The following is a 122,670-nucleotide window of genomic DNA, read 5'->3' as shown; positions in this document are numbered from 1 at the left end:
GCAGTGGCCTTCAAGACTTAATTGTCATGGGTGGGGGGTCCTTTTCCTGTTTATTTCCAAACAGAGAGGAAGAATTTTAATAGCTGGATAGGTTGAAGCCTGCTGGCACAGTAAGGCTTGAGCTTAAATCCCCCATGTGGAGCTATGGAGTTATTTCTTGGCAGTGTGCTCAGAAATCACTCCTGGCCTTCTTTGGGGACTCTATGGGGTGCTGAGGATCTTACCAAGTCAACTTTGTTCAATGCAAATGCCCTGCCTTTGTGCTATCACTCTCATCCCCTGGTAGGGAAGGGGGTTGCCTTTTCAGTTTGCTTGATTTTGTGCCTCACCTCTCTGTGCTGAGCTCTGCCTCCTGGCTCTGTGGGCTCCAGCGACCCTAAGAGATTGAACCCAAGGTGCCTGCTTGGAAGGAAACACTGCCTCTCCACTGTACTAATGATTTGGACCCACATGATATATAGCTGAGCTCTGGGAAATTAGTGACTTTGCAGGAACTCTGGCTGCCCAGGTTCACTTGTGCTGATCAGGATTAATATAAAGCAGGACCCAGGGAGCCCTGGGACAGTGGGAAGGAGCTGGAACAGTTTCAGTGTTCACAAGGCCTTGAGGTCACATCTGGATGTGCCCAGGCCCATGTTCCCCCTGCCAGATAGGAGGGCAGCAGAGAGTTTGTACCCCTGAGTCCCTGTGGCAGTGTCACTTCTGGGCTAAGTTCCGGGGATGATGCTTCTGCTGGCCTGCTGGTGTGCCCTGTCCTGGATTCCAAAGCAGTGTGGAACCAGGAAGGATGGAGGACTCAGGGCTGTAGTTTCCTCCTTGTAGAGTGAGGCTTGTGTTCCTGTCCTCTTCACAACCATGATCCCAGCAACCTTCTGAGTCCTCAGGAGAAGGAGCTTCTGGCCATGTCTCCCCTTTGGGTCTGAGCTGGTGCCTGATGGTGTGGCCCATCAGGGCATTTCCACCCCAGTCCAGGCATTGGGGCAAGGGGTTGTGTTGTTCTCTGGTGCTCATGGCTTTGACTTTCCTCTGGGACTCCAGCAAAGGGCCTTGCTGCTGTTCTTCAAGGATAATCCAGGAGAAAGAAGATGGGGACGAACCATGTGCCATCCTATCCCCAGGTAGTGGGTGAGGGTTGACTTCCAGAGGGTCAGGGTAGGGAGACAGGATTGCTCAGCTCCCAGGGTTACTGGCCCAGAGAATTTCTGGAAGGACCTTGGCCAGGGTGTGGTTCCCTGCAGGGACAAGAAACTAGCTATTTAAGGCCCTTTGTCTTTGTTTCTTATGTTTATTTTGTGGGCCCTTCCTGGTGGTACTTATGCTCTACTCCTGGCTCAGTGCTCTTGGATTCCCTGGCAAGTCTCAGACCCTCCAGAATGCTGGGTTCCAGGGTTGAGCTCCTGCTAACATGGACCCTGATGTGGGTGAGGAATGAGCCCTTGATCTCAGGATTTCTGCCATGAAACCTAATTCCAGCCTCAATTGAGGACAGGCTTTTCTTTCTTTTTTTTTTTTTTTATTTGAACACCTTGATTACATACATGATTGTGTTTGGGTTTCAGTCAGACAGGCTTTTCTTTTGTCTTTCACTCTGCAGAATCTTGCCTCCTTCCTCTAGTATTTGTCTTTGTGGCTCTAAGAGAGAAAGGAGAGGAATGGATCTTTTGAGAAGGTATAGGTGTTGAGAATCCTGTCACTTCCCTGCTCCAGGAGTGACTTGTTTGGGGGTGAGCCATGAGTGCTCATTTGGACAATGAGAGTTTTGTTGTTGTTGTTGTTTGTTTTTTGGGCCATGTAGCATTAATTAAATTAATAACAGTTCTTGATGGTGGTGGATGATGGTGGATGAATGGTGAGGCCTTTCTCAGCCTGGCACCATGCCTGCAGCTTCCTTGGCCTGGTGGGTCTGGGGTTTAGGATAATGGTGAGGAAATGGCCCACAGCAGTCATGAAGTTTTAGGAGATAAGGTTTTTTTTTGTTTTTGTTTTGTTTTTTGCTTTTTTTGTTTTGTTTTGTTTTGTTCTTGGGTCACACCTGGCAGTGCTCAGGGGTTACTCCTGGCTCTGTTCTCAGAAATCTCTCCTAGCAGGCTCAGGGGACCATATGGGATGCTGGGATTTGATCTTCCGACTTTCTGCTTAAAAGGCAAAAGCCTTACCTCCATGCTATCTCTCCAGCCCCAGGAGAAAGATTTTATTACAAGGCCCTAACTGCCATGTGCAGTTTTTTTTTTTTTTTTGTCTTTTTTGTTTTTGTTTGTTTGTTTTGTTTTTTGGGTCACACCCGGCTGTGCTCAGGGGTTATTCCTGGCTGTCTGCTCAGAAATAGCTCCTGGCAGGCACGGGGGACCATATGGGACACCGGGATTCGAACCAACCACCTTTGGTCCTGGATCGGCTGCTTGCAAGGCAAACTCCACTGTGCTATCTCTCTGGGCCCCCGTGTGCATAATCTTTAAAGCAGCCTCCTCCAGTTACCCTGCATATATCCTGTCTCTCACCTATCCATGCTGTTCCTTCCTGTTGGGAGCTTTGGGGATGGATTGGGCTGCTGTGGGCTCAGCCTTGTTAGCCACACCAGAGTTGATTTTTTTTTGTTGTTGTTGTTAATTTTTATTGTGACCAATGTGAATTACACAAGTCTTTCACAGTTATATTTAAGGTACATAGTGACAGTGAATTAGGGCCATTCCCACCACCAGTATTGTCCTACCTCCACCCCTATTCCCAGCATGCATCCCACACCTCCCCCTTTGCCCTCTGGACTGCTAGTGTAACAGGTCCCTTTTGTATATAACTTGTTGTTGATTGGATATCTTGATTCTGTTGTCTTTGACTTTGGGTTTGGTACCAGAGTTGATTTTTTTTAGCTCCTTCTGGCTCTGTGCTCAGGTGTTAACTCCTGACAATGCTCAGTGGACTGAGTGGTGCAGCTACTAGCCCTGAGGTGTGTGTGTATGGAAGGCCATACTTCCAAGAAACTTCTAGAATAGTGATTCGGCTTCCTGGATTTCTGGGATTCATTTCCACGGGAAGAGGGGAGAGAGGCCAGAGTCCTTCTAGTGTTCTTGGGAGGGGTGCTATTCCTCACCCAGAGTGCCCAACGTGCCTTTGGGCCATGATCCCTTTCTTTGTGTGCTTGCTCAGGACATGGTGACCTTCCCTGACGTGGCTGTGAGCTTCACCCCAGAGGAGTGGCCATGCCTGGACTCCTCTCAGAGGAAGCTCTACAGAGATGTGATGCTGGAGACCTACCAGCATCTGCAGGCCATAGGTGAGAGACCCCATGGACACCTGTGTAGACCAAACCTGTGGGAGGGTTCCTGGGAATAGGCCACAGGCATCTGGGTTTAACTGGGGGTGAATCTGCTCCAAGAACAATCCCCTTTGGCTGTTCTAACTCTCTAATCCCTAAATGTATTGCTTAGATGAGACCAACTTTTCTTTTCTTTTCTTTTTTTTGGGGGGGGGGTCACATCTGCCAGCGCTCAGGGGTTACTCCTGGCTCTATGCTCAGAAATTGCTCCTGGCAGGCTCGGGGGACCATATGGGATGCCGGGATTCAAACCACTGTCCTCCTGCATACAGGGCTATCTCTCTGGCCCCAAACTTTTTATTTTTCAATGTCATTTCACAGTCCTGAGAGATGGTACATTGTATCACGTCTTTGTTTCATGGCTCCAAGTAGATTCTATTTTTTAGATATTCTTGGGCCTTGGTGGTGCTTGAGTTTACTCCTGGCTGTGCACACAGTGCTCATCCTGGTGGGGCTCAGAAAACTACAGAGAATGCTAAGATCAGCTGCACATCGGTCAAGTGCAAGAATGCTATAATATTGCTTCCCCACTGTATCATCCAGCCTCTCAATTGGACTCTTTCATTTAAACGTGGTCTTGGGCCAGAGCAATAGCTCTGCGATGAGGGTAGGGTGTTTGCCTTGATCGCAGTCGATAATCCGTTTTCCTATATGGTCCCCAAAACTGTTTGGAATAGTTTTCAGTGCAGAGCCAGGGTGCTTCTGTGTGTGGCACCTCCCACATCTGCAAATAAATAAATTAATGAATTAATCTGGCCTCACTTTGTGATGCCAATGTGGATATGGAGTTCAGAGATTTTGTTCATCTGTTTCATGATTTTGCTGCTTTCATGAGGGATCCAGACATATACACAGGAATTATTGTCCCATTCTCTATCTCTAACCCATGAATTGCTCTTTCGGGGCAGGGCATTGCGGGGTGAAGCCTGCGTTGATCTCCTGTTTGGAAGGTGAGTCCTGGGAGGCAGCAGGGGTGTGTGCTTGCGGGTGAATGTGGGAAATGGCACCCCTCTTTCCCTACATGGCTCATGCATTTGGCTGGGTTTAGAGGCTCTTGGCACATGTGAAATGCTGTAGTGTCATGCATTTGGTGTCATGTTCCCAGATGAGGGCTGCAGGGCTTCACGTTTCCACTCACTTGCCTTGATGCTGAGTGCTAGAATGATTTGGAGATTTGCTGTCTTGGCTTTTCTCTTTCTGGTTCCGTTTGTGGATGTTTAGAACAGACCCTGAGATTCTGAGCCTTCCCTCCCCCACCATTCTTGCTCTTAGCCTGGCTGCACAGCCCCATGTAGGGCTCCCATCTCAAGGCCAGCTGGGCACCCCTCTTCTTTGACTCTCTGCATTTGGCATTTTCCTTGAGTTACTTGTGGGTTTTTGAGATTTCAAGAAGTTTTTTTTCTCATCTTCTAAGTTATTTTGTTTGAGGCCCAGTTGGTGGTGCTCAAAGCTTTCTTTTGGCCCTGTATTTCAGGAATCACTCCTTTTGGGTTTGGAGACCAGATCCTATGTGAAGCGGGGATCTAAATGGACCACCATGTAGAACTAAATGCCCTTCCCAGTGTAATATGGCTCTGGACAATTTTTGAAAATACTAAGAAGTTTTTTTTTTTTTTTTGGCCACACCCGGCAGTGCTCAGGGGTTACTCCTGGCTGTCTGCTCAGAAATAGCTCCTGGCAGGCACGGGGGACCATATGGGACACCGGGATTCGAACCAACCACCTTTGGTCCTGGATCGGCTGCTTGCAAGGCAAACACTGCTGTGCTATCTCTCCGGACCCCGAGAATACTAAGAAGTTTTTATTTTTTGTTTTTGTTTTGTTTTTGATTTTGGGCCACACCCAGCAGTGTCAGGGGTTACTCCTGGCTCTGCGCTCAGAAATCATTCCTGGCAGGCTCGGGGGACCATATGGGATGCTGGGATTTGAACCACCATCCTTCTGCATGCAAGGCAAATGCTCTATTTCCATGCCATTTCTCCAGCCCCACTAAGAAGTTTTTTATTGGTTTTTCATTCTAGGACCAACCAGTCTTGCTCAGGGCTCTGTACTCAAGAATTACTCCTGCATTGCTGGGGGATGGGGGGATATATGGGATGCAGGGAATTGAACTCAAGTCAGCCAGTTTGCAAAGCAAACACTCTCCCTGCTGTGCTCTCTCTCACTATCTAAAATTTCAAATTTAGATATATATTTTGTCAATGGTTTAATGTTGAGTGAGCATTTCACAAAGCTAAATTGGGTTTTGCCAAGCTCCTCACCAGAATCCTCTCAATCTTTCCTTTAGGTTTCTCTAGTACCTTTAGGTTTCTTTAGTACCTGAAAACAACATGTATTCACGACACCTATGTTGCTGCATTCAGCCTTGCTTCATTCAACTAATTCTTAAATTGCTTATTTGGTTTGATTTCAGAATGCAGACTACCGAATGCAGAATGCAGGATACATGTTCGGGATTTGACATTTCAGCAGTTAGCCTGTGAATCTTCAAATAGGAGTGAGATGGTAAGTTTTGCAAGCTCTATATCAATATTATTATTGTGGTAGTGGGATAGGTCAGTGCTACAAGTCCATAGTTTTCGTAAAAGGGGGCCCTGGGTTCCATCCCCATCACTGTATCTTTGATCTCTACACTACTGGGTGGATACAAAGCCCAGTGCTGGGAGAAGTTGCTTATTTGTTTCACTTGAGTGCTAACATCAATTCAGTAAGTTTTCCAACCTAAAGAAATTCATAATATTTTTCACAGCAAAGAGAGACTGTCCTTTGGGGAGAAAGCTAAAAAGAAATAGTGTAAATTTTTTTTTGGGGGGGGGGTCACACCCAGCAGCACTCGGGTTATTCCTGGCTCTAAACTCAGAAATCGCTTCTGGCAGGCTCAGGGGGCCTGAACCACCATCCTTCTGCATGCAAGGAAGTGCCCTACCTCCATGCTTTCTCTCTGGCTCCTGAAATATTTGTAATTTTTTTTTTTTTTTGGTTTTTTTTTTTGGGCCACACTCGGCAGTGCTCAGGGGTTACTCCTGGCTGTCTGCTCAGAAATAGCTCTTGGCAGGCAGGGGGGACCATATGGGACACCAGGACTTGAACCAACGACCTTTGGTGCTGGATCAGCTGCTTGCAAGGCAAATGCCGCTGTGCTATCTCTCCGGGCCCGAAATAGTGTAATTTTTATTCGATAAAATGTAAACTTGAGGGCCCGGAGAAATAGCACAGTGGCATTTGCCTTGCAAGCAGCCGATCCAGGACCTAAGGTGGTTGGTTCAAATCCCGGTGTCCCATATGGTCCCCCGTGCCTGCCAGAAGCTATTTCTGAGCAGACAGCCAGGAGTAACCCCTGAGCACCGCCGGGTGTGGCCCAAAAACCAAAAAAAAAAAAAAAAAAAAAATGTAAACTTGAAAAATAAATGTAAACTTGAATTGTTTCAAGTCACTTATCTCTTAACTAATCCATATCCTTCTTTTTTTTTTTTTTTTTTTTTTGGTTTTTGGGCCACACCCTGTGCCGCTCAGGGGTTACTCCTGGCTATGCGCTCAGAAGTTGCTCCTGGCTTCTTGGGGGACCATATGGGACACCGGGGGATCGAACCGCGGTCCGTCCTAGGCTAGCGCAGGCAAGGCAGGCACCTTACCTCCAGCGCCACCGCCCGGCCCCTCCATATCCTTCTTAAGAGCAGGGAGGACCCTGGCTATGTGTTGGGATGAAAACATGGTTCTCATCCTGGCACTTACTTTATCTATCTATCTATCTATCTATCTATCTATCTATCTATCTATCTATCTATCTATCTATCTAATCCCTGGCACTTTATATGGGCCACTGTGTCCCATGAAATTACCTTGCAGAGCACACGGCCATAATTAAACTCTGAGTACACCCTGGCTATGTGTTGGGATGAAAACATGGTTCTCATCCTGGCACTTACTTTATCTATCTATCTATCTATCTATCTATCTATCTATCTATCTATCTATCTATCTATCTATCTATCTATCTATCTATCTATCTATCTATCTATCTATCTATCTATCTATCTATCTATCTATCTATCTATCTATCTATCTATCTTATCCCTGGCACTTTATATGGGCCACTGTGTCCCATGAAATTACCTTGCAGAGCACACGGCCATAATTAAACTCTGAGTACAACCTAGTTGGGACTTTCCAAATGTAATTAAAATGAAATGTATACAAAAAAAAAAACTCATTGATGTTTGAGAGGAATATATTTATATTGTGATTTTTTTTTTTGTTGGGGGGGACTTCACGTTTTTATGTTCATACATACTCTGCACTTAGAAATTTCTCTTGGCCAGCTCTGGGACTCATATGAGATGCCAGGGATTGTACTCTCTGAACACAAAACTTCACCAAGAGGGCCTTCCCTATGGAGACCTGGTAACTGCTTATTTAGGGTCACCTTTATACCTCTCTGCTGTAGCTGTTAAGTTGCTATCTGTCATAAGAAAGAACTTTTTGGGCCCGGAGAGATAGCACAGTGGCGTTTGCCTTGCAAGCAGCCGATCCAGGACCAAAGGTGGTTGGTTTGAATCCCGGTGTCCCATATGGTCCCCCGTGCCTGCCAGGAGCTATTTCTGAGCAGACAGCCAGGAGTAACCCCTGAGCAGCACGGATGTGGCCCAAAAACCAAAAAAAAAAAAAAAAAAAAAGGACTTTTTTTTTTTTTCTTTTGCCATACCTGCCAGTGCTCAGGATTTACTCTTGGCTCTGCACTCAGAAATTGCTCTTGCAGGCTTGGGGGCTCTTATAGGATGCTGGGGATCGAACCTGGTCCCATCCCAGGTTGGCCAGATGCAAGGCAAAGCCCTATGACTGTGCTGTCATTTCATCCTCATGTTCTAAGTAAGGACATTTCTTTGATGTCTGTATGTGTCTTATGTGGAAAATTGTGTTTTTGTGATGGAAATCAGCCATGCAGGGCTGGATTTAACATGGAGACTGTCAAGGGAGAGAGGTAATTGGACTGGCCTTCTGTTGTTCCACAGAGTAGCAGCCAGCCCTCCTGGAACAAGGTAGATTCTTTGCTGTTGGACACAATCTGGAGAGAACCGCCCTGCCTGCATCCCCATGGGAATGATGATTCGGGGGACATATGTTCTGGAGTGGGGCAGAGTGAAGAGAACATCCTTGAAGCAGCACCATCATCCACTGAGCACAACACTCCTGAATCTGCTTCACCTAATCTTTGGACAGAGACCCCCGCAATGGGGCCTCTTTGGGCTGAGCAAACATCAGTGTTTGCTCTGAGCCCTTCACAGCGACAGGCTCACAACCAATGTGGGGGTGCTTTCCCTTGTGCTCAGCACCATGATGTACCCTTGAAAACTCCCAGTACACAGGATTCCTCTACTCATCAGCAAGGTGGACATGCTCTCGGTCAACTCTCACAGCCAGGTGACCCAAAGAAGGTCAATAAACAAAAGAAACGTCATATATGTCCCGAATGTGGAAAGGCTTTCCGAAACCTTTCAGACATTAGAGTGCATATGAATACTCATACTGGAGAGAAGCCTTACATATGTAAGGAGTGTGGGAAGGCCTTCTCTCAGTCTTCAAACCTCATTCGCCACTTCATGAGTCACACTAGAGAGAAACCTCATGTATGTGATGATTGCGGGAAGGCCTTCAAATTCTTCTCAGACCTTCGTAAACATAGGAAAAGTCATAGTGGAGAGAAACCTTATGCATGTGAGGAGTGTGGGAAGACCTTCACTGTTGCCTCAAGTCTTATTAGACACTGGAAAATACATACTGGCGAAAAACCCTACATCTGTAAGGAGTGTGGGAAAGCCTTCAGTCGATTTTCAAGCCTTACAATCCACCTGAAAATTCATACAGGAGAGAAACCGTATTCATGTGAGGAGTGTGGAAAGTCCTTCAATCAGTCCTCAGCCCTTTATATGCACAAGAGAATTCATACAGGAGAGAGGCCTTATTCATGTCGGGAGTGTGGGAAGACCTTTGTTTCTTCCTCAACTCTTTCTATGCACAAGAACATTCATACAGGAGAGAAGCCTTATTCATGTCAGGAGTGTGGAAAGGCCTTCAGTTCTTCCTCAACCCTTTCTAAGCACAAGAATATTCATACAGGAGAGAGGCCTTATTCATGTCAGGAGTGTGGAAAGGCCTTCAGTTCTTCCTCAACCCTTTCTAAGCACAAGAATATTCATACAGGAGAGAGGCCTTATTCATGTCAGGAGTGTGGGAAGGCTTTTGCTCAGTCCTCAGCCCTTTATATGCATAAGAAAATTCATACAAGAGAGAGGACTTATTCATGTCAGAAGTGTGGGAAGGCCTTTACTTCTTCCTCAACCCTTTCTAAGCACATGAAAATTCATAAAAGAGAGAGAGACCTTATTCCTGTCAGGTATGTGGGAAGGCCTTTCCTTCTTCCTCAATCCTTTCTTTGCTCTTGACTATTCATATAGGAGAGAGGCCTTATTCATGTCAGGAGTGTGAGAAGGCCTTCACTTCTTCCTCAACCCTTTCTAAGCACATGAAAATCCATACAGGAGAGAGGCCTTATTCATGTCAGCTGTGTGGGAAGACCTTTGCTTCTTCCTCAATCCTTTCTTTACACATGAATTTCATACAGGAGAGAAGACTTATTTCAAGAGTGTGGAAAGGCTTTTACTTACCTTTCATCCTTTCATAAACATAAGAGAATTCATTCTTGAGAGACACATTAGGAGTGTAAGGAATGTGAGACTGGGGCCGGGCGGTGGTGCTAGAGGTAAGCCTTGCCTGCGCTAGCCTAGGATGGACCTCGGTTCAATCCCCCGGTGTCCCATATGGTCCCCCAAGCCAGGAGCGACTTCTGAGCGCATAGCCAGGAGTAACCCCTGAGCATCACCGGGTGTGGCCCAAAAACCAAAAAAAAAAAAAAAAAAAGAAAAGAAAAAGGAATGTGAGACTGTCTTCAGTTCTATTTAAACCCTTTTATAGAGATGAAAATGATAACTGGATGGTCTGAATGATCATACAACATGGTTGGCATTAGTCTTCCACTGCCTGGGTTTTATCCTCGGCATCCTCTAGGGTTTCCCAAGATCACCAGCATGGATTCCTTAGTGCAAAGCCAGGAGAAGTCTTTTGTACCACAGGTTTCACCACCACCACCAAAGAAATATAATTTAGGGGCTGGAGAGATAGCACAGCGGTGTTTGCCTTGCAAGCAGCAGATCCAGGACCTAAGGTGGTTGGTTCAAATCCCGGCGTCCCATATGGTCTCCCGTGCCTGCCAGGAGCTATTTCTGAGCAGATAGCCAGGAGTAACCCCTGAGCACAGCCGGGTGTGGCCCAAAAACCAAAAAAAAAAAAAAAAAAAAGATAATTTAAACTGGGGAAAATTCTGACATGTAGGGTGTGGGAAGTCTTGTTTACTTCTAAACATTTTCTCTGCATAAGAAAATGTATATTTGGGGCCAGAGTGTTTGCATAGCAAATAGGGCATTTGCCATATAATCAACTGACCTGGGTTGATGAGTCTGCCAGGAGTAATTTCTGCACCCAGTCAGGAGCATTGCCAGAACACCATCTAGTGTGCCCTTAATACCAAAAAAGAAAGCACACTAGAGTGAAACCTTATATGCAAAAGGAGGATGGGAAGGCTTTTATTAAACACTCACATTATTATAATGACAGACATTGATTCAAAGCCTCAAGAGCTCTTCATAACTTAATCAACATAGAAGTCATTATTGTAAGAAATCTTATAAATTTAAGGCTTTTGGGAAGTTACTTTATCCTTTAAATTTTGTATAGGTCAACAAAGACTTTATTCTAGGCTTCAACTAGGACCTGTGCAAAAAATCAAGATCTCTACAGAAAAATGACTGAGTTAACTGACTGAGCAGAATTTTTTCTGGGACCATAGAGACATTGGGACTGGACAATCTCAACATGCCCGGAGCCTGTAGTTGGTCTTCTGTCAGTATGTTTCATGGGTGGAAACACTGTGTATCTCTTGGGCCAATGGAATTTTTTTCTAATTTTCCCCAACATTTGATGTGCCTAAGCAAAAATAAATAAATAAAAGCCGCATTGTCCCTTTGCCCCCCTTTTTATCCTTTTTTCTTTTTCTCTTCTTTTACTTTTACAGTACTTATATTCTAGGTAGCGTCCCTCTCTTTTCCATAGAGCCATAGAACTTGAATCACTCTGTTCTGTCCCATATTTTTTTTTAATAATTTTTTTATTTTGAATTATGAGAACAAAAGATGCAAAGAAAGAGGATAAGGTAAAGTTACAGTGGAAGGACAATCACCCATAACATAATTATCAGAAGAAGTCCCCTTGCTGATATCTTAACTTTGAACTTTCACCAAAGAAAGTTAAGATAAATAAAACAGAATCCATGTGCAATTACTTTGTCCCTCAAGTCCCCAGATTGTAGCACATTATAATATTTCTTAACAGCACACAAGGCAATCTAAAGCCATCAAACTTACATAACTCCTTAAACATTAGAGGCATAGTATTTTTTACATTTCCATGTACATGCATATTAGCTTAAGTTAACCTCAAATTTTAAGTGGGTGCGTTTTAAGGATTAGAGTCAAAGGAGCACAGTAAAAACGGTGTTAGAGTGGCAATTGTTGTTTGCATATGCCCACCAAAATATGAGAGGCATGGAAAGGAATAACCTTGGCCTACATACAAAGAGATCCTACCCCTGAAGTTTCCTGGCATAAGACCAGCTCTAGGCCTCAGGAAAGTTATTGTTCGATCCAAGACATTGTCTGTAGTGCCAACACACTTTTCACACAGTCTCTGTTGTTGGTCTCATGTTTCTGTATTAAAGATTCTGGAATCTGCATGTCCTACATTGAAGTCATGATGTGGAGTGCCTTCTCGTTTCACCTCACCATGAAAGGGCAATGCAGGAAGCCCTTTCCTGTAAGCAGGTTGTTGTTGTTAAGTCTTCTCAGTGTTAAGGGAAGTCTCTTTTGAGCAGGACGATGTCTGAGCAGTGGTAGGGTCTTCCGTGGTAGAGGATTGCTTCCAGGTGATGTTATAGACAAACCTCACAATTAAGGGGCAATACAGCAAGCCCTGTCCAATAAGCAGGTCTTTTTTCTTGTTGTCTTCTCAGTGTTAAGGGGTGTTTCTTTTGAGTAGATGTCAGAGCAGCTGTAGGGTCTTTCCTGGTACAGGAATGCCACCAGGTGATGTTATATACAACCTTGGATGTTTTGTAAATGTCTTCTGTAGATCAAGGGGTGAATGGAGAATGCCCATTCTTCTGAGGCCTGTGCCAGGTCTTTATGTCAATGTTCAGGGTGTAAGGTCTCATTGCACTACAAGATTTGTGTGTTCCCATTTTTATTAGATAAGAACTTATTGGTATGTATAGTATTTTTCCATGTTAGTGTGCCTACGCAAACAAGATATAAAGCCACGTGGTGCTATCAGATATATGGGGGCATAAGAACATTTCCAACAAGACCCATGACTTGGTTCAAACATAAGTATTAAACTGAGGGATTCTTTCACACCAAATTCCATATTGAGCAGTTCACAAAGAGAAGATAAAAAACATGGGGGGGATCGTCACTGTATAAGAAAGTATTTAGCAAAAGTTATAGCCGTCAAAGAAAACACCCATAAAATGTTGAAAAGATATGTGTCCTTTTTATGCCTTTTAAAATAGTTGGGTGGGTGTTAACTCTAGGGCACCACTTTGGTCTGTGACTTATGACTCAACAGTACTTAAGTTAGAAAGGGTATAAAAGGAGTAATGATGATAGGAGTTAAAAAAGTTAAAGAGAAATATGAACTTATGAAGGGGTATGCAAAAGGGCAGAGTACAAAATGGACATTTTGCATACATAAAAACATAATTCAATGATAGTGAGTACTATTAAAGTTTCTTGTGAGAGTACTATTACAGTTTCTTGTGAGAGTACTATTACAGTTTCTTGTGAGAGTACTATTAATGTTTCTTGTGAGAGTACTATTTTTTTTTTTTTTTTTTTTTTTTTTTTTTTTTTTTTTTTTTGGTTTTTGGGCCACACCCGGTAACGCTCAGGGGTTACTCCTGGCTATGCACTCAGAAGTTGCTCCTGGCTTGGGGGACCATATGGGACACCGGGGGATCGAACCGCGGTCCATCCAAGGATAGCGCAGGCAAGGCAGGCACCTTACCTTTAGCGCCACCGCCCGGCCCCGAGAGTACTATTAATGTTTCTTGTGAGAGTACTATTAATGTTTCTTGTGAGAGTACTATTAATGTTTCTTGTGAGAGTACTATTAATGTTTCTTGTGAGAGTACTATTAATGTTTCTTGTGAGAGTACTATTAATGTTTCTTGTGAGAGTACTATTAATGTTTCTTGTGAGAGTACTATTAATGTTTCTTGTGCGTGCGGGGGCGATTTTGAAAATGTAGACTGGGCAGAGCTTACCAGTGCCAGCCAAACCTCCTCCTGCTAGACTCCCGGCTCCCAGGAAGGAGAGATCCTTCAAGAAGCTGGGAGACCAGAAGCTCAGGGCCCCACCCAGACCCTCCCTAAGGAGCCGCATGGATAGTGGGGGAAGGCCTAGGGTACCTTCAGGCTCCACCAAGGGACCCAACTCGCCGGCTTGCCCAGGCGTGTGGCCCGGGGAAGCCCTGGAGATCTGGAGCAAGGCGGCAGAGGGGTGCTGGGGTTACCCAAGTCCCGCACCCCCCCTAGGCCTGGCCAAGCAGGCCTCCGGCATGGCGGGGGCCTGCCAAACCTCCTCCTGCTAGACTCCCGGCTCCCAGGAAGCTGTCCCATATTTTTATGTCTTTTTACAAATTGTGAAATGGAGAAATAAAGAGTGGATGGAGCCCAGGGGCCAAGTGGTCTCAGGAACATTGAGTGGAACAAAAAAAAAAAAAAAAAGAGGTCAGATCTAAATATACTAGTCAAAGTTAATGACAACAGAATCAAGAGACCCAATGTATGTCAACCTAAACACAAAATGTACCTGTTACACTAGTAGTCCAGGGGCTGAGGGTGGAGATTTGGGATACATGCAGGGAAGTGGTGGAGGGAGGTCAACACTGGTGGTGGCAACAACCCTAGTTCACTGTTATTATGTTACTGAACTACAACTGTGAAAGACTTCTAATTCACATTGTTTTTAATAAAAAAGGAAAACATTTTGTATAGCTCAAATCTTTCATTCTGCAGTAAATGTGTACGATATTCCTTCTCAAACTATTAGACAGCACAGTTCTACAGCAGAGAAGCCTTATATGTGTAAGGAATGAAGACCTTCACTTGATCCCCAACTCTGGCCATATAAAGGAAAATGCATATTTGATAGACATGTGAGAAGGTGGGAACAACATTTCAGTCCTCAAACTTGACTATATGAACATATTAGTCAGAGCTAGAGTTCAGATGGGTATTTTCTTTTTCTTTTTCTTTTTTTTTTTTGGGCCACACCCGGCGGTGCTCAGGGGTTACTCCTGGCTGTCTGCTCAGAAATAGCTCCTGGCAGGCACGGGGGACCATATGGGACACCGGGATTCGAACCAACCACCTCAGGCCCTGGACCGGCTGCTTGCAAGGCAAACACCGCTGTGCTATCTCTCCGGGCCCCAGATGGGTATTTTCTTTGCATGTGGCTAACAGACCTTGATGTGTAGCATCCCACTTGGTCTCTCATGCACCACCAGGAGTGATCCCTGAGTGCAGAGCCAAGCATAACTCCTGAGCATCTCCAGGTGGGACAAAAACAAATATACCTTAATAAGCATAGAAGAGATGTGGGGAGGCCTTTGCTCAATATGCAGACCTTATAGTTGTGGCAGAATTCACACTGGTGTGAAGCCCCACATGTTTGGAAGGGGGAAGTCTTTAGCACATGCTCAGTACTAAGAAATCACAGGAGAGTTCTAGAAACCCCAGAGATTTAATGATGTGGGAAGGGTTTGCTGCAGCCTCACACCTAATTCGAGGTTCATTTTTACACGTGATTGCTTGAGCAACTCCAAGGTCACAGTAGTCCCCCTAAGTGAAACAAGTCCATTGTTCACATCCTGGGCAGCAAAAAAAAAAAACAACCTCTGGAAGTGCTGGTGCTGGCATTGTCTGGAACGTCCCAAGGAAACCAGGAAACCTTGCTGGCACCAGGATTGTGCCCTAGTCACAATTAGGCCATTTCCCAGCCTTTGACATTCTTTGGTATGCTAACTAGAAAAAAAATTTTACTGTGTAGTGGGGCACATTTTTTTTTATTGCTCAGGACTTTCTCCTGGCTCTTCACAAAGGCCTATGCTCCCCGGGGTACCCCTGAAAACTTAGGCATGCTGAGGATAGAGTGGTTCATATTGCATGCCTGCATACTATCTGCTGCTTTCTCTCTCTGACATCAGTCTTGAATTTTTGTTTTGTTTTTAGGCCATATGACTAAGCTTAGGACTTCCTCCTGACTGCACTCAAGGATCACTTTTAGCAGACTGTTCTGGGAGTTGAACCCAGTCAGCTCTGTGCAATTAAGTGTCCTCCTGTGTGTCAGCTAGTGCCTGCTGTACTGCCACTCCAGCCCCATCCAGTATTCATTTCTTAATATGTTTACATCAGCATAAAGGGTAAATGTTTTTTCAAAGTGTTCTCTGAGTGGAATATTCCCTCAGTCTGGGTCTCTTGATATGCTTGATGTAGAGAGAGTCTGCATGGATTTGGGGAAATGTAGCCATCTCATTGGACGAATCGCCATGCCCAAGTTCCCTCATATCTCTTCAGGCCATCAGACATACCTCTGATTATTCAAGAAAATTAAAACTACTTCATGCTTTTATGAATAAATCCCTTGTGTTTCAATTTGGATAATTTTTTTTTCAACTTGGATAATCTTTTTTTTGTTTTTGTTTTTGTTTTTGTTTGGGGTCACACCCGGCAGTGCTCAGGGGTTATTCCTGGCTCCAGGCTCAGAAATTGCTCCTGGCAGGCACGGAGGACCATATGGGGTGCCAGGATTCGAACAGATGACCTCCTGCATGAAAGGCAAAATGCCTTACCTCCATGCTATCTCTCCGGCCCCCCAACTTGGATAATCTTAGTAGAGGTTACCTCACAGTCTGTCTATCTTTGTATCTTAGGGACATTTTGTGCCACATTTGGTGATGCTCAGGGGTTAACTCCTGGTTGGTGCTCAGGAACTATGCCTGTTAGTACTCGAAGATATGGGATATGGATGCTGTGAATAGAACCTGCTCCAGAATTGTGCAAGGCAAGTCATTTTCTGAACACCGTTTTTTTTTAGTTGTTGGGACAGAGTTGAAGAAGATGAGACCAAGTTCTAAAACAACAGATAGGGCTCTTGCCTTGCAAGTGACCCCTCTGGGTTCAATCCCTGATATCTCTGTGGTATCCCTGGCATATGATGCAGTGCCCTGAGTAACCTGAGCATCACCATATATGGCCCCCAAAGCAAACAAGCATGACAAATGAATAAAGACAAAAACGACCAATGAAAACAATGACCAAGAAAAATCATGAATATCTTAAACTGAATGACTGAGCATCATTATTTAATTGAAGTTTGCTTTGTGTGGGGATGGTCTGGTCCTGGGTGGGGGTTGTTTTCATAGGAATTTTGGTGGTTTCTTTCCTAGGTTCTCACTACTCAAGCAGTTCACCTTTCCCCTTTTCCATCTCTTCAAGACCTGGTGACTCCAGCTGTGGGGAACAGCTGGTCCGAGATAGAACTGTGGAAACTCCAATTTTCAGGCCAAGAATTGCATTCCTGGCTGGTCGCTGGCCTGTTAAGCCTCGGGCTGGAAATGGTATGACATCAAGGCCTGCTGGTCAAGTTCTCAGTTAGTTTTCAGCTTTGAATCTGGTGCCCTCAGCCTCTAGCTCTGCAGAACCTGAGAGTGAATGAGGAATACCCATAGACATGTGAGTCTGGAGGGACAATTTCATCTCTGGTCAGTCCTGGGCAGTTATGTCCAAATGAGGCCTGTGAGATCTTATAAATCACCGGAGATAGAATCTGGGTCCACTGTGTGCATTTAAACAACCTTCAGGGGCCTGGAAAGAGCACAGCGGCGTTTGCCTTGCAAGCAGCCAATCCAGGACCAAAGGTGGCTGGTTCGAATCCCGGTGTCCCACATGGTCCCCGTGCCTGCCAGGAGCTATTTCTGAGCAGACAGCCAGGAGTAACCCCTGAGCACCGCTGGGTGTGGCCCAAAAACCAAACCCCCCCCCCAAAAAAAAACAACCTTCAGGCTGTACCACCCCATGAGCCCCCATATTCAGATTTGATTTTATTACATTCACAAAACCAGTTAGGGTAGTTATTTAGGAAAAGTGTCCCATCAGGAAAATTCTTCTGGCACTGTGTCTTAAATATGTTGGATGTGGAGATAATTGAACTGGAATGTTAATCATGTTTGCCAGTTTGTTGAAGGGAAGAGATGTCTGGGATTATATGTTTTATAAATGGTGGAAACTTGTGCTGAGTTTCCCAACATATTGGCTATTCATTCCCTTTAGGTGTGATTATGAAGCAGATAGTGCATTATGTGTGAACTCACAGCTTGCTCAGGTTCAAACTCCAACATCCATAGATTCCCCCTGAATCTGTCTCCAGACATAAGACTAGTCTCCAGAGTGATTCCTTAGTGTAGAACCTGGAGTAAAACCTGAGCAATGATGAGTATGACCACAAAACTTAAAATGCACAGGATCTGTGGGCTCACAACCTCATAGAAAATGTTGACCTCAAAGAGAGTATTTATTATTTAGGAGAAAAAAAGGTGAGAAAAATGAAAAAATGAAAACAAAGCAGATACGTATGCCGATCTATTGATCCATCAGTCCAGGCTTTTCTCTATTAATGGGATGTGGGGCAGTTACATCAAAAGTCTCAGGAATAACTTTTGTTGTCGGAAAAGATGTGAGTGAACACGGAATCATCACTGAGAGGGTATCTCCTAATGGGATGTGGTAATTACTGAATTAGGGTCCACAAATCATAGTTTCTCCCCCACTGGTAACTAAGTAAGTGTATCTTGGCAGCATGTCTGCCTGTCCCCACAGACATCCACACATGTGGAGAATTGAGTTTCTCTCATAGAAATCACTCATGCAGGGCTGGATTTGGACATGGCGACTATTAATGAAGAGAAGTACTTGGACTAATTCTCTGTTGTTTACAGGGAAGCAGCCAGCCTTGGTGAATAAGTTTTCTCTCTTGTATGAATTCTCCTGTGTTCAGAAAAGTTAGAGGATCCAGCAAAGGCATTTCTACACTACTGACTGTTGTGTATGTAAATATTAGGGGATTATTATGTTACTGACCCTACCCTGATCCTCTATTGTGCCCTACCCTAGGGTGTGACCTGGCATTCTGCCCCCACCCTAGGGTGGTACCTGATTCTGCTTCCACCATTGGGTGGTATCTGATCCCACCATTGGGTGGTACCTGATTCTGGGGGATAAAAACAAGGGTCTGTGGAAGGCGGGGGACTTTTTGGCAGGAACTGATGCTGAGTCTTTGGACTTCAGTTTTGTCCACCGAATAAAGCTAATATTTCCACAAGACTGACTGTCTGCGAGCTGTTTACCCGCCGTTTCACCTCAGAACCATCAGCTAAACAGGGTGGCAGATGCGTGCTCCAAGCTGAAGGGGAAAGACCTCATCCTCCATCCCTCCATCAGTCAACCTCTTCAGGGGCTGACTTGCAACACTGACATGTATAAACTTTTCTCCTGTATAAATATTTATGTGTAGAGTAAAACCTGAGTGGCAAGTGAAGGCCTTCTCCATCTTGACGTTTATTGGTCTTCTCTCCTATATGAACTTTCTTGTACTTAGAAAGGGTAAATGATTGACATGCATTGGAGGCCAGAGCCATAGCACAAGAGGTAGGGTGTTTGTTTTGCAAGTGGCCAACCTGAGTTTGATCCTAGGTTCACCAAGCCTGTCAGGAGTGGTTTCTGAATGCAGAGACTGGGGGAACTCCTGAGCACCACCAGGTGTGGCTCAAAAACAAAACAAAACAAAAAGTATGACTGTGTCTAGACTTCCTTAGGGTCATCCTAGTGTGACATTTGATTCACAGTGTATTTACCTCTCTCATAGAAGGATTCTGTGTACTGCTGCTGTCTGGGGCCACATCACAGTGCTGAACTATTTGGGAAGGCACTCCCACATTGCTTATACTGACCCCACCAATATGACTGTTCTTATATACAGCCAAGCTTGAGGATTGAACTAGGTTGTTCCCACATTCCTTACATATTTGTATGACATATATGAATATTCTTTGAAGACCAAGCAAAGATCTTCCCACATTTCTTACATACATAAGATTTCTCACCAGTATGTACTTTTCTGTGTTTAATAAGGCTTGAGACAAGAGGGAGGATATTCCCACACTCATCATAAGGTTTCTCTCCACTATGACTTTTCCCACGTTTACTAAGGTGTGAAGGAAATTTGAAGGTCTTCCCACACTCCCTACATATAAGAGTTTTCTCTCCTATATAAATTTTCTTGTGCACATAAAGACTTGAGGATCAAGAGAAGGCCTTCTGATATTCCTGCCGTGTATATGATTTCTCTTCAGCAAGATTTGAAGATTGACTTAAGTTCTTCCCACATTGCTCAAATGCATAAGATTTCTCTCTAGTATGAATTTTCCTGGTGCTAGTAAGGCTTGAAGACTCAGTGAAAGCCTTCCCACAGTGCTCACATGAATAAGGTTTTTCTCCACAATGAATTTTCCTTTGTTTACTAAGGTCTGATGTGAATTTGAAGGCAGTCCCCATTAAGGACAGGTATGCTTTTCTTCCTTTTTTATTTTTTTAATTCTTAATTTTTAGTTATGTGAACAATGATGCAAAGAAAGAAGACAAGGTAAAGTTACAGTGGAAGGACAATCACTCAAAAACAGAGTTCTCAGAAGAAATCCCCCTGCTGACACCTTAATTTTAAACTTACAATCAAAGAAAGATTAAAAAAAAACCATGTACAATTACTTTGTCTCTCAAGACCCCAGATTGTAGTACATTATGAAATTTCTTAGCGGTACACAAAGCAATCTAAAGCCATACAATTTATGTAACTCCTTAAACTTGAAGACATAGTAGTTTTTTACATTTCTATGCACATGCATATTAGTTTAAATTAACCTCAAAAGTTTAAGTGGTATTTTTTAAGGTTTAGAGTCAAAGAAGCACAGTAAAAATTAGAGTTAGAGTGCAATTATTGTTTGCATTGGCCCACCAAAGTATAGGGGACATGAAAAAGAAAAGCCTTGGCCTAAATACAAGGAGACCCTACCCCTGAAGTTTCCTGACATGAGACCAATTCTAGGCTTCAGGCAAACTAGTTTGTCCAATCCAGGTCATTGTTTGTAGTGCCAATACAGTTTTATTTTCCACACAGTCTCTGTTGTTGGTATCATGTTTCTGTATTGAAGATCCTGGAAACTGTATATCCTGCATTGAAGTCAGGATGGTGTGGAGCGTCCTCTAATTTCCACTCACAATTAAAGGGCAATGCAGAAAGCCCTGTCCAGTATGCAGGCCGTTGTTGTTTAAATCTTCTCAGTGTTAAGGGAAGACTATTTTGAGTAGATCGATGTCAGAGTAGCAGTAGGGTCTTCCCTGATAGAGGATTGCTTCCAGTTGATGTCATATATAACTTTGGATATTTCATAAATGGTTTCCCTGGTTTAGGGGTGAATGGAGAATGCCCATACTTCTGAGGCCTGTGCTAGGTCATCATGTTCAGGGTGTAAGGTCCCATTGCACTACAAGATTTGTGTGTTACTATCTCTATTAGATAAGAACTTATTTGTATATATAGTATTTTCCATTTTAATGTGCCTATGCAAACAAGGAATAATGCCACGTGGCGTTATCAGCACATAAGGGTGCGCAAGAACAAGTCCAACAATTCCCGTGACTTGGTTCAAACATAAGCATTAAACTGAGGTACTTTCACCAAAATCCCTTATTGAACAGTTCACAAAGAGAAGTAAAGATAAAAAGTGGGGAAAATAAACAATCTGACATAAGACAGTGGACACAATTGTCACCGTTTTTGGGGATATTCAATAATAGTTATAGCAGTTGAGGGAATATACTTACAATATTCAAAGGAGATATGCATGTCCCTATTATGTCATTAGAAATAGTTGGGAGGAGGGTACTGAATCCTGGACACCACTGGTCTGTGATTTAGGCTTCTGGAGTCTGCAAAATGACTCCCGCAGTTCAATATAGGGAAATGCATATGAGTGGGAACTAATCAGAAACCTAGTATGGTAGCAAACACAGTTACAAAATGAAAGAAGGAAGAGGCCAAGTGGTTGCTGAGAGTAAACAAGTAGGAAAAGAGTACTGGTCTCTTCCCAGCCTGAGAGTCCATCCTCTCATTTTTATTTTGAATATATATAGTACCCCTATGCAAAATGGTCTCTTCCCAGCCTGAGAGTCCATTCTCTCATTTTTATTTTGAATATATATAGCGTCCCTGCATGGTTTTTATTGTGGAGACCAATGAGAAAAAAATACCAGTGAATGTCCCGACATACACCAGTGCTGCATCGGCCCACCATCCACCCCATTAGTTCCCCTCTTAGTGAAGGGAGAGAAAGGGGGAAAGACTGAGGACCACTATAGAGTCCACCTGAGTTGGTAACCATGGAAGGCCTGGAATAAAGGGGAGAAATAGGGGAACGGCTGGAGGCCTGCCAAGCCTTCCAGCACCCCCCAAGCTAGGGAGTAGGTCTCCGGCATGGGGTGTCCGCTAACCCCACACCTGGAAAGAGCTGACCTCCAGGATCAAGGAGCCAGAAGCCAGATATCTGTCCGGCCCCTCCCCCTGCTCCTCCCCCCTAGAGTGGGGAGGGGGGAAGCCTGGGGACCCCTAATAGAGTCCAATGTATGCATTTCTTTCATGTGTGGACTTCCTTGGGGTCAATTGTTTGTGATGGTTGACTCACAGCACATCCACCTCACTAACAATCAGCATGTAGCTGAGCACAGGATAAGGCTTCCCCCTCACATTATGGTCAGGCAGCTCTACTCCATGGGGAATTTGCCTGTGAGCTTGTAGCTAGGAGAGACTCCAAACAAATACTGCTGCTTGCAGGGTCCAGGTTAGGGGTCTCAAACTCAATTTACCTGGGGGCCACAGGAGGCAAAGTCAGGGTGAGGCATGGCCGCATAAGGGATTTCACAAAAAAAGTCCTCAAACGTCATTATTAACAGTTTTAATTATTTCTTCTGAACATGAATAGAACATTGAGTGAAGATCATGAACAGTTCTTCTGAACATGGCATCTTTTGCCTATTCCTTGCTGCCAGAGACTTGACAGCGCTTCTTCTCACAAATCTGAACCATATTTGGCTTTAGAGAAGAAGCAGTTGAGACCCTCAGTATGGCTTGAAGATGATCATCATTAAGTCTAGACCTGTACTTTGACTTATTGAAGTTCAATGTGGAGAATAACTTTTCACACAAATATGTGCTCCCAAAAAGGCACATGGTGCACTTGAACATTTGGGAAAGCTCAGGGAAGCTGAGACATGCCCATGCATGTCTGCTTTTCCACTAATCTCCCTGAATTTGGCTTTGAGATCAGAGTTGCATTGTAGGTCAATGAGCTCCATTTGAAGCACAGGAGGGGCATCTTTCACATCAAAGGAAAAGGGGTCCATAAAAATTTGGAAAGTGGCTCTGTGCTTTTTAAAGTCTGCAAATCTGTTATCAAATTTCTTCTCTAGCTTAAAAATAGTATCAACATATTTCTCACCACTGAATGGTATGCATGCATCCAAAGTTTCTCGCATGCTGGGAAATGGCAAAGGTTTGTCTGAGAGAGCTGGGATTTCCATAACACAAGTTTTGTGGAGAATGCTCCCACGTTGTCATAGGCAGCACTGATAAGCTGCCCCGGGCCTTGTAACATCTTGTTTAGTACATTCAGTTTATGTGTGATGTCAACAAGAAAAGCTAAGTTCATGAGCCATTTGTGATCACTCAACTCAGAAACAGCATTCCCATCCTTCTCCATGAAGGCTTTCACTTCTTCTCTCAACTCAAAAAATCTTTTCAGGACATTTCCCCTGCTGAGCCAACGTACCTCGGTGAAATAGAGCACATCTCCATATTCTGACTCCACTTCCTCTAAAAAAGCATGGAACCTCCTGTGCTTTAAGCCCCTGGATCTGATTTGGTTGATGCATTTCACAACAACAGACATCACATTGTCACACTGCAGGCATTTACTGCAAAGGGCCTGCTGATGGATAATGCAGTGAAGAGCAATGGCCTTCTCTACACCCTCCTCTTCAAGTTTTTTTTGAACAAGTGCCACCAGTCCATTTTTCCTCCCTGTCATTGATGGTGCTCCATCGGTTATTATTCCAACAAACCTGCATACTCAATGGCATCACACAGATGCTGAAATATCTCATTAGTGATGGTCTAGCCATGCATTGGAATGATTGTGAGCAGCTCCTATGTCAATTCAAAATTGCAATCAACACCACGGACATAAATTGTGAGCTGCGCAGTGTCTGTTATATCTGTGCCCTCATCAACAGCAACTGAGTATGCATCAAAACATTAGGCTTTCTCACACAGTTGATGATAAATGTCACTTGACATGTCAGGAATGCACTCTGCCACAGTTTTGGCACAAAGGCTGATTTTGCTAAACTGACCTTTCTTTTCCGGACAGATAATACTTGCAGCCTGTAACATGCTTTTTTTTTCTTTTTTTAACAAATTCTCTTTCTGTGAATGGTTTTCCTGCCTTAGCAATCATCTCACTAACCATGTAACTAGCTTTGACAGATGCAACATTCTCTTTGGTTGCTTTCTTGAAGAAATCTTGTTGCCTCATTAGACATGCTTTAAGACTGGCAACCCACTTGGCTCTCTCATTTCCTTGATATTTTGCACATTCCTCAGCATGTTCAGTTGAATAATGGTGCTTCAAGTTGTATTCCTTGTGCACTGCAACTTTCTCTGAGCAAATAAGACATGTGAGGATGCCCCTGTGCTCAACAAAGAAATACTGTGTCTCCCACTTTTCCTGAAATCTGTGCTCGTCATCAATCTTTCTCTTCACTGCAGGCTTTGATGAAGTCATGATGAAGGTATGACAAAGGCTAATTCTTTTTTTTTTTTTTTTGTGGTTTTTGGGTCACTCCCGGCAGTGCTCAGGGGTTACTCCTGGCTCCATGCTCAGAAATTGCTCCTGGCAGGCACGGGGGACCATATGGGACGCTGGGATTCGAACCGATGACCTCTTGCATGAAAGGCAAACGCCTTACCTCCATGCTATCTCTCCAGCCCCCAAAGGCTAATTCTTTAATAAACTTCTCTCCCTTCTCTCCCTTAAGCCTCCGATAATGCAAGGGACAGCGGGCAGGAGCAGCGGAAATGACGTCTGCGCTAGGTGCAAAGTATTCGCGATTATTCGCTTATCGAATATTTGCAATAAAAAGTCGCATTAATAAGAAAAAATCGCAAAAAATCACATTAAACATTCGCATACCCCAAACAGAACTGCTCGGGGTATGCGAATGTTTAATGCGATTTTTTTCTTACTAATGCGATTTTTATTGTAATTATTCGTTAAGCAAATAATCGCCAATACTGCAATATTTGAAGGCTGGCCACGGGCCACAAAATGTTGTACAGAGGGCGGGTCGCGAGTTTGAGACCCCTGCTCCAGGGCATGTGGTGGAAAAGATTCAGGAATACTGCTGAATCATTGGCTGCTCTGCAGCAAGGACACTTTCTTCACTTTGCCCACCTCCAAAACATATCCCCCCTAAGATTTTAGTCCCATCATGATGTGAGGATGATTCTCTCCAGCACAGGATCCATCACCTCTGTCCCACTGGGGTAGCTACTTCCCTATGGAATAGCAGAAAGTTATTTCAATTTCTGCTCATTCTCTTGAGAGACTCATGTTTAATTATCTTTGCATGCATGATGTCTATCACAGAAATACAATTCTCCACATCTGTGGATGTCTGTGAGACAGGTAGACATCAGCCAAAGAAATTCTATTAGTTCAGTAACAGAGCAGGGAGGCAGAAAAGGTGATTTTTGGACTCTGAATCACCATGTATCTCTTGTCCCTTACAGATTTTTGTGTTTTTTTCTGGCATCTACCCCCCCCCTTTTTTTGGGGGGGGGCACACCCGGCGGTGCTCAGGGGTTACTTCTGGCTGTCTGCTCAGAAATAGCTCCTGGCAGGCACGGGGGACCATATGGGACTCCGGATTCAAACCAACCACCTTAGGTCCTGGATTGGCTGCTTGCAAGGCAAACACCGCTGTGCTATCTCTCTGGGCCCGCATCTGCCCCTTTCACAAAAGATATTCCCTAAACTTTTGCAGTTACTGCCACATTCCCTTTTATAGGAAAAAGCTTAGATCAAGCTATCAATAGATTGCAAAAATCTGATCTGTTTTTCATTTTCTTCCCTATTTTTAATGGGTCTAAAATAAATACTGTACTTAAACGCACTCAGGGTTCAGTTTACTGGACGGTGAGCCCCTGATCCAGGCTTTTTTCTCTTATGTGTGCCTTCTTTTAAGTTTTTGGGTGACACACAGCAGTGTTTACAGATTACTCCTGGGTTGATATTCAGTAATTACTCCTGGCAGGCTCTGGGGACCATATAGGATGCTGGGATAGAATCTCAGTTGGCCACATGCAAGACAAATGCCCTTCTCCGTTATGCCATAATTTTAGCCACATTTCTTCTTTTTAGTTTTTCCTTTCGTGCCACATCAGGCGAAGTTCAGGAGTTCCTCCTGGCACTGTGTTCAGAAGTCACACCTGGCAGGCTTGGGAGACCATATGAGATGGCACAGGTATGCTGGAAACTTCATCTCTTCGTGGTTAATGCAGTGCAGATCTGTCCCACTGAGACCTGTGGAACCTTAAGGGACACCTGGAATAGGATCTGGGTCCTTCTTGACAATTCAACAACCCTCCTGGCTCTCCCACCCCTTGGGTAGTTCAGATTTTTTTTTTTTTTTTTTTTGGTTTTTGGGCCACACCCTGTGACGCTCAGGGGTTACTCCTGGCTATGCGCTCAGAAGTTGCTCCTGGCTTCTTGGGGGACCATATGGGACGCCGGGGGATCGAACCGCGGTCCATCCGGTCCGTCCTAGGCTAGCGCAGGCAAGGCAGGCACCTTACCTCCAGCGCCACCGCCCGGCCCCCTGTAGTTCAGATTTTCATTACATTCACAAAACCAAATGGGATAGCTGTTTAGAAATAGTGTCCTCTCAGGAAGATTCCTCTAGCATGGTGTCATGAATATGCTGGATGTGGAGATAATTGAAATAGATTTTGAACTGAACTTCGCTGGATCTCAGATGCCAGCACCCTTCTGCCTCTCTACTCTGCTGTCCTGCATTTTCGGCCTGATTTCACCCTTGGTGCGGCTCATCAGCCAGCCTGCCTTCCTGTGAACTTTCCGGGGAGTCTGCCTTCCTGTGAGCCTTCCGTGGAGGTGAGTCGACACGCCCAGAAAGGGAGGAGCCACTGAACTTCGCTGGATCTCAGATGCCAGCACCCTTCTGCCTCTCTACTCTGCTGTCCTGCATTTTCGGCCTGATTTCACCCTTGGTGCGGCTCATCAGCCAGCCTGCCTTCCTGTGAGCTTTCCGGGGAGTCTGCCTTCCCGTGAGCCTTCCGTGGAGGTGAGTCGACACGCCCAGAAAGGGAGGAGCCACTGAACTTCGCTGGATCTCAGATGCCAGCACACTTCTGCCTCTCTACTCTGCTGTCCTGCATTTTTGGCCTGATTTCATCCTGGGTGCGGCCCATCTGCCAGCCTGCCTTCCTGTGAGCCTTCCGTGGAGGTGAGTCAACACGCCCAGAAAGGGAGAAGCCAGAGGAGCACGGTTGCTCTGCTCCCCTTTGTGACGGTGCACAGCCGATGAATACAATCACAACACGTAGAAAAACACGCAGTACTAGTGTGACAATGGGGAAACAACACGGGCCAGTGCCAGACATAGAGAATGAAGATGGCAACTCTGATGACTTGAACATGACCAACCACCTAGTCAGTCTCTCAGATAAGGAGTTTAGAGTTGCAATATGGAACATGTTCAAAGAACTCAAACAAAGTATAGAAGAGAAAACTAAAAAGAATCAGGAGAATATGAAGATAGAAATGAGAAAACTCCAAACAGAAATTTCAGATCAAATAACAGGTCTGAGAAACTCAGTAGATGAATTGAAGAAAAACATGTTTGAGATTTCCCACAGGTTAACAGCAGCTGAGGATAGAATCAGTACACTGGAAGATGAGATACATAACAATTACATACAGCAGAAGAAATTGGAAAAAGGCCTCAAAGCAAATGATCAAACAATGGAAAAATTACTCAAAGAATGGGAACAGATGAAAATAGAAGTCTATGATAAGCTCAACAGAAACAACTTAAGAATCATTGGAGTCCCAGAGACTCAGGAAGAAAATCTTCAGGAAGAATCAACAGTCAAGAACATCATTAAAGAGAAACTACCAGAGATAATGAATACATGTGATCAAATCCTGCATGCCCGAAGAGTGCCAACTAAAAGAGACCCCAGAAAAAACACCCCAAGACACATCCTAGTCACAATGACGAATCCCATAGATAGAGACAGAATTCTGAAAGCAGCAAGATCGAAAAGAGAAATTACATTCAAGGGAACATCCTTGAGATTTACTGCAGACCTGTCACCAGAAACACTCAAGGCCAGAAGGCAGTGGTGGGACATAGTGACAAAACTCAATGAAATAAATGCTTTGCCTAGAATACTGCACCCAGCAAAACTCACTTTCAGGTTTGAAGGAACAATACATAGTTTCACAGACAAACAACAGCTCAAAAACTTCACAGACTCAAAACCATTCTTAAAAGAAAAACTGAACGGCATACTTTAAGACAAGGCTTACCAACAGACACATCAAACTTTAATATAAAGATGGCACTAACTCCCAGGACAATTCTTTCTCTCAATGTCAATGGACTAAATGCACCAGTTAAGAGACACAGAGTGGCTAAATGGATCAAAAAACTCAATCCAACCTTCTGCTGCCTACAAGAAACGCACCTGAATAGTCAGAACAAACATAGACTCAAAATAAAAGGCTGGAGGAAAATCATCCAAGCAAACAACACCCAAAAAAAAAGCAGGAGTGGCCATATTAATATCAGATGATGCAAACTTTATACTTAGGAAAGTTGTAAGGGACAAAGATGGACATTTTGTATTAATCAAGGGATATGTACAGCAGGAAGAAATCACCCTCCTAAACATATATGCACCAAATGAGGGGCCAGCAAAATATTTAATACAACTGTTGACAAATCTGAAAAATAATATCAATAACAACACAATAATTGTGGGAGACCTCAATACGGCATTGTCAACACTAGACAGGTCAACCAGACTGAAACCCAACAAGAATATACTAGACCTGAGGAGAGAAATGGAAGAAAGAGGCCTAGTAGATATATACAGGACACTCCACCCCCAGAAGCCTGGATACACATTTTTCTCTAATGTACATGGGACATTCTCTAGGATAGACTACATGTTAGCACACAAAACATACCTCCATAATATCAAGAGGATAGAAATTTTGCAGGCTGCCTTTGCTGACCACAAAGCCCTGAAATTATATATAAACTACAAAGGGACACAGAAGAAAAATTTTAACACCTGGAAGTTAAATAGCCTCATACTGAATAATCAGTGGGTCCGAGATGAAATCAAAGAGGAAATCAAAACCTTCCTGAAAACAAATGACAATGGAGACACAAATTATCAGAACCTATGGGACACAGCAAAAGCAGTACTGAGAGGAAAATTTATAGCTTTGCAAGCACACATCAGGAAAGAAGAAGGGGCATACCTGAATAGCTTAATGACGCAGCTCATAGAATTAGAAAGTGCTCAACAAAAGGATCCAAAAATAGGGAGGCAGAAGGAAATAACAAAGCTGAGAGCAGAAATCAATGAAGTGGAAACCAGAAAAACCATCCAAAAGATCAACGAAAGCAGAAGTTGGTTCTTTGAAAAAATAAACAAGATTGATAGACCACTGGCAAAACTAACAAAGAAAGAAAGAGAGAGAAACTTGATAACTCGTATTAGGAATGAAAAAGGAGAGATCACTACTGATATGGTAGAGATTCAAAGGGTAATCAGAAACTACTTTGAGAAACTCTATGCCACTAAAAATGAAAACCTGGAAGAAATGGATAAATTTTTGGAATCTTATAATCTTCCACGATTGAATGAAGAGGATGTAGCATATCTAAACACACCCATTACTATTGAGGAAATTAAGAAAGTAATCAAATGTCTGCCCCAAAACAAAAGCCCAGGCCCAGATGGATTTACTAATGAATTCTTTCAAACCTTTCAAGAGGAACTACTACCAATCCTGGCAAGACTCTTTCATGAAATTGAAAAAACAGGAAAACTTCCAAATAGCTTTTATGAAGCCAACATTACCTTGATACCTAAACCAGACAGAGATGCTACGAAAAAAGAAAATTACAGACCAATATCGCTGATGAATGCAGATGCAAAGATCTTCAACAAAATCCTGGCAAATAGGATTCAATGCCTCATTAAGAAGATCATCCACTACGATCAAGTAGGTTTCATTCCAGGAATGCAAGGCTGGTTTAACATCCGTAAATCTATCAACATAATACACAACATCAACAGCAAGAAAAATAAAAATCACATGATCATATCAATCGACGCAGAGAAAGCATTTGACAAGGTCCAACACCCATTCTTGATCAAAACTCTCAGCAAGATGGGAATGGAAGGAACCTTTCTCAATATAGTTAAGGCCATCTACCACAAGCCAGAGGCAAATATTGTCCTCAATGGAGAAAAACTGAAAGCCTTTCCTCTAAATTCTGGCACAAGACAAGGCTGTCCTCTCTCACCACTCCTATTCAACATAGCACTGGAAGTACTCGCTATAGCGATTAGGCAAGAAAAGGATATCAAGGGAATCCAGATAGGAAAGGAAGAAGTCAAGCTCTCACTGTTTGCAGATGACATGATACTTTACTTAGAAAACCCCAAAGACTCTACCAAAAAGCTTCTAGAAACAATAGACTCATATAGCAAGGTGGCAGGCTACAAAATTAACACACAAAAATCAATGGCCTTTCTATACACCAATACTAATAAGGAAGAAATGGACATTAAGAAAACAACTCCATTCACTATAGTGTCACACAAACTCAAATATCTTGGAATCAACTTGACTAAAAATGTGAAGGACCTATACAAGGAAAACTATAAAACTCTGCTCCAAGAAATAAGAGAGGACACGCGGAAATGGAAGCACATACCCTGCTCATGGATTGGCAGGATTAACATCATTAAAATGGCAATACTCCCCAAAGCACTGTACAGATTTAATGCGATCCCCCTAAAGATACCCATGACATTCTTCAAAGAAGTGGACCAGGCACTTTTGAAATTTATTTGGAACAATAAACACCCTCGAATAGCTAAAGCAATCATTGGGAAAAAGAATATGGGAGGAATTACTTTCCCCAACTTTAAACTTTACTACAAAGCAATAGTTATCAAAACAGCATGGTATTGGAATAAGGACAGGCCCTCAGATCAGTGGAATAAGCTTGAATACTCAGAGAATGTTCCCCAGACATACAATCACCTAATTTTTGATAAAGGAGCAAAAAATCCTAAATGGAACAAAGAAAGCCTCTTCAACAAGTGGTGTTGGCACAACTGGGTAGCCACTTGCAAAAAATTGAACTTAGACCCCCAGCTAACATCATGTACTAAGGTAAAATCCAAATGGATTAAAGACCTCGATATCAGCCCCAAAACCATAAGATATATAGAACAATACGTAGGTAAAACACTCCAGGACATTGAGGCTAAAGGCATCTTCAAGGAAGAAACTGCACTCTCCAAGCAAGTGAAAGCAGAAATTAACAGATGGGAATATATTAAGCTGAGAAGCTTCTGCACCTCAAAGGAAATAGTGCCCAAGATACAAGAGCCACCCACTGAGTGGGAGAAACTATTCACCCAATACCCATCAGATAAGGGACTAATCTCCAAAATATACAAGGCACTGACAGAACTTTACAAGAAAAAAACATCTAATCCCATCAAAAAATGGGGAGAAGAAATGAACAGACACTTTGACAAAGAAGAAATACAGATGGCCAAAAGACACATGAAAAAGTGCTCCACATCACTAATCATCAGGGAGATGCAAATCAAAACAACGATGAGATACCACCTCACACCACAGAGAATGGCACACATCACAAAGAATGAGAATAAACTGTGTTGGCGGGGATGTGGGGAGAAAGGAACTCTTATCCACTGCTGGTGGGAATGCCGTCTAGTTCAACCTTTATGGAAAGCGATATGGAGATTCCTCCAAAAACTGGAAATCGAGCTCCCATACGATCCAGCTATACCACTCTTAGGAATATACCCTAGGAACACAAAAATACAATACAAAAACCCCTTCCTTACACCTATATTCATTGCAGCTCTATTTACCATAGCAAGACTCTGGAAACAACCAAGATGCCCTTCAACAGACGAATGGCTAAAGAAACTGTGGTACATATACACAATGGAATATTATGCAGCTGTCAGGAGAGATGAAGTCATGAAATTTTCCTATACATGGATGTACACGGAATCTATTATGCTGAGTGAAATAAGTCAGAGAGAGAGAGAAAAACGCAGAATGGTCTCACACATTTATGGGTTTTAAGAAAAATGAAAGACATTCTTGCAATAATAACTTTCAGACACAAAAGAGAAAAGAGCTGGAAGTTCCAGCTCACCTCAGGAAGCTCATCACAAAGAGTGATGAGTTTAGTTGGATAAATAACTACATTTTGATCTGTCCTAATAATGAGAATGTATGAGGGAAATTGAGAACCTGTTTAGAGTACAGGCGGGGGTCGGGTGGGGAGGAGGGAGACTTGGGACATTGGTGATGGGAATGTTGCACTGGTGATGGGTGGTGTTAAGAAAAATATATTGGGGGCCGGGCGGTGGCGCTGGAGGTAAGGTAAGCCTTACCTGCGCTAGCCTAGGAGACGGACCGCGGTTCGATCCCCCGGCGTCCCATATGGTCCCCCAAGCCAGGAGCGACTTCTGAGCGCATAGCCAGGAGTAACCCCTGAGCGTCACCGGGTGTGGCCCAAAAACCAAAAAAAAAAAATTTGTTATTCAATAATGGAATATAATGTATATACAATATATTATTATATACAATACATTGCATTATAAAAAAAAGTCAAATAAAGGAGAGGGAAGTATGAAAAAAAATTAGAGTCAGTGTGATTAGGCAGAGCTGATTCCAGAGCTGATTCCAGGAGAAAGTGTAGAAAACAAAGTTCTGTTTGTTAGACCACAGGGGTTGGGGTCTGTTTGATCTATGGCAATGTAACATAATATATTCTGACTAATATATAGGGTGAGGGAAAAAAGAAACAAGAACAACTAAGATTTTTTAAAATATTTTCCCATTTTGATGTGCCTTTGCCAAAAGAAAAAGTGTCATAAGATATTACTTGTGCATATGGGGGCAGAGGTAACAAGCCCAAAAATCTACATAATCTCGTTCTAACATGAACTCTAAACACTAAAACACACTAAACACACTAAACAGATCCAAAAAATGGGGAAATTGCCACTACATAAGAAGATATTCAATAAGGGTTATACCTATTAAGGATATACAACTAAAGAAATATTCAAAGAATATATACATGTCTCCTTTAAGTCTTTTGAAATAGTCTGAAGGGAGGGGTGTGAAATCTGGAGCACAGCTTCAGCCTGTGATTTGGTCTTGTGGAGTCTAAAAAAATGGCTCCCAGCAGTCACATGAAAAAAAAAAAAAAAGAAATAGATTTTGAACTATTGGCTGGTTTGTTGGACAGAAGGAAGAAGCATCTGGGATCAAATATTTTTATAAATAGTGAGAACTTATGCCAGTCTCCAAGTCTCCAAACATCTTGGCTAGGCATTGACTGTAGGAGTAATTATGAAGGAAATTTGAAATAACTATATTATTTTTATTTAGTTAACAAAGTGATTTACCAAGATCATTGAGATTTAGCAGCTCTTCATATTTCCACTGATACTACAGTGGTGTTATCTCCCTTTATCAGTACTGCCATCATGCTCATTCCGCCCACCCCTGCCTGCCACCGTGAGAGGCGCAAGGCAAAGTTTAATGAATGCAGTTTAGATGTCATATTCTCAGTGTTGTTGGCTCTATGCTTTGGATCTAGAAGTATACACCTCTCCATATCACAGAAGCCACAGCCCCAGGTTTTCCATTATTTCCCTTGCTGAACATCCATCCTTCCTACATGTCTTTCCCTTTCTGTGCTACTCCTTAAGCTCTGATATCAAGGGTGAGCTAGGCATGTAGACTATGCCAACATACATACTCAAATATTATTTAGAAGACACACATTTCACACCAATTGACGAGCTCCATTTTGAGTATAGTGCCTTATGTACTATTATGTGGTTGTAGTTGAATATAGCTAGTCACATTAAGCACACACCCTGTTTAAACACATAGAGCAAACAGCATACTTTCCCTACCCCTATCCTTTGCTTTTCCTAAACAAAGAAACACACATCTGTTTTAATCTCCTCTTATAGTTCTTTGGCTGACAAAGTACACACCTTATTTTCCCCTAAGTTAAATACCCAGTTCCCTCCTAAAATAAAGTGGGTTTTGCTCCAGAAGTAGCTCATCATATTTCTTTTATTTTTCATCATCTTTCTTTATAAGAGCTCTGCTTGGCAGGATCTAACCTCACCAGGACTTCTAGATCTTAGGCTCTGACTTCATCAGTGACTTTTTCAATTGTACTATTATTTCAACAGCCCCCAGGAGAATGCTGTTGTTATTAATAAAACCTTTACACTTCATGTCAACTGATCATCACCCCACTCACATCTCTCCATGACCTGTAGAACCACAGCGGTTTGGATCCCCTGCTCCAAGTCTAGAAAAGTAAAACCCACCTTCCAAGTCAGGACGTGCCTGGCGCACAGCTGCAGACTGGCCCTTTAAGTCCAGACCGGAAGTCGCTGTGACGTCACAAGCCCTGGGCTTTATTGTGCGGAACTGTCAGTTGGCGGGCTGTGCTAAGGGCTTGAGAACCGATCTGGGGGTCCCCGCGGGCTTTGGGGCGTCTGGAGGGGCGTTTTCCGCCGTTCTGAGTGTCTGGAGCCACAGGATCCCGGTCAGGTGAGCGGCGGGAAGTATTTTTCTTAAGGGAACCGCGGGCTTTGCAAACGCACACAAAGTTTTATAGATACTGGAAGGAACCGATCAAACGGCTGCCAGGGGGTTTCCAGGGACCTCATGTGAACTGGGGGGAAGAGGCCGCAGCCCCCAGAGGGGAATCTGCCCCTTGCGCTCTCCCCATCGCTGCCTCCCGAAGCCCGGGGGGATCCAGGACTTGGGCTTTGCAGGAAAGTCAGGCCTGGACAGCGGGGAGGGCGCTGGCCTTGCAAGGAGGCGACCAGGGTCCGAAGCAGACACCCCACAGGGTCCCTTGAGTGAGCACTGATTGCAGAGCCAGGTGAGGCTCAGAAAATCAGAGACAAAGAATAAAGAGACTGTCCTTTAGAGGCTGCTCAGGCTTCTGCAAAGGCAGAGCTCACCCCGATACACATTCTGCAAAGTCTGAAAGCTCCAAGTCCCCAGTGTAAGGGGAGATGCCACCAAGTCCCCAGGGAACGCTTGTCCTTTATTTCAAGTGGTCTTTCCTAGGGTTTCCACCTGGATCAGAGTCTTGCTATTATGGTGATTGCCTGGGGGCAGGTTTGGAGGTAGTTGATGGCCTTTGCTATTCCTCTTCAGATTCTGACCCTGCTGGAGCCTCTTAGGTGGGTCGTTCAGACTTCTCTGGGCTTGCAGTGGCCCTAGCTCTGGCTCTTGTCCTCTGCCCCATCTCTGAGTTTTAATGCATATCAAGACTTATTTGTCATGGTGCAGGGAGACCCCTTCCCTTCCTGTTTGCTTCCAAACACAGAGGAGGAATTTTAATAGCTGTAGATAGGTTGAGACCTGCAGGCACAGTAAGGCTTGAGCTCAAATCCCACATGTGGAGCTCTGGAGTTATTTCCTGGCTCTGTGCTCAGAAATCACTCCTGGCCTCCTTTGGGAACTCTCTGGGATGCTGAGGATCTTACCAGGCCGATGTTGTTCAATGCAAATGCCCTCTGTGCTCTGTGCTATCCCTCTCACCCCCTGGTGGGAAAGGGGGTTACTTTTTCTGTTTGCTTGATTTTTGTGCATCACCTCTCTGTGCTGAGGACTGACTCCTGGCTCTGTACCCAGAATTCACTCCTAGTGGGTTCCAGGAACCCTAAGAAATTCAGAAATTGAACCCAAGGTGCCTGCTTGGATGGTGACCTGATGTATAGCTGAGCTCTGGGAAATTAGTGACTTTGCAGGGACACTGGCTGCCCAGGTTCACTTGTGCTGATCAGGTTTAATATAAAGCGGGACCCTGGGAGCCCCAGGACAGTGGGAAGGAGCTGGAACAGTTTCAGTGTTCACGGGGCCTGAGGTCACATCTGGATGTGAGCAGGCCCATATTTCCACCTGCCAGACAGGAAGCAGGAGGACAGCAGAGGGTTTGTACCCCTGAGTTCCTGTGACAGTGTCACTTCTGGGCTACGTACATGGGGTAGGTGATGCTTTTGCTGGCCTGCTGTTGTGCCCTGTCCTGGATTTCAAGGCAGTGTGGGACCAGGAAGGATGCAAGACTCAGGGCTGTAGTTTCCTCCCTGTAGAGAGAAGCGAGTGCTCCTGAATCGATGAGTGCAGCCATGAAACCAGCAACCTCCTGACTAGGAGAAGGAGCTTCAGCCATGTCTCCCCTTTGTGTCTGAGGTGGTGCCTGATGGTTTGGCCCATTATGGTGTTTCCACCCCAGTCCAGGCAGTAGGGTCCTAGCAGGGGGTTGTGCTCCTCTCTGGTGCTCATGGCTTTGACTTTCCTCTAGGGCTTCAGCAAAGGACCTTGCTGCTGTTCTTCAGGGATAATCCAGGAGGAAGAAGATGGGGCCGAACCGTGTGCCATCCTGTCCCCAGGTAGTGGGTGAGGGTGGACTCCCAAAGGGATGGGGTAGGGGGACAGGAGCCCAAAAGAGTTTCTGGAAGGAATCTTGGCCAGGGTGTGGTTCCCTACAGGGACAAGAAACTCAGCTATTTCAGGCCCCTTCTCTTTGTTTCTTGTGTTTATTTTGTGGGCCCTACCTGGTGATACTTAGGCTCTACTCCTGACTTAGTGCTCTTGGATTCTCTGGCAAGTCTGAGACTCTATGGAATGTTGGATTCTAGGGTTGAGCTCCTGCTAAAATGGACCCTGATGTGGGTGAGGCATGAGCCCTTGGTCTCAGGATTTCAGCCATGAAGCCTTATTCCCACTTCACCTGAGGGAAAGCTCTTTTGTCCTTCTCTCTGCAGAATCTTGTCTTCTCCCTGCAGCCACATTTCTTCTCAGTAAACCAGTTCCACTTTCAAAGCCTCCTCATCTGCTGTCACTTGGCTTTGTGGCTATCAGAGGGAATGGAGAGGAAGGATCTTTCTTTTTTTTGGGGGGGGGCACACCCGTTTGATGCTCAGGGGTTACTCCTGGCTAAGTGCTCAGAAATTGTATCTGGCTTGGGAGGCCATCTGGGATGCCAGGGGATCGAACCGCAGTCCTTCCTTGGCTAGCTCTTGCAAGGCAGACACCTTACCTCTAGCGCCACCTCTCTGGCCCCAGAGGAAGGATCTTTTGAGAAGGCAGAGGGGTTGGGAATTCTGTCACTTCATGCTCCAGGAGGAATTTATTTGGGGGTGAGCCATGAGTGCTCATTTGGACAATGAGAGCTTTTTGTTTTGTTTTGGGCCAAATTTGGTGACACTCAGGGGTTACTGGCTGTACACTCAGAAATCGCTCCTGGCTGGGGAAGCAGATGGGATGCTGGGGATCGAACCAAGGTTCTTCCTGGGTCAGCTGAGTGCAAGGCAAACACCCTACTGCTGTACTATTGCTCAGCCCCAGGACAATGAGAGCTTTATATCACTCAGTGCATCCTTTGATTTCCTACTTTCCCTATTACCAAGGGCAGAGAAGAGCTTTAGAGATGGATTGGGCTGGTGTGGTCTTAGTCTTGTGAGCTGCATCAGAGTTGATTTTTTTTTTTTTTTTTTTTTTTGGTTTTTGGGTCACACCCGGCGGTGCTCAGGGGTTACTCCTAGCTGTCTGCTCAGAAATAGCTCCTGGCAGGCACAGGGGACCATATGGGACACCGGGATTCGAACCAACCACCTTTGGTCCTGGATCGGCTGCTTGCAAGGCAAACGCCGCTGTGCTATCTCTCCAGGCCCCAGAGTTGATTTTTTAATTCCTATGGCTCTGTGCTCAGGTGTTAACTCATGACAATGTTCAATGGATTGAGTGTGCAGATACTGGCCATGAGGTGTCTGTGTGGAAGGCTGTACCTCCAAGAAGCTTCTAGAATCGTGATCTGGTTTTCTGGATTTCTGAGGCTTATTCCTCCCTGCCGAAGGAAGAGGCCAGAGTCCTCCTTGTGATTTGGGAGTCCTGTCCTCACCCCTTGTGCCCAGGTTGCCTCTGGGCCTTGATCCTCTCCTTTGTATGCTTGCATAGGACATGGTGACGTTCCATGACGTGCTTGTGAGCTTCACTCCAGAGGAGTGGCCGTGCCTGGACTCCTCTCAGAGGAAGCTCTACAGAGATGTGATGCTCGAGACCTACCAGCATCTGCAGGCCATAGGTGAGAAACCCCTTGGGCACCTGTGTGGACCAATACCTGTGGGAGGGTTCCTGGGAATAGGCCATAAGGATCTGGGTTCAACTGGGGATGAATCTGGGGTCAAGTCCTTTTGGCTGTTCTAACTCCCCAGACCTTAAATGTATTGCTTAGATGGGTCCGAATTTATGTTTTTCAATGTCATTTCACAGTCCTTAGAGATGGTACATTGTGCTAGGAGCTTTTTCCGTGGCCCCACAAGTGGCCATAAACTTTCAGACATTCTTGGGCCTTATAATCCTTGGTGGTGCTTGAGATTACTCTTGGCTCTGTACTCAGTGCTCATTCCTGATGAGGCTCAGAAAACTATAAAGGATGCTGAGATCGACAGTCAAATGCAAGGCCAATGCTGTGATATTGCTTCCCCACTGTATTATCTGGCCTCTCAATTGGACTCTTTCATTTAAACCTGGTCTTGGGGCAAAGCTCTATGGTGAGGGTGTTTGCCTTGCTCTCAGCTGATATCTATCTGGTTTCCTATATAATCCCCAAAACTATCTGGAATATTTTTTTAATTTTTTATTTTTATTTTTATTTTTTTATTTTTTTATTATTATTATTATTTTTTTTTTTGGTTTTTGGGCCACACACCCTGTGACGCTCAGGGGTTACTCCTGGCTATGCGCTCAGAAGTTGCTCCTGGCTTCTTTTTTTTTTTTTTTTTTTTTTTTTTTGGTTTTTGGGCCACACCCGGTGACGCTCAGGGGTTACTCCTGGCTATGCGCTCAGAAGTCGCTCCTGGCTTGGGGGACCATATGGGACGCCGGGGGATCGAACCGCGGTCCGTCTCCTAGGCTAGCGCAGGTAAGGCAGGCACCTTACCTCGAGCGCCACCGCCCGGCCCGCTCCTGGCTTCTTGGGGGAACATATGGGACGCCGGGGGATCGAACCGTGGTCCGTCCTAGGCTAGCGCAGGCACCTTACCTCCAGCGCCACCGCCCGGCCCCTAATTTTTTATTTTTAATTATGTGAACAATGATGCAAAGAAAGAGGACAAGGTAAAGTTAGAGTGAAGGGGCACTCACCCAAAAACAGAGTTCTCAGAAGAAATCCCCCTGCTGACACCTTAATTTTGATCTTACAGTCAAAGAACATTAAGAAAAATAAAACCGAACTCATGTACAATTACTTTGTCCCTCAAGTCTCCAGATTGTAGTACATTATAAATTTCTTAGTGGTACACCAAGCAATCTAAAGCCATAGAATTTATATGTAACTCCTTAAACTTGAAGGCATAGCAGTTTTTTACATTTCCATGCACATGCATATTAGTTTAAGTGGTTTTTTTTTTTTAAGGTTTAGAGTCAAAGTAGCACAGTAAAAATGGTGTTAGAGTGGCAATTTTTCATTTGCTAGGCCTACCAAAATATGGGGGCATGGGAAAGAACAGCCTTGTCCTAAATACAAGGAGACCCTACCCCTGAAGTTTCCTGACATAAGACCAACTCTAGGCTCCAGGCAAACTAGTTTGTCCAATCCAGGTAATTCTGTAGTGCCACTAGTTTTATTTTTCACACAGTCTCTGTTGTTGGTATCATGTTTCTGCATTGAAGATTCTGGAATCTATATATCCTACATTGAAGTCAGGATGGTGTGGCGTGTCCTCTAATTTCCACTCACAATTAAAGGGCAATGCAGAAAGCCCTGTTCAGTAAGCAGGTCATTGTTGTTAAGTCTCCTCAGTGTTAAGGGAAGACTCTTTTGAGTAGATCGATGTCAGAGCAGCAGTAGGGTCTTCCCAGGTAGAGGATTGCTTCTAGGTGATGTTATAGACAACTTTGGATGTTTCATAGATGGTTTCCCTGGTTCCAGGGTGAATGGAGAATGCCCATTCTTCTGAGGCCTGTGCCAGGTCATTATGTCAATTTTCAGGGTGTAAGGTCCCATTGCACTACAAGATTTATGTGTTCCTATCTCTATTAGATAAGAACTTATTTGTATGTATAGTATTTTCCATTTTAATGTGCCTATGCAAACAAGGAATAATGCCATGTGGCATTATCAGTGCATATGGGGACTGCAAGAACAAGTCCAACATCCCCGTGACTTGGTTTAAACATAAGCATTAAACTGAGGAACTCTTTCACCAAAATTCCTTATTGAACAGTTCACAAAGAGAAGAAAAGATAAAAAGTGGGGAAAATAAACAATCTGACATAAGACAGTGGACACAATTATCACCATTTAAGGGGATATTCAATAATAGCTATAGTGGTTGAGGGAATATATCTACAATATTCAAAGGAGATATGCATGTCCCTTTTATGTCATTAGAGATAGTCGGGAAGAGGGTGCTGAATTCTGGATACCCCTGTGGTCTGTGATTTAGCCTTCTGGAGTCTGCAAAATGACTCCCCACAGTTCCATTGTAGAAAAATGCATTTGAGTGGGAACTAATCAGAAACGTAGTATGGTAGCAACCACAGTTACACAATGAAGGAAGGAAGAGGCCAAGTGGCCGCTGAGAGTAAACAATAGGAAAAGAGTACTGGTCTCTTCCCAGCCTGAGAGTCAATACTCTCATTTTTCTTTTTAATATATAAGGTTTTTAAAATGGAGACCAATGAAGAAAAAAATTACCAGTGAATGTCCCAACATACACCAGTGCTGTAATGGCACGCCTTCCTCCCCATGTGTCCCCTGTTTAGAGGAGGGAAAGAAAGGGGGAAAGCAAGAGGACCACTATAGAGTTCACCTGAGCCGGCACCCAGAAAAGGCCTGGAGTCCAGGGGAGAAGTAGGGAAACGGCTGGGGGCCTGCCAGGCCTCCCAGCACCCCCCAAGCTAGGGAGAAGGCTTCCGGCATGGGGTGTCCCGTAACCCCATGCCTGAGAAGAGCTGGCCTCCTGGAGCAGAGAGAACTGGAATTGGCTCCTCCCAATGCTCCTCCTCCCTAGAGTAGTGGGGTGGAAGCCTACGGCCCCTAAAAGGTCTCACCTTTGGGCCACCTGAGGCAGCACCCAGGAAAGGCCTGGAGTTCAGGTTAGAAGTAGGGGAATGGCTGGGGGCCTCCAGGCCTCCCAGCACCCGCAAGCTAGGGAGAAGGCCTCTGGCATGGGGTGTCCCCTAACTCCATACCTGGGAAGAGCTGGCCTCCCATATCAGAGAGAACCGGAAGCCAGACTATCTGGAATATTTTTTAGTGCAGAGCCAGTGGTGCTTCTGAGCATCACTCTGTGTGGCCCCCCCATCTGCAAATAATAAGTGACTTAATCTTGCCTCATTTTATGATAACCAATGGGGATATGGAGATCAGAGATTCTGTTCATTTGTTCCCTGATTTTGCTTTCATTAGGGCCCCAAACTCACACAGGGGGTACTGTCCCACTCCCAGTCTCTAACCCATGAATTGTTCCTCTGGACAGGGCATTTTGGGGTGAAGCCTGCATTGATTTCGTGTTTGGAAGGTGAGTCCTGGGGAGGCAGCAGTGAGGTGTGCTTGCAGGTGAGTGTGTGAAATGACACGCCCCCTTCCCTGCAAATCTCCTGCATTTGGGTTGGTTTGGAGCATCCTGGCACCTGTGAAATGTTGGTGCTGGGCATTTGAGTTATGTTCCCAGATCAGGGTTTCAGAACTCCACGTTTTCATTTACTTCTCTTGATCCTGAATTCTATGATTTGGAGGTTTGCTGTCTTGGCTATTCTCTTTCTGGTTCTGTTTTTGGGTTTTTAGAACAGAGCCTGAGATTCTAGCCTTCACCCACCTTGCTGCACTATCCCTTTTTTTTTTTTTTTTTTTTTTTTGGTGTTTGGGTCATACCTGGCAGCGCTCAGGTGTTACTCCTGGCTCTATGCTCAGAAATCACTCCTGGCAGGCTCGGGGGACCATATGGGATGCCTGGATTCGAACCAATGACCTTTTGCATGAAAGGCAAATGCCTTTCCTCATGCTATCTCTCTGGCCTCAAAGAAATTGCTCCTTGCAAGCTTGGGGACCGCATGGGATGCCCGGATTCAAACCATCGTCCTTCTGCATGTAAGGCAAACACCTTGTCTCCAGGCTTTCTCTCCGGCCCCTTATCCCTGCTTTTAGCCTGGCTACATAGCCCCTTCTCAAGGGCAGCTGTATGCCCCTCTTCCTTGTCTATCTTTACTTGGCATTTTCCTTGACTAATTGTGGGTTTTTGAGATTTCAAGAAGTGTTTTTTCTCATCTTTAAAAGTGTTTTTGTTTTAGGCCCGGTTGGTGGTGCTGAAGGCTTTCTCTTGGTCCTGTACTTCAGGAATCACTCCTGTTGGGCTTTAAGACCCTACGTGAAGTGGGGATGTAAATGGTCGACCACTTCTAACTAAATGCCCTCTCGATTGTAATACTGCTTTGGACAATTTTTTGAGAATACTAAGAAGTTTTTTGTTTGTTTTTGTTCTAGGATGAACCAGTCTTGCCTAGGGCTCTGTACTCAGGAATTACTCCTGCAGTGCTGGGGATGGGGAGTATATGGGATGCAGGAAATCGAACTTGAGCCAGTCACATGCAAGGCAAACACCCTCCTTGCTGTGCTCTTTCTCACTATCTAAATTTTCAGGTTTAGAAATATTTCTTGTCAATGGTTTCATATTGACGAGTGAGCATTTCACAAAGCTAAATTGGGTTTTGCCAAGCTCCTCACCACAATCCTTCCAACCTTTCCTTTTAGTTTCTGGAGTACCTGAAAACAACATGTATTCACGCCACCTATGTTGCTGCATTTAGCCTTGCTACATTCAACTAATTCTTACATTGCTTCTTTGGTTTGATTTCAGAATGCAGACTACAGAATGCAGAATGCAGGATACATGTTCGGGATTTGACATTTCAGCAGTTAGCCTTTGGACCGGGATCTTCAAATAGGAGTGAGATGGTAAGTTTTGCAAGCTCAATATCAGTATTATTATTGTGGTGGTGGGATAGGTCAGTGCTGCAAGCCCATTGTTTTTCTGAATTGGGGCCCTGGGTTCCATCCCCATCACTGCATCTCTGATCTCTACACTACTGGGTGGATACAAAGCCCAGTGCTGGGAGAAGTTGCCTATTTGTTTCACCTGAGTGCTCACATTAGTTCACTAAGTTTTCCAATGTAAAGAAATTTCAGAATATTTTTCACATCAAAGAGAGATTGCTTTGGGGAGGGAAAGCTAAAAGGAAATATTGTAATTTTTATTGGATTATATGTAAATTTGAGTTGTTTCACTCACTTATCTCTCAACTAAATCCATATTCTTCCTAAGAGCAGGAAGGACCCTTGGTATGTGTGGGGAAGGAAACATGGTTGTCATCCCTGCCACTTTATATGGGCCAGTGTGCCCCATGAAATTATCTTGCAGAGCACACAGCCATGATTAAATTCTGAGCACCATCTAGTTGGGACTTTCCAAATGTAAATAAAATAAAACGTATACTAAAAAAGAAAATCTCACTGATGTTTTAGAGGAATATACTTATATTGAAATTATTTTGGGGACTTCACATTCTTTTTTTTTGTTTGTTTTGGTTTTGGGCCACACCCAGTGGTGCTCAGGGGTTACTCCTGGCTGTCTGCTCAGAAATAGCTCCTGGCAGGCACGGGGGACAATATGGGACACCGGGATTCGAACCAACCACCTCAGGCCCTGGACCGGCTGCTTGCAAGGCAAACACCGCTGTGTTATATTCAGGGTTTATCCATGCTCTGCACTTAGAAATTTTCCTGGCCGACTCTGTGGTCCATATGAGATGCTAGGGATTCTACCCTCTGAACACAGTGGGCCTTTTTTATGGGTACCTGTAATTAGTTATTTAGGCTCACTTATTTTGCCTTCCTGCTCTGGCTGTTAACTAAGTTGTTATCTGTCCTAAGTAAGGACTTTTTTTGTTTGTTTCTGTTTTGTTTTGGGGCCACACCTGCCTGTATTCAGGGTTTAGTCCTGACTCTGCACTCAGAAATTGCTCCTGCAGGCTCGGGAACCCATATAATATGCCGGGGATCAAACCCGGGTTATTCCAAGGTTGGCCATGTGCAAGACACAAGCCCTCCCATGGTGCCATCATTCCATCTTCATGTCCTAAGTAAGGACATTACTTTGATGTTTGTATGTGTCTACAGACATTCACATATATGGAAAATTGTGTTTCTGTGATGGAAATCAGCCATACAGGGCTGGATTTGAATATGGGGACCTCAGGGAGAGAGAAGTAATTAGACTGGCCCTCTCTTGTTCCACAGAGTAGCTGCCAGCCCGCCTGGGACAAGGTTGATTCTGTGCTGTTTGACACAATTTGCAGAGAACCTCCCTGCCTGCATCTTCATGGGAGTGAGGATTCGGGTGACATCTGTTCTGGAGTGGGGCAGAGTACAGAGAGTGTCTTTGCTGCAGCTCCACCATCCATTGGACACAGCACTCCTGAATCTGCTTCACCTAAATTCTGGACAGAGAACCCCACAATGGGGGCTCTTTGGGCTGAGCGAACATCAGTGTTTGCTCCGAGCCCATCACAACGACAGGCTCGCAACCAAATTTTCCATAGAGTGGCGCCACCTGAGTGTAAGCAATGTGGGGGTGCTTTACTTTGTGCTCAGCACCATGATGTTCCCTTGAAAACCCCCAGCACACAGGATCCTTCTAATTCTCAGCAAGGTGGACATGCTCTGGAGCAACTCTCACAGCCTCGTGCCCCTAAGAAAGTCATTAAACGAAAGAAACGTCATATATGTCCTGAATGTGGGAAGGCCTTCTCATGCCCTTCAGACATTACAGTGCATATGAATACTCATACTGGAGAGAAGCCTTACATATGTACAGAGTGTGGGAAGGCCTTCTCTCAGTCTTCACACCTTATTCGCCACTTCATGAGTCATACTAGAGAGAAACCTCATGTATGTGATGAGTGTGGGAAGTCCTTCAAATTTTTCTCAGACCTTAGTAAACATGTGAAAAGTCATAGTGGAGAGAAACCTTATGCATGTGAGGAGTGTGGGAAGACCTTCGGTGTTGCCTCAAGTCTTATTAGACACTGGAAAATACATACAGGTGAAAAACCCTTCATCTGTAAGGAGTGTGGGAAAGCCTTCAGTCGATTTTCAAGTCTTACTTGCCACTGGAAAATTCATACAGGAGAGAAACCATATACATGTCAGGAGTGTGGGAAGGCTTTCACTGAGTCCTCAAACCTTTCTATGCACAAGAGAATTCATACAGGAGAGAAGCCTTATTCATGTCAGGAATGTGGGAAGGCCTTCGCTCAGTCCTCAGCCCTTTCAATGCACAGGAGAATTCATACAGGAGAGAGGCCTTATTCATGTCAGGAGTGTGGGAAGGCCTTCACTTCTTCTTCAGCCCTTTCTGTACACAAGAGAATCCATACAGGAGAGAGGCCTTATTCATGTCAGCAGTGTGGTAAGACCTTTGCTTCTTCCTCAACCCTTTCTTTGCACATGAATATTCATACAGGAGAGAAGACTTATTCGTGTCAGGAATGTGGAAAGGCTTTCACTTTCCTTTCATCCTTTCAGAAACATAAGAAAAGACATTCTTGAGAGACACATCTGGTGTGTACGGAGTGTGAGACAGCCTTCAATTCTGTTTAAACCTTTTCATAGAGACTTAAATGATAAATGGATGGTCTAGCTATCAACAACATGGTTTGCGTTGGTCTTCCAGTGCCTGGGTTTGATCCTCAGCATCCTCTAGGGTTGCCCAAGCTCACCAGCATGGATTCCTGAGTGCAGATCCAGGAGAAGTCTTTTGTATCACAGGTTTCACCACCACCACCATCAAAGAAATATAATTAAAACTGGGGAGAATTCTGACATGTAGAGAATCTTGTCTGATATATAGGAAGTCTTGTTTACTTCTAAATGTTTTTTCTGCAGAAGAAAATGTATCTTTGTGCTTGGAGATGTGGCGCAAGCGGTAATGTGTTTGCCTTACACATACTAGCCTAGCACAGACCGCAATTTGATTCACCGGCATCCATATATTCCCCCCAAGCCAGGACAATTCTTAGCGAATAGCCAGGAGTAAACCCTAAGCATCACCGTTTTGGCTCAGAAACAAAAAACAACAACAACAACAAAAAAGGAAATGTATATTTGGGGCCAGAGTGATTGCATAGCCAAGTAGCACATTTGCCATATAATCAACTGACCTTGCTTGATTCCCAACATTTTATATGGCCATTTGAGTCTGCCAGGAGTAATTTCTGCACTCAGACAGGAGCATTCCAGAGCATCATCTAGTGTAACATTAATACCAAAAAGAAAAAAAAAGCATACTAGAGAGAAACGTATATGTAAAAGGAGGTTGGGAAGGCCTTTTCTGAACACTCACATTATTATATTATAATGGCAGACATTGATTCAAAGCCTCAAGTGTTTTTCATAACTTATTCAACGTAGAAGTCATTACTTTAAGAAATCTTGGGGCTGGCACTGTGGCGCTAGAGGTAAGGTATCTCTGCCTTGGCAGTGCTAGCCTAGGATGGACCGTGGTTCAATCCCCTGGCGTCCCATATAGTCCCCCAAGCCAGGAGCGACTCCTGAGGGCATAGCAGGAGTAACCCCTGAGCATCACCGGGTGTGGCCCAAAAATCAAAATAAATAAATAAAAGAAATCTTATATATTTAAAGCTTTTGGGAAAACTCAATTTATCCTTAATTTTGTATACGTCAACAAAGAAAGACTTTATTCTAGTTTTCATACTAGGACCTGTGCAAAAACCAAGATCTCTCAGTATAGAAAACTGTTAACTGTGACTGAGCAGAATTTTTTCTGGGACCATAGAGACAATGGGACTGGACAATCAACATACCTGGAGCCTGTAGTTGGTCTTTTTATAGTATGCTTCACGGATAGAGGAACTGTGTATCTCTTGGGCCAATGAAATTTTTTTCAAATTTTCCCAACATTTGATGGGAACAACAAGAAGAAAAAGCCACACTTGCCCCTCTGCCCCCCCCCCTTTTCTTATTTTTCTCTTCTTTTAATTTTACTTATATTCTAGATAGAGGCTCTCTCTTTTTAATAGAACCATAAAACTTGAATCACTTTGTTATATCTCATATTTCTATGTCTTTTTACAAATTGAGAAAAGGAGAAAAAAGTGGATGGGGTCCAGTGGCCAAGTGGTCTCAGGAACATTGAGTGATAACAACAAAAAAAGAGGTCAGATCTAAATACATAAGCCAAAGTCAATGACAACAGACTGAAGAGCCCAAAGTATATTAAGCTAAACACAAAATGTACCTGTTACACTGGTAGTCCAGAGGACTCGTGTGGGGGATTGGGATGCATTCATGGAACTATGGTGGAGGGCGGTCAACACTGGTGGTGGCAACGGCCCTAATTCACTGTGACTATGTAACTGAACTACAACTGTGAAAGATTTGTAATTCACATTGTTCTCAATAAAAAAAGGGAAAATTTTTGTATAGGTCAAATCTTTCATTCTGCAGTAAATGTGTATGATACATGGGAAGGTCTTCAGTTTTTTTCTGAAACTGTATTAGATAGCACAGGTCTACCGCAGAGAAGACGTGTACAGAATGAAGAAAGTTCTTCACTTGATCCCCAACCCTTGCTATTTAAAGGAAAATGGATATTTGATAGACATATAAGAAAGGTGGGAACAATATAGTTCAATCCTCAAGCTTGATTGTATTAACATTCATATTAGTCAGGGCTAGAGTTCTGTGAATTGGGCATTTTTTTTGCATGTGGCTAACAGACCTTGATGTGTAGCATCCCATTTGGTCCCTCATGCACCACCAGGAGTGACCCCTGGGTGTGGAGTCAAGAGTAACTCCTGATCATCGCCAGATGGGACAGAAGCAAATATACCTTAATAAGCATGGAAGAAATGTGTGGAGGCCTTTGCTCAATATGCAGCCCTTAATAATTGTGGCAGAATTCACACTGGTGTGAAGCCCCACATGTTTGGAAGGGGGAAGCCTTTGACACATGCTCAGCACTAAGAAATCACAGGAGAGTTCTAGAAACCCCACTTAATGATGTGGGAAGCTTTCACTGCAGCCTCACACCTAATTTAAGGTTCATTTTCACACATAATTGCTTGAGAGCAACTTCAAGGTCACAATAGTCCCCCTGAGTTAAAAACAAGTTCATTTTTCACATCTTGGACAGCAGAAATGCAGCCTTTGGAAGTGCTGGTGCTGGCATTATCTGGAAGGTTCCATGGCCTGAACACCCTACAGGAAAGATTGTCACTAGGATTGTCACCCAGGTCTTAAGTAGGCCATTATCCCAGCCTTTGAAATTCTCTGGTATACTAATGCTAGAAATTTTTTTTTTACTGTGTAGAGTGGCACATTTTTTTTTACTGCTCAGGACTTTCTTCTGTCTCTGCACAAAGGCCTATGCTCCCTGGGTACCCCTGAAACCTTAGGTGTGCTGAGGATAAAGTGGTTCATATGGCATACCAGCATGCTCTCTGGCATTATTTTCTCTCTCTGGCACCAGTATCGAGTTTTTGGTTTGTTTTTAGGCCACATGGCCAAGCTCAGGGCTTACTCCTGACTGCACTCAAGGATCACTCTTAGACTTCTGGGAGTTAAACCTGGTCAGCTCTGCACAATTAAGAATCCTCCTGTGTGCAAGCTAGTGCCTTCTGCTGTACTGCCACTCCAGCCCCATCCAGTATTCACTTATTATTATGTTTACATAAGCATAAAGGATAAGTGTTTAGGCAAATATTCCCTCTGTCTGGATTTCTTCATATGCTTGATCTGGAGAGTCTGAATGGATTTGGGGAAAATGTAGCAATTTCATTGGAAGAATGGCATGCCCAAGTACCTCACATTTCTGATTATTTAAGAAAATTGAAATTACTTCATGCTTTTATGAGTAAATCCCTTGTGTTTCAATTTGGATTATCTTAGTAGAAGTTACCTCATAGTCTGTCCTATCTTTGTATCTTAGGGACAGTTCAGGTGATGCTCAAGGTTTGCTCCTAGTCTGTGCTCAGAAATTATGCCTGTCAGTACTCAAAGGTATGGGATATGGATGCTGTGAATCAAACCTGCTCCAGAATTGTGCAAGGCAAGTCATTTTCTGAACACCAATTTTTTGATTGTTAGGACAGGGTTGAAGAAGATGAGCCCAAGTTCTAAATCTAAAACAATGGGACTCTTGCCTTGCAAGTGACCCGTCTGGGTTCAATCTCTGATATCTTCATGGTACTCCTGGCACCTGATGCAGAGCCCAGAGTAACCCAAGCATCACCATATGTGGCCTCCAAACCAAACAAGTATGACAAATGAATAAAGAAAATGACCAATGAGAACAATGACTAAGATAAATCATGAATGTCTTAAACTAAATGAGCACCATTATTTTATTGAAGTTTGTTTTTGGCAGAAATGGTCTGGTCCTGTTGGGGGGGTGTTTCTTTTAATAGGAACCTTGGTGGTTTCTTGTTGGAAGCTGCTTGGCTTGTCAGGGACATGCAGAAGGAGCTTCCCTAGGCAAGGGGTCCGTTTGCCAAGTGGCACATAAAAGGTCATAGCTCTAACTTCATTGTCATTAACTATCTTCATTTCTGCCTTTATTTGGTGAAGAGCAGAACCTTCCAGGAATTAGTCATGTGGTGTGTGCATAATGACCTTATGTGGGTGAAAAAATGTAAGCATTGGTAGCTTGCTTAGTAATCATATGCTTAGTAATACATATGCTCCTTTTGTAACCACGTTATGTAACTTGTACCTTAAAAGATGAGCTTAGAATAATAAACTCTCCGGCCATTTTTCAGGTCGACCTCCTGCCCCTCTTCTTTGTTTCTTTTTTTTTTTTTCTTTTTTTTTTTTTGGTTTTTGGGCCACATCCGGCGTTGCTCAGGGGTTACTCCTGGCTGTCTACTCAGAAATAGATCCTGGCAGGCACGGGGGACCATATGGGACACCGGGATTCAAACCAACCACCTTTGGTCCTGGATCGGCTGTTTGCAAGGCAAACACCGCTGTGCTATCTCTCCGGGCCTTCTTCTTTGTTTCTTAGCTGAATCACTGAGGCCCATGTTCTTGCTATCTGCCGGACGGGTTAGTGAGAAGTGGGAACCTTGACCACACCACTATGGGAATTTCGGAGCATGAAATTGGCCACTGCCACTCCTGAGAAGGATGTCCGAGATAAAGGTTAGCAGGCATAGAGGCCGGAGTAATAATGGGTCAAGGGAGCAAGGGAGCAGTCATATATTATTTGTTCATGTGCTAAAGAAATTATTGGCTGCTCATGAAATTAAAGTAGGGATAAAACAAATTGAAAGGGGCCGGGTAGGTGGCGCTGGAGGTAAGGTATCTGCCTTGCAAGCGCTAGCCAAGGAAGGACCGCGGTTCGATCCCCCGGTGTCCCATATGGTCCCCCCAAGCCAGGGGCGATTTCTGAGCACATAGCCAGGAGTAACCCCTGAGCGTCAAATGGGTGTGGCCCAAAAACCAAAAAAAAAAAAAAAAAAATTGAAAGAATTTTGGATTTTGTGGAAGAAATTTGCCCCTGGTTCCCTGATTAATTTAGAAACTTGGGAAAAAGTAGGCACAGGTGGGCCGGGAGAGATAGCACAGCCAGTGTTTGCCGTGCAAGCAGCCGATTCAGGAAGTTGGTTCGAATCCCATATGGTCCCCCGTGCCTGCCAGGAGCTATTTCTGAGCAGACAGCCAGGAGTCACCCCTGAGCATCGCTGGGTGTGGCCCAAAAACCAAAAAAAAAAAAAAAAGTAGGCACACCTTTACAGGAGCATTATGCCTTGGCGCTCAAAAGACCCCTGTTGAGTCAGAGAGCCACACCACGCAGTGACCTGCCAAAACAGACGAACACTCACACAAAAGCATATAATTTTAACAATAATACATTAAACATATATTGCATTTCGCCATTTTGAGTTTGGGTCAAAATCCTGCAGTGATGGTGAGGGTGTGCTGCGTCCTCCACTCTAAGAACTAATGGCCAGATATGACCCAACATATGACACATGGGTCCCCCAGTAGCTGGCCGTGCAGTTGTTTCCAAGGAATGGGAGCCCGGATGCCACAGCCTGGGGGCGGGACTCCGCACTCGGAGATCTCTCCTCAGAGGTTCCTCCTCAGAAGCAGCAGAACAAAATCCAAACTTGGCAGAGTCACAGTAGACAAAATAATTATAAGAGGCAAAGAGCCGCATTCATTTTGGCCGAAAGCCGCATGCGGCTCGAGAGCTGAGTGTTCGCCACCCCTGATCTAGTGCAAGGAATAATAGGAATTCAACTAGAATTTAAAGAAATAAATTAAATGCTCTTAACTATTTTTCTATTTTTATTCTCCAAAAACTATTAGGTAATATTAATTAGAGCTGGCTATATTTCTGTTAAAAGGCCTTTACTTTTTTTACTCTGATATAGAACCAGCAAATGAAATATTGCTGGCTGTGAATTTGGAGACTTCCAGACTTCCCATAATTTTTTTTTAATCTATCTCCTACCTTTTTGTCTGTTATTTGTTCTGCTCCTGTTTGTCAGTCTGTGTTTGGGAATGTGGTTTGAATCCAGCAGAACTTGTATGGTGTGCTATACTTGTGTTCTTGTCTATAGTTTATTCTGCAAACAACCCAGGGAACAGCAGAGAGGGGTCGTGAACTCTGAGCATTTTCGTAATGGCCATCTAGACTTATTTGTCCTGGAGAAGTTCTAGACTATTCGGCCAATCTAAGCTGCTTTTCTGTCAGGTCTAACAATCTAGCAGTCAATACTCTAACAGACTACCAGAAAAGAAAAACTTTGACCATTTTAAAATGCAAGCCAGTAAGCTACAAAAATTATTTTATTTTTTACTAGATTATGGAAATTGATTTATTGTCCATATGCCAAAGAGTAACTGATAACTAATTGAGAAACAAAAAATTTGGTCCTTTTTATATATTTTTTTTTTTTTTTGGTTTTTGGGCCACACCCAGTAACGCTCAGGGGTTACTCCTGGCTATGCGCTCAGAAGTTGCTCCTGGCTTGGAGGACCATATGGGACACCGGGGGATCGAACTGCGGTCCATCCAAGGCTAGCGCAGGTAAGGCAGGCACCTTACCTTTAGCGCCACTGCCCGGCCCCTCCTTTTTATATTTCTACTAGAGAAAAAATTTCTGACTTTGAAGGTTTCCAAAAATAAAAAACTTTTTGTGAAAAATGTTGCAAATTATTTGTGGTTAACCTTTTTAGATAATATTGTTAATTTTGCAAGTGGTTAATATTGTTGATATAATTAAATTTCATAACAAATTTGTCACCAGGTATTAAATTTAATGTTGATCATAAGACACCTTCATAAAGTGTGAAAATATTAATGCATTATGTTAATATTAAAGATGCTTTCCGAATGTCATGGTGTTTTATTGTAATTGTACTTTTGGGAATTCTATAGAGCTGACTTAATAAGTAATAAATGATAGTATTTATTTAATAAATAATTTTTTTTGTTTTTGGGCCACACGCAGCAATGCTCAGGGGTTACTCCTGGCTGTCTGCTCAGAAATAGCTCCTGGCAGGCACGGGGGACCATATGGGACACCGGGATTCGAACCAACCACCTTTGGTCCTGGATTGGCTGCTTGCAAGGCAAACACTGCTGTGCTATCTCTCCAGGCCATTAATAAATAATTTAATAAATAATAAATAAATGAATATCATAAATTTTATATAATAATATCATAAAGGACAATTTGTTCTCTTGGGTGCACGCATTTCTAGCAATTTTGTTGCAAAATTGAAAGAAGGCCGGAGCATGGAGCATGTCTGGTGCTTCAAGATGGGTGCCAGTCACAGACAGAGTGGCAGGAACATACAATTGAAGAATCAAGAAGAAAAGAAGTTAGAAATAGGAATGTGACTTGTGATTTACGCTAAAGGATAGTGGATCTATGAATCTATATGACAAAACTGAATTATTATTAATATGCTTCTAAATTAGTAATGTTCTAGTGTCTTTTATAGAGAATTCTATGGAAAAGGAGCCTAACGGCCCCTGCTGTGAGATTAGCAATTGGGATAGACTGAGGGGATCTGTTGCCTTTGCATGGTTTCTCTTCTCTTCTCTTCTCTTCTCTTCTCTTCTCTTCTCTTCTCTCTCTTCTCTTCTCTTCTCTCTCTTCTCTCTTCTTCTCTTCTCTTCTCTTCTCTTCTCTTCTCTTCTCTTCTCTCTCTTCTCTTCTCTTCTCTTCTCTTCTCTTCTCTTCTCCTCTCCTCTCCTCTTCTCTTCTCTTCTCCCCTCCCCTCCGCTCCCCTCCGCTCCCCTCCCCTCCCCTTCCCATCCCCTCTGCCTCCCCTCCCCCCTCTCCTCTCCTTTCCTCTCCTCTTCCCTCCTCTCCTCTCCTCCTCCCTCCCCTCCCCTCCTCTCCTCTCTCCTGAGAAGGCCAAGAAAGGCACAGCAAAAACTGTCTCCTAAAGGTGCCCAAGCAGAAAGGCCAAGAAAGACTGAATGAAAATTGGCTACCAGAGGTGCTGGCAGAAATGTACCTCCTTTGTCTGTGAAAACAGAAGGGAGGGGTGTGCCTCTGCTGTGAGATTAGCAACTAGGAGAGACTGAGGGGACCTGTTTCCATTGTGTGTTTCTCTTCTCTTCTGTCTCCTGAAACTCTCCTGAGAAGGTCAAGAAGGGCCCAGTAAAAACTGTCTCCTAGAGGCTCCAGAAGAACACTGCTCCACCTCGTGGCCACACACTCTAACTAATGAACCTCACCATAACATGCAGAAAAAAATCACACTACAAGTGTGACAATGGGGAAACCTTGCAGCAAACACCATGCACAGAGAATGAAGATGATAGCTCTGATGACCCAAAACATACCAACCATCTGATTAATCTCTCAGATAAAGAGTTTAGAATAGAAACACGGAGGATCCTCATGGAAATCAAAGAAAACATAGCTCTAGCTGAACAGAACAAAAAGATAGAGATCAGAAAACTCCAAACTGAAATAACAGATCTGAAAAAACATGGTAGCTGAACTGAAAACCTCTCTAACAGGGTAACAGCAGCTGAGGAAAGAATCAGTGAACTGGAAGATGAAATGCAGAACAACTCCATCCAGCACAAGAGATTGGAAAAGAACCTTAAGGAAAATGATCAGACAATGGAAAAAGTACTCAAGAATGTGAACAGATGAAAATGGAAGTCTTTGATAAACTCAACAGAAACAACATAAGAGTTATTGGAGTCGGGGCTGGAGAGATAGCATGGAGGTAAGGCGTTTGCCTTTCATGCAAGAGGTCATCGGTTCGAATCCCAGCGTCCCATATGGTCCCCCGTGCCTGCCAGGAGCAATTTCTGAGCATGGAGCCAGGAGTAACCCCTGAGCACTGCCGGGTGTGACCCAAAAACCACAAAAAAAAAAAAAAAAAGAGTTATTGGAGTCCCAGAGGCCCAGGAAGGATCCTCAGGAAGAATCAATCAACAAAGACATCATCACAGAGAAAGTCCCAGAGCTAAAGACTGCATGCAATCAAATCCTGCATGCTCGAAGAGTACCAGCTAAAAGAGACCCGAAGAAAAAACACCCCAAGACACATCTTGGTCACAACGATGAATCCCACAGATAGTGTTAGAATACTAAAAGCAGCAAGATCAAAAAGGGAAATTATATTCAAAGGAGCATCCTTAAGACTAATAGCAGACATGTCACAAGAAACTCTCAAGGCCAGAAGACAGTAGTGGAATATTGTGATAAGACTGAATGAAATGGATGCTTCACCTAGAATACTGCACCCAGCCCAACTCACATTCAGGTTTGAAGGAAGGATACATAGCTTCACGGATAAGCAACAGCTCAGAAACTTTACAGATGCAAAACCAGCCTTAAAAGAGAAACTGAAAGGTCTACTTTAAGACAAGACAGACCAACTGACACATCAAACTTATACACAAAGATGACATTGAATCCATGACAATTATCTCTCTCAATGTCAATGGACTAAATGCACCAATTAAGAGACACAGAGTGGCTAAATGGATCAAAGAGATGAACCCATTCTTCTGCTGCCTACAAGAAACACAGCTGAATAATCAGAACAAACATAGATTCAAAATAAAAGGCTGAAAGAAAATTATCAAAGCAAACAGCACCCTTAAAAGGCTTGGGTGGCCATATTAATATCAGATGACACAAACTTTAGACTCAGAAAAGTTGTAAGGGACAAAGATGAACACTTTGTACTGATTAAGGTATATGTAAAACAGGAAGAAATCGCACTACTAGGCATATACACACCCAAAGAGACCAGAAAAAATATCTAATACAATTATTGACAAATTTGAAAGAGGATATCAATAATAACACAATAATTGTGGGAGACCTCAACATGGCCTTGTCAACACTTGATAGGTCAACCAGACTGAAACCCAACAAAAATACACTAGCCCTGAAAAGAGAAATGGAAAAAAGAGGCCTAGTAGATATATATAGGACACTCCATCTCCAGAAACCTAGATACACATTCTTCTCCAATGTACATGGGTCATTCTCCAGGATAGACCACATGCTGGCACATAAAACATACTTAAATAAAATCAAGAGGATAGAAATTTTGCAGGCTACCTTCGCTGACCACAAGGCTCTGAAATTAGATGTAACTACAAAGGGACACAGAAGAAGAACTTTTAACACATGTAAATTAAACAGCCTGCTACTGAACAATGGGTCTGAGAAGAAATCAAGGGGCTGGAGAGATAGCATGGAGGTAAGGTGTTTGTCCTGCATGCAGAAGGTCATTGGTTCGAATCCTGGCATCCCATATGATCCCCCGAGTCTGCCAAGAGCGATTTCTGAGCATAGAGCCAGGAATATCCCCTGAGTGCTGCCGAGTGTGACCCAAAAATAAAAAAAATTAAAAAATTAAAAAAAGGAATCAAAGCTTTCCTGAAACAAATTACAATGAAGATACAAACTATCACAATTTATGGGACACAACAAAAGCAGTACTGAGAGGAAAAGTTATAGCTTTACAAGCACACATCAGGAAGTTAGAAGGAGCATACATGAATAGCTTAATGATGCAGCTTATAAAATTAGAAAATGATCAACAAAAGGAACCAAAAATAGGGAGACAGAAGGAAATAATAAAGGTTAGGGCAGAATTCAATGAAGTGGAACAAAAAAAAAAACAATTCGAAAGATCAACGAAAGCAGAACTTGGTTCTTTGAAAAAATAAACAAGATTGATAGACCATTGACAAAATTCACAAAGAGAGAGAAACTTGATAGCCCATATTGGAAATGAAAAGGGGCAGATCACTATAGATTCTGCTGAGATTTAAAGGATAATCAGAGACTACTTTGAGAAACTATGCCACTAAACATGAGAACCTGGAAGAAATGGATAAATTCTTGGACGTTTATAATCTTACATGGTTGAATAAGGAGGGTGTAGCATATCTAAACACCCCCATCACTATTGAGGAAATTAAAACAGTAATCAAATGCCTGCCCAAAAAGAAAAACCCAGGCCCAGATGAATTCACTAATGAATTTTTTCAAACCTTTCAAGAGGAACTACTACCAATCCTGGCCAGACTCTTTCATGAAATTGAAAAAAAAGGGAACATTTCCAAATAGCTTTTATGAAGCCAACATCACCTTGATTCCAAAACAGCCAGAGATGCTGCTAAAAAAGAAAATTACAGACCAATATCCCTGATGAACACAGATGCAAAGATCCTCAACAAAATCCTGGCAAATAGGATCCAATGCCTGATCAAGAAGATCATTTACCAAAAAAAAATCATTTACTATGATCAAGTAGGTTTCATCTCAGGAATTCAAGGATGTTTTAACATCCATAAATCTAGCAACATAATGCAACATCAACAATAAGAAAAATAAAAATCACATGATCATATCAATAGACACAGAGAAAGCTTTTGATAAGGTCCAACATCCATTCTTGATCAAAACTCTCAGCAAGATGGGAATGAAAGGAATCTTTCTCAATATAGTTAAGGCAATCTACCACAGGCCAATGGCAAACATTATCCTCAATGGTAAAAAACTAAAAGCCTTTCCACTACCCTGGCATTGAGTTAATCCAAGGAGTGTTCACTTGACACCCAGATGACTCAGCAGCAGCAACAATTTGCTTGCAGGGCAGGACATTCCACATCTGATGGTGATGTGAAACTGGAGGATGCTCCACATCCTGACTTCGATGAAACACAGAAATCACACAGAAACCAAGAATTCTTCTGGCACAGAAACCAGAATCTTCAATGATAGAAACCGGATAACAACAACAGCTAATGTGCAAGGAAAAAAAGTTGCCGTGACCACAGAGAATGAATCAGGGGTTGGACAACCTAGTATGCATGGAGCCCAGAGCTGGTCTTATGCCAGAGAACTTGAGGGATAAGGTCTCTTTGTATTTAGGACAAGGTTTTTTTTTTTTTTTTTTCCCCATTTTACCCATATTGTGCTGGGCCTATGCAAACAACAACAATTGCCACTCTCATGCCATTATTGCTGTACTCTTTTAACTCTTACGTTTTTTTTAAAGTTTATTACATTTTCTGCGAGTGCTTCAATGAATCCATTGTGAGTCAATAGTTTTTGTTTGTTTGTTTATTTCAGTCACACTTGGCAGCGCTCAGGGGTCACTCCTGGCTCCACACTCAGAAATCACCCCTGGCAGGCAACGGGACCATATGGGATGCCGGGATTCAAACCTCCGTCCTTCTGGCATGCAAGGCAAACATGCTATCTCTCTGGCTCCATGAGTCAATAGTTTAAAAAAAATATTCTTTCCTTTCTTTTCCATCTCTTTAGTTTTTCTTTCAATTTTCTATTTTTTTTAGGGAAAAAAAACATGTTTCTGGGCCCGGAGAGATAGCACAGCGGCGTTTGCCTTGCAAGCAGCCGATCCAGGACCAAAGGTGGTTGGTTCGAATCCTGGTGTCCCATATGGTCCCCCGTGCCTGCCAGGAGCTATTTCTGAGCAGCAGACAGCCAGGAGTAACCCCTGAGCACCGCCGGGTGTGGGCCAAAAACCAAAACCAAAAAAAAAAAAAAAAAAAAACCCCAAAAAAATGTTTCTTTTGGTCTTCCTAAAATGTATTATTTTGAGTTATGTCAACTATATAATGCTTTTTCTTTAAATAAATTAATTTTTTAAAAAGGAAAAAATATCAAGGGAATACAGATAGGAAAGTAAAAAGTCAAACTCTCACTGTTTGCAGATGACATGATACTATACTTAGAAAACCCTATAGACTCTACCAAAAAGCTTTAGAAACAATAGATTCATATAGCAATGTGGCAGGCTACAAAATTAACACACAAAAATCAATGGCCTTTTTATACACCAATAAGGGTATTGGTGTATAAAATACAGGGAAGAAATGGACATTAAGAAAACAACCCCATTCACATTAGTGCCACACAAACTCAAATATTTTGGAGTCAACTTGACTAAAGACGTGAAGAACCAGGGCCCGGAGAGATAGTACAGCGGTGTTTGCCTTGCAAGCAGCCGATCCAGGACCTAAGGTGGTTGGTTCGAATCCCGGTGTCCCATATGGTCCCCCGTGCCTGCCAGGAGCTATTTCTGAGCAGACAGTCAGGAGTAACCCCTGAGCAATGCCGGGTGTGGCCCCCCCCCCAAAAAAAAAGACGTGAAGAACCTATACAAAGAAAACTATAAAACCCCGCTCCAAGATATAAGAAAAAACGCGCAGAAATGGAAACACATACTCTGCTCATGGATTGGCAGGATTAACATAATTAAAATCGCAATACTTCCCAAAGCATTGTACAGATTTCTTTTTGTTTGTTTTTGGGTCACACCCGGCAGTACTCTGGGGTTACACCTGGCTCTACACTCAGAAATCTCTCCTGGCAGGCTCGGGGCACCATATGGGATGCCGGGATTCAAACCACCAACCTTCTGCGTGCAAGGCAAACACTTTACCTCCATGCTATCTCTCCGGCCCCAGCATTGTACAGCTTTAATGCAATCCCTCTAAAGACACTCATGACATTCTTCAAAGAAGTAGATCAAACACTTCTGAAATTCATTTGGAACAATAAACACCCTCGAATAGTTAAAGCAATACTTGGGAAAAGAAATATGGGAGGCATTGCTTTCCCCAATGTTAAACAGTATTACAAAGCAATAGTTATCAAAACAACTTGGTATTGGAAAAAGACAGACTTTCAGATCAGTGGAATAGACTTGAGTACTCAGAGAATGTTTCCCTGACATACAATCACCTAATTTTTGATAAAGGAGCAAGAAATCCAAAATGAAGCAAGGAAAGCCTCTTCAACAACTGGTTAGCCACTTGCAAAAAAAGGAACTCAGACCCCCAGCTAACACCATGTATGAAGGTAAAATCCAAATGGATTAAAGACCTTGATATCATACCTGAAACCATAAAATATATAGAACAACACTCCATGACATTGAGACTAAAGGTATCTTTAATGAGGAAACAGCACTCTCCAAACAAGTGAAAACAGAGATAAACAGATGGAAATATATTAAGCTGAGAAGCTTCTGTACCTCAAAGGAAATAGTGCCCAGGATACAAGAGCCACCCACTGAGTGGGAGAAACTATTCACCCAATACCCATGAGATAAGGGGGTTAATCTTTAAAATATACAAGGCACTGACAGAACTTTACAAGGAATAAACATCTAATGAAATGGACAAACACTTTGTCAAAGAAGAAATAAAAATAGCCAAAAGGCACATGAAAATATGCTCCATATCACTAATCATCAGAGAGATGCAAATCAAAACTTTGTGGTACCATCTCACACCACAGAGATTGTGCATATAACAAAGAATGAGAATAAGCAGTGCTGGCGAGGATGTGGAGAGAAAGGAACTCTTATTTGCTGCTGGAGGGAATGCCATCTAGTCCAACCTTTATGGAAAGTGATATGGAGAATTCTCCAAAAACTGGAAATTGAGCACCCATATGATCCAGCTATACCACTCTTAGGGATATACCCTAGGAACACAAAAATATTTTTCTGACACCTATATTCATTGCAGCGCTATTTACAATAGCCAGACTCTGGAAATAACCAAGATGCCCTTCAACAGATGAATGGTGGGCCCGGAGAGATAGCACAGTGGTGTTTGCCTTGCAAGCAGCCGATCCAGGACCTAAGGTGGTTGGTTCAAATCCCGGTGTCCCACATGGTCCCCCGTGCCTGCCAGGAGCTATTTCTGAGCAGACAGCCAGGAGTAACCCCTGAGCACCGCCGGGTGCGGCCCAAAAACCAAAACCAAAACAAAACAAACAAACAAAAAAAAAACAAAAAAAAACAGATGAATGGTTAAAGAAACTGTGCTACATATACACAATGGAATATTATGCAGCCGTCAGTAGAGATGAAGTCATGAAATTTTTCTATACATGGATGTACATGGAATCTATTATGCTGAGTAAAATAAGTCAGAGGAAGAGAAATAGACACAGAATAGTCTCACTCATCTATGGGTTTTAAGAAAAATAAAAGACTTCTTTGCAATAATTCTCAGAGACAAAAGAGAGGAGGGCTGGAAGGTTCAGCTCATGACATGAAGCTCACCACAAAGAGTGCAGTTAGAGATAAACTACATTGAAAACTATCATAACAATGTGAATGAATGAAGGAGGTAGAAAGCCTGTCTCAAGTACAGGCGGGGGTGGGGTGGGGAGGAGGGAGATCTGGACTTTGGTGATGGGAATGTTGCTCTGGTGAAGGGGGGTGTTGTTCACATGACTGAAACTCAACTACAATTATATTTGTAATCAAGGTGTTTAAATAAAGATATAAAAATGGTGTTTAAATAAAGGTGTTAAAAAAAAGAAAAGGAGTCTAACTCCTGAGGCTGCTGCAGCCCTTAAATTAGTAGATGATGCCTCAGCCAGAGGGACACAGATGAACTATTCTAAACTCTGGCAGTTGCTGGTTTTGAAAACTGCTTTTATTGTTTGTGGCAAATGGACCTGTGGAATTGATACATCTTCCACATTCTTCTAAGAAAATTAATTATTCTTATTCATATATGGTATTCTTAATTATTGGTAAATGGAGACTGCTACATGATTTAAGAAAAAGTAATGAATCCATGGGGCCTTTACAACCTGGATTAAATTTGTTGCCCAAGCTGTTGCTCCTTTGCAGAAAAAAACATCCTGAGGTTTATTGTATTCATTATACAATTGACGTCTTCTTCTTTTTTATTTTTTATTTATTTTTTACAATTGACATCTTGATGTCGGCAAAAGAGGAAGCCTCCTCTTGGTCGCCTTTTCACTGTTGCAACAATCTTTGACAACTTTTGGGTTGGTTAGTGCTCAAAAAAAAAACTCAAAAAAAGAAAAAAAATTCAACAACACCCTTCCTTTTCCTTTTTGGGATGTCAACTTTAGCCTGAATACTTTCGTGCCCCCAAACTACAAGTCGGGAAAGTTAATCTGAGAACTTTGAATGACTTTCAGAAATTATTAGGGAGATATAAATTAGATCCGTCCATATTGAAACTAACTACTGGACAATCGAAACCTTTGTTTGACATTTTAAAGGGCGATTCTGATCCTCTTTCCCCTCACCAGTTGAACATGGCTGGCCATGAAGTGGTAGTTCTGATTGAAACTGCTCTATCAGAGCATCAAATGACCTGCTTTGATTATCTTAAGACTTTTTCCTTGAAGTTTTTGTTTTTGTTCTAGGATTATCCAGTCATGCTCAGGGCTCTGTGGGAAGTATATGGGATACAGGGAATTTAACTTGAGTTCAGTTGAGTCACATGCAAGGCAAACACCCTCCCTGCTTGGGAGGTCACTGGAAAGCTGGGCAAAATCCACATTAGTTTTAGGATTGGCTCAGTCGTCAATGTTAAATCAGTATTGCGATATTTTATGTAAGCTTATTTAGTACCTGAAACAACATGTCTTCTCTACATTTATGTTGCTGTATCCAACCAGGTTTCAATCACCTAATTTTTTTCCTGGGGGAGCCACACCCAGTAGTGCTCAGGGGTTACTCTTAGTTCTGTGCTCAGGAATCACTCCCGGCAGGCTCTACCTTAAATTGCTTTAGGCTTCAAAGTGAAAGTCTCTCAAGTCTCACTTTATCTTTGACTTAGATCTGCAGTTCTTCCTAAAGAGCGCAGGTTCTGATGCTCAAGAATTTCACATATCAATACATTTTATTTTCCTTAATAGGATATGTAGATCAAACATTCAAATTTCTTTATTGTATCATTTTTTTTTGTTTTGTTTTTGGGCCACACCCTGTGACACTCAGGGGTTACTCCTGGCTATGCGCTCAGAAGTTGCTCCTGGCTTCTTGGGGGACCATATGGGACGCCGGGGGATCGAACCGCGGTCCATCCTAGGCTAGCGCAGGCAAGGCAGGCACCTTACCTCCAGCGCCACCGCCCGGCCCTCTTTATTGTATCATTAACCAATTGAAAACTTTCACCGTACGTTGTTAGTTTACATATCAGTGATCTCTAGGGATTATGCTGTTTATTCTATTCATTCACTGACTCGCCCAGGTCTGTACCTGTGAATTTCTATTTTTGTTTCAAACCTGGCTTCAATATCCCAGCTACACACTTACAAACATGTAATTAATTACAAACATAAAGGTGGCCACCACATATACACACATACACACATGCACTTTTTTTTGTTTTGTTTGTTGTTTGTTTTTGGGTCACACCCGGCAGCGCTCAGGGGTTACTCCTGGCTCTCTGCTCAGAAATCGCTGCTGGCAGGCTCTGGGGACCATATGGGATGCCGGGATTTGAACCACCGTCCTTCTGCGTTTAAGGCAAACGCTGTGCTATCTCTCTGGCCCCATCATTACCTTCTTAAATCAGGCTGAGCTACATGCATGCTATCAATGCTAATTCACCCAGCCATGAATGGCTAATTCCCTACTATGTGCCAACATTTTGTGGCAAAGACCCTGTCCTTCACATGCACACATTTTTTATTGTTTTGATACTCCACTACATAGATGACATTATTGCAATTGTCTCCTTGGAGACATTAGAGACCGCTCTTCAATATGCAGTCTGTGAATTAGAGCTGAGAGGCTTAAAAAAAACTCTCCCTGATAAAGTGAAAATGCAAGATCTTTATTCTTATTTGGGGTATGAGGTGGAAAGAACAAAAATAAGGCCAAAAAAGTGTTATTAGAGTTGATAATTTACAATACAATTTTTTTTATTATTTTTGGTTTTTGGGCCACACTCAGTGACCCTCAGGGATTACTGCTGGCTATGTGTTCAGAAATCGCTCCAGGCTTGTGGGAAGCTGGGAATCGAATCTAGATCTGTCCTGGGTCAGCCAGTCAAACACTACAGCTGTGCTATCACTCAGGCCCTGACATACTTTCTGTTAATTAAAAATTTTTTACTTAAAGAAAATGCATCACATATTTGACATAACTGATATAATACATTTGTCTCAAGATAAGGAAAAGAAAATTATATAAAAAAGTAGGAGGAAAAAAAGTAAAAAGTAGGAAGAATATCTAAAAATTAAAATGGAAGAGACAAAAAAGAAAGAAGAAAATTCGGTAGCAAGTATATTCGTGAAAATTATTGTATCTCCAATAAAATCATTAATTCAATAGCAGAAGTTTAGTAATCATTTTTTAAGCTAACGAATTAAAAAATACAATAAAATGTTGTGTGTGGCAGTTGTATGCATAGGCAGAGCAATATATGGAGAAAGTTGAAAGGAAAAACTTTTGACCTAAAAACAGGGAGACCTTACCCATGAAGTATGGAGTTGGTATAAGACCAACTCCAGGTTCCAGTCACACTAAGTTGTTTTACCCCAACGTCTTTTTTTATGGTCCAATTTACATTATCTTTATGATTTCCAAAAGCTATTAGGTGATGTTAATTGGCTGCAATACACTCTATGCCATTCTAATTTGTTGGGTTAACTGGATTCCATTATATTCAGGATATACTTGTTACTCATTGGTAAGAAGCACTTTTGGATTGGTGCATTAGACCACCTGTTTTCCATCCATTGTGTGGTCTTGCACTTTCTAATAAAGACCATTGGGTCTCAGGCAAAACTATTTGCACTTTACTTTTTCCACCACTGAGCTACCTGCTTCATAGGAATAGAAGGCTTGTTTGTGTGTGGAAGTTCCTGATCCTGTGTGTACTATTTCTTGAATAGGCATTGCTTCCAGACCTGTATCTCTCCAGTGCCCTGGGATTGGGGCATGAGGCTTCTGTTACACCAAATTATGCATTAAAAATCTTTTTGCCACCTTAGAAGGTGATTCTGCTTTGGACAGCCCTCAAGGCCTGTATTATGTAGCTGGGCTTGAAATTATCCTAGTCAATCAGAGAATTCAAGAAGCTTTTGTTACATGCATAGATCCAGTTCATCTCATTGTTCTGACCTCAGCTAATTCCCCTACTACAGGGATATTATTTGCCATTTGAATGGATATACTTACATGCAATGAACTGAGCAGTTATTTCCTATGTGGATACAATTGCATTAGTTATGACTCAGAAGAAAGCACATCATGCCATTCTTGGCCATGACCCCTGGTTCTATATCTCCCTATTTCAAAGAATACTTTTGAATTCTTACAATACTTTTGAAGACTGCCCTTCAGTTTAGCTTCCTTATGCATTGTGGGTATGCTGATTTTTCTGGGAAAATAAGTTACCATATGCCCTCTGGTACACTCTGGAATTTTCTGCAACACCTTTTATAATTAATACTACAGTTGCAACTATCCCTATTGTTGATGCCCCTATTTCATTGATGGCAAGGAGAAGGGGGAGAAAGATGAGAGGAGGAGGAAGAAGAAAAGAAGAAATGAAGGAGGAGGATGAGGAAGAGGAAAAAAGGAAGAAGAGGAGGAAGAGGAAAAAGAAGGAAGAGGAGGAGAAAGAGCAAAAAGTAGAAAGAAGAAGAGGAAGAAGAGGAAATAGAGGAGGAGGAGGAGGAGGAGAGAAGAAGAGGAAGAAAAAGAAGAAAGATAATGATGACACAATCAGGGAGTACACATGCCTGCATATAGCAGGCAGTGCATCTGCTTTGCACTCTGCCAACCCAAGTTTGATTCCCAAATAATCCGGGGTGATTCTGGAATACAGAGCCAGGGGTACCCCTGAGCACTGTTGGGTATAACCAAAAACAAAATAAAAGAAACAAACCATATATCACAACAAAACATGGGGAGTCAGATGGCATACAGCTTCATGAACAGAAAGCCCTGATTGTCTTCAAACTACAGTATTTATTGTTAATGCCAGTGAACATGTGCAAGAAAATGGATAACAGGGGCCGGCGAGGTGGCGCTAGAGGTAAGGTGTCTGCCTTGCAAGCGCTAGCCAAGGATCAGGACCGCGGTTCGATCCCCCGGCGTCCCATATGGTCCCACAAAGCCAGGGGCAATTTCTGAGCGCTTAGCCAGGAGTAACCCCTGAGCATCAAACGGGTGTGGCCCGAATACCAAAAAAAAAAAAAAAAGAAAAAAAAAAGAAAATGGATAACAGGCAGATAATTGCCAATCTATTAATCAAATGTGAATGCGTTTCTCTATCATCAGGGTTTTGGGAAGTTACTTCAAAAGTCTCAGGAATGTCTTCTGTAAAAGGGTAATGTGAAAGGCATTTTTAAATCCCTCAATTCTTACTAGACATATGAAAATTCAAATGGAGACAAACCTCTCAAGTTAGGAATGAGGGAAGGCCTTGTAGAAGATGTCATGTCTAGAATACAGCAGTACTGCTCTTGCTTTGCATGTGGACAATCCAGATTTGATCCCCTGGATCTGAATGATCCCCCTTGTTGCTGAGTGCAGAGCCCAGAGTAACCTCCGAGTGTCACCATGTGTGATTGACAACCCAGACAAGAACGAGCAATGAAAAATCATGGATATTTGAAAATAAATTAATCTGAGCACCTTGATTCTCTGCAAAACTAGAGAGCTTGTGCAGGGTCCCCAGTGGCACAAATATGTTTGAAAAGACAACTTCATCTCTGCATGATAAATGCAGTGCTGCTGTGTCCACTGAGATCTGTGGGACCTTAAGAGACACTGGGAATAGGATCTGGGCCCTCCTTGGCAATTCAACAACCCTCCTGGCTCTACTACCCCTTGGGTAGTTCAGATTTTCATTACATTCACAAAACCAAATAAATAGGTTAGCTATTTAGAAATGGTGTCCTCTCAGGAAGATCCCTCTAGCATGGTGTCATGAATACGCTCTATGTGGAGATAGTTGAAATAGACTTTGAACTGTTGCTAGTTTGTTGGAAAGAGGGAAGAAGCATCTGGGATCAGATATTTTATTTTCATTTTTTATTTTTACTTATGTGAACAATGATGCAAAGAAAGAGGACAAGGTAAAGTTACAGTGGAAGGATAATCACCCATGGGATCAGATATTTTTGTAAATAATGGTAACTTGGGCCAGTCCCCGAGTCTCCAAACATCTTGGTTAGGCATTGACTTTAGGAGCAATTATGAAGGAAATTTGAAATAACTATATTATTTTTATTTAGTTAACAAAGTGATTTACCAAGATCATTGAGATTTAGCAGCTCTTCATATTTCCACTGATACTACAGTGGTGTTAGCTCCCTTTATCAGTACTGCCATCATGCTCATTCCGCCCACCCCTGCCTGCCACCTTGAGAGGCACATGGCAAAGTTTGATGAATGCAGTTTAGATGTTATATTCTCAGTGTTGTTGGCTCTATGCTTTGGATCTAGAAATATACCTCTCTCCACATCACAGAAGCCACAGCCCCAGGTTTTCCATTATTTCCCTTGCTGAAAATCTGTACCTCCTAGATTTCTTTCCTTTTCTATGCTACTCCTTAAACTCTGATACCAAGGGTGAGCTAGGCATATGTCAACATACATACTCAAATATTATTTAAAAGACCCACCCTTCACACCAATTGGTGAGCTCCATTTTAAGCATAGTGCCTTATGAACTACTATGTGCTTGTAGTTGAATATAGCAAGTCACATTAAGCACTCACCCTGTTTAAACACACAGAGCACCCAGCATACTTTCCCTCCCCATCCTTTGTTTTCCCTAAACAAAGAAGCACACACCTGTTTTAATCTCCTCTTAAACCTCCTTGCCTGACAAAGTACACACCTTATTTTCCCCTAAGTTAAATACCCCTTTCCCTCCTAAAATAAAGTGTGCTTTGCTCCAGAAGTAGCTCATCATGTTTCTTTATAAGAGCTCTACTTGGGGGGGCCGGGCGGTGACGCTGGAGGTAAGGTGCCTGCCTTGCCTGTGCTAGCCTAGGACGGACCGCGGTTCATCCCCCGGCGTCCCATTGGTCCCCCAAGCCAGGAGCAACTTCTGAGCGCATAGCCAGGAGTAACCCCTGAGCTCACAGGGTGTGGCCCAAAAACCAAAAAAAAAAAAAAAAAAGAGCTCTACTTGGCAGGATCCAACCTCAACAGGACTTGTACATCTCAGGCTCTGACTTCATCAGTGACTCTATTACAATTGTACTATTATTTCAACAACCCCCATGAGAATGCTGTTTCGATTAATAAAACGTTTACACTTCATGTCAACTGATCACCATCCCATTCTCATTTGTCCATGATCTAGGGGGTTGGATCATCTGCTCCAAGTCTAGAAAAGTAAAACTCCCCTTCCAAGTCAGGACGTGCCTGGCGCACAGCTGCAGACTGGCCCTTTAAGTCCAGACCGGAAGTCGCTGTGACGTCACAAGCCCTGGGCTTTCTTGTGCGGAACTGTCATTTGGCGGGCTGTGCTAAGGGCTTGAGAACCGATCTGGGGGTCCCCGCGGGCTTTGGGGTGTCTGGAGGGACGTTTTCCGCTGTTCTGAGCGTCCGGAGCCACCGGATCCCGGTCAGGTGAGCGGCGGGAAGTATTTTTCTTAAGGGAACCGCGGGCTTTGCAAACGCATACAAAGTTTTATAGACACTGGAAGGAACCGATCAAAGGCTGCCGCGGTTCCCGGGGTCTCATGTGAATTGGGGGGAAGAGGCCGCAGCCCCCAGAGGGGAATCTGCCCCTTGCGCTCTCCCCATCGCTGCCTCCCAAGCCCGGGGGATCCAGGACTTGGGCTTTGCAGGAAAGTCAGGCCTGGACAGCGGGGAGGGCGCTGGCCTTGCAAGGAGGCGACCGGGGTCCGAAGCAGACACCCCACAGGGTCCCTTGAGTGAGCACTGAGTGCAGAGCCAGGTGAGGCTCAGAAAATCAGAGAGAAAGAGGAAAGAGACTGTCCTCTAGAGGCTGCTCAGGCTTCTGCAAAGGCAGAGCTCACCCCAATACACATTCTGCGAAGTCTGAAAGCTCCAAGTCCCCAGTGTGAGGGGAAACGCTGCCACCAAGTCCCCAGGGAACGCTTGTCCTTTATCCCTAGGGTTTCCACCTGGATCAGAGTCTTGCTATTATGGTGATTGCCTGGGGGCAGGTTTGGAGGTAGTTGATGGCCTTTGCTATTCCTCTTCAGACTCTGATCCTGCTGGAGCCTCTTAGGTGGGTCGTTCAGACTTCTCTGGGCTTGCAGTGGCCTTAGCTCTGGCTCTTGTCCTTTGCCCCATCTCTGAGTTTTAATGCATATCAAGACATCTTTTTCATGGGGCAGGGAGATCCCACCCCTTCCTGTTGGCTTCCAAACACAGAGGAGGAATTTTAATAGCTGTAGATAGGTTGAGACCTGCAGGCGCCTTAAGGCTTGAGCTCAAAACCCCCATGTGGAGGAGCTCTGGAGTTATTTCCTGGCTGTGTGCTCAGAAATCACTCCTGGCCTTCTTTGGGAACTCTATGGGGTGCTGAGGATCTTACCAGGTCAACTTTGTTTAGTGCAAATGTCCTGCCTCTGTGCTATCACTTTCACCCCAATGGGGAATGGGGTTGCCTTTTTTGTTTGCTTGATTTTGCGTCTCACCTCTCTGTGCTGAGGACTGATTCCTGACTCTGTACTCAGGATTCACTCCTAGTGGGCTCCAGGAACCCTAAGAAATTCAGAGATTGAACCCAAGGTGCCTGCTTGGAAGGAAAAACCGCCTCCCCACTGTACTATTGATTTAGATCCACATGATGTATAGCTGAGCTCTGGGAAATTAGTGACTTTGCAGGGACACTGGCTGGCCAGGTTCATTTGTGCTGATCAGGATTAATATAAAGAAGGACCCTGGGAGCCCCAGGGCAGTGGGAAGGAGCTGGAACAGTTTTAGTGTTCACAAGGCCTTGAGGTCACATCTGGATGTGCCCAGGACCATGTCTCCCCCTGCCAGACAAGAGGGCAGCAGTGTGGCAGTGTCACTGCTGGGCTAAGTGTAGGGGGTTATGCTTTTGCTGCCCTGCTGGTGTGCCCTGTCCTGGGTTCCAGGACTTGTGGGGCCCAGGAAGGATGCAGGACTCAGGGCTATAGTTTCCTCCCTGTAGAGTGAGGCTAGTTCTCCTGACCCCTTCACAGCCATGATCCCAAAAACCACCTGAGTCTCCAGGGCTCTCTGGACATGTCTCCCCTTTGGATCTGAGTTGGTGCCTGATGATGTGGCCCATCAGATCGTTTCCACCCCAGTCCAGGCAGTTGGATCCTGGCAGGGGGATGTGTTCCTCTCTGGTGCTCATGGCTTTTTGACTTCCCTCTAGACTCTAGGGCTTCAGCAAAGGGCCTTGCTGCTGTTCTTCAGGAATAATCCAGGAAGAAGAAGATGGGGCCGAACCATGTGCCATCCTGTCCCCAGGTAGTGGGCGAGGGTGGATTCCAGAGGGAAAGGGTAGGGGGACAGGAGCCCAAAAGAGTTTCTGGAAGGTGGAGCTGGAGAGATAGTATGGAGTTATGGTGTTTGCCTTGCATGCAGAAGGCTGATGATTTGAATCCCGGCATCCCCTGAGCCTGCCAGGAGCTACTTCTGAGCATCCAGCCAGGAGTAACCCCTGAGCACTGGCAGGTGTGACCCAAAAGCCAAAATACAAACAAACAAAAGTTTCTGGAAGTGATTTTGGCCAAGGTGTGATTCCCTACAGGGACAAGAAACTCAGGTATTTCAGGCCCTGTCTCTGTTTCTTGTGTTTATTTTGTGGGCTCTACCTGGTGATACTTAGACTCTACTCCTGACTTAGTGCTCTTGGATTCTCTGGCAAGTCTCATACTCTATGGAATGCTGGATTCCAGGGTTGAGCTCCTGCTAAAATGGACCCTGATGTGGGTGAGGCATGAGCCCTTGATCTCAGGATTTCTGCCATGAAGCCTCATTCCCACCTCACCTGAGGGAGAGTTCTTTTGTCCTTTTCTCTGCAGAATCTTGTCTCCTCCCTGCAGCCACATTTCTTCTCAGTAAACCAGTTCCACTTTCAAAGCCTCCTCATCTGCAGTCATTTGGCTTTGTGGCTATCAGAGGGAATGGAGAGGAAGGATCTTTTGAGAAGGCAGAGTGGTTGGGAATTCTGTCACTTTTCATGCTCCAGGAGGGATTTATTTTGGGGTGAGCCATGAGTGCTCATTTGGACAATGAGAGCTTTTTGTTTTGTTTTGTTTTGGGCCAAATTTGGTGACACTCAGGGGTTGCTCCTGGCTGTGCACTCAGAATTCGCTCCTGGCTGGGGAAGCATATGGGATGCTGGGGATCGAACCAAGGTTCTTCCTGGGTCAGCCGGGTGCAAGGCAAACACCCTACTGCTGTACTATTGCTCAGCCCCAGGACAATGAGAGCTTTATATCACTCAGTGCATCCTTTGATTTCCTACTTTCCCTATTACCAAGGGCAGAGAAGAGCTTTAGAGATGGATTGGGCTGGTGTAATCTTACTCTTGTGAGCTGCATCAGAGTTGATTTTTTTTTTAATTCCTATGACTCTGTGCTCAGGTATTAACTCATGACAATGTTCAATGGATTGAGTGTGCAGATACTGGCCATGAGGTGTCTATGTGGAAGGCTGTACCTCCAAGAAGCTTTTAGAATAGTGATCTGGCTTCCTGGATTTCTGGGGCTTATTCCTCCCTGAAGAAGGAAGAGGCCAGAGTCCTTTTTTGAGTTGGGAGTCCTCACTCCTTGTGCGCAGGTTGCCTCTGGGCCCTGATCCTCACCTTTGTATGCTTGCACAGGACATGGTGACATTCCACGACGTGGTTGTGAGCTTCACTCAGGAGGAGTGGCCATGTCTGGACTCCTCTCAGAGGAAGCTCTACAGAGATGTGATGCTGGAGACCTACCAGCACCTGCAAGCCATAGGTGAGAGACCTCTTGGGCACCTGTGTTGACCAATATCTGTGGGAGGGTTCCTGGGAATAGGCCAGGGATCTGGTTTCAACTGCGGGTGAATCTGCTTCAAGGACAAGTCCCTTTGGATGTTCTATATCCGCAGACCTTAAATGTACTGCTTAGGTGGGTCCGAATTTTTTTTTTTTTTTTTTTGGTTTTTTGGGCCACACCCGGTAACGCTCAGGGGTTACTCCTGGCTATGTGCTCAGAAGTTGCTCCTGGCTTGGGGGACCATATGGGACACCAGGGGATCGAACCGCAGTCCATCCAAGGCTAGCCCAGGCAAGGCAGGCACCTTACCTTTAGCGCCACCGCCCGGCCCAGGTGGGTCCGAATTTATGTTTTTCAATGTCATTTCACAGTCCTTAGAGATGGTACATTGTGTTAGGAGCTTTTTCCTTGGCCCCACAAGTGGCCATAAACTTTCAGACATTCCTGGGCCTTATAATCCTTGGTGCTTTAGTTTACTCCTGGCTCTGCACTCAGTGCTCATTCCTGATGGGGCTCAGAAAACTATAAAGGATGCTGAGATCGAATGCGCATCAGTGAAAAGTAAGGTCTATGCTGTGATATTGCTTCCCCACTGTATTATCTTGGCCTCTCAGTTGGACTCTTTCATTTAAACCTGGTCTTGGGGCAGAACTCTGTGGTGAGGGTGTTTGCCTTGCTCTCAGCTGATATCTATCTGGTTTCCTATATGGTCCCCAAAACTATCTGGAATATTTTTTAGTGCAGAGCCAGGGATGTTTCTGAGCATCACTGTGTGTGGCCCCTCATCTGCAAATAATAAATAATCTGGCCTCATTTTATGATAACCAGTGTGGATATGGAGATCAGAGATTCTGTTCTTCATTTGTTCCATGATTTTGCTACTTTCATTAGGACCCCAGATTCACACAGGGGGTACTGTCCCACTCCCAGTCTAACCCATGAATTGTTCCTCTGGACAGGGCATTTCGGGGTGAAGCCTGCGTTGATCTCCTGTTTGGAAGGTGAGTCCTGGGGAGGAAGCAGGGAGGTGTGCTTGCAGGTGAGTGTGTGAAGTGACACGCCCTCTTCCCTGCAAGGTTCATGCATTTGGGTTGATTTGGAGTGTCCTGGCACATGTGAAATGTTGGTGCTGGGCATTTGAGTCATGTTCCCAGATCAGGGTTTCAGAACTCCATGTTTTCATTTACTTCTCTTGATCCTGAGTTCTATGATTTGGAGGTTTGCTGTCTTCTTGGATATTTTCTTTCTGGCTCTGTTTGTGGGTGTTTAGAACAGAGACTGAGAGTCTAGACTTCACCCACCCCGCTGCACTATCCCTGCTTTTGTTTTTTTGTTTTTGTTTTGGTTTTTGGGTCAGACCCGGCAGTGCTCAGTGGTTACTCCTGGCTCTACACTCAGAAATCACCCCTGGCAGGCTCGGTGGATCATATGGGAAGCTGCGATTCGAACCAATGACCTTCTGCATGAAAGGCAAATGCCTTACCTCCATGCTATCTCTCTGGCCCCAAAGAAATCGCTCCTGGCAAGCTTGAGGACTGCATGGGATGCCCAGATTTGAACTATTGTCCTTCTCCATGCAAGGCAAACACCTTGCCTCCATGCTATCTCTCCGGCCCCCTATCCCTGCTTTTAGCCTGGCTACATAGCCCATTCTCAAGGGCAGCTGAATGCCCTCTTCCTTGTCTATCTCCACTTGGCATTTTCCTTGACTAATTGTGGGTTTTTGAGATTTCAAGAAGTTTTTTTTTCCCATCTTTTAAGGTATTTTTGTTTTAGGCCCAGTTGGTGGTGCTGAAGGCTTTCTCTTGGCCCTGTACTTCAAGAATCACTCCTGTTGAGCTTTGAGACCCTATGTGAAGTGGGATGTAAATTGTCCACCACTTAGAACTAAATGCTCTCTCGATTGTAATATTGCTCTGGACACTTTTTGAGAATACTAAGAAGTTCTTTGTTTTTGTTCTAGGATGAACCAGTCTTGCCTAGGACTCTGTACTCAGGAATTACTCCTGCAGTGCTGGGGATGGAGAGTATATGGGATGCAGGGAATTGTACTCAAGTCAACCACATGCAAGACAAACACCCTCCTTGCTGTGCTCTTTCTTACTATCTAAATTTTCAGATTTAGAAATATATTTTGTCAATGGTTTCATATTGACGAGTGACCATTTCACAAAGCTAAATTGGGTTTTGCCAAGCTCCTCACCACAATCCTCCCAACCTTTCCTTTTAGTTTCTGGAGTACCTGAAAACAACATGTATTCACGCCACCTATGTTGCTGCATTTAGCCTTGCTTCATTCAACTAATTCTTACATTGCGTATTTGGTTTGATTTCAGAATGCAGACTACAGAATGCAGAATGCAGGATACATGTTCGGGATTTGACATTTCAGCAATTAGCCTTTGGACCGGGATCTTCAAATAGGAGTGAGATAGTAAGTTTTGCAAGCTCCATATTAATATTATTATTGTGGTGGTGGGATAGGTCAGTGCTGCAAGCCCATTGTTTTTCTGAATTGGGGTCCTGGGTTCCATCCCCATCACTGCACCTCTGATCTTTACGCTACTGGGTGGATACAAAGCCCAGTGCTGGGAGAAGTTGCCTATTTGTTTCACCTGAGTGCTCACATCAATTCACTAAGTTTTCCAATAAAGATATTCATGGGGCCTGCGAGGTGGCGCTAGAAGTAAGGTGTCTGCCTTGCAAACGCTAGTACCGCAGTTCTATCCCACGGCATCCCATATGGTCCCCCCAAGCCAGGGGCTATTTCTGAGTGCTTAGCCTGGAGTAACCCCTGAGCATCAAATGGGCGTGGCGCAAAAAAAAAAAAAAAAAAAAAACTAAAAGAAAGAAAGAAATTTATAACATTTTTCACACCAAAGAGAGACTGCTTTGGGGGGAAAAGCTAAAAGGAAATGCTGTAATTTTTATTTGATTAAATGTAAACTTGAGTTCTTTCTCTCACTTATCTCTCAACTAAATCCATATTCTTCCTAAGAGCAGGAAGGACCCTTGGTATGTGTTGGGAAGGAAACATGGTTGTCATCCCTACCACTTTATATGGGCCAGGGTGCCTCATAAATTTACATTGCAGAGCGCACAGCCATGATTAAATTCTGAGCACCATCTAGTTGGGACTTTCAAAATGTAAATAAAATAAAGTAAATAAAAAAAAGAAGCCTCACTGATGTTTGAGAGGAATATATTTATATTGAAATTATTTGGGGGGGTATTTCACATTCTTATATTCAGAGTTTGTCCATGCTCTACACTTAGAAATTCCTCTTGGCTGGCTCTGGGGTCCATATGAGATGCAAGGGATTGTACCCTCTGAACACAGAACTCCACCAAGTGGGCCTTCCCTATGGGTACCTGTAATTGGTTATTTAAGGTCACTTATTTTGCCTCTCTGCTCTGGCTGTTAACTAAGTTGTTATCTGTCCTAAGTAAGGACTTTTTTTTGTTTGTTTTTGTTTTGTTTTTGGGCCACACCTGCTTGTATTCAGGGTTTAGTCCTGACTCTGCAGTCAGAAATCGCTCCTGCAGGCTCGGGAACCCATATAGGATGCCGGGGATCGATCCCAGGCTATTCCAAGGTTGGCCATGTGCAAAACAAAAGCCCTACCACTGTACTATCATTCCATCTTCATGTCCTAAGTAAGGAAGTTTCTTTGATGTCTATATGTATTCATAGACGTTCACATATATGGAAAATTGTGTTTCTGTGATGGAAATCAGCCATGCAGGGCTAGATTTAGGAGAGAGAAGTAATTAGACTGGCCCTCTCTTGTTCCACAGAGTAGCAGCCAGCCCACCTGGGACATGGTTGATTCTGTGCTGTTTGACACAGTCTGCAGAGAACCTCCCTGCCTGCATCTTCATGGGAGTGAGGATTCGGGTGACATCTCTTCTGGAGTGGGGCAGAGTGCAGAGAGCGTCTTTGCTGTAGCTCCACCATCCACTGGACACAGAAATCCTGAATCTGCTTCACCCAAATTCTGGACGGAGAACCCCACAGAGGAGCCTCTTTGGGCTGAGCGAACATCAGTGTTTGCTCCGAGCCCCTCACAGCGACAGGCTCACAACCAAATTTTCCATGGAGTGGCGCCACCCGAGTGTAAGCAATGTGGGGGTGCTTTCCCTTGTGCTCGGCACCATGATGTCCCCTTGAAAACCCTCAGCACACAGGATCGTTCTAATTCTCAGCAAGGTGGACATGCTCTGGAGCAACTCTCACAGCCTCGTGCCCCTAAGAAAGTCATTAAACGAAAGAAACGTCATATATTTTCTGAATGTAGGAAGGCCTTCTCATGCCCTTCAGACATTACAGTGCATATGAATACTCATAGTGGAGAGAAGCCTTACATATGTAAGGAGTGTGGGAAGGCCTTCTCTCAGTCTTCACACCTTAATCGCCACTTCATGAGTCATACTAAAGAGAAGCCTCATGTATGTGATGAGTGTGGGAAGTCCTTCTCATGCCCTTCAGACCTTACAGTGCATATGAATACACATACTGGAGAGAAGCCTTACATATGTAAGGAGTGTGGGAAGGCCTTCTCTCAGTATTCACATCTTATTCGCCACTTCGTGAGTCATACTAAAGAGAAACCTCATGTATGTGATGAGTGTGGGAAGTCCTTCAAATTTTTCTCAGACCTTAGTAAACATGTGAAAAGTCATAGTGGAGAGAAACCTTATGCATGTGAGGAGTGTGGGAAGACCTTCACTGTTGCCTCAAGTCTTATTAGACACTGGAAAATACATACTGGTGAAAAACCCTACATCTGTAAGGAGTGTGGGAAAGCCTTCAGTCGATTTTCAAGCCTTAAAATCCACCTGAAAATTCATACAGGAGAGAAACCGTATTCATGTGAGGAGTGTGGAAAGTCCTTCAATCAGTCCGCAAACCTTTATGTGCACAAGAGAATTCATACAGGAGAGAGGCCTTATTCATGTCAGGAATGTGGGAAGGCCTTCGCTCAGTCCTCAGCCCTTTCTATGCACAAGAGAATTCATACAGGAGAGAGGCCTTATTCATGTCAGGAATGTGGGAAGGCATTCACTACTTCTTCAGTCCTTTTTGTACACAAGAGAATCCATACAGGAGAGAGGCCTTATTCATGTCAGCAGTGTGGTAAGACCTTTGCTTCTTCCTCAACCCTTTCTTTGCGCATGAATATTCATACAGGAGAGAAGACTTATTCGTGTCAGGGATGTGGAAAGGCTTTCACTTCCCTTTCATCCTTTCAGAAACGTAAGAAAAGTCATTCTTGAGAGACACATCTGGTGTGTAAGGAGTGTGAGACAGCCTTTTATTCTATTTAAATCTTTTCATAGAGATGAAAATGATAACTGTATGGTCTAGCTATCAACAATATTGTTTGCATTGGTCTTCCAATGCCTGGGTTTGATCCTCGGCATCCTCTAGGGTTGCCCAAACTCACCAGCATGGATTCCTGAGTGCAGAGTCAGGAGAAGTCTTTTGTACTACAGGTTTCACCACCACCAAAGAAATATAATTAAAACTGGGGAGAATTCTGACATGTAGGGAATGTAGGAAGACTTGTTTACTTCTAAATGTTTTTTCCTGCATAAGAAAATGTATCTTTGGGCCCAGAGCAGTAAGGTGTTTGCCTTACACATACTAGCCTAGCACAGACTGCAGTTTGATCCACCATCATCCATATGGTCCCCCAAGCCAGGACGATTTCTTAGCGCATAGCCAGGAGTAAACCCTGAGTGTCATCGTTGTGGCTCAAAAACCAAAAAAAAAAAAAAAAAGGGAAATGTATATTTGGGGTCAGAGTGGTTGCATAGCCAAGTAGCACATTTGCCATATAATCAGCTGACCTTGCTTCATTCCCAACATTTCATATGGCCATCGGAGTCTGTCAGGAGTCCTTTCTGCACCTAGACAGGAGCATTGTAGAGCACCATCTATTGTGACATTAATACCAAAAAGAAAAAAAAAAACCGCATACTAGAGAGAAACCTTATATGTGAAAGGAGGTTGTGAAGGCTTTTAATGAACACTCACATTATTATATTATATTCTCAGACATTGATTCAATGGCTCAAGTGTTTTTCTTAACTTATTCAACATAGAAGTCATTACTTTAAGAAATCTTGGGGCTGGGTGGTGGCGCTAGAGGTAAGGTGCCTTCCTTGCCTCGCTAATCTTGGACGGACTGTGGTTCGATCCCCCGGCGTCCCATATGGTCCCCCAAGCCAGGAGCAACTTCTGAGCGCATAGTCAGGAGTAATTCCTGAGCGTCACTGGGTGTGGCCCAAAAACCAAAAAAAGAAAAAAAAAGAAATCTTGGGGCCGGCGCAGTGGCGCTAGAGATAAGGTGTCTGCCTTGGCAGCGTTAGTCTAAGATGGACCACGGTTCGATCCCCCGGCGTCCCATATGATCCCCCAAGCCCGGAGTGACTCCTGAGCGCATAGCAGGAGTAACCCCTGAGCGTCACCAGGTGTGGCCCAAAAACAAAAAAACAAAAAACAAAAAAAAAAATATATATATAAGATTTCTTTTTTTTAAATATATATATATATATAAGATTTCTTTTTTTAAAAAAAAATATATATATATATAAGATTTTTTTTTTTTTTGGTTTTTGGGCCACACCCGGTAACGCTCAGGGGTTACTCCTGGCTATGCGCTCAGGAGTCACTCCTGGCTTGGGGGACCATATGGGATGCCGGGGGATCGAACCACGGTCCATCCAAGGCTAGCGCAGGCAAGGAAGGCACCTTACCTCTAGCGCCACTGCCTGGCTAAGTAAAAATTTTTTAATTAACAGGAAGTATGTCAGGGCCAGAGTTATAGCACAGCTGTAGTGTTTGACTGGCTGACCCAGGACAGATCTAGATTCGATTCCTTCCCAGCTTCCCACAAGCCTGGAGTGATTTCTGAACACATAGCCAGCAGTAATCCCTGAGGGTCACTGAGTGTGGCCCAAAAACCAAAAATAATAAAAAAAAATTTGTATTGTAAATTATCAACTCTAATAACACATTTTGGCCCAAAATCTTATATATTTAAGGCTTTTGGGAAGACTCAATTTATCCTTATTTTTGTATACATCAACAAAGAAAGAGTTTATTCTAGGTTTCATACTAGGGCCTGTGCAAAAACCAAAATCTCTAACTATAGAAAACTGTGTTAATTGTGACTGAGCAGAATTTTTTCTGGGACCATAGAGACAATGGACTGGACAATGAACATACCTGAAGCCTGTAGTTGATCTTTTTATAGTATGCTTCATGGGTAGAGGAACTGTGTATCTCTTGGGCCAATGGAATTTTTTTCAAATTTTCCCAACATTTGATGGGAACAACAACAAGAAAAAGCCACACCTACCCCTCTGCCCCCCTTTTTCTTATTTTTCTCTTTTAATTTTACTTATATTCTAGATAGAGGCTCTCTTCCATAGAACCATAAAACTTGAATCACTTTGTTATATCTCATATTTCATCTTTTTTTGTATTGGGTCACACCAGGCATCGTGCAGGGGTTCCTCCTGGCTCTATGCTCAGAAAGCACTTTGGCAGGCTCGGGGGACCATATGGGATGCTGAGATTTGAACCACCATCCTTCTGCATCAAAGGCAAACGCCTTACCGCTGCACTATTTCTCCGGCCCGTATATCTCATATTTCTATGTCTTTTTACAAATTGAGAAAAGGAGAAAAAAGTGGATGGGGCCCAGGGGTCAAGTGGTCTCAGGAACATTGAGTAGAACAACAACAAAAAAAGAGGTCAGATCTAAATACACAAGTCAAAGTCAATGACAACAGACTGAAGAGCCCAAAGTATATTAAGCTAAACACAAAATGTACCTGTTACATTAGTAGTCCAGGGAACTCGGATGGGGGTTTGGGATGCATGTATGGAACTGGTGGAGGGAGGTCAACACTGGTGGTGGCAACGGCCCTAATTCACTGTGACTATGTAACTGAACTACAACTGTGAAAGACTTGTAATTCACATTGTTCTCAATAAAAAAAAAAAAGGGAAATTTTTTGTATAGGTCAAATCTTTCATTCTGCAGTAAATGTGTATGATATGTGGGTAGGATTTCAGTGCCTTCTGAAGCTGTATTAGACAGCTCAGGTCTACCAACCCTTGCTATTTAAAGGAAAATTGGTATATTATAGACATGTAAGAAAGGTGGAAACAACATAGTTCAATCCTCAAGCTTGACTGTATTAGGAACATTCATATTAGAGCTAGAGTTCAGTTAGTTGGGCATTTTTTTTTGCATGTGGCTAACAGACCTTGATGTGTAGCATCCCACTTGGTCCCTCATGTACCACCAGGAGTGACCCCTGGGTGTGGAGCCAAGAGTAACTCCTGAGCATCGCCAGATGGGACAGAAGCAAATATACCTTAATAAGCATGAAAGAAATGTGGGGAGGCCTTTGCTCAATATGCAGCCCTTAATAGTTGTGGCAGAATTCACACTGGTGTGAAGCCCCACATGTTTGGAAAAGGGAAGCCTTTGACACATGCTCAGCACTAAGAAATCACAGGAGAGTTCTAAAAACCCCAGAGATTTTATCCTTTTTCTTTTTTTTTTAACTTTTTATTTTATTTTTTATTATGTGAACAATGATGCAAAGCAAGAGGACAAGGTGAAGTTACAGTGGAAGGACAATCACCCAAAAACAGAGTTCTCAGATGAAATCCCCCAGCTGACACCTTAATTTTGATCTTACAGTCAAAGAACATTAAGAAAATAAAACAGAACCCATGTACAATTACTTTGTCCCACAATACCCCAGATTTTAGTACATTATAACATTTCTGAGCAGTACACAAAGCAATCTAAAGCCATAAAATTTATGTTATCTCCTTAAACTTGAAGGCATAGTAGTTTTTTACATTTCCATGCACATGCATATTAATTTAAGTTAACCTCAAATGTATTAGTTTTTTTTTAAGGTTTAGAGTCAAAGGAGCACAGTAAAAATGGTGTTAAAGTGGCAATTATTGTTTGCATAGGCCCACCAAAGTATAAGGGACATGGAAAGGAAAAGCCTTGTCCTAAATACAAGCAGACCCTACCCCTGAAGTTTCCTGACATAAGACCAACTCTACGCTCCAGGCAAACTAGTTTGTCCAATCCAGGTCATTTTCTGTAGTGCCAATACAGTTTTATTTTTCACACAGTCTCTGTTGTTGGTATCATGTTTCTGTATTCAAAATCCTGGAATCTGTATATCCTGCATTGAAGTCAGGATGGTGCGGAGCATCCTCTAATTTCAACTCACAAAGGGCAATCCAGAAAGCCTTGTCCAGTAAGCAGGTCGTTATTGTGGTTTAAGTCTTCTCAATATTAGGGGAAGACACTTTTGAGTAGATCAATGTCAGAGCAGCAGTAGGGTCTTCCCTGGTAGATGTTATAGACAACTTTGGATGTTTCGTAGATGGCTTACCTGGTTCAGGGGTGAATGGAGATGCCCATTCTTCTGAGGCCTGTGCCAGGTCATTATGTCAATGTTTAGGGTGTAAGGTCCCATTGCACTACAAGACTTGTATGTTCCTATCTTTATTAGTTAATAACTTATTTGTATGTATAGTATTTTCCATTTTAATATGCCTAGGCAAACAAGGAATAATGCCACATGGCGTTATCAGCACATATGGGGGCTGCCAGAACAAGTCCAACAATCCCCATGACTTGATTCAAACATAAACATCAAACTGAGAGACTCTTTCACCAAAATTCCTTATTGAACAGTTCAGAAAGAGAAGAAAAGATAAAAGGTGGAGAAAACAAACAATCTAACATAAGACAGTGGACACAATTGTCTCCTTTTAAGGGGATATTCAATAATAGTTATAGCGGTTGAAGGAATATATCTACAATATTCAAAGGAGATATGCATGTCCCTTTTATATCATTAGAAATAGTCAGGAGAGGGCCCGGAGAGATAGCACAGCGGCGTTTGCCTTGCAAGCAGCCGATCCAGGACCAAAGGTGGTTGGTTCGAATCCCGGTGTCCCATATGGTCCCCCATGCCTGCCAGGAGCTATTTCTGAGCAGACAGCCAGAATAACCCCTGAGCACCACCGGGTGTGGCCCAAAAACAAAAAAAAAATAGTCAGGAGGGGGTGCTGAATCCTGGACACCATTTGGTCTGTGATTTAGCCTTCTGGAGTCTGCAAAATGACTCCCTGAAGTTCTATATCGGGAAATGCATTTGAGTGAGAACTAATCAGAAACCTAGTATGGTAGCAACCAGTTACACAATAAAGGAAGAAAGAGGTCAAGAGGCCGCTGAGAGTAAACAAGTAGTAAGAGAGTACTGGTCTCTTCCCAGCCTGAGAGTCCATCCTCTCATTTTTATTTTAAATATATATGGTTTTTAAATGGAGACCAATGAGAAAAAAATTATCAGTGAATGTGCTGACATACACCAGTGCTGCATCGGCCTGCCCTCCTCCCCATGCATCCCCCCATTCGTGTAGGGAAAGAAAGGGGGAAAGCCTGAGGACCACTATAGAGTCCACATGAGCCAGCACCCAGGGAAGGCCTGGAGTCTAGGGAGAAGGCCTCCGGCATGGGGTGTCCCCTAATCCCATACCTGGGAAGAGCTGGCCTCCCGGATCAGAGAGAACCAGAAGCCAGCTATCTTCCCAGCTCCTCCCCATGCTCCTCCTCCCTAGAGTAGGGATGGGGAAGCCTGAGGACCCCTAAAAGAGTCCACCTGGAACCCATTTCAGGCCACCTGAGCTGGCACCCAGGGAAGGCCTTGAGTCCAGGGAAGAAATAGGGGAACAGCTGGGGTTCTGCCAAGCCTCCCAGCACCCCCCAAACTAGGGAGAAGGCCTCTGGCATGGAAAAACCCCAGAGTTTTAATGATGTGGGAAACTTTCACTACAGCCTCACACCTAATTTGAGGTTCATTTTCACACATAATTGCTTGAGAGCAACTACAAGGTCATAATAGTCCCCCGAGTTAAACAAGTCCATTTTTCACACCTTGGGCCTCAGAAATGCAGCCTTTGGAAGTGCTTGTGCTGGCATTGTCTAGAAGGTTCCATGGCCTCAACACCCTGCAGGAAAGGGGATGGCACCAGGATTGTCCCCTTAATCTGAAGTAGGCTATCATTCCAGCCTTTGAAATTCTCTGATATGCTAACGCTAGAAAATTTTTTTTACTGTGTAGTGTGGCACATTTTTTTTACTGCTCAGGACTTTCTCCTGGCTCTCCACAAAGGTATATGCTCCCTGGGGTACCCCTGAAAATTTAGGGGTGCTAAGGATAAAGTGGTTCTATGCAAGGGTGGTCAAACTTTTTAAACAGGGGGCCAGTTCACTGTCCCTCAGACCATTGAAGGGTCTGACTATAGTAAAAACAAAACTTATGAATGAATTCTTATGCACACTGCATATATCTTATTTTGCAATGAAGAAACAAAACAGATACAAATACAATATGTGGCCCGCGGGCCATAGTTGAGGACTACTGTCTATAGCATGCCAGTATACTATCTGGCATTATTTTCTCTCTCTGGCACCAGTATCGAGTTTTTGGTTTGTTTTTAGGCCACATGGCCGAGCTCAGGACTTACTTCTGATGGCACTCAAGGATCACTCTTAGTAGACTGTTCTGAGAGTTAAACCTGGTCAGCTCTATGCAATTAAGAATCCTCCTGTATGCCAGCTAGTGCCTTCTGCTGTACTGCCACTCCAGCCCCATCCAATATTCACTTCATATTATGTTTACATAAGCATAAAGGGTAAGTGTTTAGGCAAATATTCCCTCTGTCTGGATTTCTTCATATGCTTGATATGGAGAAAGACTGAATGGATTTGGGGGAAATGTAGCAATTACATTGGAAGAATGGCATGCCCAAGTACCCTCATATCTCTGATTATTCAAGAAAATTGAAATTACTTTATGTTTTTATGAGTAAATTCCTTGTGTTTCAATTTGGATAATCTTAGTAGAGGTTACCTCATAGTCTGTCCTATCTTTGTATCTTAGGGACAGTTTATACCACATCAGGTGATGCTCAGGGTTTGCTCCTGGTCTGTGCTCAAGAACTATGTCAGTACTCAAAGATATGGAATATGGGTGCTGGGAATCGAACCTGCTCCATTATTGTGCAAGGCAAGTCATTTTCTGAACACCAATTTTTTTTTTGGGGCCACACCCGGCAGTGCTCAGGGGTGACTCCTGGCTGTCTGCTCAGAAATAGCTCCTGGCAGGCACGGGGGACCATATGGGACACCGGGATTCGAACCAACCACCTTTGGTCCTGGATCGGCTGCTTGCAAGGCAAACGCCGCTGTGCTCTCTCTCTGGGCCCGAACACCAATTTTTTGATTGTTAGGACAGGGTTGAAGAAGATGAGCCCAAGTTCTAAAACAACAGGTAGGGCTCTTGCTTTGCAAGTGACCCCTCTGGGTTCAATCCCTGATATCTTCATGGTACCCCTGGCACCTGATGCAGAGCCCAGAGAAAACCAAGCATCACTATATGTGGCCCCCAAACCAAACAAGTATGACAAATGAATAAAGACAAAAATGACCAATGAGAATAATGACCAAGAAAAATCATGAATGTCTTAAACTAAATGAGCACCATTATTTTATTAAAGTTTGGTTTTGGCAGAGATGGTATGGTCCTAGTGGGGGGTTCTGTTCATAGGAATCTTGTTGGGAGCTGCCTGGCTTGCGAGGAACATGCTGAAGGAGCTGCCCTAGGCAAGGGGTTCATGTGCCAAGTGGCACATAGAAGGACATAGCTCTAACTTCATTGTCATTAACTATCTTCATTTCTGTGTTTTTTTTTTTTTTTTTTTTTTTGGTTTTTTGGGCCACACCCTGTGATGCTCAGGGGTTACTCCTGGCTATGCGCTCAGAAGTTGCTCCTGGCTTCTTGGGGGACCATATGGGACGCCGGGGGATCGAACCGCGGTCCGTCCTAGGCTAGCACAGGCAAGGCAGGCACCTTACCTCCAGCGCCACCACCCGGCCCCCATTTCTGTTTTTATTTGGTGAAGAGGAGAACCTTCCAGGAAGTAGCTATGTGGTGTGTGCATAATGGCCTTATATGGGATGAAAAAATGTAAACATTGATAGCTTGCTTAGTAATCATAACATATGCTCCTTTTGTAACCACGTTATGTAACTTGTACCTTAAAAGATGAGCTTAGAATAATAAATTCTTTGTCCATTTTTCAGGTTGACCTCCTGTCCCTCTTCTATCTTTTTTTTTTTTTTTTGGTTTTTGGGCCACACCTGGTGATGCTCAGGGGTTACTCCTGGCTGTCTGCTCAGAAATAGCTCCTGGCAGGCACAGGGGACCATATGGGACACCGGGATTCGAACCAACCACCTTTGGTCCTGGATCAGCTGCTTGCAAGGCAAACGCTGCTGTGCTATCTCTCTGGGCTCTCTTCTATCTTTCTTAACTGAATCGCTGAGGCCCATGTTCTTGCTACCTGCAGGAGAGGTTAGCAAGGAGTGGGAACCTTGACCGCTCCACTATGGGAATTTCAGAGCACGATATTGGCCACTACCATTCCTGAGAAGGATGTTCAAGATAAAGGTTAGCAGGTATAGATGCCGGAGTAATAATGGGTCAAGAAAGCAGTCGTATACTATTTGTTCATGTGTTAAAAAATTATTGACTGCTCGTGAAATTAAAGTAGGGATAAAGCAAATTGAAAAAATTTTGGATTTTGTGGAAGAAATTTGCCCATGGGTCCCCAATTAACTTAGAAACTTGGGAAAAAGTAGGCACAGCTTTACAGGAGCATTATGCCTTACTTGTCCCTCAAAAGATCCCTGTTGACATGTTTTTATTTCTTTTTTTCTTTTTTTTTTTTTTTTGGATTTTGGGTCACACCTGGCAGTACTCAGGAGTTACTCCTGGCTCTGTGCTCAGAAATCACCTCTGGCAGGCACAGGGGACCATATGGGATGCCGGGATTCGAACCACCATCCTTCTGGATGTAAGACAAACGCCCTACCTCTATGCTATCTCTCTGGCCCCGACACGTTTTCTTTATGAAACTTAATGATAGCCTTGATCCGCATCATGAATCACAAAAATAGGATGTAGATTTAAGTAAAAACCTTCCATGAACTGCCTTTATCTTCTCTGGGTGCACCTGTGCCTACTCTTGAACCTGAGGCTGCGCAGAACTTGGAGGGTGAGGCTGCTCGTCATCATCCAAAAGACTGATTTGCCTTTTCTTTGTGGTTTTTGGGTCACACCCGGCAGTGCTCAGGGGTTATTCCTGACTCCATGCTCAGAAATTGCTCCTGGCAGGCACGGGGGACCATATGGGACGCCAGGATTCGAACCGATGACATTCTGCATGATAGGCAAACGCCTTACCTCCATGCTATCTCTCCAGCCCCTGGTTTGCTTTTTTTACTAGTTTCATGGCCACTACTCAGAATAAATTAACTGAACTAAAGAATGACCTCTCTTCAAAAGGCTGCCTTATTAATAAATTGCAGGCTGCTTTCTAGGCCATTAATCAAAAGAAAATAAGTACTTCTATACATCTAGTGCAAAGAATAACAGGGATTCAACAACTAGAAATTCAAAGAAATAGGAGCCACATTTTTAAAGCCGAACATACATAGGATGGTACACTGTTTTTAGTTTCAATAAGTTTTTATTGAGAATATCTGCAGGGCTGGAGAGATAGCATGGAGGTAAGGCGTTTGCCTTTCATGCAGAAGGTCATCGGTTCTAATCCTGGCGTCCCATATGGTCCCCCATGCCTGCCAAGAGCTATTTCTGAGCATGGAGCCAGGAGTAACCCCTGAACACTGCCGGGTGTGACCCCCCCCAAAAAAGAGAGAATATTCTGCATGCAAGTATCCACATAGGAGGATACAAATAACACAACTAATAAAACAAAAACTTTAGAACAATATAATTTATCAATAACGTTAAATTCCATATAATTTGCCTTACAATGTAGAGAAAATTACATCCTGACAATGACTGACAAAGTCACAAACACTAATGTGAACATTGGCTTTGCATTTCTTGGATAGTTTGAGTAAGTCAGGTTTGTATGTTGTTTTTAATTTTAGGCATAATTCCAGGTTCTCATCAATGAGACGATTTCTCAATTTACTCTTGATAAGATTCATGCTTGAAAATGATTCGCATAAACATGTAGACCCGAACAAGGAAAGAACAGCAAACACTAGCTTTTTTTAGTTGATTATATGAGTCAGGAATACTATTCCAAGTGTTAAAAATCAACATATCTTCCTTCTCCAGGTCTTTTTTTTTTTTTTTTTTTTTGTGTTTTTTTGGGTCACACCCGGCAGTGCTCAGGGTTTTTTCCTGGCTCCGTGCTCAGAAATTGCTCCTGGCATGCACGGGGGACCATATGGGACACCGGGATTCGAACCGATGACCTTCTGCATGAAAGGTAAATGCCTTACCTCCATGCTATCTCTCCGGCCCCTCTCCAGGTCTTTTAAAGCAGATTTGTGCTGTGAACTAAGTTCACATTTGTGTTTCTCCAATCTTTCTAAATTAACACAAAGACATTCAAATTTCGAGCTCCACAGTTCTTTGTTTTATTAAATCCAGAAATTGCATTTTAAAGCTATCAATGTCGATATTAAAGGGAGAAAAATTTAATTCTGTTACAGTGACATCCAGAGGTTAACAAAGGCCACCGTCACATTGCTGTTTCTGAAATCCTGAAACCTCTTGAAAAAAGCTTCCCTCATATTTAAAAGTGCTGTTTTAATATAGGTAATGTCAATATCAGAATTATTTTCTTGGCGATGTTTCAACAGGCTTGGAAGGTGAATCAAAGTTTCTCTGTCAAAATCTTGAGCAAAAACAGATCATTTGTTTTCAAATGAAATAACTTCTTCTAACATCGAAAAAATTGTGTTCCCTTTCCCCTGTAGTTTGTGATTAAGCTGATTTAGATGTGAAGTAACATCCACCATGATACAGTTTTTGAATCTACTGATAGTGAACACCCTACTCGAGGAAAAATGCTTTGATTTCTGATAATAAGTAAGCAAAATGTTTCAAAACGTTTCTTCTTGATAATCAAAATGTGCTGGAAATTTGAAACCCTACACTATGAAGATGAAACAGGTAAAAGAGCAAAACCTTTTTAACAATCTTTTAAAAGCAAGGACAGTGTTCCAGAGAAAAGTAGTGATTTCACTGAAAGGAAAAAAATCTATTGACACTTTAGTGTGTGCTGCAAGAAACCAAACTAAAATACACACAAAAACAAAAACGGTACTTTGTTAAACGCATATGATATATCATAAAGGAACATTTTAAAAATAATTTTTTATTGAAGCATATTTGTTACAAAATTATTCATACTTGAGTTTCAATCATAGAATGTACACCACCCTTCACCAGTGAACTTTCCCCACCACCAATGTCCCTTGTTTCCTTCCCCTTCACCCTCCTCTGCCTATGTTAGGGGCAGGCATTTTGCTTTTTTATCTCTCTCTTTTTCTTTATGACACTGAGGTTTGCAAAATTTCCTTTATGACACCGTGGCTTGCAATATTGTTAATTAAAAGGTACCATGAATGTCACTTATCCATTTTCAGCATCCAGCTCTTGTCCAGAGTGATATGTTCCAACTATCAATGTCATAATGTACCTTTCTCTATTCTAACTGAACTCACCACTTTTTATGGCAAGCTTCCTATCATGGACTAGTCCTCCTGTCCCTTATCCCTATTTTCTCTAGATATTATTACCTTATTGCCATTTATTATTCTTATATGCCACAAATGATTATTCTGTTTCTACACCTCTCCTGACTCATTTCACTCAAAATAATAATCTGATATGTTGATGTATGTACAGATGATGCACTGTGCATGGCTCAGTGTTTTTGTGTAGTCACAAGAAACAGAAGTTGCACACCCGTACATTGTATTTGCTCATTGTATGATAGACTGGATTAAAAAAACTCCCTGCTGAACTAAACTCTGTGACAGATGACACAGTAAAGATATTTATTGAAATTCACAATTGTAATCAAATCCAGGCTATTCACCACCCTGGTGAGGGTATGGATGCCCACTACTAGCATCTTCTCCAAGAAGAAGTGAAGTGGCTGTTCAGGGGAAAGGTGCTCTCTCGCCTTGTTGGCAAGAGGGAAGAAGTAGTGCAGTTCCTGTGAGAGCAGAACTCTGACTTTGTACAGCCCCAGTTGGACAAGGAATGGGTAGCTAAGTTTGTGTATTTGGCAGACATTCTTCATTTTCTCTATGAATTTAATATTTCTCTGCAGGGGAGTTCCACAAGTAGTTTTTACAGTGAGACATAAGATGGATGTGTTCAAAAAAGAATATGATTCTGGGATAGCTGTACCTGAGAAGGAGATATTGAAATGTTTCCACTCTTGCAAAAAATTTCTGATATATTATGCAGAAAGCCATAATCAATATGAAAAACAGCATTTAAGGGCATAAGCTCACAACTTTAATCATGAGTACTCTGAACATGAGAATCCACGGGAAAAAAACTCTGGGCTGAGAATCCCTTCATGGAAGATACCCACTCTTGTGCAAAATAAAATATGTGTTTTAAGGTCACTCCAGGCACTGTATTTCTAAACCCCACCCAACCTGGTCTGAAGAAGCAGGGTAGCAGGAAAGAAATAATAAACCAAGCTGGCCAGGAAAGGATGATCATGGAGTTCATGGCCTTTTACCTTGTACTGTCTGCCTCGAGACCAAAAAGCGAGAATACCTTTGTGCTATCTCTCCAGCCCCTGGATGACGTTCTTATTGCAGTTGTCTCCTGGGAGACATTAGAGACCACCCTTCAACATACAGTCCATGAATTAGAGCTGAGAGGCTTAAAAAATCGTCCCTGATAAAATTCCCAAAGCAAGATCTTTATTCTTATTTGGGGTATGTGGTGGAAAGAACAAAAGTCAGGTCAAAAAATGTACATACTTTATTTTATTATTATTTTTGGGGGGCCACACCCGACCTCACTCATGGGCTACTGCTGGCTCTGTGCTCAGAAATCGCTCCTGGCAGGCTTGGGGAACCATCCGGGATGCCAGAATTTGAACCACTGTCCTTCTGCATGCAAGGCAAACGCCCTACCTTCATGCTATCTCTCCAGTCCATAGCATGCATTCTTTTCATCTATGTTACTGTATTCAACCAGATTTCATTCACCTATTTTTTTTTCCCCTGTGGAAGCGCCACACCCAGTAGTGTTCAGGGCCTACTTCTGGCTCTGTGCTCCGGAATCACACCTATCAGGCTTGACGGACCATATGGGATACTGAGAATCAAACCCCGGTTGCCTGCATGCAAGACAAAGAAATTACCTGCTGTGGTATCACTTTGGCCCCTCATTCACCTAATTCTTCCATTGTATATTTGGCTTGATTTTAGACTGCAGACCACAAGTTCAGGATCTGGCATTTCCACAATTTGCTTTTCAAATGGGATATTCAAGTAGGAGTGTGATGCTAAGATTTCAAGTTCCAAATCAATGTTGTTATGGCGGGATAGCTCAATGTCACAAGTATATAGGATTTGTAATGTGGAGCCCTGATTTTCACCCCTGTCACCCTATCTATAGTCTCTGCTTTGCTGGGAGAATCCCTAACCCAGTACCCAGTGTGGTGAGAAGTTTCCTATTAGTCTCATCAGAGTACTAACATGAATGTCTAAGTTTGGAAACTTAAAGAAATTGAACAAAGGGCCCGGAGAAATAGCACAGCGGTGTTTGCCTTGCAAGCAGCTGATCCAGGACCTAAGGTGGTTGGTTCAAATCCCGGTGTCCCATATGGTCCCCCGTGCCTGCCAGGAGCTATTTCTGAGCAGACAGCCAGGAGTAGCCCCTGAGCACCGCCGGGTGTGGCCCAAAAACCAAAAAAAAAAAAAGAAAAAGAAAGAAAAAGAAAAGAAATTGAACAAAGAAATACTGTGATTTGTGGGGAGACAAAAAAATAAATACTGGATTTTTACATAATAAACATAAGCTTGGGGCCGGTGAGGTGGCACTAGAGGTAAGGTGTCTGCCTTGCAAGCGCTAGCCAAGGAAGGACTGCGGTTCGATTCCCCCGAGTCCCATATGGTCCTCCCAAGCCAGGGGCAATTTCTGAGCACTTAGCCAGGAGTGACCCCTGAGCATCAAACGGGTGTGGCCCGAAAAAAACAAAAAATAAATAAATGTAAGCTTGAGAATTGTTTAAACTTTGTCATTTGTTAGCTGGATCTATATTCCAGTGGGTGGATCTCTTGCTATGTGTGGAGACAGAACCCTGGGTATCAATCCTGCCGATGTACGTCAGTCATCAAGCCCCACCAGGATTGACTGGGGAGCACACAGCCAGAGTGAACATGAGCACCACCTTGTGGAGACTCCAAAATAAATAAGAACAATAATAAAAGAACAAAAAATCCTGATATTTGAAAGGGATATGATTATAGTGAGATAATTTTTGTTTATTTTTCAGCCAACTGGATGATGTTGGGGAGTCTTACTATGTATAAACTCGTGGATCACTCAGGCTGGTTTGGGGGGGGGGGTGTCTCTGATGGGCTACTGGGATTCAATCCTTGTTGGCTACATGGAAGACAATTGCCATCCCCACTATACTGACTCTCCGGCCTTAGTAAGATATTTTAAATGGCCAATATAGCCTTTATCAGTTCATTGTGTGGGATATGCCTGGCCTTCCCATAATGAATTCAAAGCAAACCCCCAATGAGGAATGTTTTACGTTTGATTGAAACTGGGGCTTCAGATTTTACCGAGCAATGGACTCTGTGCAGAGTCATGGCTATTGAATAAAATGTTCACACTTCATACTCTTCATGTCATCTGATCAACATCCTATTCTTTTTTTTTTTTTTTTTTTTTGGTTTTTGGGTCACACCCGGCGATGCTCAGGGGTTACTCCTGGCTGTCTGCTCAGAAATAGCTGCTGGCAGGCACGGGGGACCATATGGGACACCGGGATATGGTCACCGGGATTCGAACCAACCACCTTTGGTCCTGGATTGGCTGCTTGCAAGGCAAATGCCGCTGTGCTATCTCTCCGGGCCCTCAACATCCTATTCTTATCTCTCAATGACCTAGAGAACCACAGGAGTTTGGATCACCTGATGAAAGTCTTCAAAAGTAAAACCTGGGCCCGGAGAGATAGCACAGCGGCGTTTGCCTTGCAAGCAGCCGATCCAGGACCAAAGGTGGTTGGTTCGAATCCCGGTGTCCCATATGGTCCCCCGTGCCTGCCAGGAGCTATTTCTGAGCAGACAGCCAGGAGTAACCCCTGAGCACCGCAGGGTGTGGCCCAAAAACCAAAAAAAAAAAAAAAAAAAAAAAAAAAGTAAAACCTACCTTCCTGGCCAGAAAGTGCCTGGTGCCGAGCTGCGGACTGGCCCTTTAAGACGCCGGCCTGACGTCGCCGTGACGTCACAAACCCAGGGCTTACTGCGCGCAATTGACAGTGGGCGAGTGGCGCTGCCGGCTTGAGAGCCGATCTGGGGGTCCCCGCGGGCTTTGGGGCGTCTGGAAGGACGTTTTCCGCCCTTCGAGCGCCGGAGCCACACGGTCCCGACGAAGTGAGCGGCGGGAAGTATTTTTCTTAAGGGAAACGCGGGCTTCGCAAGCGCACGCTGGAAGTTTTATTGACACTGGAAGGAACCGATTTAACGGCTGCCAGGGGTTCCCGGGGGTCTCATGGGAATTGGGGGGAAGAGGCCGCAGCCCCCAGAGGGGAATCTGCCCCTTTCGCTCTCCCCATCGCTGCCTCCCGAAGCCCGGGGGATCCAGGACTTGGGCTTTGCAGGAAAGTCAGGCCTGGACAGCGGGGAGGGCGCTGGCCTTGCACGCAGGCGACCAGGGTCTGAAGCAGGCACCCACAGGGTCCCTTGAGTGAGCACTGAGTGCAGAGCCAGGTGAGACTCAGAAAATCAGAGAAAGAAGAAAAAATTCTGTTCTTCAGACACTGCTCAGGCTTCTGCAAAGACAGATCTCACCCCAGTACACATTTCAGACAGTCTGAAAGCTCCAAGTCCCCAGTCTGAGGGGAAATGCTGCCACCAAGTCCCCAGGAAACACGTCCTTGGTTCCAAGTGGTCTTTCCTAGGGTTTCTACCTGGGCCAGTGTCTTGTTGTTAGGGGGATTGTCTGGGGGCAGGGTTGGAGGTAGTTGATGGCTTTGGCTCATCCTGCTGGAGACTCTGAGGTGGGTGGTTCAGACTTCTCTGGACTTGCAGTGGCCCTAGCTCTGGCTCTTGTCCTCAGTCCCATTTCATATCAAGACTTCATTGTCGGTCCCGGAGAGATAGCTCAGCGGCGTTTGCCTTGCAAGCAGCCGATCCAGGACCAAAGGTGGTTGGTTCAAATCCCGGTGTCCCATGTGGTCCCCCGTGCCTGCCAGGAGCTATTTCTGAGCAGACAGCCAGGAGTAACCCCTGAGCACCGCCGGGTGTGGCCCCCCCCCCAAAAAAAAAGACTTCATTGTCATGGCGCAGGGATGGGTCCCTTTCCTTCCTGTTTGCTTCCATAGAAGAGGAATATTAATAGATGGATAGATTGAGGCCTGCAGGCACGCAACAGTAAGGTTTGAGCTCAAATCCCCCATGTGAAGCTCTGGAGTTACTTCCCGGCTGTGTGCTCAGAAATCACTCCTGGCCTCCTTTGGAGACCCTATGGGGTGCTGAGGATCTTACCTGGTCAACTTTGTTCAATGCAAATGCCCTTCCTCTGTGCTAGCACTTTCATCCCCGGTGGGGAAGGGGGTTGCCTTTTCTGTTTGCTTGATTTTGTGCCTCACCTCTCTGTGCTGAGGGCTGACTCCTGACTCTGTACTCCAGAAGCACTCCTGATGGGCTCCAGGGACCCTAAGAAATTCAGAGCTTGAACAAAGGTACCTGCTTGGGGGCCCGGAGAGATAGCACAGCGGCGTTTGCCTTGCAAGCAGCCGATCCAGGACCAAAAGGTGGTTGGTTCGAATCCCGGTGTCCCATATGGTCCCCCGTGCCTGCCAGGAGCTATTTCTGAGCAGACAGCCAGGAGTAACCCCTGAGCACTGCCGGGTGTGGCCCAAAAACCAAAAAAAAAAAAAAAAAAAAAAAAAGGTACCTGCTTGGAAGGAAAAATTGCCTCCCCACTGTACTATCTATTTGTACCCACATGATGTATAGCTGAGCTCTGGGAAATTAGTGACTTTGCAGGGACACTGGCTGCCCAGGTTCACTTGTGCTGATCAGGATTAATATAAAGCAAGACCCAGGGAGCTCTGGGACAGTGGGAAGGAGCTGGAACAGTTTCAGTGTTCACGGGGCCCTGAGGTGACCCTGGTTTTATCTGTATGTACCCAGGCCCATCTCCGCACCTGCCAGACAGGAGGGCAGCAGAGGGTTTGTACCCCATAGTCCCTGTGGCAGTGTCACTTCTGGGCTAAGTGCAGGGGGTGATGCTTCTGCTGGCCTGCTGGTGTGCCCTGTCCTGGATTCCAAGGCAGTGTGGGGCCCAGGAAGGATGCAGGACTCAGGGCTGTAGTTCCTCCCTGTAGAGTGAGGCTAGTGTTCCTGTCCCCTTCACAGCCATGATCCCAACAACCACCTGAGTCTGCAGGAGAAGAAGGAAATTCTGGACATATCTCCCCTTTTTATCTGAGTTGGTGCCTGATGGTGTGGCCCATCAGATCATTTCTACCCCAGTTTAGGCAATTGGGTCCTGGCAGGGTGTTGTGCTCCTCTCTGGTGCTCATGGCTTTGACTTTCCTCTAGGGCAGTGGTCGGCAACCTTCCTTTTTCAACTGAGCCAAATCTCACCAAAACCACGATTAAAATTTATTTTGAGATCCACACAGGGCGCGCACTGACAGAGGCTAGGAGCAGAGTCCTGACTTCTGGAGCAGCTGCCCGGCACACAGAAGAGCCAAATTAAAAGTGTAAAGAGCCACATGTGGCTCACGAGCCGCAGGTTGCCGACCACTGCTCTAGGGCTTCAGCAAAGGGCCTTGCTGCTGTTCTTCAGGGATAATCCAGGAGGAAGAAGATGGGGCCGAACCATGTACCATCCTGTCTCCAGGTAGTGGGTGAGGGTGAATCCCAGAGGGACAAGGTAGGGTGACAGGATTGTGCAGCTTCTAGGGTTACTGGGCCCAGAAGAGTTTCTGGAAAGAATCTTGGCCAGAGTGTGGTTCCCTACAGGGACAAGAAACTTAGCTATTTAAGGCCCTTTTTCTTTGTTTCTTGTGTTTATTTTGTGGGCCCTACTTGGTGGTGCTCAGGCTCTACTCCTGGCTCAGTGTACTTGGATTCCCTGGCAAGTTTCAGACCCTATGGACTGCTGCGTTCCAGGGTTGAGCTTCTACTAATATGGACCCTAATGTGAGTGAGGAATGAGCCCTTGATCTCAGGATTTCTGCCATGAAGCCTCATTCCCGCCTCATCTGAGGAAAAGCTCTTTTGTCCTTCATTCTGCAGAATCTTGCCTCCTCCCTGCAGCCACATTTCTCCTCAGTAAACCAGTTCCACTTTCAAAGCCTCCTCATCTGTAGTCACTTGGCTTTGTGGCTCTAAGAGGGAAAGGAGAGGAAAGGATCTTTTGAGAAGGCATAGGAGTTGGGAATCCTGTCACTTTCCTGCTCCAGGAGGGATTTGTTTGGGGCTGAGCCATGAGTGCTCATTTGGACAATGAAAAGCTTTAAATCACTCACTGGACCCTGGGATTTCCTACTTTCCCCATTACCAAAGGCAGAGAGGAGCTTTGGGTATGGATTGGGCTGGTATGGACTTTACCGTTGATTTTTCAGCTCCTTATGGTTCTGTACTCAGGTGTTAACTCCTGACAATGCTCAGTGGACTGAGTGGTGCAGATACTGGCCCCAAGGTGTCTCTGTGGAAGGTTGTACCTCCAAGAAACTTCTAGAATAGTGATCCGGCTTACTGGATTTTGGGGGCTCATTTTCACAGGAAGAGGAGAGAAGCCAGAGTCCTTTTTTGTGAGCTGGGGGGTCCTGTCCTCACCTCTTGTGCCCAGGGTGCCTCTGGGCCCTGATCCTCTCCTTAGTGTGCTTGCTCAGGACATGGTGACCTTCCCTGATGTGGCTGTGAGCTTCACCTCAGAGGAGTGGCCATGCTTGGACTCTTCTCAGAGGAACCTCTACAGAGATGTGATGCTAGAGACCTAACAGCATCCGCAGGCCATAGGTGTGAGATCCCATGGGCACCTGTGTGGACCACACATATGGGAGGATTCCTGGGAATAGGCCACAGGTATCTGGGTACAACTGGGGATGAATCTGCTCCAAGGACAAGCCCCTTTGGCTGTTCTAACTCTCCAGTCTTTAGATGTATTGCTACGATGAGTCCAACTTTTATTTTATTTTATTTTATTTATTTGTTTTGTTTTTGGATCACACCTGGCTGTGCTCAGGGGATACTCCTGGCTCTGCACTCTGAAATCGCTCTGGGCAGGCCATATGGGATGCCAGGCTTTGAACCACCAGTCTGCTGCATGCAAGACAAACTTCCTACTGCTACGCTATCTTTCTGGCCACAACTTTGCATTTTTCAATATCATTTCACACTCCTGAGAGATGGTCACAACTTTGTTTCACGGCTCCATGTTGGTTCTACTTTTTCAGCTATTTTTGGGCCTTGGTGGTACTTGAATTTACTCCTGTCTCTATCCTCCTTGCTCACTCCTGATGATGCACATCAGTCGATGCTGTAATATTGCTTCCCCACTTATTATCCAGCCTCTCAGTTGGACTCTTTAATTTAAAACTGGTCTTGGGCCAGAGCAATTGCTCTGTGGTGAGGGTGTTTGCCTTGCTCTTGGCTGATATCCGGTTTCCTATATGGTTCCCAAAACTGTCCAGAATTTTTTTTTTTTTTTGGTTTTTGGGTCACACCTGGCGGTGCTCAGGGGTTACTCCTGGCTGTTTGTCTGCTCAGAAATAGCTCCTGGCAGGCACGGGGGACCATATGGGACACCGGGATTCGAACCAACCACCTTTGGTCCTGGATTGGCTGCTTGCAAGGCAAACGCCACTGTGCTATCTCTCCGGGCCCTCAGAATATTTTTAGTGCAGAGCCAGGGGTGCTTTTGAGCCTCACTGTGTGTGTCCCCACCTGCAAATTAATTAATCAATATGGTCTCATTTTGTGACGACCAATGTGGATATGGAGATTAGAGATTCTGTTCTTCATCTGTTCCGTGATTTTGCTGCTTTCATTAGGGACCCAGATTCATACACAGGGGGTTGCTGTCCTCCTCCCTCTCTCTAACCCATGAATTGTTTCTCTGAGGCAGGGCACGGCGGGTGAAGCCTGCATTGATCTCCTTTTTGGAAGGTGAGTCCTGGAGAGGCAGCAGGGCGGTGTGCTTGCAGGTGAGTGTGGGAAAGGACAACCCGCCTTCTCTGCACTGCTCATGCAGTTGGGTGGGTTTGGAGCCTACGGGCACTTGTGAAATGTTGGTGCTGTGCATTTGGTGTCATGTTCCCAGATGAGGGCTATGGGGCTCCATGTTTCCATTCACTTCCCTTGATGCTGAGTTCTAGAAGGATTTGGAGGTTTGCTGTCTTGGCTTTTCTCTTTCTGGTTTCGTTTGTGGGTGTGTTTAGAATAGAGCTTGCATTCTGAACCTTTACTCCCCCACCAACCATGCTCTTAACCTGACTGCACAGCCCCATGTAGGGTTCCCCTTCTTTTTTTTTTTTTTTTTTTTTTTTTTTTTGGGTCACACCCGGCAGAGCTTAGGAGTTACTCCTGGCTCTATGCTTAGAAATCGCTCCTGGCAGGCTCGGGGGACCATATGGGATGCCGGGATTTGAACCACTGTCTTTCTGCATGCAAGGCAAATGCCCTACTTTCATGCTATCTCTTGGGCCCCAGGGTTCCCCTTCTTTTTTTTTTTTTTTTTTTTTTTTTTGGTTTTTGGGTCACACCTGGCAGTGCTCAGGGGTTATTCCTGGCTCCAGGCTCAGAAATTGCTCCTGGCAGGCACAGGGGACCATATGGGGCGCCGGGATTTGAACCGATAACCTCCTGCATGAAAGGCAAACACTTTACCTCCATGCTATCTCTCCGGCCCCAGGGTTCCCCTTCTTAAGGGCAGCTGGATGCCTCTCTATATTGACTATCTCCATTTGGCATTTTCCTTTACTTATTAGTGGGTTTTGAGATTTCAAGAAGGTTTTCTTTTTTTTTTTTTTTCACCTTTTAAGTTATTTTTGTTTGAGGCCCAGTTGATGGTGCTCGAGGCTTTCACTTGGCCCTGTCCTTCAGGAATCACTCCTGTTGGGCTTTGAGACCCTATGTGAAGCCGGGATCTAAATGGTCCACCACTTCGAACTAAATGCCCTCTCGATTGTAATATTGCTCTGGACACTTTTTGAGAATACTAATAAGTTTTTTGTTTGTTTTTGTTCTAGGACGAACCAGTCTTGCCTAGGACTCTGTACTCAGGAATTACTCCTGCAGTGCTGGGGATGGGGAGTATATGGGATGCAGGGAATTGTACTCAAGTCAACCACATGCAAGGCAAACACCCTCCCTGCTGTGCTCTCTCTCGCTATCTAAAATTTCATATTTAGAAATAAATTTTGTCAATGGTTTAATATTGATGAGTGAGCATTTCACAAAGCTAACTTGGATTTTGCCAAATTCCTCACCACAATCCTCCCAATCTTTTCTTTAAGTTTCTGAAAACAACATGTATTCACTCCACATATGTTGCTGCGTTTAGCCTTACTTCATTTAACTAATTCTTTTTTTTTTTTTTTTTTTTTTTTTGGTTTTTTGGGTCACACCTGGCAGTGCTCAAGGGTTATTCCTGGCTCCAAGCTCAGAAATTGCTCCTGACAGGCACGGGGGACCATATGGGACGCCGGGATTCGAACCGATGACCTCCTGCATGAAAGGCAAATGCCTTACCTCCATGCTCTCTCTCCGGCCCCCATTTAACTAATTCTTACATTGCATATTTTGTTTGGATTTCGGAGTGCAGACTACAAAATGAAGAATGCAGAATTCATGTTCAGGATTTGACATTTCAGCAATTAGCCTTTGGACCAGGATCTTCAAATAGGAGTGAGATGGTAAGTTTTGCAAGCTCCATATCAATATTATTTGTGGTAGTGGGATAGACCAGTGCTACAAGCTCATAGTTTTTGTAAAGTGGAAGTGGGACCCTGGGTTCCATCCCCATCACTGCATCTCTGATCTTTACACTTCTGGGTGTTGAAAAACATATTAATTATGGAGTTCTGGGTGGTGATGGATGATGGTGAGATGGATGGAGGGGTGAAGCCTTTCTTTGCCAGCTGGGGCCATGCGCCTGCAACTCCCTCCACCTATCAAGTCTGAGGTTTCAGGATAGCCACGAGGAAATGATCCACAGGCAGTCAGGTTTTAGGAGACATCAACTTTATTAAGGCCCTAGCTACCATGTGTGGCTCCTAAGCTTTAAAACTTCTTAAGCTCGCTCCCTAAAATCCCTGCATTCAAGCCTGTCTCTTCTCCCTCCATCCTGCTTCTCTCTGAATCTCTCTTTGAATCCCCCTTTTGACCCTGAGGCAATACTTTTGTTAACTCCCAAAGACCCCTCCCAGAAATAGGCAGGTCTTACCGTCAAGTAAGATTACACAGGAAGGGCCCAAGAGATAGCACAGTGGCCTTGCAGGACCAAACGTGGTTGGTTCGAATCCCGGTGTCCCATATGGTCCCTGTGCCTGCCAGGGGCTATTTCTGAGCAGACAGCCAGGAGTAGCTCCTGAGCATCACCGGGTGTGGCCCAAAAACAAACAAAACAAAACAAAAAAAAAGATTACACAGGAAGATGGGGATGGGGTGACACTGGGTGGATACAAAGCCCAGTGCTGGGAGAAGTTGCCTATTTGTTTCACCTGAGTACTAATTTCAGTTCAATAGGTTTTCTAATCTAAGGCATCTTCTTGGCTGTTGAGTTTGGGCCTTGGAGATTATGTTCGATGGCATCTTCTTGGCTGTCTTGTGCAGAAAAGCAGAAAGGCAACCGAAGGTGAAAATGAACCTCAAACTCAAACTAGATGGAATTGCAACTTAGATGGGATCCCACATCATGAAATCTCTGGGGTTTCTAGCGCTCTCCTGTGATCTTTGAGTGCTGAGCAAGTGTCCAAAGCTTTCTCCTACTCCAAACTTGTGGAACTTAACAGCAATGTGAATTCTGCCATAACTGTTAAGGTCTGTACCTTGAGCAAAAGCCTCCCCACATTCCTTCCATATTTACTAAGGTTTCTCTCCAGTAGAGTTCTTTTTCTCCACTTGACAATGCTCAGGAGTTACTCTTGGCTCCTCACTCAGGTGGTGTATGAGGGACCGAGTGGGATGCTACACATCAAAGTCTATTAGTCATATGCAAAGCAAACACTTAACAGGACTCTCACTCTGACAAGTATGAATGTTCTTATGTACAAGTCAAGCTTAAGGATTGAACTACTTCGTTCCTGCATTTTTTTTGTTTTGTTTTGTTTTTCTGTTTGTTTGTTTTTAGGCCACACCCGGCAGTGCTCAGGGGTTACTCCTGGCTGTCTGCTCAGAAATAGCTTCTGGCAGGCATGGGGGACCATATGGGACACTGGGATTTGAACCAACCACCTTTGGTCCTGGATCAGCTGCTTGCAAGGCAAACACCGCTGTGCTATCTCTCCGGGCCCATCGTTCCTGCATTTCTTACACGTCTGTCAAATATGAATTTTCTTTACATAGTAAGGGCTGGGGAATCAAGTGAAGGTCTTCCTTCATTCCTTACACAAATAAGGCTTCTCTTCTGTAGATCCATGCTATGTCTAATAGTTGAAGGAACTGAAGACATTCCCACATACCACACACACTGCAGAATGAAAAACTTGATCTACAGAAATTTTAAGGATAAAGTGAAGGCCTTTCCAAAAGCATTACATTTATAAGACTTCTAAGTCATGACTTTTCCTATGTTGAATAAGTTATGAAAAGAAAACCTGAAGGCTTTGAATCAGTCTGTCTGTCCAGTAAAAAAATCTAATATACATTATGTGTTTAGTAAAGGCCTTGACACCCTCCTTTTATATAGGTTTCTCTCCAGTATGCATTTTTTGGCACTTAGGCCACACTAGATGATACTCAGGCAATACCCCCCTCTCTGCACTCAGACATTACTCCCCTCTCTGCACTCAGACATTACTCCTGGCAGACTGAGTGACCATTTGGGATGCTGGGGAGTCCGCCCAGGTCGCTTACATACAAGGCAAATGCCCTACTCACTATACTATTGCACTGGAACCAAGTATGCATTTTTTTTTTGGTTTTTGGATCACACCCAGCAGCACTCAGGGGTTACTCCTGGCTCTATGCTCAGAAATCGCCCCTGGCAGGCACAGGGGACCATATGGGATGCCGGGGTTTGAACCACCGTCCCTCTGCATAAAAGGCAAACTCCTAACCTCCATACTATCTCTCTGGCCCCAAGTCTGCACTTTTCTTTTTTTTTTTGTTTTGTTTTTGGGCCACACCTGGTGATGCTCAGGGATTACTCCTGGCTATGGCTTGGGACCATATGGGAAACCGGGGGATTGAACCACGGTCCATCCAAGGCTTTCGCAACAAGGCAGGCACCTTACCTCTAGCACCACCGCCCGGCCCCTGTATGCACTTTTCTTAATGCAGAGGAAATATTTAAAAGTAAACAATGCTTCCCAAATTCACTACATACGACAAGAATGCCCTCCAGTTTAAAATCTTTTATTGTCCGGGAGAGGAGTATAGAAAACCTGTTCTGAAAAAGACTACTCCTTGCTCTGCACTGAGGAATCCCTCCTGATGAGCTTGGGCAATACTATAGGATGCCAGGAATAAAACTTGGGCAGTGGTGTACAAGGACAATGCTAACCATGTTGATTTTCAGACCATCCAGTTTTCATTTTCATATCTCTGAAAAGGTTTTAACAGGAATGAAGGCATTCCCACAATCCTTAGACACATAATGTCTCTCCAGAATGAAATTTTTTTTTTTTTGGTTTTTGGGCCACACCCGGCGGTTCTCAGGGGTTACTCCTGGCTCTCTGCTCAGAAATAGCTCCTGGCAGGCACGGGGGACCATACGGGACACCGGGATTCGAACCAACCACCTTTGGTCCTGGATAGCCGCTGTGCTATCTCTCCGGGCCAGAATGAAATTTCTTATGTTTATGATCAGCAAAAGCCTTCCCAAGCTCCTGACATCACTCAGGCTTCTTTCCTGCATGAATTCTCTTGTGCCAAGAAAGGGATGAGGATTGAATGAAGGCCTTCCCACACTCCTCACAGGAATAAGGCTTCTCTGCTGAATGAATTCTCTTGTGCGTAGAAAGAGCTGAGGATCTAGTGAAGGCCTTCCCACACTCCTCACAGGAATAAGGCTTCTCTCCTGTATGAATTCTCTTGTGCACATAAAGGTTTGTGGACTGAGTGAAGGCCTTCCCACACTCCTGACATATATACGGTTTCTCTCCTGTATGAATTTTCCAGTGGACTGTAAGACTTGAAGATCGACTGAAGGCTTTCCCACATTCCTTACATATGTAGGGTTTCTCACCAGTATGGCTTCGCAAGTGTCTAATAAGGCTTGAGGCAATAGGGAAGGTCTTCCCACACTCCTCACATGCATAAGGTTTCTCTCCACTATGACTTTTCCTATGTTTACGAAGGTCTGAGAAGAATTTGAAGGCCTTCCCACAATCATCACATACATGAGTTTTCTCTTTAGTATGATTTATGAAGTGGCGCATAAGGTTTGAAGACTGAGAGAAGGCCTTCCCGCACTCCTTACATATGTAAGGCTTCTCTCCAGTATGAGTATTCATATGCACTCTAATGTCTGAAATGTTTCGGAAAGCCTTTCCACATTCGGGACATATATGACGTTTCTTTAGTTTACTAACTTCCTTATTGTCACGAGGCTGTGAGAGTTGCCCCAGAGCATGTCCACTTTGCTGACAATTAGAGGGATCCAGTGTACTGGGGGGTTTCAAAGGCACATCATGGTGCCGAACAAAAGGGAAAGTACCCCCACATTGCTTATACTCAAGTGGTGTCACTCCATATAAAATCTGATTGTGAGTCTGTCGCTGTGAGGGGCTTGGAGCAAACACTGATGTTCGCTCAGCCCCAAGAGGCCCCCCTCTGGGGGTGTCTGTCCAGAGACTGGGTGAAGCAGATTCCAGCGTGCTGTGCCCAATGGATTGTGGTGCTGCAGTAAAGAAGCTCTTTTCACTCTGCCCGACTTCAAAACAGATGTCCCCAGAATCCTCACTCCCACTGGGATGTGGGCAGGGCGGTTGTCTCCAGGCTGTGTCCAATAGCACAGGATCAACCCCGTCCCAGGGGGACTTGCTTCTTCCCTGTGGAACAGCAGAGGGTTAGTCCTATTGCTTCTCTCTCCTTTGACAGTCTGCATGTTCAAATCTAGCCAGGCATGGGCACTGCCATCACAGAAACACAATTTTCAACATGTGAATGTCTATGGACACATGCTGATATCAGCTTAAGAAATGTCCTTAGTTAGGTAACAGCCAGAACAAAGGGGCAAAAAAGGGGAACTCTAAAGGAGCAATTACCAGGTCCCCCTTGGCATCCCATATGGACCCCAGATTCTGCCAGTAGTAATCTAAGCACAGAGCCAGGAGTAAACCTTGAGAGCCACTGGGTGTGGCCAAAACAAATAAACAAAGAACAAAAAGTATGAGTAGGATCCAAGTGCATGAACAGCAGGAAGGAGCTAGTCTTACACACGGAGAACTGAGCTTCAGTATCCAGAATTGGTATGGGCCCTGAACCTGCCACAATGATCCTTAAGCATACATATTGTTATTGATTGGAACTTGCAAAGCTTACCATCTCACTCCTCTTTGGAGATTCCAGTCCAAAGGCCAATTGCTGACATGTCACATCCTCAACATGTAGTCTGCACTCTGAAATCAAACCAAACATCCAATGTCAGAATTAGCTAAATGAAGCAAGGCTGAATGCAGCCACAGAGGTAGAATGGGTACATGTTGTTTCAGGGTACTAAATCAACCTAAAGGAAAGGGAAGATGGATTGGGAGGTTTGCGCTGAGGAGCATGACAAAATCCAAATTAGCTCTGCGATGTGCTCATTCATCAATGTCAAACCATTGAACTGATCAAATTTATTTCTAAGTAGAAAAATTAAGCTAGCAAGATAGAATAGAGCAGGGAGGCTGTTTGCCTTGAACGTGGCTGACTCAAATTTAATTCCCTGCATCCGATACACTTCCCACTCCCCAAGCACTGTGAAAGTGTGAACCTTCTGGATGGTCCTAGAACAAAAACAAAAAAAAAAAATCTAAATATTCTCAAATGTTGTCCAGAGCCATATTACACTGGGGAGCATTTACTTCTTTTTTTGGTTTTGGGTTCTCCATCACATCCGGCAGCGCTCGGGGATTACTCCTGGCTCCACGCTCAGAAAATACTCCTGGCAGGCTCAGGGGACCATATGGGATGCCAGGATTCGAACCACCGTCCTTCTGCATGCAAGGAAAATGCCCTACCTCCATGCTATCTGTCCAGCCCCAAGGGAGCATTTAGTACTAAGCAGTGAGCCTTTTAGATCCGCAGCTTCACATAAGGCCCCAGAGCTCAACAGGAGTAATTCTTGAAGTAGAGGTGCAAAAGAAAGTCTTGAGCACCACTCAAATGGGCCTCAAACAAAAACGAATTAAAAGAGAAAAAAAATTTTAAACGTCTTCTTGAAATCTCAAAAAATCCACTAATTACGCAAGAAAAATGGCAAGTGGAGATAGATAAAAAAGAGGGGCATACAGCCATGGGGTTGTGCAGCTAGGCTAAGCGCAAGAATGGTGAGAGATAAAGGCTCAGAAATCCCAGGCTCTGGGGCTGGAGAGATAGCATGGAGGTAAAGCGTTTGCCTTTCATGCAAGAGGTCATCGGTTCGAATCCCAGCGTCCCATATGGTCCCCTGTGCCTGCCAGGAGCAATTTCTGAGCATGGAGCCAGGAGTAACCCCTGAGCACTGCCGGGTGTGACCCAAAAACCAAAAAAAAAAAAAAAAAAAAAAAAAAAAAAGAAATCCCAGGCTCTGTTATAAACGCCCAGACAGTAAACCACAAAGAGCATAGCCGAAACAACAAAGCTCCCAAATATTCTCGGACTCAGCATCAAGGGTAGTGAATGGAATTGTGGAGGCACCACACACGGATTTGGGACTATGACACCCAATACCCAGCACCCAATTTCACACATGCCACCCGCCTCCACACCCACCTAACTGCATGAACCAAAGGGTCACTTCCCACACTCAGCTGCAAACACTACTCCCTGAAGCCTCCCAGGACTTACCTTCCAAACAGGAGATCAACGCAGGCTTCACCCCTCCATGCCCTGTCCCAGAGAAACAATTCATGGGTTAAAGAGAGGAAAGGGAATAGCACACCCCTATGTATGACACTGGGTCCCTAGTGAAAGTGGCAAAATCATGGAAGAGACGAAAAGCAGAATTTCTGTTCTCCATATCCACATTGGTTATGACAGGTGAGACCAGACTGATTAATTAATGCACTCATGGCTGTGCAATGAAAAATACTCCGGGCAATTATGGGCACCATATAGGAAATCAGATATTGAACCTGGGTTGGATCAGTTGCGAGGAAGGCACATGCCCTCACAAGAGTGCTATTGCTATGGCCCAAGACCATGTTTACATGAAAGAGGCCACGTAATACAGTGGAGAATAAATACCACAGCACTAACGTTGCATTGGACAAATGTGCATCTGATCTCAGCATTCTCTGTAGCTTTCTGAACCCACTATGAGTGCAGAGCCAGGAGTAAATTCAAGCACCGCCAAGGCCCAAGAATATGTGAAAAAGTAATACCAATGTGGAGCCTGGAGAGCAAACACACAACACAATGTACCATCTCTCAGGACTGTAAAATGACACAGAAAATTACAAAATTGGACTCATCTAAGCAATAAAGTTAGGAACTAGGCAGTTAGAACCACAGAGGAAGCTTGTCCTAGAGCAGATTCACTCCTAGTTGAACCCCGATTTCTGATCTATTCCCAGGAAACACCCACAGGTGTGGCCCACACAGGCTCCCCGGGGCAGCTCTCACCTATGGCCAACAGGTGCTGGTAGGTCTCCAGCATCACATCTCTGTAGAGCTTCCTCTGAGAGGCATCCAGGCACGGCCACTCCTCTGAGGTGAAGCTCACAGCCACGTCGGGGAAGGTCACCATGTCCTGAAACAGCACGGAGGAGGAAATCAGGGCCCAGCGGCACCCTGGGCCCTACGGGTGAGGACAGGACCCCTCATTTCCCAAGAAAGACTAGGCCTCTTCCTTCTTCCCATGGGAGGAACCAGCATCCATTTCCCTTCCACTGGGCATGAACCCCAGAAGAAGCTGGATCGACGAAATTTCTTGGGGCCAGTTTCTGCACCACTCAGCCCACTCAGCACTGTCAGGGGTAAACACCTGAGCACAGAGACAGAGAAGCTGAGAAATCAACTCTGGTGTGGCTCACAAGGCTAAGTCCACAAAAGCCCAATCCATCCCCAAAGGCCCTCTCTGCCTTCACAACAAGGGAATTTAGGAAAACCCAGGGTCTAGTGAGTGACTTAAAGCTCTCTTTGTCCAAATCAGCACTCCTGGTTCACCCCCAAACAAATCACTCCCGGAGCAGGGAAGTGACAGGATTCCCAATCCCCATGCCTTCTTGAAAGATCCTTTCCCTAATTTTTCTCAGAGCCACAAAGCCAGGTGACTGCAGATGAAGAGGCTTGGAAAGTGGAACTGGTTTACTGAGCGAATTGTGGCTTCAGGGAGAAGGTAAGATTTGGCAGAATGATGAAAGAGCTTTTCCTCAGATGAGGCAGGAATGAAGCTTCATGGCAAAAATCCTGAGATAAAGGGCTCATTACTCACCAATATCAGGTCCATCTTTTCAGGAGCTCAAGCCTAGAACTCAGCATTCCATAGGGTCTGAGACCTACCAGGGGAATCCCAAGAGCACAGAGCAAGGAGTAAATCCTGAGCACCACTAGCTAGGGCCTACCAACTAAACACAACAAAATGATCTTAAATACCTGACTCTTGTTCCTGCAGGGACCACATCCACCACTCAGGATTCCTTCCTGGGGTCCCCTCCCATTGGGTCTGCACTCTCCTGTCCACCCACCCTGTGCCTCTCTGAGTCCACACTCGCCTACTACCTGGGGGCAGGATGTGACATGGTGTGGCCCCATTCCCTTCCTCCTGGATTATCTCTGAAGAATAGCACAAGGCCCTTTGAGAAATCCTGGAGAAAAGTCACATGCATGAGCTTCAAAGAGCTCCAAAAAGCTCCAACTTCCTGCCAAGAAGACACAGTGCTGGACTGGGGTGGACAGGCCCTAGTGGGCCTTCAGGGCCACACCACCAGGCAACAGCTCAGGCCCAATGGGGAGACATTGCCAGAAGTTCCTTCCTCTCCTAGAGACATAGAAGCAGTTTCGGATCTACACGGAGGAAACTGCAGCCCCCAGCCCTGAATCCTCCCTGAGCCCCACACAGCCCTGGGAGCCCAGGACTGGGATCTGGGGAAGGACCCCCCGCACACCAGCGCCTCCTCCAGGCAGGCAGCAGCACCACTCTCTGCACTTAATCCAGAAGTGACAATACACAGGGACTCCGTGTTTAAAAACCCTCTTCTGCAGTCTTGTCTGTCAGATGGTGACATGGGCCAGCACCCATACATCCAGACCAGGTCACCTAAGGGCCCCGAAGAACATAAAAACTGCCCCAGCTGCTTGTTGCTGGCCTGGGATTCCATAGTTCCTGCTTTATACGAATCCTAATCAGCACACTTGATTCCTCAGTACTCACACCCACCATGCTCAGGAATACATGTTCCAGGTCTAAAGCAATAGTACACTGGGAGGGCTTTTGCCTTACAAACAGGCATCTTGGGTTCCATCTTTGTATCCCATAGGGTTCAGCAAGAGCCAGGTGTCAGCCCTCAGCAAAGATGGGTAGGTAGAAATTAAAAAAAAAAAAAAGGCAGGACCAAAAAGATAACATGGAGGTAAGGCATTTGCCTTGCATGCAGAAGGCCAGTAGTTTGAATCCCGCATCCATAGCGTCCCCTGAGCCTTCCAGGAGCGATTTCTGAGTCTAGAGCCAGGAGAAAACCATGAGGGCTGCTGACCCAAAATCAAACACGAAAACAAAAAGACAAAAAAAACAACGGTACCCCCTCCCACCAGGGTGGGGAGAGAGTGAAAGCACAAGGGCATTTGAATTGAACAGCCCACAACAATAATGGGTGAGGCACAAATCAAGCAAACAAAAAAGAAACCCCCTCCCACCTGGGCATGAGAGTGAAATCACAAGGGCAGGGCAGTTGAAGTGAACAAAGTTGACCCTTTTAGATCCTCAACACCCCATAGGAGGCCAGGAGTGATTCTGAGAACAGCCAGGAAATAACTCCTGAGCTCCACATGGGGGGTTTTGGGTGAAGGGGGTCACACCTGGCAGCATTCAGGGGTTATTCCTGGCTCAGAGCTCAGAAATCGCTCCTGGCAATCTCAGGGGACCTTATGGGACGCCAGGAATTAAACCACCATCAGTCCTGGGTTGGCTGCGTGCAAGGCAAAAGCCCTACTGCTGTGCTATCTCTGAGCCCTCACGCTGGAGGGTGGTGATGGTTTCACTGTGTCTGCATGCCTCAACTTATCCAGCTACTAAAATTTGGCCTTTAGTTTTGGAAGCAAACAGGCAGGGCAGGGACCCCTAATGGGAAAGAAGTTTTGAGATGCATGAAACCCAGAGATGGGGCTGAAGACTTAAAACCTTTTCCAGAAAAGGCTGGACCCGGGGCCGGAGAGATAGCACAGCGATGTTTGCCTTGCAAGCAGCCGATTCAGGACCAAAGGTGGTTGGTTCGAATCCCGGTGTCCCATATGGTCCCCCGTGCCTGCCAGGAGCTATTTCTGAGCAGACAGCCAGGAGTGACCCCTGAGCACTGCCGGGTGTGACCCCCCCAAAAAAAAGAAAAGAAAAAAAAGAAAAGGCTGGACCCACCCACCGGAGAAGCTCCAGCCTGGAAGAGGACTAGCAAAGCCCAAGGCCTCCCCAACTCGCCCCAGGCAATCGCCCCACAAACAGAACTAAACCAGGCGCAAAGCTTCAGCGGGGGCAGGTAGGAAAAACCCTAGAGAAGCCAACTGGGAACCGAACACTTGCAGCCTGGGGACATGGTGGCAGCGTCTCCCGTTGGACCTGGGACTTTCAGGTTCCCAAACTTTCCCTCTGTTATTGGGGTGAGTTCTGCCTTGGGAGAAGCCTCAGCTCAGCTCTGTCTAGGGAAAGGCCTCTTGCTTCTCTCCTTGATGTTTGACTCTGCACTTCAGTCACTCTTAGTGGGTCCCTTGGAGAGCCTGCCTCGGACCTGGTCGCCCCCCGTCGCTGTCCAGGCTCGACATTTCCCAGTGCCAAGTCCTGGATCCCCCAAGTCTGTAGCCCCCCAACCCCACCGGCACCAGCTCGATCGGGTCTTTTCTGTCGCTTTTCTGTTTGCTCACCCGAGTCTCCCGCCGTCACCTGCTTCATTCCGGGGTTCGGGCACTCCAGGCCCTCGGGCCGCCCCGTCTCGGTCTCCGGCCGCCGCCCCCGAAGCTCCCCGGGGACCCCGCGCTCACCTGGCCGGGACCCTGATGCTCCGAGCGCTCCGGACGGCGGAAACGTCCCTCTAGACGGCCCCAATCCCTGGCACCCCCAGCCCGGCTCACAAGTCCAAGGCGAAAGCGCTGCCGCCGCCAGTTGCCTGCAGCGAAGGGCCGGGTTTGTGATGTCACGCGAAGTCCTTGGAGTTTTAAAGGGCCAGAACGCAGCCAGGCCCAGGCACTCTCTGGCCAGGTGAGGGTGGATCCCGGTGTCTCCGATCAGGTGATCCAAACCGCGGTGGTTCTCCAAGCCTAGAGGGAGGAGAGCAGGGTGGTGATCAGGGGACATGAGCTGGACAGAGTGTATTTTTCTTTTCTTTTTTTTTTTTTGTTTGTTTTTTGGGCCACACCCGGCGATGCTCAGGGGTTACTCCTGGCTGTCTGCTCAGAAATAGCTCCTGGCAGCCACGGGGGACCATATGGGACACCGGGATTCGAACCAACCAACTTTGGTCCTGGATCGGCTGCTTGCAAGGCAAACGCCGCTGCGCTATCTCTCCGGGCCCAGACAGAGTATATTTTTCAATGAAAAGAGCATTCTCAGGGCCGCCGAGGTGGAACAGCAGGGGCGTTTCCTTGCATGCGCAAACCAAGAAATAATAATAAATAAATTACCATTCTCCTAGGGGCCATGCAATAATAGTACATTTGTAATCCTTCAGATTCCAAGGTGTATAAGTCCTAGATCCCGGCAAGGAGAGCTCTCTCACAAAGAAGCAGCCACGAACCACTTTATTTTTAGGGGAAGGGAAGGTGTGAACTCTGTGTCAGCAAATCTGGTAGGTATAAGAGGGAATTAAAAGCACAGTGTGTGTTCTGTGTGATTAGCTACATATAGTGACAAGAGCATGATAGTACATAAGGAAAGAGGCTCAGAATGGAGTTCACCAATTGGTGGGGAACGGTGGGTCTTCTAAAAATGATATATGAGCATGTGTGTTGGCATAATCGACATGCCTGCCTCACCTTGACCCCAGAGCTTAAGCAGTAGGACAGAAAAGGAAAGAAATCCCAGCGGAATAGAAGTTGAACAAGAACAGTAATGGAAAGCCTGAGGCTGCAACTACTGTTATCCTGGTGATGTGGGAGAGGGTTTGTATAACTCTAAAATCAAAGCACAGACACAAGGAAATTGAGAATATGACATCTAATCTGAACCCTCCAAACGATGCCATGTGCCTCTGAAGGTGGCAGGCACGAGTGAGGGTGATGGAGCATGATAGAGCAGCAATACTGACCTGATTGGGGTTGCATCAGTCAGTCCCAGAATATTTAAATGAGTGGTCGTTCCCTTAATTGTGAATGAAACTTAATCACAATGCGAAGAGAGTATGCTTTGGTCATTACAGGTGAGTCAGGGCCTCCTCTCTGGATTCCTCTTTGGTGCCTCCAGCCCTGTTTGTGCAGAGAACCAGAAGCAGATCAAAGGCAAGACACTCCGTGATGTGATGATGGAAAGAGTTCCTTGCTTTGGACTCCCCTTCTAGCTCCTAGGAAAAATACTGTGACATGCCAACTCCCCGAGCCCCTCTTGAGGAATGAGCACTGAGTGCAGAGCCAGAAGTAAATCCAAGCACCACCAAGGATGGCAAGGCCTAAGGGTGTCTGAAAAAGTTGGACTGGATGGGGTCAGAGCAATAGCATAGTGGATAGGTTTTTACTTTGCATGTAACCAACCTGCGTTCGATCCCAGCCTTTCATAGACCTGACAGGAGTAATTTCTTAGTACAGAGCTGGGAGAAACCCCTAAGTGCTGCAGAGATTGGCCCAAATACAGAAAAACAAGGTGTTGGAATAATAATTAGTGGAAAGTGCAGTTTACTTTCACAAGGGCCACCCTGTCTTGATCCTCAGACATCAAACCCAGGCAGGGTGAATCTCAGGGCAGAACCAGTAGGAAGCCTAAATCCTGCTGGGTGTAGCACAGATAAAAAACAAACAGGACCTAGAGAGATAGCAGAGTGGTGTTTGCCTTGCAAGCAGCCGATCCAGGACCAAAAAAAAAAAAAACAAAAAAACAAAACAAAAAAAAAAAGTCAAACTGATGTCTAGGAAACAACACACTAGATTGGGGAACATAATTTGCACGCAGGAGCCTCAGATTTGATTCCCCCCATACACACACATAATCCTCCAAGAAGAATGGGAGGGACTGATGCTGGGTGACCCTTAACAAATCATGAACAACACTTAGCTTACATTCAGTTAGACTCAGTGAGGGTTGGGACAATAGTACAGAGCCGAGGAAATCACTTGCTCCAGGATGATTTAAGCTTGATCACTAGCACCTCCAAGTGAACTCTGAATAAGGCAAGGAGTGATCCCTGAGGCCAGAGCCTAGAGTAAGCCCTGAGCACACTTAGGGGTAGCCAAGAGCCCCAAACCGAAATTAACTGACTTGGGAACAGAGCAATAGCAGAGCTGACCCAGGACAGACTTGGGTTCAATCCCCAGTGTGTCATAGGTTCCCCAAGCCAAGAGCAAATTCTGAGCACATAGCCAGGAGTAACTCCTGAATGTCACTGGGTGTGGCCGCAAAATCAAAACTAACAACAAACAACAAAATTAAGTGACTTGGGCCTGAGAGATAGCATGGAGATAAGGCATTTGCCTATCATGCAGAAGGTCATTGGTTCGAATCCCGACATTCCATATGGTCCCCCACGCCTGCCAGGAGCGATTTCTGACCATGAAGCCAGGAGTAACCCCTGAGCACTGCTGGGTGTGACCCAAAAAAACCAAAAAAATAATTGAGCGACTTATTGGGGGGGATTTTCGGCCACACCTCACAGTGGTCCTATCTATCTGCTGGCTTGTGCTCAGGGATAACTCCAGACAGGCTCGGGGGACAAATATAGACCTGGGATCAAACCTGGTACACCCCACCGAAGGCAATCACTTGACACAAAGTAGTATCTTTCAGGACTGTGAAATGACATTTAAACTATAATAAAGTTGGTCTACTCTAATAAAGTCAGGGGCTGGGAATTAGAAGAATAGGAAGATTTGTCCTTGGGGTTCTTCAGAATCATCTCCCTTAGATCTCTGGCCTGATCCTGGGTTCCCCCACCCCCATGGTGTGTCCTGTACAGGTGGCCCTTGTGTGGCTCTCACCTAAGGCTGGCAGGTGCTGGTAGGTCTTCAGGATTAGATTTTTTTTTTTTTTTTTGGTTTTTGGGCCACACCTGGCGATGCTCAGGGGTTACTCCTGGCTGTCTGCTCAGAAATAACTCCTGGCAGGCACGGGGGGACCATATGGGACACCGGGATTCGAACCAACCACCTTTGGTCCTGGATCGGCTGCTTGCAAGGCAAACGCCGCTGTGCTATCTCTCCGGGCCCAGGATTAGATTTTTATACAGAGTCTTCTGAACTCTGAGAAGCAGAAGAGAAGCTCCGGGCCACATAGGGAAGGTCACTGTGTCATGAGCCTGCACACAGAGGAGGGAGTGTCAGGTCACAGCCTAACCCTTGGTTCCTGTGGTGAGCCCCCAATGGCCTAAAGAGGCTCAGGGCCTCTCCCCTCTGCCTTAGGAGGAACCAGCTTCAACCTTTTGAACAATATGAAATACCTGGGGCTGGAGCCAGAGTATAGCACAGAAGGCATTTGCCTTGCAAGCAGTTGGATCTCTGCATCACATAGCTTCCCCTGAGCCCCCCAGGGGAGAGTCTAGAGCACACAAAAACAAGCAAACAAAAAAGGCATTCCAGCCTCTGTCCTTCCTGCCCCACACCCAGCAGGCTTTCCAGGAAATTTAGGCTACCCCAGGGTTCTGGGACTAGCTCCAGCCCTAAGGTGCTGCAGGGCTCTACATATCCAGCTTCTAAAACTTTACCCTCTAGATTTGGGAGCAAACAGGCTGGCAGGGAAGGAGACCCCCAGGGTAATGAAGTCCTGAGATGCACTAAAACTAGAATATGGAATTGAAGACAAAACATTTACTTGGGGCCACTGCAGACCCTAAGAATTCTGGAGCGTACTGCTCCTCCCAGAGAGGCTGCTACACTCCAAGAGAGGAATATCAAAGATCATTAACTACCCCCTACTCTGCCCTTGACAACCACCCTAGCAACAGGATTCTTACCCAGGGGCCAGATTGGCTGAAACTCTAGAAAAGCCAACTTGGAACAAAAAACACCAGTTGCCAGAGGACATAGTGTTAGCAGTCCCCTCTGACCTAAGTATTTCAAGCTATCCTAGTTTCTGGAATGCTCAAATCTAATTCACTCTGGAATCACTCCAAGCAACCTCAGGGACTTTAAGTGGTGATGGGGATCAAACCTAGTGGCCCACATACAAGATGGACTCTATCCTCGATCTCCCTGGTGCTTCAAGGGAGCCAGGACTGGAGAGAGCCAAAAGGGGCAGATTCCCTCTCGGGGCTGCTGCCTGCCTCTTTTCCCCAAGATCCCCAAGACCACCAAACCCAGGCAAGGTAACTTCTCAAAGGGACCAATTCGACGAGCACTCCAGGGGGCAAAATGGGGGTGCATGTTGGGAATAGGGCAAAGGGAGGTCAACACTGGTGGTGGGGAATTGCCCTAATTCACTCTCACTATGTACATTAAGTATAACTGCGAAAGACTTGTAATTCACATGAATCTCAATAAAATTAAAAAAAAAATAGCCTGGAGAGATAGCACAGCGGCGTTTGCCTTGAAAGCAGCCGATCCAGGACCAAAGGTGGTTGGTTCGAATCCTGGTGTCCCATATGGTCCCCTGTGCCTGCCAGGAGCTATTTCTGAGCAGACAGCCAGGAGTATCCCCTGACCACCACCGGGTGTGGCCCAAAAACCAAAAAAAAAAAAAAAAGTAAAACCTGAGCACAACCAGGTCCCCAAGATTAAATAAATGAAAAAACAAAACAAAACAAAACAAAAAAAGCCTTTTGTTATTTCTTTAATTATTTGGTCATCACCACTACCTGATGCCCATGTGTTTTATGTGGATGAATCTTCATAGAAAAAGGGATGTATATTGGGAACTTCACTGAAACAACAGGTTTTCTTTTTTTTTTTTTTTTTTTTGGTTTTTGGGTCACACCAGGCAGTGCTCAGGGGTTATTCCTTGCTCCAGGGTCAGAAATTGCTCCTGGCAGGCACGGGGGACCATATGGGACGCCGGGATTCGAACCGATGACCTCCTGCATGAAAGGCAAACGCTTTACCTCCATGCTATCTCTCCGGCCCCTGAAACAACAGGTTTTACAAATTACAATCTGCTCAGCAGGTGGAATTAGCCACCCTGATTTCTTTGCTCTCCCACATAACAGGTACATATAACATGGTAAGCAACTCTGTTTACATGGTGAGTTTATTCCCTAGGATAACTACAGCCTCCCTTAATGCCAATTAACAGATTATACAGAATTTTCTTAAACAATATTCTCCAGAAACATTCTGAGCTCTATTTTATCACTCACATTTGAGCCCATTAGATCTTGGAGGACCAATGGCTCAGGGGAATAAGACTGCAGATCAATTGACAATGGCTATATTTCACACACCTACTGAAGAGCATACAGCTCTTCATACAACTGTACACCATCTACATGTGAATTATCATATTCCATGGAGGCAAGCCAAGAAAATTGTAGAAGAATGTACTATTTGTGCACGTCTAAAAAAAATCCATGTTGCGGAAGCAAACCCTCGAGATTTACAAACTAATGAACTTTGGCAGATTACTTTGCAGATTTACTTATATAGACCCCCCCAAAAATACTATCTCCATGTTGTTCTAGGCACATACTTTTAATTTGTATGGGCAATACCTATGTCTTCACAGAAAGCTAAAGCAGTTATTACCTTTTTAATGCAGAGTCTTCAGTGATTGGAATTCCATAGTCTAAGATTGATAATGGTGTCGGGGGTTGGCGAGGTGGCGCTAGAGGTAAGGTGTCTGCCTTGCAAGCACTAGCCAAGGAAAGGACCAAGGTTCGATCCCCCGGCGTCCATATGGTCCCCCCAAACCAGGGGCAATTTCTGAGGGCATAGCCAGGAATAACCCCTGAGCATCAAACGGGTGTGGCCCGAAAAACCAAAAAAAAAGAAAAGAAAAGAAATTTGTGGCCGGAGAGATAGCATGGAGGTAAAGCATTTGCCTTTCATGCAGAAGGTCATTGGTTTGAATCCCGGCATCCCATATGGTCCCCTGAGCATGCCAGGAGCGATTTCTGAGCCTGGAGCCAGGAGTAACCCCTGAGCGATGCCGGGTGTGACCCCAAAACCAAAAAAAAAGAAAAAAAAAAGATTGATAATGGCCCGTCTACATCAGTAAAACTTTTGATTACTTTTTATTTCTTTTGTAAGGAGTGTCAAACTAAGCATCCCATAACTGTTGCGGGCAAGGCATAGTGGAAAGGGCACACAGGAATTTAAAACCTCAATTACTAAAATACAGAAAAAAAGATTTTCTACCGACTGACCTTTTATTATTGACTTCATTTACATCAAACTACCTGAATTTACCACAGGAAGAATCTTACACTGCTGCTAAAAGGCATTTAAAAATGGTGCACAGACATAAGAAACATTTCATACTCTTGTTTGGATTAAGATTGATGATACATGGATTGCTGGCTATCTCATCAGTGGGAGAGGATATGCTTATATTTTGCACAGATGATAATTCTGCCAAGAAATTCTGGGTTCTACAATGCCTTGTCAAGAATCGGGTAGTGGGGACGCAGCAGTGGCACAAGTGATAAGGAGTGTGCCTTGCCAGCGCTAGCCTAGAATGGACCGGGTTGACCCCCCCATGCACCCCATATGGTCTTTCAACTCAGGAATGATTTCTAAGCACATAGCCAGGAGTAAACCCTCAGCATCACCGGATGTAGCCCAAGAATCTGAGGTTTATGAGGTGTTGATTTATTTGTCCTTACCAAGAACATCTACAGATAAATGAACATTATAGGATTGTCTTAATTTATTTTTAAAGAGCTGAGAGATAATAATAAGGTTTATTGTAATTTTTGCAACACTAAGGTTTTTGAAGGAAACATATATGGAAAGTACCATCAGTGTTGTTAATACATTTGAAATGCTTTGCTTTTGATCGCAAGCCAATGGAAAAACTACACTTATGAAGACTTTCCTTTACAAGACTTCAATTTATCACAGTTCACCACTGAGTTAAAAGACAATTCTGAGAAGTACAATTTATCATCAGCTACAAACCATTATGGTGAACTTTATACTGGGCACTGTACATCCTATTGTAAAAATGCTTCAAGACAGGGGCCGGGCGGTGGCGCTAGAGATAAGGTTCCTACCTTGCCTACGCTAGCCTAGGACGGACCGCGGTTCGATCCCCCGGTGTCCCATATGGTCCCCCAAGCCAGGAGCATCTTCTGAGCACATAGCCAGGAGTAACCCCTGAGCGTCACCGGGTGTGGCCCCCCCCCAAAAAATGCTTCAAGACAAATTTGAATTAAATTTGATGACCGGAAGGTTCTGGAAGTCTCCAGTACATCAGTGAAGTCTTCAGCAGCAAATATTCGTTTATATATTTCACAGAGACCTACAGAATTCAACTTTTCCCAGCTAAGTATTTACTTTCTTTGAAGTTTCTATTAATTTTTACGTGTTTGTTTTTTTTTTTTTTTCTACAGAAAAAGTTGCAGAATGGTTTGAAAACTCTGGACTCTTTCTTGGGTGAATCTTGTGGTGATTTTCTAGCATATATTTTATACTATCCAGGATTGCATTTAATTAGGACTAAAACATAATTATGTTTTTTCTCCACACAGATTTTTCAAAAAGGCTTTTGGTTTAATAATATTGTTCAATTTCATAATACAATAGTATATTATACTTTTCAGCTTTACTTTTTGTAGTCTACTAACCTATCTTCTTTCTTTTCTTTTTTCTTTTTTTTTTTTTGGGGGGGGGGTCAAACCTGGCAGCGCTCAGGGGTTACTCCTGGCTCTATGCTCAGAAATCGCTCCAGACAGGCTCAGGGGACCATATGGGATGCCGAAATTTGAACCACCATCCTTCTGCATGAAAGGCAAACGCCTTACCCCCATGCTATCTCTGCGGTCCCCTATCTTATTTCTTTACCCTCAGTTTGTTTTCAGGATAAAATCTAGATGCACCATTTTGGTGAATCTATGCTTTTTGATTTGGACTCCCTTTCAGTGCTCTTTGTCATTACTTAAAGTATTATAAATTTACTTCTGACTATTGTTAGAAGTTTTCTCCATGCTCTGTATTATCATGAAATTGTCTTCCAGATATGTTTTTTTAAATTCTGGAAGAAAATTTCGTGATTTTGAAGTTATTATTTCACCTGAGTTGCCTGCTCTTATATTTTGAAGGGCTTTAAACCATTCCAAGTGACATATTAATGTGCTATCTATGAATCCATTTCAATAGAAATTTTTATTTCCATGTGGGTGAGTGTCTACTCATGTGGTGGCCACCTTTATGTCTGTTCTTTTCTGTATTGTCTTTTGTCCATCTATATTATATATATTGTATATTGTCCTTTCTTCCTCACTTCTCTCTTAACTGATTAATGCTTTCTGCCAGAAGTAATCCTCTCTTTCCACAGACTTTAACTTTCTTTATACAAGAACTCCCTCCTCTCCTCCAGATGGCCCCTGACCCACAGAGACCTGTTCTCCAATCCAGTCATCTCCTCCATAGACTGATAGAAGCTTCTGAATTTGGCCTTTTGAAGAGACCCACAGCTTTCAGAGTTCTGCTTAGTAGTGACAGTTATGAACTGTTTGTCCAGACTCTTCAAGACTCTATGGATGACTGACATGGCTTTCTAGATTCTTTTTTGTCCCAGATCTTTTCAATTCAACTCAAAAAAGATGTTCACGTTTATGTATATTTCTTTTTTTTTTATTTTTATTTGGGGCCTTCCGGTGGAGACCAGAAGGCCTGCTGGACAAATTCTAAAAGAGCTGTAACACTTATGTATATTTTTTATCAGTGTATTTCTTTGACTTGTATATGCCTCTATTTCTCATCTTCTTATGTAATTATAGTTCTGCCTCCATTTTTAATTTCACTTTTAGGACTCTAAATAACATTTTCTAGCTTGTTCTTGGCTAAAATGAATGTATTGGTTTGTCTGATTTGTCATATTTTTTTTTGTTTGTTTTTGGGCCACACCCAGCAGTGCTCAGGGGTCACTCGTGGCTGTCAGCTCAGAAATAGCTCCTGGCAGGCACAGGGGACCATATGGGACACCGAGATTCGAACCAACCACCTTTGGTCCTGGATCAGCTGCTTGCAAGGCAAACGCCGCTGTGCTATCTCTCCGGGCACCTGATTTGTCATATTTTTCAATTGGTTTCCTTTGTATTTTGCGTCAAGAATTTTGCATGGGGATATTAAATTAGTAAAATTGTAGGTACAAAAAGGAGTTTCTATCTATTAAGGATGGAACTTCAAATTTTATCTTTCTCTGCTTGATACATCTTATCTTGGTAAATTAGCTTAATCTCCCATCACTCACTAATAGGCTGAACTCCCCTATACCTTGTACTTTATTTTTTGACTTATCATGGAGTTCTGCATGGATTCTTCCTAAGAAAGAAGAGCTTGGAAAAAGCTCTGGTAACCATCAGTGTGATACTGCAGTTTTATGTCCAGTGACATTTAGGGGACATCTTCCATTAGTCAGGAATGAGCTCAAAACTGTACCCCAAAAATGGGCCTTCGTTCTATCCTTCATTTTGCCTGCAAGGAGGACTTCCTGACTCCTCCTAGGATCTCTGAAGATAGATTACCGTGTGACTCTCCCATGGCTTCATAATATCTTCATAATCTACCATATCCATGATCTCTGAATTCCGACTTTGTCATCTGGCCTAAAAAGGAAGACTTTTTGAGAACCTTACAGAATGTACAATACTTTGGGGATTGTGAAACAATCTAGTCTGGAGCCTGTAGCTGTTTTCTTGGCTCATGTTTTTGGATAAGAACCCTTTCTTTAGGCCTAAAGGCTTTGTCTTTACAATTTTCCATTGATGCACCTATGCAAATTGCTGCTATTCGTTTAGTTTAGTTTTTCTCTTGTCTTTTCAGGGCCTTTTTACTTATTTTTCATTTTGTTTTCATTTTTTAAAGACTTAAAAAGGGGAAAATGTGAGGTAAATTGAGGTTTTTGAAATAGTTCCCATTTGTATCTATGTTCCCACTGCCTTTCTTCTGGCTTTTCTATCCCTCCCCCCTTTGGGGGCAGGTTTTGGTTTTGGAGCTGAATAAAGAGGAGGCAGAAAAGCAGATGCGGAGAGCTATCATCTCAGCTTGTGGTTCCATGTGGTGGAGCGTCTGGCTTGTGGGAGAACAGTTTACTGAGTGAGTTTTTCTTGCCTGCTAAAACTTTCATTTCTGTGTGGATTACTTATTGTGGGGGGGGGGGGATACAATCAAACCAGCATCTCCTATCCTCCCAGATAGGTGATATGGGATTCCATTCCCTTATTGGGGAGTGTGAAACAGTCAACCTGTAACACTTCACTCTTCCTCCTTGATCCAGTTGCCTGCTCAGGCTTCACCTCTGCAGAGTCTGAGAGCAGGTGAGGGGTTCCCCCAGGCAGGATGTTCTGGAGGGACAATTTCCTCTCTGGCCACTGCAGACAGAAAGGAAACATCGTATGTGGTAAGAGTGTGGAAAGGCCTTCACTTACCCATCATATCTTCCTTTTTTGTTTTGTTTTTGTTTTTTTGTTTTTTTGGGTCACACCTGGCAGCTCTCAGGGGTTTCTCCTGGCTCTACACTCAGAAATCGCTCCTGGCAGGCTCAGGGGATCATAAGGGATGCAGGGATTCGGACCACTGTCCTTCTGAATGCAAGGCAAATGCCCTAACTCCATGCTCTCTCTCCAGCCCCATCCATCATATCTTACATGCATATTCATACAGCAGTGAAGCCATATATGTCAGGAGTGTGGGAAGCCCTTCACTCAGCCCTCAGACTTTACTGTGCACAAGAAAATTTATACTGGAGACAATTTTTTTTTTTTTTTTTTGGTTTTTGGGCCACACCCAGCGGTGCTCAGCGATTACTCCTGCTGTCTGCTCAGAAATAAAGCTCCTGGCAGGCACGGGGGACCATATGGGACACCGGGATTCGAACCAACCACCTTTGGTCCTGGATCGGCTGCTTGCAAGGCAAACACCGCTGTGCTATCTCTCCGGGCCCACAGGAGACAATTTATACAGAAAACCTTTCAGGAGAAAAAACTTACACATGTAATGAAAGTGGAAAGAACTTCACTTGATCATCACATCTTATTAGGCACTGGAAGATGCATGCTGGGAAGAAACCAAACATCTGCATCCAGCAGAACTATCTCTTTTGCCCCCATACTCAAGTTTTTATTACATTCACAAAACCAAACAGCATATTTAGCAAAATATGCTCTTAGTAAAATCCCTCTGGCCTGATGTCTTGAATACGCTGGGTGAGGAGATAGTTGAAATGGATTTTGAGCCAAGTTTGCCTGTTCGTTGGAAGGAGGGAAGAGGCATCTGGGATCAAATGTTTTTATTAATAGTGGAGCTTTTGCAGCTCCTGAGTCTCCTGAGATTTTGAGTAGAAAGTGTCTTTAGGTGTAATTAGGAAGTAAATTTTTTTTTTTTTTTTTTTTTTTTTTGGTTTTTGGGCCACACCCGGTGACGCTCAGGGGTTACTCCTGGCTATGCGCTCAGAAGTCGCTCCTGGCTTGGGGGACCATATGGGACGCCGGGGGATCGAACCGCGGTCCGTCCAAGGCTAGCGCAGGTAAGGCAGGCACCTTACCTCCAGCGCCACCGCCCGGCCCCAGGAAGTAAATTTTAAATCACTGCATACAACTCTTTTTTCATGTAGTTAATAAAATCATTTATGGAGATTGTTGAGTATTATCATACATATTTCAACACATATCTTACCCCAGTGTCAGCTCTCATCATGCGTGCTCATATACTCCATCATGCCATGCATCACACCTGCCTGTCACTTTACAGATACAGTGTTTATAGTCAGTGTTTTTAGCTCAGATGTCATGTTCTCAATGTTGTTGGGTCTATGCTTTGAATCTAGAGCAATATCCCTCTTCCATGTCACTAGTATGACAGAAGCCAGGTTCCAGGTTCCCCGTTACTTCCCTTACTCAACTTCTTCCATCCTCCTAGATTTCTTCCCTTTTCTGTCCTGTTCTTTAAGCTCTGGGATCAAGGGTGAGCCAGGCATATAGACTGTGCCCACACACATGCTCAAATCTGACTTCACCTTCAAATCTGATTTCACCTTCAGCACCAATTGGTGTGCCCATTCTGAGACATATGTAATATGTATTCAAAGGAATTGGTTGTAAGTTCTAGTGGTATGCAGGGTTTACTCTGTATTCAGAGAATATTTCTTTCAGTGCAGGTAATCACTTAAGCACACACCCTGTTTTAACATTCAGAGCACACACCCTGCTTTACCCTGACCCCCTTACCCTGTCTTCCCTAAACACAGAAGCACACCCCTTATTTTAATCCCAGCTCACATTCTACAGGAATGGCTGATACAGAGTCCACACCCTACTCTCTATCTTACTTCCCTCTAATATAAATATCCCCCCTTTTATGATTTCTGGGTCACACCCGGCGGTGCTCAGGGGTTATTCCTGGCTCTAAGAATATCCCTTTCTTATCTAGAACAGACTGAGTTACTTTCCAGAAGTGGTTGTTCAATTTTTCTTTGTGCTCTGTTCACCTGAGATCCCTCCTCACTAGTAACTTCTACATCTTGGGATATGACTCTACTGCCATCAGGTACATTTCAGGGCTGAAGGACATTATGGGAGCCAGGATTTGAAACCCCATCAACCACATAAGCACATGGGCTCTACTGCTATGTTATCTAGTTTATTCGAATGAATTTTCCCATGAGCATTTACAGATGGTTGATCATAATACATATTTCCAAAATAATGGGAACAAAATTATTCAAAATAGAAAAGAAAGCAGGGGCCGGAGAGATAGCACAGTGGTAGGGCATTTGCCTTGCATGCGGAAGGATGGTGGTTTGAATCCCGGCATCCCAAATAGTCCCCCGAGCTTGCCAGGGTTGATTTCTGAGCATAAAGCCAGGAGTAGCCCCTAAGTGCTGCTGGGTGTGGCCCAAAAACCAAAAAAAAAAAAAAAGAAAAAAAAAAAAGAAAAGAAAGCAAACACCAGAATAAAAAGGAAGACATAAAGCAACAAGCAAATTTGTAAAAAGTATTGAATTTCCATTGAGGTCCCTGAATCATGTTAGGGGTTTCCTAAGCTCTGATTTGCTAGCTGACCATTCTGTTACTTCATTAGGTTCTGAACATGAGGTGAGCAGCTAGCTACACATTGCTGTGTTCCAGTGGGGATGACAGTATCTCACCAATAAAAAGTTATCACTGGCCTCATTTGCACACTTGCCACATAGTCCATGAATTCGAAGCACTACTGCTGATACTGCGGCTTTAGTGGGACTTGTTTTTAGCTGCCAGATTTTCAGGAAATATAAGAGGGGTCAGGTGCCAGCACTTCCAGAAAGTCCAGCTGATATAAGTCCAAATACCTGGCGTT

At 44.3% G+C, this 122,670-nt stretch overlaps 2 protein-coding genes and 1 non-coding gene across 3 annotated transcripts; 2 read left to right on the top strand and 1 right to left on the bottom strand.

Annotated features, from left to right (window-relative positions):
* Positions 1-1,070: 1,070 nt before the first annotated feature.
* On the top strand, positions 1,071-95,549 carry LOC126029986 (zinc finger protein 506-like). The gene is made up of 8 exons (XM_049788205.1): positions 1,071-1,118; positions 3,145-3,271; positions 4,222-4,263; positions 42,943-43,040; positions 75,176-76,250; positions 91,852-91,965; positions 92,163-92,247; positions 95,399-95,549. Exons 1-8 carry the CDS (start codon positions 1,086-1,088, stop codon positions 95,547-95,549), a joined length of 1,725 nt encoding a protein of 574 aa, XP_049644162.1. The 5' UTR covers positions 1,071-1,085.
* On the top strand, positions 8,328-9,768 carry LOC126030437 (zinc finger protein 664-like). The gene has a single exon (XM_049788654.1). It carries the CDS (start codon positions 8,542-8,544, stop codon positions 9,751-9,753), a length of 1,212 nt encoding a protein of 403 aa, XP_049644611.1. The 5' UTR covers positions 8,328-8,541; the 3' UTR covers positions 9,754-9,768.
* Positions 95,550-117,980: 22,431 nt separating the features above from the next.
* LOC126031859 (U7 small nuclear RNA) lies at positions 117,981-118,042 on the bottom strand. Its single transcript, XR_007503671.1, has one exon. It is a non-coding gene; the product is annotated as a U7 small nuclear RNA (small nuclear RNA).
* Between the last annotated feature and the right edge of the window lie 4,628 nt (positions 118,043-122,670).

The sequence above is a fragment of the Suncus etruscus genome, chromosome 15 (genome assembly GCF_024139225.1).
Source record: "Suncus etruscus isolate mSunEtr1 chromosome 15, mSunEtr1.pri.cur, whole genome shotgun sequence".
Taxonomy (NCBI): domain Eukaryota; kingdom Metazoa; phylum Chordata; class Mammalia; order Eulipotyphla; family Soricidae; genus Suncus; species Suncus etruscus.
This window is presented reverse-complemented; position numbering and strand designations above follow the sequence as displayed.

Excerpts from the sequence above, each read along its gene's own strand:
- LOC126030437 (XM_049788654.1), top strand. The coding sequence starts at position 8,542 with ATGGGGCCTCTTTGGGCTGAGCAAACATCAGTGTTTGCTCTGAGCCCT.
- LOC126029986 (XM_049788205.1), top strand. The coding sequence starts at position 1,086 with ATGGGGACGAACCATGTGCCATCCTATCCCCAG. Across the intron at positions 4,264-42,942 it reads GTTGATCTCCTGTTTGGAAG|AATGCAGACTACAGAATGCA; the intron begins GTGAGTCCTGGG and ends GTTTGATTTCAG. Across the intron at positions 76,251-91,851 it reads AGGAGAGAAACCGTATTCAT|TGGGCGAGTGGCGCTGCCGG; the intron begins GTGAGGAGTGTG and ends CGCAATTGACAG.